The 109989-nt window shown below is 33.0% G+C and overlaps 9 protein-coding genes across 15 annotated transcripts; 4 read left to right on the top strand and 5 right to left on the bottom strand.

Moving 5' to 3' along the window:
- Positions 1-7447: 7447 nt before the first annotated feature.
- Positions 7448-15790, bottom strand: LOC120279065. Of its 4 annotated transcripts, none has more exons than XR_005541826.1 (6): positions 15315-15789; positions 12955-13323; positions 10710-12858; positions 8302-10591; positions 7922-8190; positions 7448-7759 (listed from the first exon to the last, which is right to left on the bottom strand). XR_005541826.1 is itself a non-coding variant. In XM_039285918.1 (5 exons), exons 1-4 carry the CDS (start codon positions 15447-15449, stop codon positions 8340-8342), a joined length of 4905 nt encoding a protein of 1634 aa, XP_039141852.1. In that variant the 5' UTR covers positions 15450-15790; the 3' UTR covers positions 7448-8208; positions 8302-8339. The 4 variants fall into 4 exon arrangements, 2 of the variants coding, with proteins under 2 accessions (XP_039141852.1, XP_039141851.1); XR_005541827.1 differs by having other exon boundaries at positions 7448-7696; XM_039285918.1 differs by having other exon boundaries at positions 7448-8208; positions 15315-15790.
- Positions 15791-17652: 1862 nt separating this feature from the next.
- On the top strand, positions 17653-23661 carry LOC120279345 (protein LSM12 homolog A-like). Its single transcript, XM_039286272.1, has 5 exons — positions 17653-17819; positions 17898-18060; positions 18202-18282; positions 23145-23268; positions 23360-23661. Exons 1-5 carry the CDS (start codon positions 17696-17698, stop codon positions 23408-23410), a joined length of 543 nt encoding a protein of 180 aa, XP_039142206.1. The 5' UTR covers positions 17653-17695; the 3' UTR covers positions 23411-23661.
- Positions 23662-38048: 14387 nt separating this feature from the next.
- Positions 38049-42679, top strand: LOC120278963 (nucleobase-ascorbate transporter 6-like). The gene is made up of 15 exons (XM_039285742.1): positions 38049-38419; positions 38550-38733; positions 39897-39994; positions 40106-40282; positions 40372-40472; positions 40578-40653; positions 40779-40838; positions 40945-41129; positions 41233-41329; positions 41411-41497; positions 41590-41648; positions 41742-41833; positions 42055-42132; positions 42220-42380; positions 42467-42679. The coding sequence occupies exons 2-15, from the start codon at positions 38616-38618 to the stop codon at positions 42677-42679; spliced, it is 1602 nt and encodes a 533-aa protein (XP_039141676.1). The 5' UTR covers positions 38049-38419; positions 38550-38615.
- A 783-nt stretch (positions 42680-43462) lies between these two features.
- LOC120278964 lies at positions 43463-46949 on the bottom strand. The gene is made up of 4 exons (XM_039285743.1): positions 46514-46949; positions 44795-45002; positions 43968-44423; positions 43463-43874 (listed from the first exon to the last, which is right to left on the bottom strand). The coding sequence occupies exons 1-4, from the start codon at positions 46908-46910 to the stop codon at positions 43787-43789; spliced, it is 1149 nt and encodes a 382-aa protein (XP_039141677.1). The 5' UTR covers positions 46911-46949; the 3' UTR covers positions 43463-43786.
- A 2043-nt stretch (positions 46950-48992) lies between these two features.
- Positions 48993-59003, top strand: LOC120278695 (E2F transcription factor-like E2FF). 4 transcript variants are annotated; one of them, XM_039285424.1, is made up of 10 exons: positions 48993-49121; positions 49190-49310; positions 49414-49491; positions 49596-49655; positions 49758-49899; positions 56849-56925; positions 57010-57058; positions 57165-57238; positions 57311-57698; positions 58756-59003. In XM_039285424.1, the coding sequence occupies exons 1-10, from the start codon at positions 49039-49041 to the stop codon at positions 58860-58862; spliced, it is 1179 nt and encodes a 392-aa protein (XP_039141358.1). In that variant the 5' UTR covers positions 48993-49038; the 3' UTR covers positions 58863-59003. The 4 variants fall into 4 exon arrangements, with proteins under 4 accessions (XP_039141358.1, XP_039141357.1, XP_039141359.1 ...); XM_039285423.1 differs by having other exon boundaries at positions 57010-57085; XM_039285425.1 differs by having other exon boundaries at positions 57010-57085; positions 58741-58833.
- Positions 59004-61543: 2540 nt separating this feature from the next.
- On the top strand, positions 61544-66635 carry LOC120279536. The gene is made up of 3 exons (XM_039286459.1): positions 61544-61668; positions 62020-62563; positions 66145-66635. Exons 2-3 carry the CDS (start codon positions 62098-62100, stop codon positions 66192-66194), a joined length of 516 nt encoding a protein of 171 aa, XP_039142393.1. The 5' UTR covers positions 61544-61668; positions 62020-62097; the 3' UTR covers positions 66195-66635.
- A 2128-nt stretch (positions 66636-68763) lies between these two features.
- On the bottom strand, positions 68764-84959 carry LOC120278975 (AP-1 complex subunit gamma-2-like). Its single transcript, XM_039285772.1, has 18 exons — positions 84758-84959; positions 82499-82801; positions 82235-82376; positions 81570-81743; positions 79472-79651; positions 78704-78858; positions 77957-78047; positions 77055-77218; positions 76302-76356; positions 75722-75844; positions 75529-75624; positions 74013-74140; positions 73183-73287; positions 72806-73083; positions 71209-71454; positions 70879-71051; positions 70149-70253; positions 68764-69299 (listed from the first exon to the last, which is right to left on the bottom strand). Exons 1-18 carry the CDS (start codon positions 84787-84789, stop codon positions 69204-69206), a joined length of 2646 nt encoding a protein of 881 aa, XP_039141706.1. The 5' UTR covers positions 84790-84959; the 3' UTR covers positions 68764-69203.
- Positions 84960-85979: 1020 nt separating this feature from the next.
- Positions 85980-90520, bottom strand: LOC120279378. Its single transcript, XM_039286310.1, is given in 8 exon segments — positions 85980-86761; positions 86763-86860; positions 87515-87603; positions 87711-87920; positions 88456-88626; positions 89765-89944; positions 90021-90101; positions 90188-90520. Coding segments are annotated over 8 exon segments (1506 nt in total). The 5' UTR covers positions 90273-90520; the 3' UTR covers positions 85980-86169.
- Positions 90521-94287: 3767 nt separating this feature from the next.
- On the bottom strand, positions 94288-100756 carry LOC120278969 (potassium transporter 6). The gene is made up of 10 exons (XM_039285765.1): positions 100306-100756; positions 99952-100052; positions 98964-99480; positions 98815-98868; positions 97951-98211; positions 97805-97857; positions 96072-96195; positions 95715-95969; positions 95112-95518; positions 94288-95028 (listed from the first exon to the last, which is right to left on the bottom strand). Exons 2-10 carry the CDS (start codon positions 99991-99993, stop codon positions 94402-94404), a joined length of 2340 nt encoding a protein of 779 aa, XP_039141699.1. The 5' UTR covers positions 99994-100052; positions 100306-100756; the 3' UTR covers positions 94288-94401.
- Positions 100757-109989: the final 9233 nt, after the last annotated feature.

Here is a 109989-nt window from a genome sequence, read left to right as displayed (position 1 = left end):
TAGTATACATTATTATGACACAAGGAATTTAATTTTGAATCACTAACCCACCATTCAAATTTGATTTCATAGGCTATCAAGTGGTTGTTAATCATATTTAATTTGGCTCAATGTTGAAATCAATTTGATTTTCTTTTTAAAAAAATTGAAATTAGAGTAAATTTAGTTCAAAACTAAAACTTGCTTGATTTTTTGTTTTTAAATTTTTAATATAATAATATTTATACATCATAGATATATAAATAGAGTAATGCTATATAGAGCTAAGAAATCACACAACACCAGCCACATGACTAATGTAGTTGGTGACGTAAATTTTTTTATTTTTTTAATTAAAAAAATTTTAAGTAAACATTAGGGCACAGGTTCTCTCTCTCTCTCTCTCTCTCTCTCTCTCTCTCTCTCTCTCCGGGTGGCCTTTGTCCTCCACGCTGACCGACTTCACTTCCCTCTCCCGCTCCTAGCTGCCGCCCCTCTCTTGTTTGGCTTTGAAGAGAAACTAGGGCACATGTCGGCCCTAGTTTGTGTCTCTCTCGTGTGGGACTCTCTCTCTCTCTCTCTGGTCTCTCTCATCTCATATGTGTCAAAGAGCGGCTCGAGATGTCGGGTGCTGAAAGAAGCGGCATGGCGAGATGGGGGCCGGAGCGGGAGAGAAAAGGCGGCACGAGGACAGGGCCGGGAGGCGGGAGAGAAGCCGTGGCGGGATGGGGCCGGAGCGGGGAGAGAAACGCACGGGACGGGGCCGGGAGTGGGGAAGGGTAGGGGCACGAGAGAGAGAAACTCACGTGTTACTTTATCAATATTTTTTTAATTAAAAAAAAAAATTCACGTCACCATCCACATCAGCGTGTAGCTGGTGTCGTGTGGTTTCTTCGCTCTATATAGCATTACTCATATAAATATTATAACATATTTGTATATTTCAAGTTATTGAATTGAGCTAGATGTGGTTATACCAAACACTTTATCAAAATTAGAAATTAAACCTCCACCGTAAAAATTCTCTCTCAAAAATTAATGCCTTAGGTGTTTAGATAACATTTTTCAAATTTTTATTTTTATTTTTATTTTCAATTTCAAAAATAATTTTTTTTTTATTTCGTAAAAAATCATTTTATATATTTCATAAGCAAGTTTTAAAAATGAAAACAAAAAATGTGCTTACTATAAAATTATATAAAATACATAGGTCATAAAGTATTGTTGATATATGTTCACAAAATATAAAAAAATTATTTATTTATAATATAAATTAGATTTTATTTTAACATGTGATCACATGTGGCATATGTCAGGTCAGATATCAGCTCAAATGATGTATGTGGGTGACCAACAAATCGTAATAAAAACTAAAGGTAAGACAAAATAACTAAAGCTGTGTTTGATTGGCAACATGAAAATTGTTGAAAAAGAAAAATTTTCCATATAATATTTTTCCATGAAAAAATTTTACATGGAAAATGAAAAAATAGTCGTTTGATTGCCATTATTTTCTAGCTTAAAAATAAAAAAAAATCCAATGGAAAATTCAGATATTGTTGTTTGATTGCTCTTATTTTCCACAGAAAATGTAACATTTTCCATGGAAAAAACCACATTTGTTGTTTCATTGCATCAATTTTCCCGGTAAAAAGTCACATTTTCCATGGAATTTTTTTTTTAAATTATTAAAATTATAAACAACGCTACTTGGAATTGGAATTGAATCTTACCCAAGGTAGTCAGACTTGACCCGGACATTGACCCGGCCAAGTCCAGGGGTCATGGGTCGATGGGTTCGACCGGGTCAAACCGGGGTTGAACCGGGGTTAATAATAAAATATTAAAAAATATATTATAATAATTAATAATAAAAAAATAATATAACTTATATTTTTAATAATTAAAAAAACACAATTAATTAAATATGTTATTTAAAAATTTTATTTTATGTATATTCGTTGATTTTAAAAATGTTTAAAATATAATTAAATTTAATATTTAAACTTTTAGTTTTATATAAAATATTAAAAATAAAATATTTAAAAGCCCTAATCGTCTCTCACACTTCTCTCATGGACTCACAAAGAAAAAAAAAATTAAAAAAATCCTTCCTGTCTAGGGACTCATCAACGAGGGGAAAAAAAAAATCTTAAGTGCTCTCTCTCTCACGTCTCTCTCTCTCTCTCATTTCTTCTGATCTAATAGTCTCCACGGGTGTCTCTCTCACATTTCTTTTGGTTTTTCTCCGGTTCTGCCTTGTTTCTCTCGCACTCGCCGCCATCGCTTGAAGCCACTCGCCATAGAAATTTTTTATAATTGATATATGAAAAATCTCACTTTCTCTCGCCATAGAAAATTTTCATTTTTTTTAAATTTTTAATTTTTTTAACCCGGTAGATCTAGCCGGGTCAACCGGTTTCTGGGTTAACCGGCCGGGTCACTAGTTTTTGACCGAGTTATCTCAACACCGAGTCAAAAGGGGTAGCCGGACCGGCCTCATGTTTTTCCGGTCGAACCAGCCGGTCCGGTCCAGTTTTGACAATATTGATCTTACCATCAAAATGCCGTAGGATCTGTTCACAGGATAAATTTATTCAAAATATTATCAAGTTATATAATTTATCTTCTTTTAAAAAAATTTAAAAGTAAAGGAAAAACTTTTCTTTTAAATTTTTAAATTTTTAAAATAAAAGTTATTTTAAATATTTCAATCCCAAGTTATTTTTTCACATAACCCCTTACGTTTTCTTTGGAAAACTTTTCCCATGATGGAGGTAGGAAAAAATTTTCACTGATTTGAGGAAAAATAGGGTCACGTGATAGAGTTTGTGGAAAAAAATTTCACGAAAAATTTTGACAAACAAACAGCCTATTTAGCTGGAAAATGACCCGTGGAAAATTTTTCTAGGGAAAAAAGGACAATCAAACACAGCCTAAGTGACCGAAATAAAAATACACTAAAATAAGGGACCATTTAGATTATTTACCATATGTTTAAATCATGAGGGTGGTGTGCAAAGTGTTACTGTTTATTAGATGTAAATCTAACTTCCAGTGCGGGATATCCTTAAAACGTGTCCTTGTATATGTTAATAGAATATGTCAACTCGAAGTATTTGGGTTGTCACCAGACACTAAAGAGTATACTCTTCCATCCATACCAAGTTCGCATGGCTTCTTGTCATCTTCAGTACTACTAGTTTTTTTATATGCTTTAATCATGAGGGTGGTGTGCAAAATGTTACTGTTAATTATTGTGCACGAATGATCAATAATCATTAGATGCAAATCTAACTTCCTCTATGCATGAATTATCAGTAATCATTAAATGCAAATCATTACTGTTAATTACTGTGCACGAATGATCCTTATATATATATAAATAGAATACGTCAACTGTAGACGTTCTATGATCGTCCGCAGATTGAAAAAAAGTAAGAGAAAGAAGAGAGATGAGAGACACAAAGAGGAATTTATGTGGAGAAAAGTATGCAACATGGTCAACATAACCAAACCATTGTACTAGAGTGATAGATTGAGGAATTTGTGTGGACAAAGAGGAATTTGGGATGTTTCATGAACATGTTCACATATTGACAAAAGTAAGAGAGGGGAGTAAGATGAGAGACACAGAGGAATTTGTGTGGAGAAAGAGTGCAACACGGTCAGCATAACCAAACCATTGTACTGGGTGGAGAATAGAGTGAGAGAGTGTTGGATTGCTTTTAAGCATCCCACTTGATACTGTCCCATGTAAAAACCATTCGATTAGTATCAACGGCAAACTGTGAATGTTCATAGATGATGATATTATGAATGTCGATAGATGACACGCCCTCATATATATATATATATATATAACTAGGTATTAGAAAGCCCAACTAGAACTCAAACCAAACCAGTTAATTAATTGCATGTATTAGGACCTTTTATTGAAATCAAATTCAAATAATTTTAATAAATTATAATCAAAATTCAAATTGAGTTAAACTTCTTCTAGAAGTTTTAAGCCAAAACAAATCCCAACAATTCAAAACTGAAAAAACTAAGGCTGGATAACATGCAATGTCCACCAAATAATCTGATAAGATGAAATCTAAAATGTTACTAAAACAAATAATTAAATTATTATTATATTTTTTTTAAAAAAAGTAATAATTTATAAAGGTAAATTCAAATTCCATAGAAATTTACAACAATAGACTCCTAAAACAAAAAATATTAAATTGCACCAATGCCAAACAAAGGGGTATTAATGAGAAGGGCTTTATTTTTTCAAATAATGATAGATTCCAAATTTATAATTATAGAAAAAATCAAACAAAGATATGTACCAAAAATAACCTCATAACATTGATTAAATTACAACCATGCCATGCATACACAATCTATAAAAGGGACCTCACTCATAATATTTACATACCTCACAAGCTTAGCTCTCCTTCTTCCTCTTCTTATTATTATTATTCTTGTATTTAGATTAAATACAATGGAAGATAAAAAGCCAATGACAGTATTATATTACACTCTCCGGCGAGGCGACGAAGAGATAAAGCTTCCTTTGGGCTATAGGTTTTTGCCCTCCGACGAGGACTTGCTTCAACATTACCTCTTGAAAAAGATGCTCCGGCAACCTCTTCCGGCCGATATTGTTGAAGAACTTAATATATTTAACTATGATCCTCATCAATTATTGAGTATGTGCACTTAATTTTTCTTTTTTATTTTGCATTAATGTTTTCATGCATGCAATGTATGTTTGTTTTTCTTTTTGAGTGTTAATTTCTTGGCGTGTTTCATGCATGCATAAACTATTTGAATGAACAAATCTTATGTATTTGCATTTATAAAGTAATATATGTATGGATGTATTTATGTTCGAAAACAAATCGAATGCAAAAAAACCAATTGAGAGAGATCTACACTGTTGTAGAATTATAGTGTCTCACATAACAAATAGATAGGTAATATGAGAGTGAAAAGTTGTACAAATATCACATTGTATTATAATTTATTGTAATTTGTGTTCATAATTAAGTGATGCATATGATTGTGTGTTTCTAGGTGTAAAAATATGAAAGAAATATTGCATTTGAGATCAAAAACAAGAAAAATAAGCTTTTATTGATTATTTTTAATGATTTTGATTATATTATGTCAACTCAACAATAAAGATTCTTTTGGCAAAATTAGGAAAAAAAATCTACATTGCATTTAATGCTTGTGCAATTATGTTTTTTTGGAGGGTTATATTTGAAATGCTCCTTTGCAAGCTAATGTAAGCTATTTTCTATATTTCGTATTTATGATAATGAATTAATTTAATATATATATATATATATACATATATACAAGTTTTACACAAACACAATTATGTAATTCCAAGGGGCTTACATGTAAATGCTCTTTTTTCTTTGTATCATGGATGGAGATAAAATTATGTTATTTTACAGGATCAATAGAGCAAATATATATTTGGATTCTCTCTATAATTTTTAATTGACAAAATTTAATTTTAGTCCCTATAATTTATTTATTTATTTATTTCAATTTTATGATGATGATAATGTATTATTATTTTTATTGCATATTGAAATGTATTTTTATTTTTTTATAACTGAAATATTAAATTTATGTTTATAAATTACATTAATTTATTTGTTTGATTTTCAGAGAAAGATGAAGCTTGGTTGGATGAGAAAGCATATTATTTTGTTCCAACCAAAGAAATAAATCAAAAGGATGATTATTCATCTACAATTAAACAACTACAAACTCCAAGTGGATATTGGAGCTCAAATCCTGATAATATTGTTATCATAAGGGACCAAAAAAGAATTTTAGGATCTAAGAAAACCCTAGAATTTTATGAAGGATATGAAGAGAAAAAGAAGACCAATTGGCTCATGGAAGAGTACATGCTCAACATGGATTTACATGAAATCCAAGGTAAAGAGGTAATAATAAATATATATATAATTTATTAACATAATTTTTATGATAAACAATTTAAATTATCTCTCTTTCTAGTGTTTGGTCACCCAGATTTAAAAAATTATAATTTAGTCCCTAATTTTTTCTTTTTATTACAATATGATCCTCGAGTATTTCAGAGCTGAGCTGGCATATATATGTTCTGGTGATCAAATTGTTACAAAAATTAAAAATAAAAATAAAAAAACTAAATAATAACTTTCCAAAATACTAGAAATAAAAGTAAAGAACCATTAGATTAATTACCCCAATTTTTATGGTTTATACTTTGCTTGTATGTCTCTATATAAATGTAAGTAATTGCTAACCATTTTATTGTTTTTTTTTTTTAAATCAGATTGATGATTATGTTTTATGTAAAGTGCAAGAAAGAAAGGAATGAATCTTGAAGGAAAAATGGGATGAGAAAAAAGAGAAAAAGAAATTAAGTATCAAGTATTTTGGTGCAGAAGCTTTCTTTTTAGGGTGTACCTACTTGAAGACGGTACAAATCTAAAAACAGTGTAGCCCTCCTTTGTCATTGCTCAATAGAATAAAGTTTTATACAGGCCCTTGTTAAACTAAAAAAATTATTATATAATCCGTTTGTAATTCACTCTAGCATTGTATCCCTCCAAATTACTGTACAACTATTTATAAAAAGTAATACTTTTCAGTTAAATGGTAAAAACCGTTGGATTGTAATCCAACGATTTATAATCAGTTTGTGTAGATTTAAAATCTGACGATAAACATAGCTGTTACGCAGTCTCCATATATATATATATATCCCAAATAAATGGCTAGTCAGCTAGAGACGACTGTGTATAATTCTTACACAGACAAAGATAACCACTACTCACACTCCCACAAACAGTCGGCTACAAATGAAATAGATTGCACATAAACATATTATTATCTAAGACAAAAATTACACATCCCTGCCAAATAGAATATATGATATCCACAAATGAATATATATTGCACACACACACACACATATTAACGAAAAACTATATACATTATGCAATCCAAGTCGGTGATCAATCAAATAAAATGATTTCAATCAAAGGTAACCTAAGTTTGAACCAAGGGTATCAAAACCATGCATTTTACAAATTGTCCATCTATGTGAAACATTCACAAATAAAAAGAAAAAGCAAATTGAACAAAATAATTTTCCCAAGAAAAAAAAGTAAAGAATAACATGTGTTGAAGATCCTGTCACTGTGTCATCAGTAGCTTAGGAACATAGTTCTCTTGCTGGAGATGAGTTGACAACTTAGAATGTAATACAACTTACCAAAATTTTCCAATCCCCTGAAAGTAAATCATTGACTAGGAAAAGAAAAAAAGAAAAAAAAAGGTAAAAAGGCGAAGAAAAAAAAACCGGGAATAAAAGATAGACTCAATTTCTTAAGCAAACAAATTATAATACAGCAAAGTATTTGGTATATGAACAACAAAAGTTTTGTCAAGAATCAAGAGCCTCAAGCAAAAGTGAAAATTTTGATTATTGCTGAACAATGACATAACCACAGTAGAGACCGATGATTGATATTCAACAAAAACCAATATGTACAGACTGAGAGCAAATAAAATCGTTGTCAAGAGGGAAAATTCTAGAGGGTAGCGAAAAGAGTGTGATATAAATAACATACAAGTTTTATGCGCATATGCCGGAGACAGCTCATACAGGAAGGCGGGAGAGTGGCCCAGACAGCATATCGAAATATCCAACCTATATGATAAACCTTATCTCAAGTGTCTGGCGAAACAACACCGACATATTTTAAAAGTTTATCTACACAAGAAAACTAAATCTCAGTAATGCTTCCCATCCAAACAGAAACAAAGGTACTGATTAACTATGACGAAGAACAGCGCACAGAATTTCCGGTAGCCTCTATCCAAGTGATGAGTAAATGAAACGAGAATTTGGAGTGACTTAGCAATAGCAACTTACCGTCCACCCTCTGGGGCAGCCAGCCATATGCATTGTCAGCCAGTCTAACCATCTAACAGACCTGAAAGGGCTAAAGCATTGCATGACACAATCAAAGGCAACTGAGAAAACCATGAAATCATTTCAAGCATCTCAACATTTACAAAAGGTTACAGCACTGTATGTAATCTTCTGAGAGTTCCTGACCATCCTCATGGCAAACACCAAGATGGAAATGGTTTTTGTGCAATAACTAAAGGAAAAGCAGGAAGAGGCTCACATTACTTTACCTGCAATGCAAAATGTAACTGCAACTCATAATATACACCAAAATAGCAAATGCAACCGTAAAAAATACAGAAATTTCAGAGTTATCAAAGGGTGAAAAAAGGGCATCTCACCAGACTCATCCACTGAAGGCAGCCATCCATATGAGACCTCAATGCCACGAAGATTGTTTGTAAGCAAACCTCTCTGCATCCCAACCTCCTTCAGGCTCTTTCCTCTTCAAGCCTCCACCAGGCATCTGAAACATCCTTGCTTGTTCCTCCACAAAAGCCTGTGTACTAGCAATATTGAGCTGTCTCGGAGCTGAAGATAATCTCTCATCTCTTGCTTCGGCGTCCACACTGCCTGGACCTGCATTGAGGTCAAGACCTGGCCTGGCCCATTTCCTATTACTGTCTGATCCACCAGTGGTACTGCTTTCAGGCAGGCTTATCACATAAGGCCTTTGATGATAATGGGAGGAGACAGCACCAGCTGGTCCCATTATCTGAGAAGGAATAGTCGGGAAGAATGGACCTGCCCCTGCTGAAGAATCTCCATAAGTGGGTGGAGCACCTGCAAAAGAGTTCGAGGCAACCGGAAAACTTGAGCCAAAAGGAAACCCAGCATATTGAAATGAAGGGGTGTGGGAGAAAGCCATGGCAGGGGATGATGTAAGGACTTGATGTCTATAAATATCCGCCCCGAAGGTGGTACCAGTAGCTGGCCCCGGAATTCTCTGTGCCCCAGCAGCTGCAACGATCGGATACGGATGCTCCCCCCTGTCATGCAAGAATGAAGGAATAGCAACTGCAGGATAGGAGTTACTTGGGGGAAACCATGTGGACACATTTCCTAATTCAGAAGTATTCATTCTCAGGCCAGCAATTGGAGGCAGCAGGGTAAGGTTGCTGCCCTTGGCCTGATTATTTCGCACTCCAGACTCCGAACCTGCTTCCTCAATGCCTGGTCCATTCAAATCAAAGTCCCTAAAATTGTTGGTATCAGCATTTGGCAGACTTGTTTGAGCTGCTCTCACAGGCAGCAATGGAAATTCTGTCCTCCGATTGTTGTTTGTCAAGACTCCACTCTCTGAACTGTCGTCAACCCGATTGAGATCGAGGTCTAGTCCTCCAGCAACTCGCACAGGTGCATCACGGTTATTGACCACCCCAGATTCTGAACCTGTAGTCTGGGCAGAACTCTGAGAGGCCATATCTTCCAGAACCCTCTCGTCAGGTACATTCAGATCAATATCCAGAGCAGGGCGACTCTGCTTCCCAGTATTAACATCAGAAGAAGGGACATCTGAAGTGCTAAGAGGCATTTCAAGAACCTTTCGTGGTTCTGCTGGCCGAAAGGCACTTGTAGCAGCAGAACCTTTCCATCCTAGCTCAGCCTTACTCTTCAATAAGTTCTCAGGGGGAACAAAAGGTCCTTTTGCAGGAGCAGCGACTGTGATTGGGGCAGGTGAGCCATGTGGTATGGAGGACGATGCAAAATGAGGCAGATTGGGTAAATGAATTACTGGTGAACAAACTGGTTGTGGCACAGACACTGGCTCACTCTGGTGTAAATCATCTCCAAGAAATCCTTCATTCAGATCAAAGTCAATCTTAGATGTGCAGTCTGGCCCCACGCTAGCAGCCAAAGAAGCATCCGTAGATGATGCAGGCTCTTCAGTATGATCCACATCTGGCCCAGAGACTTTTGAACCTGAAGACTTAGTAGGTTCAGTCTCATGGGCAGGAATTATTGATGATGCTTCAGATTTGCCTAATTCAGCGGGACAATGATGAGAAGGTTCCTTCTTGTCCAAAATAACTTCAGGCCCTTTGCTAGCCAGTGTGGATGGAAGATGAACATCAGCAGCTGAATGAGGTAAATGAGTTTGGTCTTTTCTTTCGACATCAACTGGCTCCAATGGACTCCGCCCCCTTGAGCTACTAGACTTGTCAGCCTTGGAGTCATCAAGTCCTGGAGGATTTGCATACTGAACTACTGAAGAAGAATCAGAGATATGCTCACTTCTATCCACTGCATCAGAATGATTTGCCGCAAGAGGTGCTGGATGCTGGTCAGTTAAGGCAACAGACACAGCACCTTCCTCCACTAGCTCCTGTTTTTGTACCTCTATTTTGGGATGAAGACATGTTGAATCACAAACAACTGCTTTTTCAATCATCATAGTTGAAGCGGCATCTTTAGCATCACCTCCATCGCCAGCAGTAACACACGCAAAATCTGACTTGCCTTCCTCAGCAATCTTTTCACCAAGACAGTCAAGTGACCTGTTTTCCTCCGAAACTAGACTTTTTACTTTAGTTTTACAATCTGTAAAACTGTCATTGGTGATACCAACAGCTTTGTGCTCCTCTCCAGGTTGATGGGTTCCTTCACCATTAAGCACTCCCTTTGCACCAACTAGAAAAGTAGGCAGAAACAACAATTAGCACTTTCTTACAATCAGATTCCAAACTAAAATCTTCCAGTTCTAAGAAAAAAAATCAAATTAGAAGCAGGCTATCTCTAAAATGCTTACCTATCAGCTTGTTTTCTAGTAAGGGTATGACTGTTTTATCATCAACTGAAACAAGTGAAGATGGCCGCAAGTCATCCTTATTTACCACAGGACCAGCACCTTTGTCATGTTTTCCAGATTCAACATCTGCATTTTCAGGAGGCTGAAAATGACTTTGAGCCAATTGACCATCACTGGGCAATCTTGGTTTAGTTTCATTGTCTTCCATCATAGGTGAACTTCCTGGAGATCCTGAAGGGGAAGCCAGGGACTTCGACATCTCTCCCGCAGCCACGCTAGCAAGTAGATTTATCCCTATATCATCCCCAGCAGATAAGGCGGTAGCTTCATTCGCACAACTTTCAATCAATGCATTCATGGAGCTGAAAGAATTTCTTGACTTAGCAGCATCGTGAGGTACGATGTCCTTTTCATTACCCAATGATGATGATGATGTTCTAGATAGATCTGCAAATTTCCCAACATCTTCAGCATTTCTGCAGGTTTCCTCCTCAACATTAGTCGCTTGTGATTTCATAACTTCATCTGAACCAACCAAACCTTCTTTTGTATCATTGTTCTGCCATAAATCTGTGTGACCATCTGTGATTATGTTAGAACGACAAGCTTCCCCCTTTATTTTGGTTCTACGATCAATATGATCAGTCTTATCAGGAACACCTGGGGATGATGATCTACTTCCCGTCATTGATGGGTCCTCAAAGGAACCTCCACTGGCACTTCTGGCAGGGCTGCGGCCGGGGTTAGGAAGCCTAACAATCAATCTGTGGCTGCTATTCCCGAGATCTGCAACAGGTACATCAGGCTGTCTCTCACATGTCAACCCAGACTGAGTTACTTTATCCACTGTCGATGTCCTATTAAGCGGGACAGACTTACCTAAAGTAGTGTCTTTTTGAGTTCCAGAAGCTGTTGTCCCTACAAAACCATTACTCGCTCTCCTATGGCGAGACACACTGGAAGAAGACTTGCAGGAAATCACTGGCCCAGCAGTCAAATTTCTTGCGTCCTCTTTCCATGAAGAGCCTGTTGCTTTCATGGGGTCCCCAGAACAGGATTGGCTATTATTCTGAGATTGGTTAGAGCCGCTGCTCTTCTCCTCTTTAACTGTTGTGGATGGTACTTCTGAGACCCCACTAGTGGTCTTGGCAACTGTATCCTTCAATGTACTTGATACAGGAGAAGGCAAGGATGCTGACGTTTTCAATGGCCCAGGAATTACAGCAGCTGTCTTTGTGATAGAGTCTGTGTGACCAGGCTTACTCGACAGTGTTTTGCACATGGATGGCTGAGTAATGGAGCTTTTCATAACCAGCTCAGCAGGACCAGTTCGTCTGTTTCCTCCATGAGAAACCTCAGCGAATCCTTGTTTTACCGGCCATGTACTAGCAGCCTTTGCATCATTTAACTTATTCATCTCTACATCAACTCGTTTCTTCCAAGTTTCAACAAGGCTCCTGGCTTTCTTTTGGATCTCCAAATTTTTATGACTGCGCAACTGATTCACAGATTTTCCAACATTACAAGTCTGTAAAGCATTAAGATTCACAGGCAACTTATCAAGGGCACGAAGCAGTGCCAATAGAAGTTCCTCAACCGGTCTATCACTTTCCTTGGGACTACTGCCATCACCAGCTTTTCCTCTGTGTGCCTCCTGGAGCCATTCATCTAATACAGAGACACCTCGAAGCTGCACAAACCTGCCAAGGCAATCATATCTATCAGTAGCTGAAATTACATCAGCAAGTAAGACACGCCCCCCCAGGTCTAATTTTCTCTCAGCTCTATCAAGTTGCATAAGATGCACCAATTTCTCAACACCTTCAATACTCATAAGGCCGCCTTTTTCTGTTATTTTTGCAATTTCACCCTTTATCACACTGTCAAGCTTAGAAGAAACAGAATCGCCATCTTCTACTTTCACAGAACGCTCTCGCTTATTTGGCTCTGTTTCACTCCTCTCCCTTTTCTTAACCTTAACTTGCTGAGGGAAGGAGGTACCACTGTTCTGTGCGCCTTCTGAAACAGTTTTCAGCTGCTGTGCTGATGATGAACCATTTGATGGTTTTGGTGAACGACCCCCAGACTGCGGTGCATGCATTTCTAACTGTGTTTTGTCTAATAGTTGATCAACCTCTTCCTGTCGCTCCTAAGCAAAGATGAGAGATAAAAGGCAATAAGGGTCAAAGAATAAGCGTGCAATTATAGATTTACTCAACAATTCATGAAAAAGAGTTTGACTTACATTAATGTAATCCTGATCTGTCAACCACCATAAACACTTGTTCGCAATATCATATACTCTTCTGCACACAAATGAGGAAATCCCTGTTGGAAGCTCGACACCTTTACGAAGAAATGCAACTTTACATGGATGGAGTAATGAGGCAGCTGGTATCTCATCCCGATGGAATGAGTAAAAGACCTCGTTTGGGGCTGCTTCAAGTTGTGCCCCTTTAGATAGCTTAATGTCTGCAGGTCGGTAAAGCCAATTTACACCCAACTTGAGATGCTCCCCACAGCCTGTGTTGAGCCAGCGTATTAGTCCAATAAAAGGTGGGGCGTTCCCAGCTTGAAAAAGTGCACAGTCACCAATTTGAATCTTTCTTCCGTCCTGCAATATAACCCAAAATAAAAAAAATAAAAAAATAAAAATCTTTATCATAACAATTACAACAATTTAAGGTCAACTGTACAATGAAATAAAATATTTGAGAAAAAAAAAGAAAAGAAATGCCACAGATCATGAAAACATGACAATGGAAATTAGCATAGAATTAAAAGATTTCAATTCAAAAGGCCAAACGAAGATCAATGGCATCACTTGGCATATTAAGGAGCACAACAAGAAAAATGCAAAACCCACATACTGATAAAATTGTTCGAATTTTAGAAAAAAAAAATGATCCTTAAAAAAAACCATCACCTGAGAATAAATCAAAAAATGATATATATTCATATTTTCATGACAACCATCATGGTGGGAAAATCTGATACCAACTTGAAATCTCAATCTTCTCCAGACCAGAAGGATCTAAAGAAGTTTAGGTTGTTTATGTAATCCTTCACCTACCATTCATGCACAGTATTGATCCAACAGAAATTGATTCTGCCGCAATTAGACCTGAAACAGCTCAGATTCCCAAAAGGTAACAACCAAGAAAAGGAAAAAAAACACATTTTACACTAAATGAGATGTTTATCTGACAGTCAAGAAGTAGTTACCGCTTGTGCTGGCAGGCTTTAAGTCAATTATGATGGGCCTTGCACCATTCTAACAATTAAGTTAACTTTGATGTAAAGCCTCTTCAAAGCAATGCAATAACAGTTACCAGCTAAAAAACCGATCAATCGATCAAGCAATGCCAATTTGATTATCTTGATGAAATATTTGCAAGAAATTATAAACTGTCACCATTTACCAAAATTTTTGCCTGGCCAGCTGCCACTTCAAATCAATCCAAATATGGCCACCTTGTCAGTTGAGAACGTAGAGATATTAAAAAGATTATTTCCAGAGTTGAACTAGCGTTTCTTCTCCTTCTTTTCTGTTCATGCATACCATTTTCTTTTCATTTTCCAAAATAAATTACAACATATAACTATATGTAGAACTTATTGAACAACCCGTTCAGTCTCAGTAAAATTACTTTAAATTAAAAATATATATATATTGCTGAACTAGTATGCAACATTTCATATTTCTTGCAAGTACTTTTACATTTTTTTCCTGAAAAGGCCATGATTATACTAATAGTGTGGGTTATGACATGAGCACTGCCTTAAATCTTATGTTGCAGTAAGATTAGCATATTCAAATCGCCAGCTTGATAGCATAAAGCCATGTCAAAGAGTCAAGTGACAAATGTTAATTGCATTAAATTTATCCACTTGCAAAATGGTGTATGTAAAAAGTTATATCGAACAATTAGCGGGTTGAGAAAATCTTCAACAACTTACTGGGTGTTGTCATTCACAACACAGCATGAAGTTGCGTTGAAACAGTGACCAAGCATGCTTTAAACAGTAAATCTTTACATTGCTCATTCGCAGAAGCAAATATGATCAGACTATGACAGCCTTAATTTACCAATTCGTGTTCACAACCTTGGAACTTGGTCATCTCCTTCGAATGAATGCTCTTGCTTCAATCTGGGTACAAGCTGATGGCCAGAGTTGAAAGTTGAGCAGGAGCAACCTTTACAATTTGAGACCACAACATGACCAATCTAAAGGCTATTATTAAAAGAACTCACAAGATATGGAACACCTGTGCATTTCTTTCGGCACCTAATAATTCTAATTTTTAAGGCCGAAGGATTCATCCATGGCCAAAAATCCAGTCCAAAAAAACAATATAGGAAGAGCCAATCCGAGATAGGCATCAATGAAGACCGAAAAACAAAATGACTTGAGAAATCCAACATCACAAAAGAAACCTAATAAAACGAATCAAACTCATCCAATTCTGACATAAATCATCATTTTCTATCAAAACCAAACATTCCAACCAAGAAACGGATCAATCACAAGCAAAGCACTAAACCCTGACCTAAAAAAATCAACAACCGAACGACGATGAAAAATACAAAATAAAAGACGCACCTTTACAAAGGAATCGCTGGAATTCTGCTTCAAATTGACCGTCGCCGCCGCTGTTACTGCGCCCGGGCCAGAGGGGACCTGCAACATGTGCCGTAGCTGCCGCTGCTTCCTCTCCTCACCTTCCCGCCCATGCATAGCCTTGCATCTTCCCCAACCTCTCCAGCCCCGATCCCTCCCGCCTCGCGAACCATCAATCCCACGCCTCTCAATCCCCCAAACCCTAGATCCACCTCAATCCCCCAAGCCTCCCCCATCGACGCCTCCAGCCGGCCATATATACCTTAAAAACCCTAGATTCGAAGGTAGATTCGCATGCGATTGGGGCCTAATCCGCGGGCGATTTCGATCGGAATCCCTAATCGAGAGAACAATCGAAGGGATTTGGATTGAGATTGGGGTCGGGGTTTGCGCGATCTGATGAGAGATTTAGAAATCGAGAGATGAATTGGGAGAGAGACCAACGCGAGACGACAAAGAAGAGGTGCGAAGAGGCGTCCTCGATAGGGAGACCCCGCACGTGACTCGCACGTGCCAACCAAACCCAAAAAAAAAAAAACATTTTTATTTATTTATTTTTATTTTTTACTTTAATTTTCTTATTTAATTTAATTTTATTTATTAGTGGAGTGAATTTCTTTCACATGTCAACCCTTTAACAAATTTTTTTTATTATTTTTGTTTTACATATACAACCCTGTAAACTTTTATTTTCATGTATGCCTTCTGTTTTTTTTTTTTTAGAAAAACCACCCTGATTTATTTTCATATTTGCATAACATTTGATTTTTTTTCTTAATTATTGTGTAATTGTGTATTTTCTGTCTTTTTAGTCCTTACAATATTTTTAGATACAATTAAATCCTCGAGTTGGGTCATTCTATCACAGTGTAGATGGATGTCAGAATCAGTAGCGATTTAATCAGATTTAAAAAATATTGTTGTGAATTAGAATGAACCAACTCGGCCAAATATGATAACTTAATTATATCTAAAAATATTATAAGGACTAAAAAAATAAAAAGTACATAATTATAGGGACCTGTACAGTAATTAAACCATTTTTTTTCCTGTTTGCACGTCTTACATACCTTTGGAAAGAAAGGCATGTTAATATAGCTTATTACAAATCATATTTTCTTTATATATCTCTTTTATCAATAAACAACTAAAAATTTTCTTCTAATTTTTTTTTAAATGACAAATACTATTAATTAAGAAACATGCAGATATAAAAAGTGCACTAATTAAAATAATTATGAACCTTTCAATAATAAATCTGATTTTAATTATCGCATGTTCTTATAATTACGTATCTTTGCCTTTTGAGTCTTTCTAATATTTTTGCAGACAATTAAGTCCCTATATTTAATCAATCGTCATTCTAGTTTACAACAATATGTTTTAAGACAATTAAGTTGCTTATAATTTACACTCAGACATTTATATAATGGACTAAAACGACCTAATCCGACTAAATATAAAACTTAATTGTACCTAAAAATATTACAAAGACTAAAAAAAAAAATACATAATTACAAAAATCTGTACATCAATTAAACATAAATTCTTCTGCTATAAATTTTAGAACGGAGAATGTGCTTTTCACACATATCTCTCCCAAGTGGATTTTATTCATATGCCAGTTTAAGGGACTCAATTACATAACTCACAATACATGTGAGTTATACCCCAGTTCTCTTTTCTATCATTTTTAAAATTATTAATTTTTTAAATTTTTATAAAAACTATGAGAGTAGAATTTAAAATAGAGATAAGGATAAGGAGAAGATTGATTTGTTTGAATTAATATGATATTTTATTACAGATTTTCATTAATTATAAAAATCAAAATAAATAAATTAATTTAGTTTATAGCTTCAAAATTCACTATTAATTTTTTTTTTCCCAGCAAATAAAAAATATAGATAATTCGTGTTAAATACATACATAAATACAAAATTAATATCTTAATATGTATGTGTCTCTCACTCTATATGAGTGGAAATTTAAACTTATCACATCACAAAAAAATATGAACACTGGTCCATTAATAGTTCTAAAGTTAAAATTTTCAAATTTAAAATATAGTATGTATAAGTAAAATAAAATATTCTAAAAAGTATATAAATAAATATGTTAATATAGCGGATGTTAGGAATTACCCACTTTTACCTAAGTATATTGCAAACAAACTTCTAAATAAACATAAACATTAATTCAAGATTTCTGCAATTTAAAATAATTCAGGGGGTTTACTAAAAATACCGAAAAAGTACACAATTTGCAAATTCTACCCTGTTTTTATTCTAAATTTCTCTTCGTAGTGTTTTCCGCGAAACTCAGCGAGAGCGAGAGAGAGAGAGAGAGAGAGAGAGAGAGCCATGGAGGGGAGCAACGGCGAGGAGCTGGCGGTGGGATGCACCCTTGCGATCAGGACGACGCTTGGGGAAGAGATCGAGGGACAGATCATCACCTTCGATCGCACATCCAATTTTCTCGTCATTCATATCCTTTGAATCTTCTCTATGGATGTTGTTTTTCGGATTTCTCTTTGTTTTCCTTGATTCAGGGTTGTTTTCTCACAAGAAGGAAGTTCTAAGGTTGGTTCTCGCCGGAACCTCCGGCTTCTGAAGACCAATTACATCAAGGATTTCACGTTTTTGGGCCGTGAGGATGATCCTCTTGATCCCAAGAAGTGTTTGCTCGATCTTGGTAGCTTGCAGGCGAGGGAAGAGGCTGCTTTGAGGTTTTGCCTTGTTTTTGGGCTTCTTATTTTCTATGAAGTTTCCACTAATAATTTTTTGCATTACTTTCGTATGTTTTTGTTTTGATTTGATGTTCAATATGATTGTTTGAATTGTGAGAATGGTTTATGTGATGGTTGCAGACAAGCGGAAATTGAAGCTGAGCGAATTGGTGTTGGAGTTACCTCTGAAGCTCAGAGCATTTTCGATGCATTATCAAAAACGTAAGTCTCTTTAGACTAGAGAAAAAGGTATTTTGAATTAAAAACAAAGTGATTCTGATTTGGATGATACGTACTGTGAAGGATTATATATGCTTTTTCCTGCTAAAATTGTTTGGTTTGTACTAGTATCTTGTAGCACTTGATGTTCACTATTGCTTGTAAGGTGTATTGAGCTTGAAACTTCTGTTAAGACAGACATACAATAATGAGACAACAATATGTGTACTCAGGAAAAATTTTGAATCATTAAGATTGTTGAGCTAATCACTTAACTGAAAGGTTGATTAAATAGGTGTACTTTGAGTTGTAAAATTTTACTAGCATTGAGTGGCTTAAGGCAGCTCTTTGTTAGCACTTGTTTTGGATGTAATCTTTTATTCCTAATCAACTTATTGTGGAAATAGCAATGGGTTTAATGGAGACTTATTCCAAGGTCATCTATTCTATCCTGCTTTTCAGTCTAAGTTATGACGGTGCTAAGAATCTATAGTAAACAATTTTTGACTGCTTCCTTTATTCAGATCCTTGGTTTCCAGTTCAATTCAGTCTCATTTGTTAATACCTATTCTTTAAGATTGAGAGATCTCATCAGTTTCTTGAAATTTGCATGAGATGAACCTCTCTCCTGATTTGGAGAATTTTTGAGAAAGAATTACTGACGTGTTTTTACAAGGAAATGACTTTTTGTCCCAAGGTTGGTTTATAAAGAGGATAGGCTTTTGCATGATTAGGGAATAGCAAGGTATAATACAGACATTTTTGGGTTGGTTGCCTTTGTCTCTATAATATAAGAAAAGTTTCCATAAGTAACCTGTGATGCCCCAACTTATAATTTTGATTGGGTTTAGGATCCTGTTTAAAAGATGAACTAAATAGTCCCATTTCAAATAAGGAAAATAAACATGTGGTTATATGTATAGTTTGGACCTGAACATTATGTGAAGCGCTTTTTATATGATAAAATTATGAGTCCCGGTATAGGATGGGCCAAAGGAGATAATTCCTCACATGGGCTGAACTGATTAATTACACAACCAGATTTAAGGGAAGAAAAAACCTATCATGAAGGTATTATTCAAATGCGCCAACATTTGATAAACCATGGGAGTTGTAGGAAGCTGTGTTTTCCACTCCTAGAGTGACTAATACCTGTTTAGATTCTTGTCACTTATGATTTCAAAGAATGTTGGATATATACCTTAAAGTTACATAGCCAAAGCCATTTTTTCTCAATGGGATGTAGAATTTAGGAATGATCTCAATGGTGCTCTTCTCATTTCTTAGGGTTACCAGAGAAGGGTGCTCAAAGTATGGGATCTCATTGTTAGTCTTGTAAAATTAGTGCTAAATATATGATAAATAAGCCAGTCAGTCAAAACTAGCATTGTCCCATCCGCTTGTTGAAGGAGATGCCAATGAACTGTTGCCCACACAGAAGGGTGGTTGTCTAGAATGAACTGAGATAGTTTTCTGCTGATGTTTTTAAATGACTTTGGAAACAGAAGTCCTGTTGTCAATTCGTGGCAAATTGATTAGGTTCAAGTTATTCAAGGTCAAATTGGCTCGAAATCAAGTGATTTTCCTTTCAATGAGGTCCAATAAGCTGGTTGGCTGTAGTCTAGCTCCAAAAGCCAACAGAATGCAGCAACTGTACTATGAGAAATGAATACAATGCTGAGCTTCTGTTCCTGAAAGATTATTGCTTCTTTCGAAGGATCTGGAAACTATATGAAAGACAATAACAATTACTATGCTCAGCAATTTTGTAATTAAGATTTGATAGTACAGGCAAGTCTGTGCCTGCCTAGAGTTGGGAGTATGAGAAAGCCAGGTAAAAGCCAGCATGGAGAATCTTCTGACATTGTTGATACTAATCTAGATAAACAATGATATAATTTAAAAAGCAAAAATCACTGGTTCTAAAAATGACAATTATCTTAATCAGCATTGGGACTGTACTTTATTTAATGGATGCATAATGAACCAGTTGCTGGACAAGGAAAGGAGAGGAAACTAGTTTTAAGTTGATTATAGTCTATACTTTTGGAGCTATTTCTTTATGCTTAATTGCCCATGAAATGATCCGATGTAAATTATCTCTTTGGCAAAGTTGAAAAGGTATTAGGGTTTTTTTTAAGGGCATGAGCATCGAGTATCCAAAATATATAAGAGTATATAACAATTGAATTGGGTGAAAATCAGATACATAGATGCTTGAATTGCATTATTAGAGGAATTTAAAGTAATGTTATTTTTACATAATAGGTTTTCCAAATAGCTTTTCTGAATGACATGAATGCTAAGTCAATATTTAAATCAACATCCATGTCATTCTCTCTCTCTCTCATAATCTCTCTTTTCCAAATAGTTTCTCTTTATCATATAAATCCTAAATTTAAACCCGAAACCATACTGGAAGCCCTTTCCCTAAACCCTAAATGGTAAACTGCAAAACCCTCTCTCGTAGGGTTTAGTATTTAGGGTTTAGGGTTCTAGAATTTCGGATATATGGTTTTATATTATTTGAGTTTAAGATTTTAAGATTTTAGATTCAAGGTTTTATATTGTTTTATAGTTTTTAGAATTTAGGGGTTTATACAGTTTGAATTTGAAGTTTATGAAAGAAAGAATGACGTGGATGATGAATCAATATCAATACGTGGGAATTAATATATAAGCCTATTTTAAATTAAAATCTTGAGCATAACTTGATAATATTTGGGAACCCTAGTATGTAAATATATAGTGTAGCTCAAAGCATTATAGTAAAACATGTTGTTTTTAGAGAAACATAACCATTGGGTAAGGATTCACATCATATCAAAATTTAAACTAAAGGAAAGTGAAATTTCCAAAATCATGAAGTTCACAAAAATCCCTAAATCTTACAAAGATAAGAAAGATGAGGGAAAATCAAGATTTAGAAGGATAAAGAAAAGTTTGTTTTTTTTTTTTTTTTAAAAGATGTATGAAGTTTAAAAAGATAAGGTGGAATAAATAAATTTTCTAGGATAGGCAGATTTAATAAAAATATCCTCACTTTATTGATTATTATTGAAGGTGATCCCTTCATTACATTGGAATGTGTGAAAGGATGAGAAGAAATCTTACTCTTTAGGGTATTTTGGTCATAGTATATTTTTTTTTTTCTAAATTTTGATATAAATTTTTTTTGTTTGTAAGGATAAATAACAGAAAGGTAGGGGTTTTTTTTTTCTGTGGGGTAGTTGAACATTTACTTGTTCGTAAGGATAAATAATAGAAAGGTAGTTTTTTAAGGAGCACTTGACAGGAGGGGTTAATTGGCAAAAACATGATTGTAAAGGCTCCGCAAGCATTGCTCCGAGTTATGACAACACAAATGCAAAAATTATTTTCTAAATGATTTGGGGAAAAATGTTATATAAGCACTTACCACCGCATATGTGCCAATGGGTTCAATTTTCTATTATGTACTCCATAGTTTTTAGTCGAGTAGCATTGGTCCTGCCATCACCGGCCCCTAAAAAGATGATTAAACCATGTTGCCTATGGAAAAATTTTAAAAATATCTTCCTTAGGAAAAACGTATGAATATCAAATATTCTGTGAAAAAGGTTAAAGTGCATTTGCCAAGTATTGTTGAGTTTTTAACATATATTGTAGCACATGGTTATACATTATAGGAGTTAATGTTGTACCATTTCACCACCTGGTGGAAGTTCACTTGTAGCTTTCATGGTAGGTTACCAGCTTAATACTCCTCAAGAGATAAACAATTAATGGAGCCGAAAATGGGGGGATCAAATTACAGCATTTGCTAAACTGTATAGCAGAAATTTTTGGTGTTTAATTGTCATGCTTTACATGGGTTTTTAATTTCATTAGTTGGTTTAATTGTCAGGGTTTGGATGAGTCATTTGATCATTTTATCACTGTCTTTCTTCTCTTCTGGCCTTCTCCTATTGTTGGATTCTTGTACATATTTGGGCAAATTTTGTGGCTTTATATTTTTAGTATGGTGGTCCAATTAGCCTGGCTTATTTTCTTCTTTCAAAAAACTTGTGGTTATCAAGACTGAAAGAGGAGTTGAACCATGTCATGGAAAATTACGGAAGTTCAGGGTGAGCTAGGAGGCACATGCAAAAAGCATTGGAAAAAGATTTAGTATTATAAGTAGAAACTTAATCAAAAGGAGGCAACCTAGTGGTCCTGTTCCTCAGCTCTTGGTCTGGGAGGGTTTCATAACTGAACATGGTTATGAATGTCTTATATTTGTTGATTTAGAGTTTTCTATTCAAAGTTTCTTCTAGTTTGGCTTCAGAACTCTGAACTTTTAATCTTTGTTGTTTTATCTTCAAGTTGTTATAGTTTACCATTAGTGTAAGATCAGAGTGAGACATAAGATACAGTGCTTCTTCACATTCTGCTTTTTCCCCCAATTTCTTTTAGCTATCTAAATTTAATGCTGTAGTGTGACTGCGATATTTCGATAAAAACTTTAGTCGTATATTGCTCTGTTATAAAAGGTTGGGTCTTGGTAACTAAAAATAGCCAAAATGATGAAACTGGTAATGCTGCATATGTTTATTCTTCCCAGTCCTTACACTAGTAGGAGTCTGGTTTTTGTCTAAGCTCAATAAAGCATATTTTCATTTTTCCCAAGTTATTGAGAAACTCTTATGCTTTCTAGAAATTCTATGTAAATTTGTTCTTCTGATCTGTTTTCAATCAATATAGATATTTACTTGAAAGACATTCATTTTGAGATGTATATCATGTTGTGCTTGCCCTATTCAATAGAAATTCATATAACTAGAATTATATCTCGCTTAGATCGCATTCAACATCTGTTGATTGTTTTTGTTCCTTTTCTTGCTCAGACTTCCGGTCCGATGGGACAAGACTGTGATAGTCGTGATGAATGAAGTTCGAGTTCACAGTCCATACCTACCTGAAAATGTCAGCGGTGGCACCCCAGCAGCCAATGATCGTGTCAAGAAAGTGGTAAACACATGCTGCACAAATTTCTTGCTCTTCTATTTGGCCATTCCTTCATCATTCTTCATGATCTTCAAACATTTTGTTTTGCATGTAGCTTGAACTCGAAAGGAAGAGGCTGCAGGCTCGCACTCCCGGTCAGTTCTGACAGCTTCGAAGACGTATTTTTTCTGAGCGTCAAGTTCTTGATCTTTTGCAGCCAAAGTCTCAGTTTTAGGAGAAAACTTGAGTATCTTTATCGTCTTAGGTATACATTCTTCTCTGAAACCTGAATGTATTGTGACTATGCAGTTCTCTTTTTTAAGGTAACTTTGCTACTTTTGAATCTTCGCTTGTTACCTTATGTTTGTTACCATACAAAATTATGATGAATAATTGCAGATGAGTTATTCTTGTCTAGACCTGTCCAATAGACTGCAATTTTTATGTATCTAACTCATTGATCTATTGACTGACTCGTTTAGATTCGTTAAAGTAACGAATAATCTCACATCGCTTAATTTGAAAAATATGTATTTGAATGTATAAACCTGGGTTTCTAATCTTATTAGCTTAAGATTTTGGGTTGAATCGGTGCCAAATAATATGTTTAGTTTGGTTAGTTTATTAGCTCGATCTAGACAAGAATGACATGTTTCACATAGTGAACTGTTGGATTTATTTCCAAATTCCAACAATGGTTGGATGTTTGAGATTTCTCATGTTAGTTTGTTGGGTAACTAATTATTTCACCATTAAAAGGATTTGCTTTTAGAATTGGTTTTGGATATTACCACTGCTTATTCTTTGCTTGCATTTCAGTTTATTAAGTTTGTAAAGTAAAGCCCAAATTTAGACTTTCATGGGTACAAATTAATTATGTATTATTTGATGTTCAAGTAAAATATATATATATATATATATACACTAATTAAAATTTGAACTTGGAACAACAATACTGTCACAGTGTCACTGGAATGTAGGACCAAATGTAAATATAAAAATGGTAGTTTGTGCTATGAGAAAATAATTAAATTTGAAACTGTGTGACAATATGAATGGTTGAAAGGGTGAGTTAAATTTGAAAGTTTTGTTTTCTTTAATTATTATTTAACACATTTTATCAGTATTTAATAAAACCCAAATTCATTACTGTCAGAAGAATATTCTTTTTTTTTTTTTATCTTTAATCTTAGTTTACTAATTATAAGTTTTCAAATGTGCTTGCTTTGTCTTTTCATTAAAAAAATATATAAAATGAACATTGAAAAAACTATGCCCTGGTAAATTCAAAGTCAGTAAGTTGGAAAAGTGGGAGTCAAATTTTGACCAAATTAATCCATGTGAGACTATTAATTATCATGATATAATAATCTATCACAAGTGCAATACCACATGTTACTATTAATAGTTGCCCTAGCATCTAGATTTTGGTAAAGACTAAATATTTCAAATATAGGGATGCCTAGATTTTTATCTCATTGTCATTGTTTATAAACAGTTTTTAACAGTGTCTGATATTTTTTTAACTCTGTTGAAGCATAGTAACTAAGAATAACACAACAAAAACATCTTTACAAATAACACTGTTAAATCATGATCTAACAGCTGTCATCAAACGTCCTTAGATTTTAAAAAATTAAAAGATTTTCGCTGAAAATGTATACTATATATGTATATAAGGGCATATTCTATAAGGCCACAATAGCCATTAGATTTGCATTCAATGACTACCATCAATCTATACATATTAATAAATAGTGTTAAACAATGTCAAATAATAATTGTACACAGTAGATAGCAATACTCCTGCATAGTTTCTTATACAAATAATAGCCGTTAGATGATATTATCATCAAATATCTTCATAGAACAATACTTTTAAAGACGCCCTTAAATAATAAAAAATGCGTACTAACCATCTCGGCTTATCGACACACCGTCACGATGGGAGCCTCCCATCGAGCCCAAAGTTTCGATTCCTCACCGGTAACATATTTTTCGAGTTAGCTAATGAAGCACATGGAAACGATTCCAATGACCTGACGCGAAAGACCATGGGTCCCGTCCCCACTGCTTCATCAAGTCCCTGCACGTCCCGAGCTCTCAGCTGATCCGCCCGCCCTCTTCCCAAAAATTATAAATGGGGTTGGGGTTAGAGTTTAGAAAAAGGAAAGCTTTTAATGTTAATCTAATCGTCTGTAAATTTTAAATCTACGAACGTCATGATAATATGAGCTCATATGTTATTAACAGTTGACCTACTAAGAGTGTAAGGTTAGAAACATCTTCTTCTCCTTTTGCAAGCATTTGTTTTTAGGTGTGGCTTTTGCATGTGCTTTCACCAACCATCCATGTGCTTGATGATAATACAATCAAGTTTTCTTTTTTATTTTTTTTAATTAAAATAAAAAATAAAATGCGGATTCTCACCAAAACTTTTACAAGTAATCATATGAACTTTTTTCTTTTTTGGCCTCTAATTATATACATATTTGTATTTTTTTTTTATGTTGAGGTGATTTCTTGTCTGTAAAAATAAAATAAAATAAAATGATGAATGTTCTATTATAAACTTTATTTGTTTATATACTTTTATGATTAAACTTATCTTAATTAGATATTTATATATATTTTTTGAATTTTTTTTATTTTTTTGGTTTATTGACACCGGGTTTTTATATAGGGTATTTATATCTTTGACAAAGGGATAAATTTAAATTCAGCAGTATAATAGTGTGATGACACAAATTTGTTAAAATATTAATTTCATATGCAAATTTTTAACCTAAAATAAAATAAAATAATACTAATATGAATTTTAGTTTCTAATCCTATTTGAACTGCCACATGAAATCATATATGAAATCAAGCTCATTGAACAATGATTTGTTAATTATAAATTGGATTAAAAAAAATGTATATTATAATGAATTTTGAAATATAAACTTTTAATTTAATAATTGATTAAATCAAAATGTAAGGACTTTGTGGGTGCTGGTCCATCACCTCTTGTCTTTCATTTGCAAACATCAACATATATATGATACAAATAGATAAGATTGGATGTGTCTACAATACAATGATTTGTGAGGGTATATAATTAACTATATTTTTTGTAAGAGCATTTAAGTAATTATTTAATTTTACGGGGTTATATCAGGAAAAAAACACTTAAATGCTTTATAATATATACATATATATATATATATATATAGTATATGTTTTCAGGGACATAGTTAACTTTTTAAAATCTAGGGATATTTGATGTGTCCGCCGTTAAATAATAATCTAGTAATTATTATTTATAAAGGTGATATGCAGATTTTATTGTCGCTCCATTATTGAATATTGTTAGACACTGTGAAATATTATTAACTATTGTTTAATACTATACATTAATAAATAGTATCCTATAGGAAATTCCTAAAGAATGAGCCCTCTATATCTTTATAAAAATAATATTTACTATTTAAATAAAAAAAAGTCAATTATCAACTATTTTTAATTTTTTTATTTTTGGGGGGAAAAAATTAAATGTTAACTTATATTTTAAATAAACTTTTTTAAATTGATTTTTAATCACAAAAATATATAAGCAAATATGATTTTTATAATAATTATTCATTTCTAAAAAATCTATAAACAATTTTCTAACTCCGGCCTAGTTAGTATCAAAACCAAATGAGAAAAAAAAACCCATTAAGTATTGTTAGAGACATCTTTAAGCATCAAATTTTTTTCTCTGAAATATTTTTATTAGCAATATTAATATAATAATTATAGTATAAATTATAAATGTATTTTATAAATAGTTTAAACTTAAATTGCAAATAATACAAACAAAACAAGATGCACAACTTATTAATTATTATAGTTTAGTACATGAATCAAAAAAAATTTGTAGGATGTGTCACATGTGTGTGTGTGTATGTGGACTTTCAATAAAGATATATTAATATATATATATATATATAGGGAACAAATACTTACTCTATTTTTAAGATCAAATATAAACAAATAATAAGATAAAAAAACTCAAATAAATAAATAAATATAAATATACAAGGAAAAAAAAAATTCAGATCCAAGTGGATTTCCATATACTCAACACAAGTTTCATATTTTTAACTCTTTACTTTTTAATATGTCATATTTTAAATTTAATTGTTATATATTAAATTTAAAATATTTACTCTATTTTTAAGATCAAATATAAACAAATAATAAGATAAAAAAAACTCAAGTTAATAAATAAATAAATATATACAATGAAATAAAAATTCAGATCCAAGTGGATTTCCATATACTCAACACAAGTTTCATATTTTTTAACTCTTTACTTTTTAATATGTCATATTTTAAATTTAATTGAAAAATTTTAAATTATTACTAATTTTTTACATACAGAACTTGCTTAAGGCCTCAACGAGAGAAATAAAAATAAAAATTTCTAAAAATGAAAACTTATGGAATATATTCAAAATTTTTAATATATATATATATATTATGTATATATTAAACAAAAGGATAATTCTGCGACTGAAATTATACAGAATTTATTCCTTACATTTTTTTGCATTGAGTTATTAAAATTCACAAAAAGATTAAATTTTAATGAAGTTAATTTTTCTACATAAGTTTTAAACTTTCGACATTTTTTTTCCACTTCTAAAATATTCTGATTCAAGTAATTAACACCTTAAATTGAGTAGTTTTGGTAATTCACTAGCAAGGAATATATATATATATATATATATATTAAAAAGAAAAAATAAATAGCACAAAAGGAATGGCATGGGAATGACAGGGTAAGATATGGCAGCTTTTTTTTCTTTTTTTTTTTATTTCTTGAGGGGAAATGAAATGGAGGAAGAACAGAGTTTGGCACTTTCCAAGCAATTTGTACAAAATTAATTAATTAATTAATTATTTATTTATTTATTGCTCTGAAATGTGTGCATAAAGAAAAAAGAGTAGAGAATCTTGAGATTTGAGCAGTCAAAATTGCACTAACTCCACTGCTCTTTTTGCAAGGACAAAACCCCTCCACCAACTTTCTATACCTTTTTTCCACTTTCCTTTATTTATTCTATTATTATATATTATATATATATATATATAACTTCTTTTATTAAATTTAATTATTATTGTTATAGAAGGTTGTTTATAATCATACTAATTAACTTAAAAACATTAATTTGGAAATTTTAAAAAACATTACTTGAATAGGTCATTGAGTCAACCATTGGATAAAGTTCCAACTGGATGTACATCAAAAGTATAAAAGGAAGGTCATGGGCTCAAATCTCTCCCAATAGAGATCGCTTTATATAAAAAGGAGCGTTTGTCGTTTATTATTCAAAAAGAATAGGTCATTGAGTAAAAAGATAATAATTCAATAAACAAAAAGTTGAAGACTTTATTGAAACTCAAATTAATTGTATGATTTTACAAAAGTGGTTATAAAGAAAAATGACAATTACAATTACAATAATTAACCCAGATAATATATTAAAAAAAAAAGAATGAAATGAACTTTTATACACTAATTTATATTTATATCAATCCATGTTTAATTATGCAAAGTATATAATGAGTTTAATTTTGGTATTTCCAGTAGATTTAATTTTATATATATATATATATATTTCACCTAACCATGCACTCATTCCTTTGTCAATAATTCAAGACAGACTCAATCAAATTATTGAAATTAGTTAGGGTTAAACAAACAATTATCTTAATTAAAAATTTAAATTATTTAACAACTTCTCATCTTATCCTCAATGTAACACCAAGAAATAAAAATTTTAAAAAAACTGAAATAGTTGGTTGTCATGTCAAGAAGAGTTGGTGCAAAGTGAATATATTTATATATTTTTATAATAATTATTTTTTAAAATTTCTTAAGAAGGTGGCAAAGCTAATCACAAGCTTAATATTCTATTAAAAATTTTTAATTAAATAATTAACACACCTTTCTCTTAAGGATAACACAAAGAAGAGTAACTCACCTCTTTTTTTTTTTGAAAAGGTGGATAAACCACTTAAATTAAAATAGAAACAGCATACAAAACCCAACCACAAGAAGTGAAACAAACAGACACAACCCACAAAAGCACAAAACGAGGCAAACAAACCACCTCAACCTTCCCCTAAATACACGCATGACTACTCGAGTATGTGATCGATAACCCGCGATCCGGAATGGATGCTAGTCCCGCTCCTCCCCGTCGAGCTCAAGAACTCCAAACTTCGCCTGATGGTAGTAGCATGCTCCTCCATCTTTGCTCTCGATCTGTCACTAGCTGCAGAAAGCCAGGATAATAAAATGCGATCAACCTTCACAATTAGAGCATGAGCAGACATCATAATATCATTAAACATGCAGGGTCATTCCCTAGCAAAGTCAAAGATTCCACACAATCGCTTTCACCACTAGAACCCCTAACTCTTTACAGGTTGGTCTGATAGATAATCTCCAAGTCCCCCAAACCAAATGGAGGCAATCCGCGGATCCGGAGCCCGAGCAAGCTATTAAAGTATCTCCACACTTGCTTTGCCATGCAAGAAGAGATGATCCACCGTCTCCGTCACCGCATTGCACAAGACACATGTCGCCGTCGGTAGACGGTTACATCTTCTGATCTCTAAGTTCTCCAAGGTTAGAATCCTGTTCTTCCAAGCAAGCCAATTAAAAATGTTTATTTTCTTCGGGCAATGACTTTTCCATAAAACTTTCGTCAACGGGCATCGAAGTCCACCATCATTCAGGAAAGAGTAGAAAGATTTCACCGTGAACACCCCATTCCTCGTAAGATGCCACCTTTTAGAGTCTTCAATCCCCTCCTCCTGCAGTTGCCTTTGATCCAAAAAAGTCTTCACTTCTACCTCCTCCATGAAAGGGGACCGAGACAACAGAAATAACAAATCAGAAACAGTTCCATTCGGTTCCCTAGATCTACCAAATTCCTCCTTCCAAATATTCATTGGTGCTCTACCACTAATCCAGCTATCTTTCCAAAATAGCGTCTCCATCCCAGAGTTAACGTCATGTTCAATGCAACTTCGAAAAGCAGGAAGACAGTTTAACACCCCTTTCCAGAAGAAGGAAATTCTCCCCGATTGCCTTGGGAACATATTCCAACGGTCCATACCATAGTTGAACTTAATAACCTCTGCACCACCCCATGAACGGTCCGACATAAATCTCCACCACCATTTCCCCACTAACGCCTGATTGAAATTCTGAAGGTCCAAAATGCCCCAACCCTCTTGGTCGCGGCCACGACAGATATTATTCCAGTTTATGAGTCTGCAACGCGGATGATTCAGATCCGTCCCAGACCAAAGAAAGTCACGTCTAATCCGGTTTATTTCCTTAATAACCCAACAAGGTAGACGATACAGGGACATCCAGTACGTAGGTATAGCAGTAAGCACTGCGTTAATCAGCGTGAGCCTACCCCCCAGAGAAACTTGTTTGACTTTCCACGAAGCCAACCTCTTTCTAATCTTAGAAATGAGGTCTTCCCAGTCTTGCTTCCTTGGTCTTCTTCCAGAAATAAGGATACCAAGATACAAAACTGGAAGCAAACCCCTTTCACAATTAAGCGTATCCGCCGCCTCCACCTCCGGGAGTTTCCCCAACTCAGAAGTATAAAGGCAAGTTTTAGAGAAATTGGTAGCTAAACCAGTCATCCCCTCAAAAATAAATAAGATTAACTTAATAATTCGCAGATCTTCAAGACCACCAGTAGTCAAAACAAGCAAATCATCGGCGTAATGAAGGTTACACCTGTTACCAAATTCTCCTAATGGAACTCCCACCAGGACCTTAGACCTCAGTGCATGAGCAAACATGGTACTCAGCGCATCCGTTACCAAAACAAATAGCAAAGGTGAGAGAGAGTCACCTTGCCGCAGCCCACTTTTGTAACGCACATAGCCATTTGGAGATCCATTCACCAAAATAGATGCTTTAGAAGAGAACAGAATGCATTTGATCCAACCTATCCAACGCTCCCCGAAACCGTTAGCTTCTAACAAATCCAAGAGGAAGTCCCAATCAACACGGTCAAATGCCTTATTGAAATCAACCTTCAGGATGTGGCCATTCAGTCTACGCTTATGAATGCTAAATATAAGTTCCTCCGCCGTTGCAATGTTGTCTAGAGTAACTCACTTCATTGTATCAATTCCATAAATTTTTTTTCCTTCTTTTGATTAAATAAATGCCTGTAGTGATTAATATAATATTACCAAACTAAGATGACTACAAATTTATTATTTATTTATCTAATAATAAAGTGGTTAAATTTTATTATTTCTCATCTTATTTATTTATTTCTCATCTTATTTATCAGCTCTACCAACTACCCTCTCTTATTACTTTGTCCTTTTTTGGTTGTTTGCTAATTATTATTCTCTATTTTCCTTAATGTAAATTTTGAATGTGGAATACACTTGCACTTTTTTTTTTAATGCAATTCAAGGAATTTATAATGTTACATGTGTGAGTAGTGAGTACATGAAAGATAATTTATTTATTCTATCAAATGAGTTAATAGCTTAGCAAAAATCATAAGTTTATTTTTAAAATTATTTAATATAGTTTTTTATATTTTTATTAATTTTAAGTTTTCCTTATAAAATGGGCAAACCATTATTTGCATCATTTAACATGCCAGTAAGAGATTCAAACTTCAGACCTTCCCTATAAAACTCTCATGTCTTATCATTGGGCAATACTGTTAATTAATTTTTAATTTCTTATAAAATTATTTTTTAAAATTAAAATGTATACTTAATGAAGTAAAATAATATTGCAATTTCCGCAAGTCTAAATCTATAGAAGAGTTAAGAATAAATATTTAATTATGGGATAAATATAAGAAAATTTATTAAAAACTATCTGTGCACTTTCATTTTGATGATATAATTCTTTTAACTTTTTAATTTAATTTTTAATCTTTGTTTTATTTATTTATTTTTTCTTGACATATTTCATGCTTTTAATATTTTTATAAAATACTAAAAATATTATTTACATAGTCGAGGGACACATAGCAACACTAGCAATGACGTAGATTAGAATAGAGATGGCAATTCGGGTAAATAGGTCTAATCGTGTCATGAGATAGGAATATAACACCCAAATGCTAAACCCAAACCCGACACAATTATTAATTGTGTCTGGCTTTCTAAACACATAAACGATCCATATATGAAACTTGTAACACGGGTTGACCCGCTTAACCTATTTAACCCATTTAAGATGTAATTGGGTCGTGTAACACAACACAACCCATTTTGCCCGTTTTTACACAAAATTCATGATAACAAATTTAAATTAAATCTGAAATATATTAGTTAAAAATCCAACAAACATATGTCAATACATAGATATTTAAGTCTAACATACATAAATATTTAAAATCTAATATATATATATATATATATATATGGATTATAATTACTTCTTTACATGTATATTTGTGTTTATTATGTCTTACACCGATTGACATGAATATGACACAATTGTTTAATTTAAACGTGTTTTAATCATATTGACTTATTTATATCACGAATTCATTTGTACTAAACCCATACACGCTTTAAACCATGTTGTGTCGTGTAGTGTAATCATGATGAGAAGTGAGCAAGCTTGTGCCCAGTAGTAAGCATGATGGTACCAGCACAAGCATTGAATAAGTGTTAATGTAATTACAATTTTATGATTTTAATTAAATTTGAATCTAAAAGTAGAAGCCTTTCCTTGCTTTTAAATATATTCAATGCCTTCATCTTAAATATTTTTTTTTTCTAAAAATAGAAATTTAATGTAAACTATTATTTTCAAATTAATATTAATAAAATCAAAATCAAGCCAATTGGGATGAAAACAATATTCAATATATATTCATTTTTTATTTTCCACTCATTTTTTTTGTTAATTATTCTTTAAAAATTTAATTTATTCCATATAAATCTATATTATATTCATTAAAAAATATTTTTTAATAAAGAATCATTTATATATTAAATATATTGTAATAGAGATAAAGAGATAGAGACCAAGAGCAAGGTAAGAAATGCAAGACAAAAGCTCATTTGTATTTCCAGCTGTATCTTATATGAATAAATAGAAAAAAAAATTAAATAAAATTTTTTTCTAAATAAATAAATAGAAAAAATTGAGAGAGAGATTAGCATTTAACTATATATTATTGGGTGTAAAATAAAATGATACCTATTTTTAATATATATTTTTTAAATATTGTGTCACATATACATGATGATTATATGCAATTTATGATGATGTATATACTTTTTTTATTGTTTTTAAATGCAAAAAAAAATTAAACATTCAAGGATTTTTTTTTTATAAAGTTAACCAACAACAAAACAAAGGACAAACATATACAGAAGTACACATTTATGATGATTTGTCTGACCTTATGCAACTTTAGAAGAAAGAATGAAAGGTATTTTTCATACAAAACTATCATAGAAATATAGTAAAATGAATTATAATTTGAGAAGTTTGAACTCAAGACCTCTCAGTTATAAACACGGATAGTTATAAAAAAAAGGGGTTTTTGCAGGTGTACCCCTAAAAAATTTTGAAATTGCATATTTGCCTCTGAATAAAAGTTAATTGCATACATACCCTTGAATAATATACATAATTGCGTATATACCCTTGAGGTTCAAATTAGTTGAAAAACCATCTATTAACAAACAACAAATATATAAAATTACCATTATACCATTGCATATATACCCTTCAAAAGTTTTTTTTAAGTTGTACAAGGGTTATTTTGGACTTTTTGTATATCTTAATCCAAGTTATAACCATAGTTAATCAAGTTTGATTATCGGAATCTAACAGTAAGGGCATATCTGCAATTACCTATATTTTTCAGGGGTATATATATAATTATGTTTTTTCGGAGGGTAAATATGCAATTATAGAACTTTTGAGGGGTTTATAACCTATTCTCCCTAAAAAAACAGCGATAAAAAATAAATTTAATAGAGAGATTTAGAGAGAGAAAAAGTGTTTGACATCATTCTAGAAAGATAAAATAGAGAGAGCTAGGCATAGATTCTAGAGTGAGGTTTCTAATAAAAATTGATTTTAGAGAGAGAAACAAGAGAGAGAAATAGCTGAAAATAGATTTTTTTTAGAATGAGAGAAGTGAGAGAGAAAGCATCAAGTTCATTTAGAGATAGAAATAAGAGAGAGAAATAATTGAGGTTTATGAAACAAAAGAAATTGATTTAGAGAGAGAGAGGAACTAGTGAGCGAAAACAGTTTCCAGAGAGAGAGAGAGAGCACTGAAATTTGGATCTAGAGAGAGTAAATAAAAAAACAGTGTTAAAATAATTCTTAGAGAGAGAATATCTGAAAATTGTATATGTCTAGAAAGAGGAAAAGCTTATACATACTTTTAGAGAGAAAAAAAAGAAAGAAAATAAAGTGTTGAAAATAGTTTTTAAAGAGAAAAAATTAAAAAAATAGACCAACAATTTTTGGGTCAATTGGTATCGGGTCTCTTGCGTAGGCCGTTCATTTCATGGAGGACTCGGGATCGAACCTCATGTCCCCACACGAGGTGAGGCGCGTGGGTCGAGATTGGCCCTTGCCTCCCCACACGCTAGCTTTCCCGGGTTACGTCATTGTCGCTTTATAAAAATAGGGGAAATAAAAAAAGGAGAAAATACCACATATAATTTGATAATGTTGTTCAGTATTGCTTGGCTACATCTGCAAACTCAAACCCAGAGAATCAAGTCACTAACACAAAATAAAAAAATACAATAGTTTTATAAATTTAGGTTTTTTAAATTCTTGATCAACTCTACAAAGATATCGATAATCAACGCATAAATTTTTTTCCCATAAGTTTTGTTTTCATAAAACTCTGGTCTCAAGCATTATTGATATGTGGCACAACTTCATCAAAATGTCAACATTATTACTGATGGATCTGTCTTATTGCCCAAGGTAGCAAAATGGCAGTTTATCCCTTTTTCACCATAGTCTTGAAAATGCCAAGGTGGTTGATGAAGCTTTGCATTTCTTCGGATCTTCACTTTTAAGCAGCCTTTTCTAGTCAAGTTACTTCATAACTTCTTTTATCCGAAAATATATATATATATATATATAAATTTTATTATCATAGACAATAAGCTCTCTCCTTCTCTCTCATGATCAATTAATAGCTTTTCTAAATTATTAATTTTTTTAGAGAGACTTATAAAATTATTTGCACGAAAATTCTTTTGAACCTTCTTTCAATTAGTTCAAAATATTTTCCAATCACAATAGCAAAAATCTATCATGATCTTCAACTAATATTCAAACTTAGTATTTCTTCAATTAGCCTAAATCTCTCCAAACCAACTAAGAATATCTATACATACTATTAAAATAAATGTATAATCTACTCCGAGAGTGTTTCAAAGAATAATTTTAATTTTTTTTAATAATATTTAAGTTTTTATGTATATTACTTTTAATATTAATAATTGAAAATATTAATTACACCTAATTATTAATGTAATAAATGTTCATAAGACTTTTAAAATCCAGGGTATAAAGTTTCTACGGTAAGAGTGGTTTAATTATATTATTTTATATATAATATTGTCTCAAAACTCCTCACAAAATTTTAAAATTTCTGATGCGAAGCCGAAGAAAATACCTAGTTACCTTTACTTAAAGGTAGATTCTAATCACTTCAATAACCAATATTATTAAATAGATTTTAGCATGATATGACTCTCCAATTAATTAATCCAAAAATCTCTAGTTCTAATTAATAAATATGAAATAATGTTTGAATTTAAACTCTAATCATCATCACATAGGCCAACAAATAATGTTAACTCTCTAAATTTTATGACAAAAAAAAAACTTTTCTTGTAACATGGACAAATAATCAATTTCAAGTTCAAGCTCTCAATCATTGAGTTGATGGTCCAATTGGTAAAAAGATAAAAAATGTTATTAACAAAAGTTAGTCCATTTCAACTATGGTAGGTCTCGTTAGAATTTGTGTCCTCCATCGGGAAGGATCTTCTTTTTTTTGGAAAGGAGTGTTAAGTTGCATGTCGGCATTTGGGAGTTGTCTCTCACTAGAAATAAACACTGGGGAGGAAACGTTGTTTTGGAAAGACTGGTGGCTCAATGGGCGCTCACCCAGGTACCTGTGGCCGGAGAAGTTCATAGCGAGTCAACGGCCAAACGGGAGCGGCTACGGGTAACAGCTGGGTTGGCTAGGGACAGTAGGAGGTGGAGCCTTTCGGGTAACGGGCTATTTTCGGTTAAATCCTTCTATAATTTTCTCATTGATAGGGGTTTGAGATGCCAAGTGGCGAAGTTCTTTTGGTGCAATTGGTGCCCTAAGAAAGTCAACCTCTTCAACTGGCTTGCTTGGTAAAACAAAGTTCTCTCATTAAAAAACCTAGGCTGTCGACGATGCAATAGGATGCCGACCGATACCTGTGTCTTGTGCCACACAGGGACAGAATCTGTTGATCACCTTTTTGTGCAGTGCCCATTCGCTAAGCAAGTGTGGGACTATTTCAACAGGCTTCTCCAGCTCCCACCTCTACTTGCCTCCTTGAATTGCCTTTGGGGAACATGGAGATTGGGTTTGCAACCCGCTAGAAGGGTTTTTTGGGGACTTAGTTGTGAAAGCAATTGTCTGGAATCTTTGGCTTGCTAGGAATGATTGTATTTTTAATGCCAATGATGTTCATGTACATTGTGTTATCTTGAAAATTGATTGTATGATTTTATCTTGGTTCTCTTTAGTCGTTGATAGAGCTAGAAAGAAGTTTGATGATGATATCACTTCGGTCAAGAGAAGCTTGGAGTTCTTAGGACCCCGTATGGAAGAACTCGGGGGAGCTCTGACTCTGCACGTACAAAGCGTGGGCTAGGTGTTTTTTCCTTTTGGTGGTCTTAATGAAGGCCTTTTGTATCCTCACTTTTGTGTTGTTGGAGTTGCTTTTATTTTGATTTTGTTGGTCCTTCTACGGTTCTACCACATCTAGTGGTAGTTTACCTTTTTTGTTTAATTGAAGAATCCTCCTTTTGGGAGTCCAAATAGTAAAAACCCAGGTTATTTAAATAGTTTTTAATCGTAATATTTATGTGCATAAAAAACATCACTTGAGCCATTTTTGTTGTTTATAATTTTATTTTGACACTAGACGATAAGCACCCTTATGACTATGTGGTGGACTTGGTTATGTGACTCATTTTTAGCTATGGATTTATAAATTTTATTATTTTTTTATTATATAATTTATATATAGATTGGTAATTACTTTAAAAGATCTATGTGATTTATTCTAGAAGTTATTAAATTGAGGCAATCCAATGAGTGAGGTCAAACCACATCTCAGTTCTATAGTAACTATTATATAGCCGATTCCGTCGGATCACCTCTCGTAAAGTTAATAGTCAAGGATATGCACTGATATGTAGTCACTCCGTAAACTCAATAATATCAAGTCTTCTTTTTGTGCAGGTTTCAATCTCAATAATAATATAATATCTTCATTTAGCGTAAGTTTCGATTATATGTCTTCTCTAGAAGTGAATTTTAAGTAGGTCCTAATTATAAGCTCTAAATTAGGTTCTGACTTTAAAAAAAAAAAAAAAAACTAGAGAGAGAAAAGACAGCTTCTATGTTTTTAGAGAGAGAAAGAACTGAACACAGTTTTTAGAGAGAGAAACCAATGCTTATCATACACACACAAGACTACAAGAGAAAGAGCAAGGAAAAAGAGAAAAGAAGAAGAAAGAAGCAAACCCTAGTATAAACACCAACAAACATCTTCCACTTTTTGATTTCTTTCTTGTTTGGCATTATCTCATAATTCATCATCAACATCATATCATTCACATCAATTCACTCTCTATAAACAAACCAATGCTCTTCTTCTTCTTCTTCACTCTATATTACATTTCCTAACTAAAGTTGGTACCTTGTCACTCTTTCACTCTCACACCCATCCACATCTCTATATATATATATATATATAGAGAGAGAGAGAGAGAGAGAGAGAGAAAGAGAGAAAGAGAGATTCCCTTGAAGCTGAAAGGAAAGCACAGCAGCACTGGGAGCAGTAGCAAGAGAAGGAGGAGGAGGAGGTTTGCACTTGCTTTTGCTCCCATTCTCTCTGCTTTGCTTTGTTTTGTTTTGTTTTGGTCTTTGTTTTACTCATCTAGGACTTTGTTTTTGCTTCTCATTTGGTGTTCTGACCTTGATTTCTTGCTAAAGGTTTCAGCTTTATTGGGTTTTGGATCTGAGAGGGAGGAGTAGGAGGAGTAGGAGGAGCAAGAAGGCATGGCTGGAGGTGGTGGAGGTGCAGCACCAGCTCCCAAACAGGATGAGCTCCAACCTCATCCTGTTAAGGATCAGCTTCCCAATGTCGCTTATTGTATCACCAGCCCCCCTCCCTGGCGTGAGTTCTCTTCTTCTTCTTCTTCTTCTTCTTCTTTTGTTCTTTTTTTTATTTTTATTTTATTTGGATTTGTTTGAGGTTTGGATTGGTGGAAATGGAGGTGAAGAAATGGAAATTTGTGATTTTTTTTTGGGGGTTGTTAATGTTGTTAGGGTTTGTAGATTGTGTTGTGGTTGTGGATCTGTTGATCTGGTGGAATGTGGGTTGATTTCACTTTTGGAAATCTATTTTTGCTGAGATTTAGATGTTTGGGGGTTGTTTGTTTTTCCAGATACACTGAGAACTTTCCCTTTTTCTTCATAGCCTGTAGCTCTGAATTCACCTATTTTTAGTTTTGCCTATTTGTATGTACGTTTTTTATTATTTTTGTTGATTTTGTCTTTGATTTCTTCAGCATTTGTTTTAGATTGTTTGCTATTGTTAACTCCACCAAGTTCTATCTTTCAGATTGAAAGTTTGAGTGGAAAATGGTGCTATTTTTTTTTCTTCTTGGATCTCTCTCTCTCTCTCTCTCTCTAATTTTAATTGCTTTTTCCTCTATGAATTCTCATGTTCCTTTCTATCCATTTGCAAATGAAAAAGTTTTATAAATCCACATAAGTTCTACCATTTAACTTGAGTGGAAGATGCTCTTTTCTTCTTTCCATTCTTGGATTTTCTCTCTCTCTCTCTCTTTCTGTTACTTTTCCTCTTTGATTTCTCATGCTCTTGTTTATTTATCTGCAAATGGAAAAGTATCCATGAATCCAAGCAAGTCCTGCCCTCTCAATCTGAGTGGCAAATGGTGTATTTTTTTCCTCTCCATTGGATTTTGTATTTTTTGTTTATTACTTTTCCTATCCACAAGTAAATGGAAAAGAATCATCAATCCACGCAAGTTCTACTGTATCATGGATCCACAAGTTCTACCTTTCAATTTCAGTGGAAAATGACCCTTCTTTTTGTGGACTTCTCATTTATTATTATTATTTGTTTCTTTGCTTTCTCAATGTTCACTTGTCATTTTCAGTAGAAGAACTATCATCAGAAAAGTTCTCTGTTCCTATTTGACTGGGGAATACTGTTTTCCCTTTTAGGCACTGTTTACTGAATTCAATCTTTATTCTATCAATTGTTACTGAATTTTTAATATATTTTTTACATTGATTTGATCTGCAATGCAGCTGAGGCCATCCTTCTCGGCTTCCAACATTATCTGGTTATGCTTGGCACCACTGTTATCATCCCCACTGCTCTTGTTCCTCAGATGGGTGGAGGAAATGTGAGACTGCACCAAACCCCAATAAAGTTTCTTTTCCTTTTGTTGTATGTTCAATCAAAGTTTTATTTTTCCATCAATTTTTTATATTACAACATTATTTCACTTTGCCAGGATGAGAAAGCCAGAGTAGTCCAGACTATACTGTTTGTCAGTGGATTGAACACTTTGCTGCAAAGTTTCTTTGGTACTCGGTTGCCGGCTGTGATCGGAGGATCTTATACCTTTGTTGCCCCCACCATCTCGATCATCCTTGCTGGTCGATACAGCAATGTTGTAGATCCTCATGAGGTTTGCTACTAAACATTGCCTTTTACTTTTTTTGGCATTCCAATGATTTAACTCTTGTTAGAGCATCATTTCGATCATATTCAATGCAGAAATTCCTACGCATCATGCGGGGAACACAAGGTGCCCTTATTGTTGCCTCTACACTTCAAATTATAGTGGGTTTCAGTGGTCTTTGGCGGAATGTCACAAGGTTTGTATTCATAATAATGTAATTTTTTATGAGGATTGATGCCCATAATGCTTTGCTAGTCTAATGCTTTTGGTTTATTCTTTTTCGTTTCTTTTATCTATCCAGATTCTTGAGCCCACTCTCTGCTGTTCCACTAGTTGCTCTAGTGGGATTTGGGTTATATGAACTTGGTTTTCCTGGGGTAAGAATTTTCTTTCATTATTTTGTGCAATATTGCAAGAGAAATTCCTCAGAAGACTTGATTGTTTTTGAGAAGACAAAAATCTGGTATGTGATGTCTGAAAATTTCTGTTTTCTGTCACTCAGGTTGCTAAATGTATTGAGATTGGTCTTCCTCAACTAATATGGTTGATAATACTCTCACAGGTAATGTGATACAATGAGCAGAATATGCATGCCTTCGCACATTTTTTGTTTACCGAGCTCAATCATGATAAAGCAGTATCTTATGGAAAAAGTTTTTATATTGCAGTACCTGCCTCATGCGATACATGCGCACAAGCCCATCTTCGACCGGTTTGCTGTTTTGTTTTCAGTTGCAATCGTATGGCTTTATGCCTACTTGCTCACAGTGGGTGGTGCGTATCGGCATGCAGCTCCAAAAACTCAACTACACTGCCGCACCGATCGTTCAGGACTAGTTAGTGCGGCTCCCTGGTAAGTTTACATTTGCCATTGTGGTCGAATGCATCTCTTACAATGATGTTTTCTTTCGGTAGCCACTTGTAGCTTTATTGTGTTTTCTGTTATGGATTTAAAGGATAAGAGTTCCATATCCTTTTCAATGGGGAGCGCCGACATTTGATGCCGGTGAAGCATTTGCAATGATGGCCGCCTCATTTGCTGCCCTTGTGGAGGTTTTCTTTTAATTAGTCACCACTTCATTTGCCATTATTCTATTTGTCATTGTGATTGGTGTGATTTGTATTCCAATGCAGTCCACTGGTGCATTCATCGCCGTCTCAAGGTACGCAAGTGCGACACCATTGCCTCCTTCTGTTCTCAGCCGTGGTATTGGTTGGCAGGTATAGGATATTGTCTAAATCTTTCGGCACATTGGCTAATGTCTTTAATTTTCCAACACATTGATGCTATAATTAACTAATTTGTATCGAAGGGAATTGGAATCTTGTTGGATGGGCTATTTGGAACTGGAAATGGGTCTACTGTCTCTGTGTAAGGCTTTAGAGATCCACTTTGTCAAATGCCATAGTTACTTTTGCTTTACTTTTTTGTTTCATAAGATATTCTATTTCACTCTTAATGTAGTGAAAATGCCGGTTTGCTCGCCTTGACGCGTGTTGGAAGCCGAAGAGTAGTGCAAATTTCTGCAGGGTTCATGATCTTCTTCTCGATTCTTGGTGAGTTCCTCTTTTCGCATATACTTTACACTTTGAACCAAATAGATAAACACTTTGAACCAAATAGATAAAAGGCATGGACGATGAAGCTGGCCTTTATCATTTCATAAGATAGCAATGAAATGTATTATATACTCGGTCACCTACTTTCACTTGAAATTGTATGCATCTTTTTGATTCATAAGCCCAGTTAAACTATGTATTCTTTGACATTGATTTAGGAAAATTTGGTGCCGTGTTTGCTTCCATTCCCGCTCCAATCATCGCAGCTCTATACTGCATTTTCTTTGCTTATGTTGGTATGTATCTCGGAAACTCAACCGGCTTGTCATTGTTTATGATCAAATCTACAATATGTTGTAATTATGTTCCTCATGCACACACAGGCTCTGTAGGTCTTAGTTTCCTGCAATTCTGCAACCTCAACAGTTTCCGGACAAAGTTCATTCTCGGGTTTTCCATCTTCATGGGCATATCTGTTCCGCAATACTTCAACGAGTACACATCCGTCGCCGGGTACGGTCCAGTACACACTGGCGCACGATGGGTATGTCTAACAATTTCAATTTCATTATATCTTACAATAAGCTTTCTCGATCGAAATCTAAAACAAAATTCCACCATCTTTTCTAGTTCAACGACATCATCAATGTGATATTCTCTTCAAAACCGTTCGTGGCCGGCTTGGTCGCCTTCTTCTTGGACAACACTCTACATAGACACGACATGAGGAAGGACAGGGGGTATCATTGGTGGGACAAGTTCAGATCATTCCGTGGAGACACCCGAAGCGAAGAATTCTACTCATTGCCGTTTAATCTCAACAAATACTTCCCGTCGGTTTGAATATGTTCGAAGCATATCATTCAACACCGAAATTTCGAAGGTCTCATGCATGTATTTTCAGAGTTCTTGTGTTGTATACAATATACTCAGTTGCATCATTTTCTCTGGCTTAGAAGGAACTCAAGAGCTGAAACTCTTTATCTAGGAAGTGTATTGTTTTTACATTTGTTATCATATGCTTTCTTTTGTATAAAAAGAGTTGTCCATGTTTATTTATGGTATCTCTTTAAGAGTCTGAAGGGTGTTTTCTTTGCCTTCATCTGCTAATGCTTCACCATCTTTATAGCATATTAATAGGTCAATTTTGTGGTTGGTGAAATTGAAATCTTATTAATTTTTCATCTTATTTTATTTTTTTTTTTAAAAAAAAACCTTCTAAGTTTATTAATATTTTTTCTTCAAAAAAATTACATTTTTGTGATGATTTTTTGACTGTATATTTGGTCCATATATAACCCAATAAACAGTGCAAAATATTTTTTTTTAAATCTCGTGATTAAATGAATTTTACATACTAAAAAATTTAATTATTTCACAAAATTTTATAAAAAATTAGTTATATTTGTAAAATCACCACTAATTTATATCTTTACATTGCTATCATATTTAACTCCAATAAGAAAAAAGCCGAATAAAGTGTTAACTCCAATAAGAAAAAGGCCGAATAAAATATTAAGGGTAATTTTAAAAAAAAATAATAAATAATTTTTTATATTTAAAAATAATAGATAAAAAAAAACATGAATTTGTGTCAGATAAAAAATACAGAGAGGGAAGACATGGTTCAAAAAAGTAATTGCCACTAGAAAAAAAAAACTATATTTGTGATTTGCATCTACTTCAATTCTGATCGTTACATTAACTACAATGTTTCATCAAAAACAGAAAGACAAAAAAATGGACCATCTCATCCTGAAGAGTTTCAGTGCTGAACAGTCTTTAGCTGAAGAATCAAAGATCAGACTTCAAAGTTGATAAAACCATGGCATCATTTGCAATGAAATACATTGAACAACAATTCGAGGCCGAAGCTGATCACAACTCTGCATAGGTTACCTTTAGACGAACAAATGATGGTTCTCATTGGTATCTACAATGGAGTTGTGATCATTTCTCGATTGGGATATCCGTATCAATCTTTGCTCCATACTTGGAGAAAGCGCCGTTTAAAGCAGTTCTTTCCCTGATTTTTAACCTGAATTCACACAGGAAATGTATGATGATTTGTTAAAACATACTTGCAAATGCAACACAAATACATGGAAATGGTTACACCGATATTCATTACCGAGAAGTTAAGCCAGGCATGCTCAATTTTGATGTGTTCTTTGATTTCACTTTGATCTTTTTCTTTTTCAAAGTTGTTTGTTTCCGATCATGATTGTTCATAACAGAATCATTCGAATCTTCGAGGCCCCGGTCAGTCTCTTCTGAATGCGACGTAATTTGATCTTTGTCCTTCATGGCCCATGTGTATTCTTGTTCAGTCATACCGTCTAATCCTCCACTCGAAGATTCCTCTGGGGAGTTGTCTATGTGGTCCAGAGGAAATTGGTGTGAATGAGATCTAGAAGTGGTCACATCTCTGAAGTTGTCGTACATGGGCTGAGAGAAGCTTGAAGTATCATCACTGAATTGCTCATCAGAGGAGTCGGCGGAGATACGCGTGTTCACTATATCACACATAATTTGCTTCTGTACCTTACCAAAAGTCACATTTTGCTTAGTGTATGTCTGTACAAATCTGGCAAATCAAGGAAAGCAGTGGTTAGAGGAAATGAAATACAAGCAATCAATGTAGGAACAAAAGATCTTGTATAAGTTAATGTGAGGCATTTAAAAAACAGAACAAAATGTAAGAATGTTAAGCATGATTGAAATAAGTGTGACAGAAAGAACTTTGTGGTATCATCAAATATAGAAGTTACTTTAAGCAGCAGAAAAATGACCCAAAGTGTTAATGTAAGCAAGGAACTTCACTTCAGTCATTGTCTGCTGATCTTCTCATGTGAATGTGCAATTGAAACCTTTCATGTGCAGGTTTACACATTAACCACATCGACGGTGATAGAAAGGAGAAAGGATTAACTTGCATTACATAAACCAAAATAATACCTCTTGGCTGCATGCTCAGACTCAAGAACAAGGAAAGCAAAGCCCTTGCAGACAGGATCCCTAGTTTTCTGATTCGCAATTACTGCTGGGCTTACATGCAATATACCTTGGAACCCTTTGAATGCTAACTGCAGATCCCTATGGATGTTCTTCTTTCGTGGAAGGTTCCATACACGGACACGAATGCCACTTGGGATGACATCGGTCGCTGTAAATCTCCAGTTTAAAATGCCAAGGTCAGTCTTACTGAGAGTGGAAGTTTGGAAACCATAACTTTAATATATATATATATATTAAAAGAATAATAAGCCAAACTTTCATGGCTCTAGTGTAGGAAATATTGGATGTCATGGATGCCAAATTAGTCCCTCGGCAGAAAGAACATTCATATGCAAAATCATAGAAGAGAAACTGATGAAGAAAAAACCATCAACCATCATATATTTATTTTCATTCATATATCACTCACCAGACTGTTCAATTAACATCGGTCATTCACTATATACAAACCAAGCCAACAACTTAGTTAACCACTAACCAGAAAAGTTTGATTTGAAAAAAAAAATCATAAATCATAAATAACTATGCCAGAAAACCTATATCATCAACAAAAAATTTCATTCTTTTTTCCTTCATTGCATCTCTATAAATAAATCTTCAATGTTCACAAGGATGAAAAACTACATAGAAGGAAAACAAAAACAAAACACCACTATGCTATCCAAACATATTTAATCAGCAAAAATGCTCATTTTTGTCCTTCATTGCCTATAAAACAAAAAATTAAACCTTCTACATTCCTTTCCTTCATTACATATCAAAAATTTAAATCTTCAATGCTCACAAGGATGAAAGGCCACGTTTTTTTAAAAAAACCATAAAATGACTATACAACATAACCTATTTCATAAACAAGAAATGCTCATTTTTTTTTTCCTTCATAGCATATCCAAAAAATTAAAGTTTCAACATTCACAATCACTAGCTTGAAAGATAACTTTTTTCCACAAAAAAAAACCCTATAAAATCACTATGGCACAAAAAACTTTTTCATCACCTGAAATTTTCTTGCACATTCAAAAATTAAATCTTCAATGCTAACAAGGATGACATGCTACATTTTTCCAAACCAACTCACTAAAGATCTAAACACATGAATCCAAGACATCTCAATATGAACATTTACATACACACATACACAATTCCAACACCTCCATCAATTTGCAAGAAGATGAATGCACATCCATCTCTAGTAAATAGTAATTAAATAAGGTTTCAACATTCACAATCACTAGCTTGAAAGACTGCTTTTTCCCACAAAAAAAAGGCCTATAAAATCACTATGCCACAAAAAAAAAACCTTTTCATCACCAGAAATGCTCATTTTATTCCTTTCTTGCACTTTCAAAAATTAAATCTTCAATGCTAACAAGGATGACAGCCTACATTTTTCCAAACCAACTCACTGGAGTTCTAAACATATGAATCCAAGACATCTCCAATATGAACATTTACATACACACATACACAATTCCAACACCTCCATCAATTTGCAAGAAGATGAATGCACATCCATATCTAGTAATTAAAAAAGTAAATAAATTTCTCGAGTGTTTAGCAATCAAAATTGTTGTGATTTATTGTAATCCCTAACCCTAATTATCTCAATTTCATAAAGAAAAGCATCAAATTGATCAAATTAAAAGATGAAATCCCAACCTTTGTTAGAAATTTGGGAATCCTGCTCATTGATTCTCTCAGATCTCTTCATCGCATTCTTCTTCTTCTTGCTGATGCTAGCGAGCAGAGCTTTCCTACTCCTCTCCATCTCCTCCATAAGCTCATCTTCCACCGTTGTCTCATACTTCTTTCCCTCCCCGAACCCGGCCGGCTTGTTCTGCAGCCACTCATCATCTTCGGGATCAACGGCGACTCCGGTGACCATTCCGTTCACCCGAGCCATAGGAATCGAGACGGAGAGGCCACGATTGGAGTGGCTGGCATCGACGGAGACAGTGAACGATGTGGAGGAGAGGGATGAAGGGGAGTATAAGAAGAGAAGACGAGCTCCGGGAGTGGACGGTGGCCGGAGAGCGGCTGCGCCGGCGAGCAGCATGGTAGAGACGATGAGCTATCTTTATCCTTTTTGTCACTGAGAAAGTGAACTAATTTTATTTATTTTGGAAATTTTATTTTGCAAATATACCCCCCTAAATAGTGAAATATTTATTCATACCCCTACAAGATAACAATGTTTTTGATACCCATGTCATGCATCAAGGAGGGGTGTAAATGATACATCTATACTCGCAAGCTACTCGGGCTCAACTCGGCGAAAACTAAAACTCGGCTTGGTCACAGTTGAGCCCAGCTCGAACTCGAGTAGCTCGAGTAGTCGAGCGAGCCGAGTTTGAGTATTGTGATACTTGGCTCGAATGCTCGCAAGCCTAATCGAGCATGTATGTATATATATATATAATATTAAATTTATTTGATAAAAATCAAGGGGAAAAGCTTTCGAACCTTGAGCATAATGTTTATGGTCATTTCCAGCTTTGTCGAGCTTAATCGAGCGAACTTGAGTAGCTCGATTTGTGTACTTAGTCGAGCTTGAGCTATAAAATGAATACTCGATCGAGCTCAAGCCGAGTATCGAGTACTAATTTTTTAGTTGAACTCGAACTCGAGCTCGCTACTGCTCGGCTCAAGCTCGATCGATTACACCCATAGCATCAAGTACCTTGGAAAGTACTCCCTCAATTCCTTTTTATCTGTCGTGGTTAACCGAATCTCACTTATAAAAAAATTTAGTTATTTCACAAAATTTTATAAAAAAATTAGTTATCTTTCCAAAAATTATCCATAATTTATATCTTCACATTTCTCTTTCATATATAATTTTAACATGATAGTTGAATAGAATGTTAAGGGTAAATTTGGAAAAAAGAATAATAAATGCTTTTTGATGTTAGAAAATGTCAAATAAGAAGGAACATGGATTTGTGACATATAAAAAATGAAGGGAGGGAGTAAAATAAAAATATTAAATGGTGTTTTTTAAAAAACACACAAGAATTTTCGCCAAATTTTTTAAAAAATAAAGATAAGATGACAAATATTTCCTTATTAGTTTTGTTACAAAATATGAAATTGAAAACAAAATGCAGGATTGATAACAATGATAAACAACCCTTAAATTATCTGGGTTTTTCTGGTATGTCTATGTGGGAAAAAAATCATATGTCTTTGAGGGTGGTCTTAGATTTTCTCCAGCTGGCATGTAAGTTTTTTACACATACCAGGCACTATGAGGAGGTTCTCTATTCCCTTAAGGGGCGTTGGTTCATGGTAATGACATATTACCACATAACAATATTATAATGGTAATATGAGTGAGAATGTTATATGGTTGAGAATATTGTGATATAAGTTGATAACTCTTATTACCGGGAATAGTTCATTGCCATGTTTGGTTCTAATCAATTTGCTAAAATATAAAAAGTTATAAGATTACCACGGTAATCCAAGATAGACACCAAATTTGGTGGTAACAGAATTACCTACTTTCTTGGTAATATTCTTAAGTTAATAATGTGATATTACCATTCAGATTACAACTGATGTAATGGCGTGGTAATTTTTTTAAATTAACGCGAATCAGACCCCTAAGAGCACTTATGTTACTTTCTTGTTTGCTCTTTATCTCTGACGGCATTTATATTATTTTTTTATTTCTTTTTTATTTGTACCCTTATTTTGGTGTGTATTTTTTTAACTCTCATTTTAAATTTTTTTTATAAATTTATAGTTTATCAAATTTTTTGTAAAAAACGATGATATAGATTGAATTAAGTTGAGGATATTTTCTAGAAATGTAACAAATTTGTGATATTGTTTCCATTTTATTAAAAAAAATTCAATCATCACACCGGAATATATTAAAATATTATTTTTTTAAAATATACACAAAATACCTTTTTTTTAATAAAAGGTTAATTTATTTTTTGAAATTTTTAAATAAAAATTAAAATAAAAAGTACACAAATTTTTTTTAATAAATAAAATAAAAGCTATAACAAATAATGATAAAAAGAAATCCAATACTAACAACCGCACTTTTTTACCCCCAATCATTTTCCCGCCCTTTTATTATTTAATATTAAAATTTTAAAATTATTAAATCAATCCATAATTATTGTGCACCCGCGAAACCCCATCAAAACATCGCCTTTTCGCCGGAATCCATGTGCTCCATCTTCGATCCGAGCGCCGTCCGCCACCAATCATACGATCGCAAGCAGAAGTCTCTCGGCCTCCTTTGCTCCAAGTTCGGATCTTTTCCTCATTTTTTTGTGATTTTTTTGTGATTTTTTTGGGTTACTTAGTGGTGTATAGCTTCGTGAAGCTGTATGATCGAGAGGGCGTTGATACGGTGGGTTTGGATGATGCGGCTAGGCAGCTGGGGGTGGAGCGGAGGCGGATCTATGACATTGTTAATGTTTTGGAGAGTGTGGGGGTGAGATCTGTGGATTTGGAATGAGATTTTGGTTTGTTGTTTCTAAGGGGTTTTCGTTTGATTTGTGATATATATATATTTTTTTTTAAATTTTTGTGTTTAGATCCTTGCTAAGGTGGGGAAGAATCGGTATTCCTGGATAGGGTTTTCGGGGATTCCTGATACCTTGCACGAGCTCAAGGTGCCATTTTTTTCTATAGGTTTTTTGGTTTTAGAAATTAGTTATTGTTATTATTATTGTGATAAATTTCGCGTCTGTTTCTCTTTTTGATTACTGTGAATTAGGAGGAAGCATTGAGGGAAATGCCGGGTTCTGCTGTGGATCTTGCTAGCTTAGAGCCAGAAGTATGTGATGATTGATTAATTTAGTTGGATGATAAAAGAAATTTAATTTTTTTTTTCATTGATTAGTTGTTTGGATTTAATTTTTTTAAAAATTTCTTAAAGGGGTTGGATGATGTGGGTGATCAAAACCCAAAAAGTTCTCAGAAATTTTTAGGTTCCAAGAGTTTGGAAAGTTTGGAAGAGAAAAAAGCAAGCTTGACTCCTTCATGCTGCACTACCAGTTCATCAATTACTTCCAAATCAGGTATTTTTTGTTCTTTTATGGGTTTATGGATTTTGATATTCTATAGGTGATCTTGAATGGCAAGAAAGTGTTTGTGTTTTGTGTGTATAATAAGTTATTTTGAGGATAATGAGATAATATGTAGAATATATTTATAACCTGATGAATTCATACTACTCTGCCAGCTCCTCAGTTAATGTCAAATTAGGTATTTCATGTTCTCAACTTCTTTGATGGATTAATGGATTAAAATGCATTATGCTTTGTTGAAGATAAGAATGCATTTGTATTTTGTGAGTATTAGGAATGAGTCTTTTGTGCTTGTTCATGTTCAGCAATGTCTTCATAATTTCCATCTAGTTGATCATCTTGACCAAACTTAACATCTTCATTTATTGGAGTAGTAGCATCATAAGGTGAAAACATACAGATTCAACTTAAAAATCTTGGACATCATCTTCAAGTTTCGTGGCTTCTTTGCTGAGTTTTTGTTGCCTTTTTTTAGCACATTTGATTCATTAAAATGAATGCCATGGCTTGTGATAATCTTGAAAGCTATTGGACCTTACAACCGGAATTCCTTCACATTTTTTGTAAAATCAGCAAACAAATACTTACCTTGACGATGACGACAACAATAACAACAAGCTGTTAGTTCTAACTGGTTGGGGTCGGTTGAAACACTTCCATGACCTTGGATCTAATTTATTTATTTGACAACTAGAGGCCAAAGCATATGCGTAACATTTTAAAATTTTCAAGTCACAATAATCATAAGAAGTCCCCATAACTTTTTTGGGTATCTTGGCTTGCAATTCCATCAAAAGTTGAGTGATTAACTAGGTAGCATGTTGTGTTCACAGCCTTCACTCAAGCTCTTGCTCCAAGATTGCATTGCTTAACATGCTTCTAGCCTGCTCCATCAATGTATGATTTATCTGCTTGGTTACATCATTTTGGTCTGCATAATAAACATTTGTGTAGTGCCTTAAGATGCTATTATCTTGCAATACTCCATAACATCACTTGACCTTGTACTTCATTCCATTATCTGAATCCACACTTGATCCACTTCTTGTTAAGGTTTCAACTTTGACTTTATAATGCTTGAAGGTTATAAACTCTTCACTTTTAGACTTCAAGAATGTCACCCATGCCTTTCTTCAATGTGTTTAGAGAGAATATTGTAATTTATATTGTAGGAGTACTCCACTTTAGACAACTAATCCATCCATTTAATGAGATGAGTACTAGTGAAACGGCGCATGTACATCTCCACAACGCAATTGACAACGTTTGTTTGTCCATTTGACTAGGGGTAATAGGCTACGTTGAAATAGAGCTTTTTGCCACTGAGGTTGAAGAGTTCCATTCAGAAGGCACTTGTAAAAGTGATATCTGACTAGTGGTAACCTAGTAATTTAAAAATCTAATCAAAGAACAATTGGTAGCACTAGGTTTGAGCAAATGGTAGTAAGTGATAATACTTTGAAAATCGATTTACAACCACAAGGATGACATTCTTGCCATGTGAAGTAGGTAGTTCTTCCACAAAGTCTAATGAACTGTTGGGCCATATATACTTAGGTATCATTAGTGGTAGAAGAATATCAGTTGATTGCAATGTCTTCATTTTGTGGCATTGGCACACATCATAAGCTCGGTGAAATCCTTGTTGTTTTATCACAATTCACTTTTTCGCTATCCTGAATAGAGTTTTTTTATAGCCTTTGTGTCCTTGGTTGTGTAGAGCTGTCATAAACATGTGAATTGAAGGTGAATTTGGGACTAGATACACCTGATTCTTATAAAACAACATCCTTGTTTGAAGTTCAATTGGTCTGCCATTGTTTTTGTTTTAATGCCCAAGATAAGTTGCTATTGCTCACATGAATAAACTCAATTGTGGTATAAAAATTGCAAGAACTGTGCCGTTGGAGCTGTGTTGGAGCTTCGTTGGAATGAGCATCCACTACAATGTTGTGTTGTCCTGCTTTAAATTCTTGGAGAATGAATAACCTATGATTTTCCACTGCTAATGTTGTGGCATCGTCTGAGTTCTTTGTTCCAACAAGAACTTCAAGCTATAATGGTTCGTGCGGACCAAGATGTGACCCTTCCTCAAGTAAGAGCGACATTGTTTGATGGGCTTATTAATAAGATCAACAAGTTCCTTCTCTTAAGTAGGTCGAATCTCAGTGATGCGCCTCTGCAGCCCTACTAAAAAAAGCGACAAGTTTGTTACCTTGCAATGAAATTGCACTAATCACGTGATCAAATGCATCACATTCAACAGGGTAAAAGGTTGTGAGAAATTTGGGTGTGTTAATGTTGGCTTGGTGGTTTTAGTAGTCTTGAGTTTGTCAACAGCTTGAAAAGATTGCTTTGTCTAGATAAAGGAATTTTTATGAAGCATGGTTGTCGAAAGTGTCACAACAAAACCATAATTGTGTAAGTCTTGATGGTTTCCTTAAAGAACTTTAGGAGATAAGGGATATCATGGTTGACTAGATTATTTAATAAGATATTAAAATTTGGGAAAATGTCAAATGTATGAAGAAAGTATCTTTGTTCCAATCTCTAAGAATAAAGGTGGCATCCAATATTGCAATACTATCGTGAAATTAAACTTATAAGCTATAGTATGAAGTTTTGGGAGAGAGTTATAGAGCAACCAGTGAGACGTGAAATTAGTGTTTCTATAAATCAATTTAGTTTTATGCCTGGAAGCTTTACTATAGAAGCTATCTACATTTTAATACAGTTAACGAAGAAGTATAAGGATAGAAAAAAAGATTTGCACATGATCTTTATTGACTTAGAAAAGGTGTATGATAGGGTACTTAGGGAGATCTTTTGGTGGGTTTTAGAATAGAAATAGGTTATTGTTACGTACATAGACCTAAGTAACTCTGTCACTAGCATTAGAACTGTGGGGGATTAGAGAGTTGCCTATTACTATAGGCCTACATCAAGACTCAATATTAAGACCTTGTTTGTTTATTTTAGTTTTGGATGAGCTGATGAAGCATGTGCAAGATCCAATCTCTTGGGGTATATTTTTTGCTGATGACGTGGTCTTCTTGATGAAAGTAAGGAATATGTCAATTTAGAATTAGAGGTGGAGAAACAAATTACAAGCGAAGGATTTCCAAGTAAAATAGGGTAAATATAGAATATTTGGATTGTAATTTCAGTTATAAGATGTGTAGAATTGAGGGAGGAGTTCGGATGAGTGTTATTGAACTTGGTTGAAGTAGAAGTTTTCGGTATCTAGGCTCTTATCATCTAAGATGACGGAGAGCTTGTAGATGACATCATAAATAGGATTAAAGCAGGATACGTAAAATGGAATAAAGTCTTTGGAGTTTTATGTGATCGTAGAGTACATTTTAGATTGAAAGATAAGTTTTATAAAGCGGGTCAGAATGTTGGATGGTTAAATAACATACTCAAAAGGTGAGCTGGTTAAGATGAGAATTTGAGATAGATGTCGAAACATTATTAGGAAAGACTAATTAAAGAATGAACTTATATGAAATAAATCAGGAGTGATGTCTATTAGTGATAAGAGAAAATCATTTAAGATGATATGGACATGTTCAGGGATGCCTAGTAGATGCCCCTGTAAGGATTGTAGAAGCACTTCAAGTTGATGATCATAAAAGAGACCGACCTAAAACGTGTTTAGTAGAAACTTTAGATGATATGTTTGTCCTTGGTTCATTTAGTTTTTGGCTTTTGATAGAATAGCATGGAAGTGAAATATTCATGTAGGCGACCCTAAATAGTTGGGATTGATGGCTTTTGTTGTTGTTGTTGCACACAAGGATGCCATGACAAATTTTCTTATTCATCAAGGCTTGGCAAGTTGAAGGAGCATTTGTTAACCTGAAAGATATGACCTGAAATTCAAAGTGGCTATGATGTGTGCGAAAAGTAGTTTTCTCCGCATCCGTCTCTTGCAACTGCACTTGCTAGTGACTTGTCCTCTAATCCAGCTTAGAGAAATACTAGGGTCCAAATAGTTCTTCCAACAAATCATTGATAACATGGATGTGAAATTTGTCCTTGGTTGTTTTCTCATGCAACTCTCTATACTTGATGCACATACACCAAAGTTTGTCCTTCCTAGGAACAAAAGGCATTAGAGAGAAGAATGGGGACTTTCTTGGTTGAATGATACCTTGCAAAAACGTAATTGAGCATTATTTCTCAATTTCATCTTTTTTGGTTTGGCCTTGTGAATATCAATATGGCCGGACTACCACCGGTTTTAGTTTTGGTTTTTGGGTAATGCGAAGATCACATTTTGCGGGAGGGGAGGAAGCTTTTGGGTTCCTGATACATAGATTTAAAGTCCCGTAGGAGCAGCGTCAAATCCACACTTTAGTTATTGCATGAATGTGTGCCGATGGGTATGTTCTGAAGGCTTGATGTCTTAACTCCACTTGTTTCCTATGGTTTGCGAAGGACATGCACATATCTGTAAAATCTCATGTGATGGGTTCCAAGGTTTTTTAACTACTTCACTCCCAAAACTACGCTAAAGTCACTTGACGAGAGAACTAACAGGCCAATAGTGAACAAGTATTTGCCTAACTATAGTAGAACTCCCTTGCACTGTGTCATACACCGCATCATTCAGGCAATAATTCACTACTACCAAGGGAGGTTCTCTACAAGCTCAGGCTAGAATTGTGAAAAGTTGAGTAGAATAACCTAGAGACTTACAGAGATATCTTATATCATGTAAATACTTATTGGTTTATGTAGAGAATTCTAGATGATCAATTGTAACCGTCAGGCTAGATTGATTTCTACCGTCCATTAAGGAGATGGAGTAGTATAAATACCCCGTGAGACACTTGTAAACACATATTCATAAGCAACATAAGCATTCTCCAAGTTTTCCAAATTACTTGTGCTTTCTTTACTTAGTCCTTTTTTCTTAAAAGCCTTCTATGTTTTAAAGTAGCACCAGCAACTTTGTTAGCATTTAGCTAAGGCAACCGGGAAAGTTCTGACTTGCTAATAAGTTTTACAAGCAAGTGCCTTGGTAGCCACTATTGGATGGTCACGTAAGTTTTAGTTTGCAAGACAAATTGGGAATCTACAAAATTGTGAGTATTGCCAGTCTGTTAAAATTAGGATGGAGTACCATTCAATTTGCCTTGTGGATGCATGGTTTGAATAGTGCTGATGCCAATGATGGCATTCAAAGAGATCTCTAGTCAATCTAGAAGCAATGTGGCTTTTGGTTGCTTCTCTCTGTCCTCGTTGGCAGTTTCTGTCCAAAACAATTTCTTAAAGCAGTGGCCTCATGTAAATAGCTCATCACAATTGAAGTAGAGTCCTTTGAGACATCATTCATGCATCTTTTCCTTGGTTAGGGATTCATGAATTTGGACTGCAAATTATTTTGAGTCCTAGTCATTTTGTTTGTCGTACTTCAATCAGTGGTGTCCAAGAAGGTTCCCCATTGTGTTCATAAAGACAGGATATGCTTATAGTAGTTGCTAAATCTGGTGGATGGTGGAACTCAACCTTAACAGCAATGTGGTCCAGTAATCCACTGATGTAGACTTCAATTTTTTGGGACTGAGTTAGGGCTTCAGCTTGAGAAATAAGCTGCTCAAATTTTCCTGGCAATTGGCCACAGATCCTTCTGTTATAGTTTCACAAATTCTCTTAGCTTATTGCTTTGGATGGGGGTGTCAAAGCATGGATGGCATTGTTGGGAGAATTCTTTGCATGAGGCTTGTGGTATGTCAGTCTCCATTTTAAAGAACTAGAGCTATGCATTGCCTTCCAAATGAAAGTAAGCAAGACTGAGTCACTCTTCTTCAAGTGTTTGTCGGTAACAGAAGAAGTGCTCATACTGACTCAGCCAGCCTAGAGTCATCCTGGCCATTGAAGAGGAATTTCAATTTTGTGAATTTAGGAACCATGGAACCTCCCTAGCAAGCCTCTGCTTTAGTGTTGCCAGCCATGCCCTTCCCCTTGTGGCCCAGGTTGCGACTCTCTTTTTTAGTCGGAAGTCTATAAGCCACAAAAACTGATAAGTTCATCCAGCCAACTGTTGAATGCTTCTTGACATGCCAAATTGGCTTCAGGCTTCTCTTGGAAGAGTTGTAAGATTTGGCCTAGTTGTTGCTGAATAAGGTCTCCCGTAACCAGCTACAATGATGCCAAGATGATTAGGTCTCTGGATATGGATCTGGTTATGGGTCTATGGATTGTGTACGCAGGTTGTGTGTAGGAAAGAATAGATGGTTGAGGGGAGGATTTCTTTCCTCAACCCATAGTTGCAAGGATCTGGCTTGTCAGAGAGAACTTATCTTGAGTTTTGAGTTATCAAAAACTGGACTGGATTTTGAACATGGTTGTGTTATTTATGCTGTTGTCTTTTAAATACAGCTCTGGTGGAACAACCATCCTACAAATAAGAAACATGGGAAAATAAATGGGCTAGTGGAGGCTAACTTCCTACAACATAGGAATTGAAAAGCAATGGAAACATTCTTGAAGCAGATAAATAAATGCAGAACAAGAAAAAGGGGCAAATTTAGTTGTGCCACATTACTTGATTACTCCTGGCCATGCTTCAATCGCTTCTGTGCTCCTATATTGAGCCATCATCTATTTTTTAGGTACAAACTTTTGTCCATGAACTATATTTGGAAATTAATTTAGGTCCCTAAAAAGATAAGAAGTGTTTGTTTTGGTGCAATTTTAAAAAATATTTTTGAATAGTTACTGAAGTGGCTAAATTTTCCATAGTTTAGGGACTATTTCCTGCATTCTTATTCTTAGCTTCAGGGCCAAATAAACAACCTTTTGGTTTTCAAGAAACCATGGGAATATATCGGTATAGTTTCGAAGACCAGAAGTGCCATTTCGCCTTGTCTTTTTTATATAGAATATATCTTTTTCATGTCTGATCCTCTTTGTATGTTTTGCTTGCCAGTAACTAACGACAACAAGAAAGAGAAATCACTCGGTCAGCTCACCCAGAATTTTGTCAAGTTGTTCCTCATAAGTAATGTATGCATTCTAATTTTCCACATTCTAACTACTACTCAAATTTATTTGTTATACTGAGAAATGAGAATGTTTTCATGTCTACGGGCTGATACAATATCCCTTGATGAAGCTGCCAAGATGCTACTAGGCGATGGTCAGGATTCATCCCAAATTAAAATGAGTAAATTCTCCCTCCCATTTTATGCACTTGGTTAAACATGCATCATCAAATTGATAACTCAGCCTGTTTTCTTTTCAAGGCAATAATGCCGCTAAGGTTAGGCGACTATATGACATAGCAAATGTGTTGTCTTCAGTGAATCTTATTGAGAAGGTAAGCTTCAAGAAATTCTCACTCAAAAAGGTTGAAAGAGAATTGGAAACTAATCATCAATCTTTGTTCCAGACACAACAACCGGAGAATAAGAAACCTGCATTTAGGTGGTTGGGATATCCGAAAACCGATAACAAAGTGGAGGTTGCTACACCAGAGGCCAAAACTAAATCTAAAAGAGTGTTTGGAACTGATATTACGACAAAAGCGGACTTCAGTAGGAACAAAACACTATCCATGGAAGAGAAGAAGCACGGTGGTCCGCAAATGACAGAAAAAGACCCGAAGGATTGCAATCCAGTCAAGCGAAGGAAATTACAAAGCATGAAAGACTATGATTTTGGACCTTTCTCACCTGTTAAAGTGGCAAAAGAAAGTAGCCACACACAGAATAAAAATGAAGGAGCTGAGAATTTGGAGAATTTGACTTCCTGTTTGCGACCTCAATATAAAAACCCAGGTGTGCGTAACGATTCCTTTCTAAATTGTGCTAGATATGATTGATTTCCTTTCATTCTGATCACTCTCATGCTTGTTATTGTTTCATTTTCATTGCGACATTGCGATCAAAGGTAAGATACATCTGACATCAATTCAAACGCAAACCAGGAAAAATCTTATAAATTTCAAGTCAACGTTATATGTATTTATGGATCATGAATGTTTTCTGAATGTGTTATTCTTTCCGTCAGTGCCCTCTTTAACTCTTTCATCAAGAGTAAGAAAAGTAGTTGGAATTAGATATTTTATGAACATTTAGCTTATTTTTCCTATTTTGTCCATTTCTTTCTTCATTCACTAAGCTTGTGCATTAAAGATGGTAGTGGTGGAAATAATGTATATTTAAGTTGATTGGTAAAATTAATTTTGAAAATTAACATTTAAATTAGTTATATGGACAAGTTAATTTGGGACGTAGACTTTTAGAACTTGATAGTTATAACAAGAACGAGTAAAAATCGTGGCAGTTAACCAAACCATGCTCATATTTTAATTTAGATATTAAACTTCAATTTGTATCTTTTTTATTACCCTACTTCAATTTGATTTCAACGAAAGGATACCCGATGGATTTTGGTGAGAAATGTTTACCGTGGACACCAGATAAGCCACTTGGAGGCGTTTGGACACGTCATTTGTTGATGTGGACTAGTCACGTCACCTTAAAAGTTATGCCAGCATAAAATTTATTGGCACTTGGATAGATGATGTGCCCTTGGGGGCGACAAAGCTAGTCCACATCAGCATATAACATGCCAAATGCGTTCCACGTGATTTATCCGGTGTCCACATTTGACATTTTTCATCAGAATCGCTCAGGTATCCTCTCGTTGAAATCAAATCGAAATAGGGTGATAAAAAAGATATATAGTTTGGTGACCTTTCAAGATTTTTACACTCAGTATATAGAGTTAAAAGAGTGATTTACATGCAAAACATCGTCTTTCAATGGATTATGTGTACAATTAACCTATAAAACTATGTCATTAACAAATGTACAGTTGTTTCTTGAGCAGGTCTGAATTCCTTATTCATGCATTATTTCCAAGCTTGGGAGTCATGGCACAAAGAAAGCACAGAGATCAATCATAAAAATCCCTTCTCTGAGTTTCCAGGGGATTGATTACTGTTCTTGAACACTGAACAAAGATGATTGTTTATGAAAATTTTTCTTGTGTTTTGTGTATTGCGTGTAGTTGTTTGTCTGTTAATCCTTGTATTAATCACTGTACTCTTCAAGAAGTATATGATGAAATAAGTTGATAAATTGCCAAATATGTTTTTGCATGAGATTTGCAGTTTGGTTCTTCAAATATATTATAATGAATTTAACCCAAAACTGATGAACCATTGCTACCTAGTTTGTTGATGGGTAATGTGCTAAAATTATTATTAGTGTTATCAGATGTGTGAAGTTATTTTTACCAAGTAGATTTACTGAATAAGTTTTTTGTGAATGTTAATTTGTCATCAATTTTTTTTTTTAATATAAATTCAAATTTAAACTTAAAAATTCTTAAATTTTTAAAAATTAAAAAAAAAATTCAACCATATCTAAAATCCTAAAATTTTAAATGGAAAAAATTATAAAATCCTATATCTAAAAATCTAAATTTTTAAATCATATATAATAAATATTAAACCCTAAATTCTAAGCTCTAAATCCTAAATAATTTTGATGGTTTAAAATTTAAGGTTTAGCGAGTGAGTTTTCGGTTTATTATTTATGTATTTTTCATGATTTTAAGAATTTTATTTAATATTAATATTATTATTAATATTATTAAAATCTACTGTCTGGGAGCTATTTCTTTAAAATAATTTGTTTTTATTATAATATTCTCCACTTGTCTTACTCTCCACCCTTTGAAATATGATTTTTAATAAATGTGACAAACCATTGCCTGTCTTTTTTATTAAATTTGTGTGTTGGGTCAATTCAGTTAGTTTCCACTTTAAAATCTAGACAAAGAAGTACATGTGAGAAATATTGAAACTGTTCTTTCTAGTTGTACTAGTTTCCTGGAATATGTGGAAGAATTCAACAGCAACTCTTATTGAATTATTTGACCTTATTATAATAAATATTTCCAGCAAAAAAGTATATGGAAAAGTTGGGACCGAACATTTTTTTTTTCCGGTTATAAATATTAAAATAGTATCTCTATTTTATGTTTTTCGTCCTTTTAGTCTCTGTAATATAAAATCCGTCTTTTTTGGTCTTCGTACTTACACATTTCCATTCTTTAACTGACGATCCGCCTTTTTGATCCTCGTATTTACACATTTTTATCTTTTTTGATCCTTTTAGTTGACAACTGTTCAACAGTTGGAGAGACAAAAAAAATGAATTCATCATCTATAAAATGGTAATGTGTAAATACGAGAACAAAATAAGCGGATTTTATGCTACAGGGACTAAAAAAAGAAAAAACACAAAATAAAAGGATAATTTTGATATTTTTACCTTTATTGTTTACTAACTTTTAAAAAATGCAAATTTCTTTCTTCTCTGATTTAATTAAAATATCACCATTCATCTCTAAACATTTATGGTCAAGTTCTCAATCAGTTAATTAGTAATAAGAATTTTTTTGTATAAATATTTTTTAAAAATTTGAAATTACACTCATAAGCTTACCATTATTTATCACTAATATTGAGTGTTCTCTGATATTTCTATTTTTCAAGTTATAATTTATGAAATAATGATATATTTTTAAGAATATATTCTTCCGTATGGTTATTGTATTTATTTTAAAATATAGATAATACAGAGTATTAGAGTAACCTTGTAGTTTGTATACAAAAGAAAATTACTTACTAGTCCTTGGAACTTTTTGTTTATTCCAATAAATCTTTCTGACAAAAAATTATCATTTGTTGTCCTTTCTTTTTACAACAAGTTCCATTTCATCCCTTCCATCACTTTTGGAAGTTCGAATTCTGTTCGATAATACATAAATTTGAATAGATTCGCCAAATAGTAAATGGATACACTAAAAACCAAAAAACAAAATTAAAAACTGAAGGTGATGTAAGAATAATATAACAAAGTATCAAAACCAAAGAACAAAACTAAAACTTGAATGTGATGTAAGCATAGTAAATCCAAGGTTATCTAGCTATTAGACTTAAAAATAATTTTGAGAAGAATGAGGGACTTCCAAGAGATTTGAAAAAAAATCAAAAGTTTTTTTTTTGGGCCAATAGTAAATTGGTTTGGACCTTTTAAGCAATTCCTAAAAAAAAAAAAATTTTTTTTTTTAATATTTAATTTGATGGAAAATTGAATCTACTAAAAAAATAATTTTATGAAATTCATCCGACAAAGTTTTAGCTTACGTCAGCAAATCCTGATTAAAACAAACAATATTTTGGGTTCCATGTGAATAATTACTAATCATATTTTATTTCAATTTGAAAAAAAATGATAATTATGTCCCCTAAAATTATTATTATTATTATTCTGAATATACATATATATATATATATCCATATAAATTATAATATAAATAATTCTAAACTTGAAGTAGAAGTTATATGTTTCAAGTTTAAAATTTTTTATTATTTAAAAAATTGCAGCAAAAATAATAAAAAACTAATTTTTCTTTATTTTTAAAAATTTCAATTTATTATTTTATTCAAATGATTGGGGACTGGTGTGGGCCAATACTCGGACGGTCAGGATTTATTGAAAGCGACCTGAGATTCAATCCTGAGCGTTCGATGGCTCATCAGGCTTTGAACTGAAGGGCTATAAATATGAGCTCTTGCCCGTTTGCACGGCCTCACAATCCTCTCTTGGTTCACGTCAACCACTGCGTCACCATCGCTTCTCGTCCTCTCTCCGGCGATCGCCGGCGGAAAGCTCGTGAAGAGTTGATGGCCGTCCTGTTGGTCTTGGGGTTCTGAATAGTTGAGAAGAGGTAGTGTTTGAAGAGTCGGATTTTGTGACTCTGTTTTCGATTTGGGGTTTGGTGATTTCTTAGGTTTTAATTCGATTTCTTTGTTAATTAGCTTTTTTTTTTAGTTAAATCGTAGGGATTTTTGGATTTTTTATTTTTTTTTGCATTTCTTTTGTGGTTTTCTTAGTGAATTATCTGAAATTAAGGTAATTGATTCATTGTTCATTTGTTTTTGGGGTTTATTAGATCTTTTTGGGGAGAAATAGAAGAAGAATTTCGAGTAGAACTCAAGTGTAGGGTTAAAATTTCTTTTTCCTTTGGATTTATGGATATGTTTGAATGATTTAAAGTGGGGGTTTTTCACCGGTACAGGCTCTAGCGAGAATTTGTTTTTAGTTTTGATTCTTTGGCTCAATTCTTCGGCGCAATTCTTGGTTTTTAATAATCTCGATGGCGGTGGCCTTAACGAGGATCTCTTGGTGGCCGTTTGGACGGAAGGAGAGCAAACCGGCGGCGCCGGCGAATCCGTCGCTGAGTTCGTCTGCAGACTTCGGATTAGGGTTCCGAGAGCCGGACTCGTTGAAGTTCCCGTCGGTGAAGGGACCGGGAATGAGGTCCTCTTCAAGGAGGGTCAAGAAGAAGTGGCGGAGTAGGGAGGAGAGGAAGATTGATAGGGAGTATGATCTTGTTCTTGTGCCCTCTGACGGTGGCTGCTTGTCGGGGTCTGAGTCTGATGATTCGGACTGGTCTATTGGTTGGCTGGAGCCACATTCTGCTGATTTCGTCAGTGATACTGAATCGGAGAACAGTTTTGCTGTCCTTGTACCATGCTATGGCCGTGGCCGCTGTGAGATGGTGGAGAGCCCCAAACATCACTTGTTTGGTGAGGTTGATTTTGCAAATGCAGGTTCTTCTGGTAAGAACTTTTGATGATTTTTCTTGTTAGTAATTATATCCTGTTTGTTTACCTTCAATCAATGAGGCCATTTATACTTATGCTTATGCTTTTTGCATTGTTGTCGTGTTGGATATGGATTATTTGCTTTGATTACTTGCCCACTTTCTGATTTCGAACATCCGGAATTGTTTGAGATTGTCTTTTCGAACATAGTCACCTTTAAGTTTATTCCATTGCTTATGGAACTTTTGATACTAATATTATGTGTCGATTGTTATGGAGGTTGGTGGTGTTTTTCTTCCAAAAGGTCGACTAACTTTTTTTTGCTGTTTGCATTGTCACCTTGGTGTAGATATGGATAATTTGTTCTGATTGCTTGGGCACTTTCTGTTTCTGATTTCGAACATCCGGAATTGTTTGAGATTGTCTTTTTCGAACATAGTCACCTTTAATTTTATTCCATTGCTTGTGGAAACTTTTGATACTAATATTATGCGTCGATTGTTATGGAGGTTGGTGGTGTTTTTCTTCCAAAAGGTCGACAAACTTAATTTTTTGCTGTTTGCATTGTCGCCTTGGTAGATATGGATAATTTGCTCTGATTGCTTGGGCACTTTTTGATTTCAAACATCCGGAATTGTTTGAGATTGTCTTTTCGAACATAGTCACCTTTAATTTTATTCTGTTGCTTATGGAAACTTTTGATACTAATATTATGCGTCGATTGTTATGGAGATTGGTGGTGTTTTTCTTCCAGAAAGGTCGACAAACTTAACTTTTTGCTGTTTGCATTGTCGCCTTGGTAGATATGGATAATTTTCTTTGATTGTTTGCGCACGTTCTGATTTTGAACATCATGCATTGGTCTGGGATTTTATTTAAGAACATAGTCACCTTAAATCTTATTCCATTGCTCATGGAACCTTTGATTTTAGTATTACTTGTCAATAGTTATGATGTTCGGTGCTGCTGTTTTCTCCCAAAAGATGTATTTGTGTTTTATCTACAGAAGGAGCTTCGCCATTCTATGATTCATGATTTCTTTAGAAACTGAGCATTGTGTAAAATGATGTACTTCGTTCCCTAGCTTATGAATATAACACACACACACACACACACAAAAAAAAAAGCTCCTCTTGAAAGTTTGTTAAAGAAATTCCAGTAGAACCAGTTTATTATTATACAGTTTTGTGAGGGATTGTTTTACACCAGCAATGCGTAAAATGAGGGCTTTGTACAAATATATCATACATTGATACTGAGGTCAACATGTGACTAGAAGTTTCCTAAGAATATGAAATAGGATTTCAGGTTTATTGTTTTGCCAAAGAGTAAAGGTTTTGCTTCACAAAATACACTGTTTGATTTTCCAATATGCTAGTTTGACTAAAATGGTATGATATGGCTCTGGCCATTGAAGTTGCCACATTATCGAGCCCCCAATTGCTTATTTGATGATTGTTTAGCTCTATCACGAACTATGTAATTGTTAGTATAGTAATTTTATTAACATAATAGTGCCAGTGGTTATCTCTCTTGTCGATGGTTTAACACTAAGCTTTCAAATGATTAAGTGAATTATAGCTCTAGGAGATAGGTATACCTTTTAGAAGGAAAAAAGCCAAGCATTTGCCAGCCTCTAGATGATACTGGGAACAAACATATGAGTTTATGATAACCAATGTGTCAAGGTGGACCATCATGCCATGATGGGTAGTATTTGTTCCTGGTCCTACATAAAAATGATATGTTCTATTTTTGGATGCATATGTAGGTACTCTCATTTTCTTGAACCTCCTAACTTCCTTTGCAGAACTATTATGATTGATGATTGTTATATAATCACTGTTGGTGTCAAGAAAAAGCATGTTGAACCTAGAACCTATCTCATGTCTATAATCTTTAATACTGTTAACCTTGCTTGTCTATGGTAGAAAACAATGAGAAGTTGCTTTCAAGAATCATACCCTATCTCCAAGATGACTCGACCCTTACTCTGCAAAAAAAAGGAATAATTAATTAATTATTAATTAATTCCTTCCCCTATTTGAGGAGGTTCTTAGGCTACACTACATATCATGCCAACCATGCAATTCACATCACTCATCTGCTCAGAGTGTATGGGAAAAAGTGCTTGAAACTCTTCATTAGTTTATGCAACTTGACATTATTTCAAGAAGACTTAGGTTTAAAGGTTTATAGTAGCATTCATTTTTATGTTGTGCACTGAATGTGTTATTGTTTTCAGGTTTCTTCTTGTATTTGTCTCGTGTGAATTTGAAGCTTTTGGACTTATTTCCATTCCTAGACATATTACTATTGAGCCCAGGATGGTTGTTGGAGATGTCTTTTCGGTATTTACATTTCTTAATTAGTAAAAGTCATGTTTGGAGCACTGGTGGAAGTTCTAGACATGTTACTATATATTGATGCTACTAATAGATTAGGAACATGTTTTATTTGGATAAACTAAAAAAATGTCACATAAATGGGTCTTTTTTCAATTTTATTGCTTTTGATAATCCAGTCAGTTGTACATTCAAGGATGTTCCACAATTTGAAGCATTGATAGAGTCGGGATACCTTTGTAGTGTAGTCCTCAGTCACTGTATATCACATGCTATTCAGTCTTAATTTCTTTGGGATGCTTGCGATTGTGTTCAATGGCCTAGCAAGTTTAATGTTCAGCATTTTTGGATTTAAAGAACTGATGATATTTCTGATTTTTTTAATTTAATATTTTTTTTTTATTTTTTGTTAAGTAAACAATTAGTAGAGTTCATCCCCAACCTTGTTGAGTGTTTAGCTTGGCTATGATTGTCTGTGTTCTATGCCATGCTATATACTTTACACGATAATTGTTCTTTTTGTTACTTAATCCCTCTACTAACTTACGTTGTTGGACAATCTGAAGCGGTGCTATCCTTTGAAATTTTTTCGGTTCCATTACCATCACAAAAAAATTTATTAATCTAGATTTCCAGTTTTAGTAATGATTCATTCTGCTTGGATACTATTGGTTGAAATGGTTATATATACTATACAGTTACACAAATTATGTAAAATCTTCATTTTCAGATTTTTTGTGAAAATACAAACATTTTGAACATATGTTTCTAGGGTCTTTTTACATGTATAAATGATTTTCTTGTTTGAAAACATGACTATATGTTGATGACTTGTGAAATGGGATAGAATCCAAGATTTCAAATAGTCATTTTGTATATTCAGCGCCTACTAGCCCTTCCTAGCTGCTCCTGTCAATTTTGGATAGAAAATTAGGGTTTTTTTTTTTTTTTAAAAAAAAATAGAGTTTGTTCTCTATGCCTTTAAACTGTTAGGGTTTAGGAAGCTGCTCTTAGATCAAAACCAAGTCCTGTGAAATCATTACTGTAAGACTCACATTTTATCTGTTACAGTTGAGTTTTATTCTATCTTGTAGTATTAAGCAATTAATTTTCCTTATATTTTGCTCTCGTGTTTGTATGTTAAATTAACTCTCCAAATCAAGGAAATGGCTTTACCTTTTCAAACATCAACCGCAAATAATATTTGTCCGAATCTACAGTTTCGACTTACAAAGTTCATTTCCTGTGCAGATCTCAAGAACTATTTGGAGCCGTGGCCATCTTCTCGCCCAACCGTATAATGCCTTAAGCTAATTTCATTCTCAGCTTGGCTCTTTCAAAGATGCTTCCTTATCGACAATCCTAAACTTTTAGCAGGATATAAAATCCCAACCTATAAAAGAAAAAAAAAAGAAAAGAAAAAAAAAATCACAAGAGATAGGTGGAAGAAGGTATGTGAAATTACCGAACTTTCTTATTTCATCATCTCTTGCTTTGCTTAATCACTTATATAACCTCCGGCTTTTCATTCTCGAACTCTGGATTTACTTCCATTATGTACATGTAGATATATGCTTTAGTGTGCAGACAGATGTTTATGTAAATATATGATGACTTAATGTAAGTATCGAAAAGAAGTATCGAAGCTTATTTCATGATCTCTGTCTTGAAAGGCCAAACTGCTGCTAGTAGCCTGTATGTAAGACAGCTTTTCTGCTCTATGTATACAAAAAAATTTATCAGCTTCTTAACTTTTTCAGTTTGCATGCGCTGATCATATATATATATATTTGTTAATTGTTTATGAAGTTAAATTGTTGTCAGTTTTTTTTACTTGTATTACTGTTGATAGATATATGGTACTTGATGAATCATAAAGTTAATCATGCTTGCTTTCAACTTGGTTTGACAGTGTTGATGTGTTTATAAAAACAAGTACTTTTGTTTTAATGTTTTATCTTAGTGTTTTAAACCATAAAGTTTCTGGGTTTTTTAAAAAAAATGATTTTTTTTTTAATGTTTTGGGATAAATATGGCTTCTAATAAACTTGGGAAAACTATTTAGTTTTTCTTTTAAATTATATGTAATAATTTAATACATATTTACCTTTTAATAAGTTTTTTTTAAAATTTATTTTAATGAGATGAGATCTGTCATCATATGATATTTTTATTATATGTAGCGGTGCATGCTAAGAACCAAAATTTGCTCCTTTTCTAAGACAAATATATACTTAGATAAAAGTTGGGTGGTATTTTTATGGCTATTTTAATTTGATACATAGAACCAATATAATATATGTCTAAATATATATTTATAGTATAGTAATTAACAACCGTTTGATCATAATTTTAATAAGACCTTTTTAGTTTTTTTTTTAAAAAAAAATCTAAGATTGTATTTAGAGAATTTATTATAATGTGTGTGTATATATATATATATATATATATATATATAAAGAGAGAGAGAGAGAGAGAGGACATGTGTAGCACGTGAGTGACAGCTCTATATACATATGATACAGTTTGCAAAGGGCTTTCTTTATCTTCAAAGAAATAAAATGGTGACAGATGGGAAATTTGTCTTGAATTTCTATATTAATCAAAGTCTTGTCTAAAGATATAATGTTGTGAATCATAAACAATGAATATGGAAAGACAATTTGGTAATGTTACTACTACTAACACTGCTTTTTTGGTTAATATTTCTTAGTTTGATAATTTTATAAATATCGATAGATCACAACTTTCAACTATTATTGTGAGAATAAAATTAAATCTTAACCTTTCATCGTGAAAAATAAAAAAAAATTCACTCTATACTCAATGCTTAGGAAAATAAGTTGAAACATCAACCATTCTTATTTAATTGTTTTCAATATTTATTTTCCTTTGTTTTTTTCTTCTTAGAATAAATATATATAGAGGTTCGATCATCTATGCAAATTCGTAGAATCGAAATCTACAAACGTTACTATCAACCGTTGGATTTCGATCCAATGGTTTGATCACTATTTGATGAACAGTATTACTCATTCGATTTGTGCACAGTAACTAAACAAATCTGAACCGTCCCTAGTTAAACCAAAATTAGCTCTCACTGTAGCTAAGTTAATGTTACTGTGCTTGCCTGTGGACGTCTGTGAACATCCACAACATCCACAGGCAACACTTTCTCATATCTATATATCTATATATATATATATATATATAGCTTCAATCATCTACGAAAGTTCATAGAATTGAATTCTACGAACATTGATATCATCCATTGAATTTCGATCCAACGGTTGATCACAATTTTGGACCGTCCAACCCTATTTTTACTACACCTACACCCTCAATGTAGCAGCTTAACGGGTTCTCTTCATCTACTGTGCTCACCTACGAACATCCGCAGATGATGAATTCTAATATATATATATATATATATATACACATAAATACATTCCACCAGATCATTCTGTAAACTAATCCGATTGCTTATCTTCATAACATAATCAACAAACTGTCTATTGAAATCCAGCTTGGCTAAATAAAGATGCTTCAAAATAACATGTTAAGGCATATAAAAGATTTTAAAAAAAAAAACCTACAAGAAAATAATATAATCCCCTACTCAAATTTATATCAGAGTTTACCATGAAAATCTGATTATTAAATTTCTCCGATATCACAATCCTCGATTTGTCGATAATTAATCATAACAAAGTCTAAACCTTGTAACATTACAATATACATATAATTCATCTTTGTATACATATCCAAATGTCTAAACTTACAAAACAATTACATTGAGCCACATAAAAGCTAAGAAAATTGCATGAACAAGTATAAATAAATAAATAAATAAATAAATAAATGTTATAATGAATAATAATGCCGAAGATTTCGAAGAGTTTATGTATGACAAGCAGCAGGAAGTGACAAAAATAATCATACAATTTCAGCATCATCGTCTCGCTGCGAGTTTACAACACTACAATCTGCTTTTACTTTGACAAGGAAGAATAATAGAATAATTCACCTCAAACTCAAACAACCGATATAATATGATATGATATGCAAAATATACAAGAAAAAAAGGTGACAAATTGGTTAACCTGCTATCGGAAAAAATTTGGGGAGTGCTCGGCACTGTTTTTTCATTTCATTACAAAATACGAACCAGGGCGGACAACCCGATATTAGATAATGGCCCGATGATTTCCTAACATGAGATAACACTCATCGATGACTGCATCAAGAAGGGGATAGAACAAAGAAAAACGGCACACCTCTCGTTTCCGGTCGAAACAAACCCCTGACTTTCACAATCCCTGAGGGAAATTGTTGACTTGTCCTTGTTCCAGCATGTCTTGGTTATTCACTTTATAGGCTATCCTTATTCGCATTGCGAGGGCTTTCTGAAACATTATAGAAAGAATGTGATTCTTTGAGCAATATTGGCAATGAATGACTTTTTGATGCCTTATTTTATGAACACTTGCCGGCAATTCAATTAAATAAAGATTCTAGACTAAAAGATGAACTGAGAAGTCAAGAAAACATTAACATTAATGACCACAATAAATTATCAATTATGAAGTACAAACATTCCTACATCTGCTTTCTTGAATTCAACTAGAATTTTTACATCATTCATTGACTTCAAGTTAGTCTAAATTATCCAGTTTGTTGCTGATTTTCTTGATGTTTCTTGGTAGTTCATGTTTATATATATATATATTTTTAATTTGATATAGGACATATGAGAATAAATTTGAATCAAATAGATTAAGCTTAGAAATCAACAATGGCTGTGCTTCATACAGCATTCACCAATTTCACCATGAATAATTGTATACAGCTAACGGCTATGTGCGAAACCAAGTAAATTACGTTTTCATAGAGAGTTTTGAAGTAGACTTAAAATAAACACAACAATGTCTATTATGTACTATAAAAGCATCATGCGTCGAGTACCAAGAAAGAAAGCCCAGTTTTCTGCTTAATTGAGCACACTAATCTCAAAGATGTGGCTTCAGCTCAAGAAACATTAACATTATGTGAATGAGATCAATGTAAGTGAAAATTTAAGCTCAAAAAGAGCAACTTGTTGAGATAAGCTTGTTGATGAAACTAATAAAAGTAATCTATGGAAATTAAATTTTAAATTTGCGGTAAAAGGATTGTCAAGAATAAACCATGTTGTGGAGATAAAAGTGGCAGCAGAAACAACAATGCAACAAATGAAAACCATGAAATTTCATTACCTGCCCATGTTGTGTATTAGTAACACTTAATGTTTGAGTAATTGACCCATTGCCACTGGCTGAAAGAATGTTGCTGCTGGCTGGGTCAAGATGCAACTGTACAAACTGCTCGACAAGCATCACAAGGTGTTAAAACTGAAACACTATTCAGGATAACATGGTAAAGGTAATCCAATCAATGTTTAAGCAATTTTAATGCAGATCCATGCAGACTAACATGAGACATGGAAGCATAGATTGTTTAGGTTCAGAGGTCTTACACCCAGACCAGACAATTAAATTTTGTAAAATGTTTGGGTGAGAATAATCAATTTCTTTAAATTCAATACAAATTATAACAGGATTTGGAAAACAGCTGATTATAATCAGTCTAAGAAACAAATATCACATGGCATCCCAGCATGTGTTGCTCAGGAGTCCACCACCTCAGCCGAACTACCAAGTCATATTAGCTACACGTGTTGTATTTAAGATTGGAAATGCAAACTATCAAAAAGCTACGAAACAACATATAGTTTTAGCATTTTTTTTCCTCAGAAGTCAAACTGAAGGAATTTTTATATGGAACTTCCAATTGTAGCTATTCTTAATGGTAGGCATAATGCAAAGTTTTACATTATCTATACATGAAAAATGATCAGCAGAACACTAACCCTAAATAAGTTGCTGTTCCTTAAAAGCATACTGAAACATTAAATGAACCCGTAGACAGGAGAACACATCACATTACCTTTGGAACAGCTGCTTGAAATAGAAAATCTGTGTACGTGTTAGATGACATATTTGTAAAACTAGCCTTGATCTGTGTAACTTGAGGTTTCCCAGGCTGCTTAGTGAAAGTGAATGTGATCTTTAATGAGTTACTCTGGAAAGCAGTAATAGATGGGAAGGTTGGATTTTCATCTGTGAAATAAGATAAGATAAAATGTCAATATTTTCTCAAATTAGTTCAGATTAAGATCAAAAGTGGAAAAACTAAAATTTATTTTTCTTGGAACGAAGACAAGGTCCATATAGCAGATAACTTTTAAACTTAACATCACAATGAAAGAGAACTAACCTGAGAAGGACATGTCAGACAAGCCATCTAACAGATCTAATACAGGTGAAGGACCAGGAGCCTGAGGAGATTTAGTTTCTAAAGCAACCCCTTTCACAGAAGGTGGGGAAGAAACTGATGGTATTTTCCCTGATGTTGCAACTGATGAGGTGTGATTATCAGGTGCTAACAAATCATTTTGCACAGGAGATGTTCCAATTGATAAAAGATCCATCAAAAGATCTGTAGTCCCTGTTGAAACAACACCTACACAAAAAGGACAAACATAGAAATCAATATACTTTAAGAGAACAAACATTTTAGTATCAAGAAAAAGAAGTATAAATCCATTAAATATTTATGAATCTTGGTTCCTCAGCTCTACATGAATTTATGCAATGTTGACAAAGTGAAATAACCTCAGAAGATCAATAATACTATTGTTCATGAAATCTAGATGATGAAAGGGTCCCAAACCATAACACATTGAGTTTAGGAAGAAGAGATATGAATATAATGACAAGAGGCCTACAAATAATTATAATCTGAAGCATTATATGACAATAGTTTCCTGTCTATCATAGGTTACCATCCATGAGAAATTACCGCCATTGAATTTGAACCAGTTTATGTGCAATTCATCAGATGAATGAAAACATAAAATCAGGGGATGTAATCATGTAAGGAAATTGTTATAACAATTACCTGCTCCTCACAAATTCCCATTTTTCTGAACATAGTTTAATTTTTGTCTCATGTTCTCTAATAACTCTATAATACAGACTATAGAGAAAACACAATTTCACAGGTAATTCAACACATGGTGAAAGTTGGACAAAAGAAGATCTCAATAAAGTATAGGCCCATAGGAAATGTTTGCATGATAGTAGAAAAGACTCATCTCCTACGGTTAATTAAATCAGTAAGAAATGAGAAAATGATGAAACCTATACATCAAGAGAAAATATAATTGGAATAAAAATTATCAATCCAAGAGAAAAGCAAATATGGTTTCTTTCAGTGCTAGCACTTACAAAACTTGGCAAAACAGAGTAATATTTTCATCCAACAATGTTGAGCAGAGAACAAAATTGAGAAGAGAAACTCTAGTTTTTATGATATTTCCTACCAAAAAAATGAGTGGAGAGGACTAGTGTGCATTATGTCGATAAGCTCTTCCTCAGCCTTTTCTTTTCAGATTCTCTTCTAGCATCCGAAGAGACCTTAATAAATAAACAAAATTGACAAACAAAAAAGGCACAAATGTGCACAGATTTTGTGTACATATATACATAATTTCTGATATCTAACCAAGAGCCAGTTCACAAACTTAAACACACACCTTCTACAATATCCTTAAATATACAAGAAAGACCATAGCTATCAACTCTGAATTATCCAAAATAAATAAAGAAACAAACATGGAAAAAAAATGCTGACTGCTTCTCACAATTTAGTAGCACAGAAAATGGTGAAACTCAAAAAATCATTAGTACATCTAACGAGACAAAAGGCAGATCTAATATAATGTAGTATTACGAGAAGAAAATGAAGCTAAATAACTCAATTAAAAGTGAAGTCATTAATGAAGAAAAAATGATTTCAAAAAAGAGAAAACCTGATGATGATTGACTTGGCAAATCAACTCCCAGAAGATCATTCAGGAAATCAGTAGCAGATGAACTAGCCACAGGTACATCGTCCGAGCTTAAATCAAGCAAATCAACTAGGGGTGCAGCTTGCTGCTTGGCCACACCATTTGGAATGTTAACTGGCGTTCCAGCAGAGACCCGTTGGCCAGTTTTATCAGCAGAAAAGGTTGCATCTGAAGATCCGACTTTCTTTCTGACATATGTTGACTCATCCAGAACAGGCATCCGTTCAAGTAGAGACGATCTGTATAGAATTGACAAGTCCAAAACTTCATAAAATAAATTCCATTGTGCAAAGTTTAGATAGTCATAAATTCCAGTTATGGGTAGATTATTTGCTCACTTGATGTTCTGATGTTTCTGAATAATGGCATGGAACTCAATCGATCTTTGCTGCAGTTCTAGCAAAAGACTACCTTTTTCATGCGTTATTATTTCGCGTATCCTCCTGCAAAGATTAAAAAAGGACATAAGAGTTCACCACTATAGAATGAAGTAACATATGAAGAAAATCTTAGCCCAAGTAAAAGAGTAATGGTGCATATACAAGTAAACCTAAATAAACAGGAATTTGAAAACCTGAATATAAAGTAAAAAGAACAAAGCCCTATCAGAAAGGTCCCAGGTAGATGTTAAAATCACTAATCAGCCTAACTATTAGATGAAGGATTTGCAGATGAAAGGGGTTGATGAACTGATAGTAAAGGCAACTCAAGTATGACAAAATGGGCCAAATTGCTTGCTTTCTCTTTGCAATTTTTTCTTTTTTAAAAAAAAAATTCTGCAGAACTTTCCACCAGCAAAATTATAAGATGCGGGTCAAGAGTCAATCATAAGTAGATAACAAATAAAATGTGAAAATCAATGAAGTAAAGTGATAAATAAACCAGAATTACAAGTGTAGGGAGGAAAGGAATGAGATGGTTCAATAAAGCTAATGGCATCAAGGCTCGTACATAAGAAATATTAACTTCGACATGAGAAATCCAAATATTGGCACATGTGCAGCTGCACATGTTCAGAAGAATACAAAAGATTTTGGAGTTGGAAATTAAAATCGCATTCATGGCAGGAAAATAATTGGCCATTAGTACATCATATTCAACAAAAGAGAATTACTTTACATGATGTAATAAATAAATAAGACAATGCTAACAGAGAACTAAGACTTACTCTGTCGTTGGGGGAAAACGAGAAGAAAGCTTCAATAGAGAAATTAGCGACATTGCCCGAGTGGTAATATCTGAGGAATGATGTCTCAAGGCAGCCTCTACAACATCCACAGCATCAGATTCTGTTACCTGCAACAATAAATTTAAATCACTCTGCTCTTGTGAAAAATCAAGTAAATCAGCAAAAGTATAAGGAATGAATATAACCAAAAAATAAAAATAAATACAAATTTCTCGGTTCATTTTCAAATGCAAATGCTCATACAAGTATAAAAAAAATAAAAATAATAAAAATAAAATCTGATGAACAGCTCTGTTTATTGAATAAAATAAAATGATAGCAGTAATGATATGTGAAACAGTAGAACTACCAAAAAAACAGCCTCTATGCGGAAATGTTCTCTTCCAAACAGAAATTTTAACAAATAAACAAACATAAACTTTTGGCGGATCTCCACACCCTGTGACACCCATGTACATATTTTGTCCAAACCATCAATGCCATTTAATAATTTGATATATATATCTGTTTGCTGTCTGTTTACAACAGGAGAATAGTAGTAGGCATGCCCTGCAAGTACATCGTATTTACTGGATCAAAATGCCAACACACATCAGAAGTGAGCTGCAGTTAAATGAATCCATTTTCATGGCATGATGAAGAGCAATACAAATATATCCAAGAATAAGAAGGCCAAAAAGAGGTTGCATTTACTTAAAAAGGGCTGAGACCAGGCTAGGCATAGGAAGCAGAAGAAGTGGATGGCAATAAGATGATACAGGAGATGCGCACAACTGGATGTACAGGTGAAAGATGACGAAGTTGACTAAATTTACAATGTCCATAGGTCTTCTATTTATTATCCTATGCAGAAAGAAAAACAGTAAGGCAAATCCATTTTTACAAAAAAATATAAAATAAATACAATATACCTTAGTCTCTCCTATATTCAATTGGAGAAACAGGTCAGCATTTTCAATCTAATGTAGCCAACTACAACAACAACAAGTTGTTAGTCCCAACTATTTCGGGTTGGTTACATGAGTCTTTCCCTTCCACATTGCTCCATCAAGGGCCAAAAGACTAAATCAATCAAACTCTATCATTTTCAATCTTATGGGGCTGACTAAGTAGTGAAAATGTAAATTAGGAAAAGAAAAGAGCATATTGGACTATGGTAACTCCAAGTGAACCCAAAAACAGAGGCTCTCTGCAGTCAAAGGCAAAAGCTTAAAAAACTAAAAATAATTAAATTCTTTTTGTAAAAGTACAAAGCAAAATAAATAATTAAATAAAAAACAACAACAACAACAACAACAATAATAATAATTATAATAATAATAACAACAATAACAATAACAATAACAATAAGAGACTAAACAAAATAGGCATGGCCAGCAAATAGCAGATTTAACCACAAAAACACATCTGTTTTCACAAACAAATTGCATGAGGATCATTAAAGAAATGATACTAAAAAATTCATATACACAACAAAATCTTATTAAATACTCACCGTTATTGGTTCCTCTCCATCCAGGACTCCAACATTATTGACTAGCATTTCACCATATTCACCAATACACCATACAGCTACTCGCACTAAAGATTCCTATAACATGAAGCAGGAAGATAAATCAAAAAAGAAACACAGAAGCGGTACGCACTCTCTCTCATAATATTCACCATTAAACCGTATGCTACCATACCTGTTCAGGAGAAGATTGCAATGCCCTGTAAAGTGATCTAACAGTGTACCCTTGAAGATCGGATGCATTGCTCACCACAACTATAAGGGCATGCCAGACATCATCTTTTACATAGTTCCCAGCCTGAGAAAGGTCCAGACAACATAATGAAATTATGAAGCAAATGACTTTTAAGAGGATGGCAGGCATATTTTACACACACACACAGCCTATTTTCAGACCAAACCAAACTTCAAAGACTTGGCCAAAACACAAGCCTCTACTATCTATGAAGCCATTCAGTCAATATGCAGTTAAAAACAGAATTGCAATAACTAATAGCCTATAATCATGAATAATAAGATATTATTAGATATGCAATATCACAAACTCCCCATATTCTGAAATATCCAAAAATTTAGTTCATGAAACTGGACAAATAACTTTCTATAGTACTTCATTCATCTTATACATGGATATGTCCGCACAAGTTTGCATGCATGAGTGTACATAAACTATATAGTGTGCTTGTGAATGAGTGTTTATACGTCTAAAAGATTATGAAACAAAAGAATAGCCATTAAATGGCCAAATTACCAACCTCAGATAAAACCTTGAGCATCTGATCAATGTACCACAACTTATCTGGGGAATACCTTCATAAAGTCAAGAAAAAGTCTGATTATGTCCAACCAGTGAAGACAAGGTTCAAACAAAAACAAGATAAGAACTAAATCAAAACTAATCATGACAAGCAGCAGTTCTCTAGCAAAATAACACAAATATTCTAAAAACAAATTCTGTCATATACCGATAACATTTCAGAAACAGGCCATGTGAATGTTAAGAGGATATGAGCGCACATAAAACATTGAAGATGTATGGATGCAATTTCCAGTTCTTATCAGAGATCAATATGCCAAACACGCAAGTTTATAGGATTACACCAACTTTTGTTGGTCTGCAAGAAGCCCAACAAAGTTTCTTACAGTTCAAATGGAAATAATACACAAGTTGCAATGAATTCGATCTAAACTTCAGTAAACATTTAAATCATGCTTACAGGTAGTTCTCACAAAGTGATTTCGCCCCAAACTCAGACAATAAATATATATATATATATTAGCTGGTAACCAAAAGAGAAATTGGGCCATGAATCTTTTGACCCTGATCATACTTTATTTCGACCTTTTAAGTTAAATTTGAATAGTTAATTTATAGCATAACAATATCAATATAATGTAGTAGTTTGGTAAGGTCAATTAGTTTGTGAGATGAGGTATGCAGCAATGATGTTTTGAATTTTTATGTATGTGCCAGGAATCTAACCAAAGTTGATGTGAAAGAAACATACTTTTCGATGATCGAGCAAATTTTGGCCGTAAGATCTTCTTTGAATTCTTGTTCACTTACTTCCAGATAATCAATAAGTTCTTTTGTCAAAGGTTGTACATTGGTTTCATTAACCAAAAGATAAACAAGCTCCAGAGCTCTTTTCCGGATTGAAGCATCAGAGTCCTGGAAGGCCCAAATCAAGAGGGTAAGCTTAGGCAGCAATAGCACTGATTCTTAATGTATACAAGTTGCATTACCAGACAATAATACAACACTGACTAATAACCACCACCTCACGTATATTCTATTTTAGCTAAGTACTGTCAAATAAGCATAAGAAATAAGAAAAATACATCTAACAACCATATTATGAAATTAATAAAAAGCAATCAGCAACAACAACAACAAGCCGTTAGTCCCAATCATTTGGGGTCGGCCACATAAATCCTTTCCTTCCGTGTTGCTCTATTAAGGGTCAAAGGCCAAAAGTGTTATTACCAAAATACAACTAATTAATATAAAGCAATGTTCTTAAATAAACATCTATTTGAAGAAGTCAACATCTTAGAATGCTAAAAGTGTTATTATCATTTATACATGGAAAAAGCATTTAGACAACACCGCAAGTTCACAGGTAGAATGAAGATTAAATAAACTAGGGGTACAAACTCTGACAGCCTTGAGTGGTCAGAATTCTTATTTGAAACTCAGATTCAAAATTTAACATTAAATCAAACTTCATCCAGTATCTCCAGACAGACAAAAATTGCCGTTTGATACGAAAACGAAGAATATTGAAAATAAAACCAGCTTGACAGGCACTTTTTAAAGATCATGATGTTCTTTCTTTCTTTCCATATAACCAATAAAGTTTGCAGTCATTAGCAAAGATACAAAGGTGCAATCAAAGTATTATAATACCTTGACACACTCCAAAATCGTTGATCTATGTCTCTGGACTGCTTGAGGATCAACTGTAAAAGCCTTCATCAACATGTTCAGTGCAACATATCTGACATAAATAGAGCAATCACCTCAAAATATCTGATGGGATAACAGAGAAAATCATTCCCAAAATGGACTTTGTATAAACAATTATACCAAAAATAGGAAACAAGAAGCACCAAGGAGCTCATGATGATAAAATATTCCAAAAAGGTCAAAACTACAACAGATAGAAAATTGGGATTTTCAAGAAAAGTATGAGAACATGATCATCTGTAGAATCCACACTAAAACTTCACCAAGTTCTACTCTTACCAAAATATTCTTGGAATGAACTATATCCTAGCCTTTTTTGATCTTAGAATTAATTTAGCACTAATAATGATTGACCAATTTCAAGTAAATTTTTTTTTTTGGAAGATGGCTGTTTGGAATGGTCAATCACTAAGGTGAGTACTAATTCCATATAGAGAGAGAAAAAAAAAATGACTATAGAAATTATCTTCACCTTAGGGTTGATTTTCAGTCATACAAAGCTTCTGGTTTCTAAAAGAGTATTATGATCAGAAGTCTGCTAGCAGATATACTTCACATCAGCAAAGAAGGCATTATGCCCTGAGCCCAATGAATACTAAGAAAAAAAGAGTGGCAAACTCCAAAAGGCTTCATTCTCTCGTACTGACATATATATAGCAGCTATGAGGCTTAAGAATAAAAGATAACCTGATGTTGTTGTCCCTATTTGATAAAAATCTTCCCAGGATATTGATTGCAAGAACACGTAGACCACTAGTAGCTTCAATACCCATTATAGTCTCAACACATTCATAAAGAATGGCATTCCCAGCATTTTTGTTTGACTCGGTCTTAGTTGCAACCTGATAAAAGAGAACAGGAAGTCAAAATTACTGGAGATGAAAGGCAATTTCTAGAAATAAATAATAATAAAACATAAATGTGCAAATTCTTCAATTAGATGTAACAGCACAAATGCTTGGGAGCACATGTCTGTTAGGCAGTAGTTTCATGGAGGATAAGGAGGCACTTAAGGGCAACTGTATGATGCTTTCAACAATGAAGTCTCAGAGTGAGATCATATTGACAATAGAGACTTTCATTAGAAAGCAATAAAAAGGACTTTATGTTGAACTTCTTAAGGGAATTCTAATACAATTGTTTCTTTGATCCAAGAGATATCCTCATCAAATTCAACCAAATTACTTTAACATGTAGAGATCACCGCTTCAGTTTCAGTTTGAATAGGTTTAATTCAGCAGAAACAAAAGTGATCTTTTAAGCAAGTCATCATCCCTGACTATAAACTAAGTTTAATTTCTCACAAGTCACAGCAAGGACTATCTTCAACAATTATATAGCTACTTCGACATAAAATTAGTATATATACAAAAGTTCAAATGTGAACAGCCAACATTTTGATTAAAGGATGAAGATGAAACTGAAAGTGATACCATGCAATTCAACACCACTGACCTGTGCGAGAATATCATTCATGTATTCACTTGCATCTGCATCTCCTTGACCCAACATGCGCATGAGTTTAAGCACTCTGATATGCAGGAAAGGGTCCGTAATCCCAGAAATGTCATACTCGGGAGCATATGGGCTGTTTGACACATCTCTTAATATCCGAATAGATCCATCTGTACAGTTCTATAGCAAATAATCATGATAGAAATTAATATATGCAATGAATCCCACTAAACCAAAAAAATTTGCTATCCATTTATACAGGGAAAAGTCACAGTAGAACTCAAAGAAAAGATCCATAATATGGAAAAATGAACATGCAAAAACTAATGATCAGAAAGCACAACATATCCATCTAATGTTAAGCCCATGATCTCAAGAAGATTTTCCAGTATATTAAAAAAAAAAAGAACTATACTTAAAGAAATGTTTGGAATTGCCTAAAAGATCCTACTAATCATGTTCCTGCACAAATTACAAAAGCAACAGGGTTAAAAAGCAAAAAAGCTAGATGATTTGGAACCGAGGAAGTACTCAAAAATTAGAAATATTCAGATACGACAATGGCCTTGTTTGAATTAACTTTAAAAAAAAGCATTTTTTATTTGGTAGAAAGACTTTTAAAAAAAGTGTTCCTGCATAATTGTTTCTCTGTATTTTATGTTTGGATAAGTTAATGCAGAAGTACTTTTATATATGTGAAGTTGTTTATAGATGTGCATTTTTAAAAGGACTTTTTCAGTAGCAAATTATTTAAATGGGCATTCATGGAGTTATTATAATATCTCAACTATTATGCATTCAAAACATAGTAATTGCTCTTGATAATAATAATAATAATAATAATAACAATATTGTTGTTGTTGCTGCTATTGATAATGATAATAACAACAACACTAATAACAATAATAATTTATGTGGATTAATTTAGTGTTGTTATTATTATCCACATAAAATTATTTAGTAATTTCATAACTCTAAAATAGCTTCTACAAAGGGCTTTTCCCAAAAGCACCACATGACTAGCTTTTGAAAAAAGCAGTATTTCAATTATTTTTTTTATCAATTTCTACTTTTGCAAAAAAAAACCAATACAAATAAGTTTTTCTGAACCCAGAAATACTTAATTTAAAAAAAAAACAATTCTAGGTTTTCCATAAACTAATCCAAACAACCCCAATAACTCAAGGTTAACAACCTACAAGTTTCTCTCTTTTTCAACTAGAGAATATTATGCAGTCAGTACAAGCATAAGAGTAATGCACTCGATCGTAACTTATAATTTTAACTAATAAATAGAAATAGACAAATTACTAGAAGTATGGATATCATGTTCATGCATTTGATACTATTCTAGATCACTGAATCTTTGTGAAGTGAATGGTTAACATCAAAGCAGTGATAGGAATAAAAGAGGGCCTTATCCATTACTAGGATCAAAAGAAAAACATCTAAAAATTGAACAACTTCGCATCATATAATGGGGATCATTAACTTACTAAACTGGAATATGATCAAACAATTATCATCGGAGAAAGTTGAAGGACCATTCCGATAAATAAAATAAAATAAAAATAACATTAATCGTTTGTATATCAAAAAGGAATTTTGGCAGATCCAGGATAACTAGAACTATTTAAAGAATTTTATATGTTGAAGACAGTCAAAATTTATAAATATCCATAAAGGAATGATAAACACTGACTTGGGAAGAGGGATCAATACTCAATGGGAGCCCTCAACTACTATTCCATTTCACAATTAGGGTCATAACTCATGGATGTTTAGAGAGTAGTATAAAGCATTAGAAATAACATAAGTAACACAAATAGGAAGGATATACTAAATTCAAAGCATTTGCAATCAATAACACAATCAAATTCAATTACAATTGTCATAATCTATGTGGATTATTTTCCAAAACAAGATGCTGCATGCTTGTGGTTTTTTATATAAGTGAACAATCCAAGTTTCAGGATAAACCAACTATGTGTGAGAAGAGTCAAGGACAATTCCCCAACATAATGTACTCCATTCTACAACCATATCACTAGACAAGAAGATGCTAAAAGAAAACAATATTGATCATAAAGTACAGTACCTTTCTTAAGTATTGCAATGCCTCTGTACTAGCTTTGCATAAATCAGTGCATAGCTGCACTCCAGCAATCAATACACCATGATGTTTTTCCTTAAGTAAACCAGCAGCAGGACCCATAAAGTTTTCTGCCAGGTCTGGAACTTTTCTTATAATTCTTATAGAACAGAGAGCGGCCTATCGAAAATAAAAACCAGCCTTAAGTCAACAAATTGAGATGTTAAACCAAATAAATAAGAACTTTATTGAGAGTTGGATCAACCTTATAATCCTAAAGCAAGGTTACAAAGTCTTACTTCACATGCAAGAGCAAACATGATTAAACATTGTGCACGCAACAGAATGAGAATCCAGCAGTGACACAGAAAACCATTATGAGTGATCAATTCACAGGTCAATCTCTTTTTGTATATTAATCAATTAAACAGGTCATGAGGAAACTAACAAACAAGGTAAAATGTGTCAAATGAAAAACATAGCCATCAATTGAAAGTGATTAGTTGAGTTTCACCCCACAAGAGGCAAAAGGAAAAGGGCACATACATTCAAAACCTAAAAATAAACATATTCTTACAGGATTCATTTTTGGAATCTTATAGGGGATCAACCATGTTTCTAGATACCATCCCAAAATTAAGAGACCACGGTTTACCAGAGAGAGGGAGTACTTTTTTCTTAATGTTTGGATCTCTGCTTTGTAGCAGTCTTTCCACTTCTGGAGCAAGATCTCGTGCCATTTCTGCAGAACATATATTCCCGAGAGCACAAAGAGCAAGGCCCACAATGAATTGATTTGAATGATTTAAATCTCTGAACTTATGTTAAGGCTGGCAAATTTTAGAGATTAATAGACATTAAAAGAACAATTTTTTTTTTCCAAATAAGGAAAAGAAGCACATGTAGTAAAGCTTATCAGTGTCCCTGCTGGATACTGTTTTAAAGAATTTGTCACCAGCATAAGAACCTCTTGTCTTTCATCAAGCAGCAACATAAGCCCGAGATATCCTATCCTTTTCTCAGGAAAGTCGGCAGAAGCTATCAATTTGAGGCATTCCATTTGACCAAAATGAGTGGGGTAACCAAGCATGTGAATAAACATTAGTTTTGCAAGGTTACGGTGCCTATAATCTTGATCATTTTCACTGATGGCAGCCCGTATAGCAGCACATTCTTTTCTTACAACAGCTCGTTCTTCTGCTGCAGTTTTACAAGCACGTATAGCACGGATCATATCCCTGCAACTTGAGTATTAGTACATGCCAAATTGGGAAGCTTGACAGAAAAAATGAAATGTAACTTAAAAAACATCTGAAACTAGTATAATAAATGCGTATAATAAATGCATAAGTAGTTATATACACATGAATTTCCAACACACATTGGTAAAACTAAACAAACAGAAAACAATCATATAGATTCAATTTAGATATTAGTAGATAAAAGATCAGAAGTTTGACAAAAGAAATGAAGGTTAGGTGAAAACATTTGTAAATAGTATAATAGATGCATAAGTAATTATATACACACGTGGATTTCCAAACCACAATGGTGGCGGTAATAAGGATATAACTCAGGAGATCAGGAGATTTGGCTGACCTTTGCACGAAATTATGATAGCTAATTGTTCACAAAATTGTCACATGCTCTCTTTTTATTTCATCAATTCAAGCTAACTCTTTTCGTCATAGAACAGAGGATTTTATTTAACTTATTATTTATCATGATACAAGTTGAGAAACGAACCATCCGAGTACAATCTCGATCTGAACACTGTCATACTAAATTATTAACCCAGTTCAAGTGGATTTCAGGAAAAAGAAAATATTGATACCAGATTAGGTAAAACTACATAGTGCAAAATATTCTTCTCAATAATTATGAGGGCATATGCTTACATTTACAATAATCAAAAGTAACCGTCAATTGCTAACATATCAAATATATAAGAAACAGGAGTTCCAGTCTTATTTCGAATTTTCTATTTTAATGAGGTTAAATCAGTTCATCTTGGTAGTAGTATTATTCAACAGACATGACAACACTATCTTTGCGTGTGTATGCGTGTCTGTGCAGCACACACACATGATCGTGATTGTCAATATCAAGAAAAACAAATGTAAATTTAACTTAATTTGTGCGCATGTGCGCGGGCACGCACATGTGAAATATCAGAAAATGCTTAAGCATTTTCCGATATTAAAACTTGATTTAAAACAAGTTATAATATAACTTGTTTACCTTCTAACTTGATTTAAAATAGAAACAATGTATAAGGCATGAATGTTGTAATTACTAAACCGTATCATTTTCCATGAGAGAGATTATCGGAAAATGCTTGAGCATGATCAGTTGTTCTGCATGAACATATTTGACGTATAACAGATACCCATGTATACAGAAGAGTGTGTACTTGTTGTTTAAATGATCAGTTAGCTCGTTCATATCACAGGTATAACAGATTTTTTAAGCAACAGGCCCTATTCACATTTTATTTTCAAACAGCCTTCATAACTCCCGCAATTGTTATGTAGAAACAGCTTCTTTGGTCACTGAGGTATTTTTATTAGGTTTATGGTGAAACACTCAGAATACAATGTTAATAAATAATTTGATTCTTGCTTGTCAAAGGCATTCCAATCTCAAACCGAAAACTAACAAAAAAGGAGCTGAAATCTGGCTTCACAGTTCAAAGCATATCCTCTAACCAACATAGTACAAACAACTAGGAGAAGAAAGTGAAGCAAGTTACGATCAGTGATCAATCTTTAAATCCTATCAACCAAGCTGGAATTAAGAGCCAGATTCTCAACATATGGTAAACAATTCAACCTAAATAAGGCATCACGTCTATGAGTCTATAAGCACGAAACCACATAACAAATACTCATTAAGAACAGCATCAAATAAAAGAAAAACAACTAGGCATGGCCAAGATCAAGAAAACCTCGACAAAATTCGAAGTGCACCACATAAAGAACAAATATTTCCAATAAATTTCTAGTGATCACAACCCAAATCAACAAAAAATGCACAAGAACCAACAGAAAGCATACTAAATTCTCTCTCTCAACTTCAATCTATACCAAAACGAATGCAGAACAAGGAGAAATGGGATCAAAACAGGAATAAAACCAAGAAAAAAATTCAAGAACCGGATCAAAGACCTAAAAGAGAAAGGAGATGAAGCATACCTCAAACGAGTACCCGAAGAGAAGGGATTCATGGCTTAGGGCTTGTTGACTATCCCCGGAAAGCGAGATCCGGCTGGAGAATGAACCCCCAAACGCAAGGAGGCCAATTCGATGCGAGATCCACCTCAAGAAAGGGATGAATCTGGTGACGAAGACGAAGAACACTGGATCTGTGAGAGAGAGAGAGAGAGAGAGAATGGAAAAACAGTGGGTTTTGTTATTCTAAAAAAAAAAGAGGAATGTATAGAGACATTTTACACAATAACCCCTAAAAAACTCTAAATTAACTCTTTTTTTTTATGAGCAACAAATAGATTTTAAACTTTATAAGGGTCAATGCGTAAAATATAGTGGAAAATGTTACTTTTATGTAATTTTAAATAAATTAAATATTTTTGTGGAGAGAAGTAATTTTATGATTATTTGAATTTCATAACATTAAGGCAATAATTTAGATTAAAATTTTAAGTGTCGGTTCCTATAATCATTTGCATTTATACCCTTAAAATTGAAGATTTTCATGTGTATCCCTGTAAGATATATATTTATATAAATGCACCGGGAAAATGTAATTTTGTTTTTATACCCTCTAATAAAGTGGGTTTATTATTTTAATATAATATTAATACAAATATTAAAATCACCAAAAACTCCTCACTTTATTTGTTCAACAAATAGTAAAAACTTTCAACAATCATTTTCAAAGACCAACAAAAATTAATAGAAAAAATTGATTATAAACCCTTCAAAATTCTATAATTGCATATTTACCTTCTGAAAAAACATAATTATATGCATAGCCCTGAAAAATATAAATAATTACGAATATGCTCTTATTATTAGATTTTGTTAACAGAAATTAATCAAATTTTATTAACTATAATTATAACTTTGATTAAGATATACAAAAGATCCAAAATAACCCTGTCATTTTACACTAGAATATATATGCAAAGACTATAATGGTTATTTTATTTATCTACTGTTTGTTAACAGGTTTTTCAACCAATTTGAACACCGGAGATATATACACAATTATATGCATTATGCAAGGAGATATATACACAATTATATGCATTATGCAAGTGTATGTGTGCAATTATCTTTTATTCATGAGCAAATATGTAATTTCAAAATTATTCAGTGGCACACATGTAAAACTCCCAAATCCCAAATTAATAATAACAAAAAAAAAAAAGATGATGAAGAATTAGAAAAGAAATATTGATAATAAGACTCAAATATTTCCACTTAAAACCTAGTAAATGCTTCTTAACATTGTTCATTCAATCCAGTATAACACAGACAAAGATAGCACCTTCATATTTCCCTACACATCTTCACAATGATCAGACAAACTGACCGAAACCGATATTCGAAAACCATATCATGTTAAAAGACAGATAAAAACTCTAATAATTTCTGCTGTAACTCATGTAATCGAAGCGAGAGCGCAATCCATAATGCTCATAATAAGGATCTCCATAGTTCACTGCCTTGATCTCAACCGCGCCGCGCTTGCTATCTGATTCTTGAACAGCTCCGAATACGATCTCGTTCGTCGTCGTCTCACAGCTCTGCTCATAGAATGTTTGAGGGCCGGAAGAGTATTGCCTGTGTTGTCTCAGGTGCTGCTGATGAGTTTGTTGTTGTTGTTTGTTGTCATCCCCGGTCCACTCGTTGAAGTAAGCTCGGCCTTGACGGAGCTGGTGAATTTTTTCGGAGTCTTTTGACATGAAAGCATAGGTCTTCTTGGGAGTCGGAGTTCTGGTCTCAAGCGGTGGTGGTGGCTCATCTTCGTCTTGAATGACGAAGCTCTCTTGCATTTGCCATGAGTTTGGTTGGCGCCATTGCTGGTGACGATACTGGTTTTGGTGTGCATTGTTCCTTGGCTTCCGTCTGAAAATAGAGAACATTCCGCCGAGTATTTCAGTTACTGCTGAAGTACCACCCGATATAAGCTTCCCCATTGATGTGAAAAGGCCTTCTTCTTGCTTGTCGAGCAGCATCATCATCGGGAATTAGCGGTGGCCTGACTGATTGGTTCATCGGTTTCTGATATGGACTTGGAGGCATGCCTGTCTTTGTTGGAGTTCTTAGTTCCTGTAATCGAGAGTTTGCAACATGAACACCAAATGTTAAATTTTTTTTTTTAAAAAAAAAGTAATCCTCATCTATCAACTGATTGAAAGCATCTAACTATTGGCCAGTCTTCAGTTCACTCCGGCGGAAGCTTGAAACAGTAGTTTTAGTGCACCTTAGATTTTAAAAAAATCAAAAAAATCAGCCAAAAGAATAGACCAGTGTTGGTTCATTTACTCAAAGGTTTACAGGAAAAATCAATGGTACTGAACTATCATGTAGCGAGCCTTTCAGTAACGCTATCCGATGCAGGATAGACTACAGGCATTGCCAAATTTATGAAAAAAATATCATGCAAAAGAACCTGCAGAATTATGCAGCATGTGATTCAATCGGATTCATCCATTTTGGTCGGCTAATGTTGCGGAGGCATCTGGATGATGTTAATCGAGCTGTTGCAACAAATGAAGCGTAATAATGGGTTGGTACACTATAATACCAAATGCTGAATAGGCTATGGATTACAAAGACTGCATTCATCAATCTGGCTTTGGGATATTCCTCTTACTAAGCTCTGTAGAAAAATGATTTAGGAATGGCAAAAAGCAAAGCAAGCGCGAGTAGACCGAAGAAAACCACATTTATTGGCTGTTGCAATGAGTGACTAGTACTTACATTTGTGGATGAAACCATCACCCCTACACGGCGCTGCAACAAAGCAAGCATGTATCCAAAGAAACCAGCAGCTAAAAGCACGGCGATTCCTGCAAGAAAAAGGAGAGTCACCATTTCATGATCTTGGAAATGCCCTCACAAAAATGGGTTGAGTTATGAAGAATTTTATTTAAGAAGTAATTAACAAAGAGTGTACCTAAAGGAAAACCACTTTCATACTGGTACGCACAATCGTCAAAGTTGAGCTGGATCTCCCGGATAGCCTGATTACCTCTGTCCACAACAAGAAGAGAGCAGCTGCTTCCAATGTAAACTACATCGAAGTCATTAGAAAACTTTGCATCCTCACTTGGCCCATCGATGTGTCCCCCTCGGCTCCACTTTCCTCCAGCAATTGTTGTAACCCCTGAGCCAAAATGCAAGCAATATTTAGACACAAACTATTGACAATTTCCTTCATTTGTTTATTCAAAGTAATTTGTTTTGTGTAGGCAAATCCAAATTCGGTCCAAACCAAAAGGCAAAATGCACTATTTTGTAAAACATAACAAGTTTGGCCATATAGGACATAGAAAAGTGAATGTGCATATATTTTGAAATGATAAAGATAATCAAGTCCACACAACCTCAAAAAGCAGAAATGTGTCAACAAGATTGTCAATGAAACGACATGCATCTTATTCGTGAAACCAAACCTTCCATAACTAAAGCATGACTTCCAGATGAAAATCTGAAATGTAACATCAATTTTCTTTACAATCGGACATTTTAATGGCAAATGAAGCATATAAATTTAATTATCCAGTATAAGTGTTGCACTAGCATGACCATCAGCTACAAGAACATGGATGCTCCAAGCAGGTACAGCTTCTATAAGACTTCTAGGCAAATCAGTCAAGAAAAGATTTGCAGCGCCGGAGTGAAAAAGTTTATTTACTTACCAGTGTCGCTGATTTTACGAATGGCTGTATTCATTGCATCAGCAACATAAATGTTTCCCCTGTCATCCACTGTAAAACCCTTTGGATGATTCATCCTAGCTTCCCTTGCCCTCCCATCAACATGACCAGCGTACCCTTCAGCTGATCCAGCGACAAGTTTGGCTCTACTATCTGCCACCATGTTACATATTGGAGAAAACAAATTAAAGGCAATAATAAGATCAGTATTTTAAGGCCTGATTGGGATCTACAAACCAATGGCATATCATTTTAGATCATAACCATGGGCAGGACAATCTTCAATATTTGCTCATTGTTACAAATGCCCAAATACTTTTCAAAATTTTAGGACAAAACAAATAAAACTCCGAAAGATTACTAGCTCTATCAATTTGAATAAATAAATCCAGATGCAAAGACAAGCAAATTCCACACAAACTACATTAGAATGGTCCTTATGGTTTTGTACGGTTACAGGGAAAATTTTATCTCCATTTAATCTCGAATATAAGAAAACAAATTCTCTTGTTGTTTTATATCATTTTAATTTATTTTCTCTCAATATAAAACACAACATTCAAGATAAAATTAGGCAAAACTCATCAAAAATTATTCCACAAACAAAAAGAAAATTAATTAACAACATAAGCAGAACAAAAGGACATTGTCACTATGCTTGTAGGAAAAACAACAGGATCATCAGCAAGCAACGATCCACAAAAACAGCAAAGAAATCAGCACACATCCCAAACACAATAAAATCATCTTCTTTCAATCTTAAACACAAGAAAACAAATTATCTACTTATCTACTTCTTGCCTACCCTTTTTCACTATTTTCCCTCGATCCAAACATAATTTACAAGATAAAATACACAAAATTCATCATAATCTTTCAAAAACAAAAGGAAAATTACTAAACAATGCACAATCACAAAATAAAAGCAGAACAACAAGGACATTGTCACTATGCTTGGGAAAAAAACCAATGACTTCATCAGCAAGCATCAATCAACAAAAAGAATAAAGAAATCAGCTCTCACATCACAAAGAAAGTAAAAAAAATTTCTTCATTCAATTTCAAACACAAGAAAACAAACTCTCTTCTTCTTATCCCTTTACTCTACTTCCCACTCAATCCAAACACAAGATACAAGATAAAATCACACAAAATTCATCATAATCATTCCACAAACAAAAGGAAAACTAGTAAATAATGCAGAATGACAGATGCAAAGCAGAGGCAAAAGGGCATTGTCTCTATGCTTGTAAAAGAGAAAATCAACAAAAGAGCAAAGAAAACATCTCACATCTGGACAATGGCGGCGAGATCCTGTAGATGTTGCTATTAATGGAATCCAGAATGAGAAGTTCTCCACTCGGAGCAACCTCCACAGAGTAGGGTTCAATCCCAAGCTTACTCCCATCGAACACAGTCTCAACAGTGTACCCACTCTCAAACTTCATCATCGATCGGTTTGACACCGCCGCTGCAAAAACCCCCCTTTGAAATCAACCCAAATCGAAGTTATCAAGCACTAAAATCAACAAAAGCAAGAGCAGTACCAGTCTTTGCAGTAGAAGTAAGCGACCAGAGCCGCTTCAGAAGAGCAGAAAGCGCATTGGAGAAGAAGCTACTCAAAATCCCTAGAAAGAAAGCAAGATTTCAGCTTGAACACAGCAATGCGAAGAAAAATCTCATCAGAATCTGAAGATGAAACAAAGGGACGAACTTGCTGGGTCTACAGCTGATGCTGCGGCGATTCCGGAGAGCAAGACCATCAGGACAAGCACCAAAGCCACCCCTTTCTTCTCCATTGTTGAAAATCACAACACAATGACAGCAAACAAAGAAGAGAAAAAAGCAAGAGAAATACAACAAAGCTTGATCAATCACTCATGGAAAAGAGAAACAGATAGTTGGAGAATGGATTGGTTTGCTTTCGAAGCCATTGATTGGTGGTTTGATGGTGAGAAAACCTCCATGAAAACACTCATCACATTGTTGAGTGGTGAGTGACTGTGCGCTCAAAGAGAGAGAGAGACAAAGAGAAAAGCTTTTTGAGGTAAAAGAGAGAGAGAGAGAAATATATTAAAAAAAAAAAAATTGTTATATTTTAATTATGGGAAAATAAATATTGGGATTTAAAAATATATAAAATAATATAAAAAATATAAAAATTAACATTGTAATAATTTTAGTATTTTAAATAAAATGGATATAATAAATAAATGAGTATGAAATGTAATACATAAGTAAATAAATTTATTGTTTATAATATAATTTTTTTAGATTAGATAGGTATACATTAAAAAATAAAAGAATACATTATGTTTTAATATTATTAAATAATGTAATGATAATTAGTTGGTTGTATTAAAATTTATTTGGGAGAAAATAAATAAAATAATATTAAATCTATGTTAATCAAAGTATGATAAGGACTTAATTAATGCATGATTTTGTGATAGTGATTGTCATAGATATATTGACAATGAGTTTGGTAGGATTAATTAAAAATAAATAAAATTAGTAGTATTGTTTAAAGAAAAATTAATTAGTAACTCTATTAATTAAATAAATCACAATTAGTATTATAATAAAAAAATTAAATTATTTAATAATTTTAGTATAATTATAAATAGTTTATGGTTTGTCATGTCTTGATGGAATGAGTATTCATGCAAAGGTGGGGAATATGATAAAGTAATGGGGCATCATCTTTTTTGTTTCTTTTTATTTATTTATTTATTTAGTTTCTATTATCTCTTCACATTTTTCAAGGTTGGGTTCTCTTTTTTTATAATTATTTATTATATGCAATTTTCAAGGCTCTTTTGTGATTCTTTATTTATAATTTTGCTTTTTTCCTCCCTTTCTCATCTTTTTAAGCTTTCTTATTTTGTTTTTATTTATGTGCACTAGATCTCAATATATGTTAATACTTTTTTTTTATTCCTTTCATATTAATAGTAACAATAAAGTTTCACTCCAAACATGTGAGTATATATATATATTTGATATATATATATATATATATATATAATTTTTGGGTTTACTTTCACACATTAGAAAATTTTTTGTGGCTTGATTTGGAGGTCTTTAATTGAATATATTCATATTGATAAAAGAATGAGAAAAGTTTTTTAATAAATTTTTTTCTCATTTATTTATTTATTTATTTTAAAGTTGAGATGATATTTTCTCTTTGCAAATAGTTATTAAAAAACTGGAATAGGCTTTCAGAGGTTGTTTTTGTGTTATAATTTTTTTTTTGCAATTAATATATATATATATATAGATATATATATATATTTTTTTGGAAAAAAATATACTTTGGTTAGAAATCTACATAATTGAAGAATGAAGCCAAGATTGAGTGATATATATATATATATATATAATGTTGGATCTTTTTGGGATAAAAACTTAAAATGTGAGTTGTAGAACAAGGGAATCAAGATTCAAAGTTTATTAGTTAATTAATTAATTAATTAATTATAGTTAATTATGGTGTGATTTCATTAGATTCCCTTGAGTGGGGTCTTAATAGTATTTTGGTCTCATGTTTAGAGAATGACAAGCATCCCTTTTCAAGTTTGTCCCTTGAATTTTTTTTTTAATTAATTTTTTTATTTTTTATTTATAATTTATTTATTTTTGTTTCTTCTTCATTTTATACAATTATTGATCTTTTTTAATGGTTTAACAAAGTTTAGATAAGAAAGGAACATGCGTGTGATTTATGTGGGTGGAATTAGATGCTTGGCTTTGATCTTTGGCCTTGAGATTAGTCCAATGTTGTATATCTCGAGGCTAATGTATGGTGGATATTTAACCAAAAAAATGACTCTAAAAAATTTTGATAGTGTTTAGTTACATGTAGTTAAAAATATAAGAATTTTATATTATAATATATTTATAAATTTTTATATTTTAAAATACATGAAAGTTAAATTTAATGTTTAGCTGAATGCATCAATAATAATGAATTAAATGATTTTATATTTGGTTGAAAAAATTAGTAAATTTAGATTTAGAAAAATATATATTTCTCCTAATACGATTTTATTATTTATAAAACAAATAATTAGGTTTATATTTAATAAATTTAATATGTGATTATGTCTTGTTCCATTAAATTTATTGTATCTGTCTAATATTTACATTAGATTTTTGTAGAACATTAAAGCAAAATTTTTACAGTGAATTATTTTCTTATGATTTCTATTTAATTTAACTAATAAAAATCAATGGCTAATATTTTTAAATAATTACTAATTAATCTTATGGGAAATGAATATGTTGACCCAAAACAACTACATAATTCCACAATTCAGATTAATATAATCAATAATAATCATACTCAAACTAATATAACATGACCTAAAGAATTTGTATAATATAACTATATATATTAATATTAATTAACAATACATAAATCCCTCTCACGCTGCCATTTGACATTTTCTAATTGGTTTCTTTTTTTAGTTTGAGTGGGTCCCACACCAACCCATCATCCCCCTCTCAATACATAATAATAATAATAATGATAATAATAATAATAATAATAATAATAATAATAATAAAACATTATATTATATACTTATCTTTTTGTTTTTTAATTTTGTTTTAATTGTTTTTTATTATTTTTCATACATATATAAATAGACATGATTTTATATATTTTTAATGTTTTTTTAAGATATATTGTGTTTTTATTATAATTTTATTTTCATTATTTTTATCTATATATATATTATTATTATTTGTATTTATTTTATTTAATTTATCAAATACTTTTAGATGAAGCCCAGTAGCGCAAGCACGGGCATTCATACTAGTTATTATTAATTAAATAAATTATTTTAAGAATTTAAAATTCTCATCTGAAAGCGTTTACTTTAAAAATTAAGTTCAAGCTTCAAAATTTATGGACCACTTTTTTTCATATTTTTCAGAAGTTATTGTTGCATTTTTTGGGACAAAAAAATACCCTCCATACAAGACCATATTAAAATGCTTATAAGTTAATTGCCTTAAACAAAAACTACTTAACATATATAAATATATATACCAACCGCCTCTAATTTATTAGTATAGGATCTTTTATGTAGAATGTTCATTTTAGAAATAAACTAACATCAAACCTCAAAACACTGATATGATGAGATATTAACATCATGCTTATACAATATCTGACTTTTCTAAAAGAAAAAAAGCGCTTATCATCAATTTGCCAAATATATACATGTAAACTATTTACATTAATTTTATTAATAATAATAATAAAAATAATTATTTTTCCATATTTCTATGCCCCATATTTAATTACAAATAGTCAACAGTTTCTTGACCTACTGACGTGTAATCCCTTCTATAAGATATAAGATTGAACACCCAAGCACAATAAAAATGAGAGTACATGTATGTAAGGTATTAACTCCACATCTGTGCACGCCTCGACTTTTCTTGACCTGAGTATGCTTCCATTGACTGGAGGACACTTATCATCTATTTGTCAATATATATATATACATTTAATTACAAATATTTAGGGGTAGTTCCGTAATTTCAGTACACCTGACCTACCATTAAATCATCAACACTTAATTCGCCATCTAACCTTCAAACATGTTCCAATCTTAAAAACACAATGTCAACAACCATAATAAAATCTACACTTAAAATCTTGTCTCTCAAAGTATAAACATAATCAAGCATGTTTTTCTTCCCTTTTCTTTTGTCCACAGATTCAAAGTTTTGCAAAAATTTCATATGAATTACTTTAAATATATATATATAAAAAAATAAACACAAACATACACAATCAAAATACACTGCTATGAAGCTCTATTTATCATTGATCAAAGATATGCACAACAAAAGATGTGTACAAAGTGATTGATAATCAAACTAGAAGAAAAACAAAAGTCCAAAACAAGCTCAGACATGGTAGATCATTCCTACTTCAAGAGTTGAGGCATGAGGAATGCTCACTGCATAATCCGGGCCTCGACAATTTCTTCGTAAAAAATCATAAGCAACATCGATAACGAGCCGTTTCAGTAAGCTCGAACCACTCTTAGCTCGCATGTGCGAATGACCGAGAATGAAGGCCATGCCGGCTTCCCGTGCTTCCATCAGCTCTTGGAGCTCTTCTCGCACCGCGATGTTTATCTCCGGGCTTTCTGGTAATACAAACCTCACTTTCTTCTTCCGTGATACTATAACCGGTGACCGAATTTCCCTTGAATTGGACGGGCCAGCTTCGTCGTCAGGAATGCCGTTTTCCTCACATAACCGAAATCCTTCTCCTACCACTGCCATTCTTTCGTCATCCTTCTCCGGTTCTTCTAATGAAGTGCTGGTTTCAGTACGAATGAACTCCGCGATGCTACACACAAGGTCTTTCTCGAACTCTAAATCATCCTTGTGCACGTCACGGTACCCGTATCGAACAATGCAACGATAGAGCCGGAACTCTTTGGGGCCGATGCGGCCTACAAGAAACCGTTCCCCCGGGTGCACATACGGCACTGGCACAGACTTGATGCAGAGGAAAACGAGTACCTGATAACCGAAAAATTGAGACATGTTTCAGACATTTTATCGAGGAAAAGTTTCTCATTGATAGAGCTTTGACGAAATCATACCTGGTGGAAGGCGGGAAGGTTGGTCACAAAGTGGGAGAAGATGGCAGGTATTCCTGAAACAAGCTCGGTGTGTATAAGACCAATGCCATGGACGCGGACGATGCCAAGGGTGGGGCCGAGGCCGAGGAGCCAGTTGATTGAGACCTTGTTTTGGACATCGAATTCGTATTTCTTGAGTGTGCCATAATGCCAGACATACATGATGATCATGAAGATGAAAGCTAGTGCTATTGGGACCCAAGCTCCCTCGAGGAACTTGATGAGAGAGGCCGAGAAATAGAGTGCCTCAATCGTACCAAAAAATAGGATAAAACATAGAGCTAAAAGGATGCTCTTGTTCCAGCAAAGAACCATTACTAAGGACATCAGGCAGGTGGTGACCAGCATGACAGTGATTACTGCCAACCCTGATTTACAAAATTAAAAATGTCGATCACATTATAGACTTATAGTAAGCCTCTATCAGAACAATACATGATCACATTATAGTAAGCCTCTATCAGAACAATACATGCGCAATATATATACCGAACACCGTTAGCAATGATTTAGTTGTTCCGGCTTTCAAACTGAGTAGGGAGATGAGATGTGTGATATTCATACCTGATGCATTGCCCATGCGCTTAGTGTCCCGGAAGCCGATAGTAACAGCCAAGCACAATATCATCAAGATCCAATTGATTTCAGGAATGTAAATTTGCCCGTGAAACTTCGATGATGTGTGCACTATCTTCACTCGAGGAAAGCAGCCCAGGGCAGAACATTGTTTGATGATTGAGAAAGTGCCCGTAATGATAGCTTGGCTTCCTACGACAGCAGCAAGTATAGCGATTGCCAAAACCGGCCACCTTATTTGTTCTAACAAGATCGAAAAATTTTAAGTCAGCAAAATGGGAATTATGCTTATATATTTTGATATCCAATGGTGAGAAGAAAAGGAGTATGGGCAGAAGCAAGCACCTGGCACAGAGACATAGAATCCAATTCGATAATCACTTTCGATGATATGATGACGAGAGAGATAAGCTGCTTGTCCCATGTAAGCAAGAATAAGCGACGGATAAACGATAGTAGTAAAAGCAATCTGCAGATGAATAGCAGTTTATTAGACAGAGGTAGCGCCAATGTTCCACGCTGAATGCATTACCAACAATCATGATTTCTAGAATGTTGAGAATGTCAATAATACCATCAGCTCCTGATCTTTAAGTACATTTTTAATTGCTATATAAAAGCACAATCATGTGAGTCTAAATTAGAATGCATGCATATGTCGATGTTTGTTATTATGTTGGAATATTACTCTAGTGAAACTCAATGTTCTTGATGAGAAGATTGTGGTCGACACCAGAATATGTTCTAAAGTCTGTACAATTCAATGTTTGGAAGTTAAACACCGATACTTTTTGGGAAGATTCTGTTTGCTGCTTTTATTTATTTATCTTTGCAATCATAGTAAAATGAAACAAGTTGAAATTGGTAGTATTTGATTGAAGCACTTGATAATCAATCTTATCTCTGTCAGTAATAGCACCAAAGTTTTTTATGATAGAAATATTGACATGCATCAAGGAAGACATATGTGCCCAATGAAAAGCTAGACAGTCACAGCGAAGTTCTAACATGACGAAAAATAAGTCATCCACAAGAGAAATCTAGAACTGGAACTAAATAGAAAGTTGGACCTGGACTTATAATTGATAAAGGGCATTACTTTTGTGTTGTTTCTCTAGTCTAAAATGATACTCAGCAGAAAAATCACCCATAGGCATGTTTTTACCAAAAACTACTAAGTTGGACAACTCCTCACCTCCTTTTATCTCTGTAATCTGTTTTATACCACAAATTACAGAGGCAAACAAAGCATCTACAAATTTGGGTTACAATAAATAAAGCAAAGAATCTACATGTCTGACGAAGGCTGAAGGAAAAACAGTTCACCGATGCTCCATACTCGAGGAGATAAGTACTAGTACAATGTCACCAAAACGAGACCTTTGTAAGTTTTTCTTTGGTGAAAACAATCCTCAAAGGTATCATATGTCACCAAGAATTATGTAGAGCTTCCCAAGATACTTGAATTAGTTCACCTTAAATGAGAATGGTTCCACCCATTCTTTCAAATTTCAGAACCAGGTGAAAAATACAGCAATTGAAAGTTTTTGATGAATGCTGTCGCATATGTTACCACAAATGCAGTAAAATTTGCCAAAACTATAATTTTATATGCTGTTGTTTATGACCATGAACACATACTTTACCGTGATCATCATGATTTCTAATTTGAGCTCATAATGAAGTGTCCTGAAAATTATCTTGCCTTCTGCTACAGTCAAACTCAGTTTTGAAACAAAAGTCTCTTGATTCATATACGGTTTTGCAACATGATGCAGGAAGTTGAGAGTGTATGTCACTGAAAAAAAGATGGGCGAAAAAGCAATGGCAAACATCTATCCTAGAGTCCATCAGTTCACAAAAAATTTTAGTTCAGTCACGGATTTAAGAAGCTTGATCCCGATTCCACCTTGTGGAGCTCTCTATCGGAAAGTTCCAATAAACGAGCAATTCTCAAAGGAAAACTAAATCAGCTTTGACTTCACCTTTATGAATAATGCCAAGATATTTCAGCAAGAAATCAAACAGGAACTAAGTAAAAACTATTGTTAAATTGTCCACATAAAGGAGAGCCTGACCTTTATCGACAACTGAGAGAAATGCCCCAGATCAGCAAACATTGCTTCGGAACCTGAAAAACAAAAAATGAAGATTTAGATAATGATAGGTTCAAAGCACGGAACTTTTATGTAAATACAAGATTGATCATTACAAACTCACAAACCTGTTATGCACAATAATATTCCTCCCAAAGACATCCAGCCATCTCTTTGTGTCTTCCTCAAGAACTTGTACATGTAATACGGGGAGAGCGCTTGATAAACGTGTGGATTCCAATGGAGGATGTTATAAACACCAATCAAGCTGATGCATAAAAGCCACATGACAACAATTGGTGCGAAAAGGAATCCCACCCGATGTGTGCCGTAATGTTGCAGAGCGAACAAGCAAACAAGTATGAAACATGTAACAGGAACCTCAACACCTGCAGATCAAAGAATAACAAAACTGCAGTTAAACAAATGAAGATAATTATCTAAAGAACACAATAGAAAAACAATAATAACAGCCACCATAATATATACACAAATTATTGACCATATGAACCTTATCCTAATGCATGTTCGTAAAATGAAGTCTACTCTTAAGTCAAGTCTTTATCTTTCTCTTAAACAAAAGAAAATAAGCTTTGATTGTATCCATAGAAGTGCCGTAAATAGTTAAATAGTCAAGTCAATATCATCATGTTAACATTCTAAGATATGCACTGAATTACACATAAATCACAAACGATTCCATCTCAAAAGTTATGTCTCCATCAGCCAACACAACTTTAGAAATCTGGGGCAAGTCTTTCTCTTGCCAAATGTTGTGCTGCCAAAAATTCCACCACTAATTTCTGACCTCTTATTTTTAAGACATCAGTTCTAATCGAAATTGTTTTCAATAAGACCCCATCCATTATTCAAAGCACATGACATAAAATACAAATAGCATGCTATCAGATCACTTTATGTCAATGAAATAGTTTCAGAATTTGTTTTTCCAGACCTTAAGCTACTAATTTAAGAAAAGAGAATTCACTTACACTTATGATGTTCCTTAGCCATAGAAAGTTCAAGTCCAGAGACCGCTGAAAAAACTGCGAACAAGCACCAATAGCACAACTAATGTCAGAAGAAACAAACAATCAAACGTCTGACTAAAATGACACAAACAGCGATGTATCAATATGACCAGAAATCGCCGGAGTGAGAATGCCATCTCCAATGACCATGCAAGTTCCAATCAAAGCGAGAATCAGCAAAAGCCGTTGCAACACCTGGTGCTTCTCAAGCAACTTCTTCATACTCGATGCTTCCGAGGAGTTGACAGTGGCAGCAATCTCTCCATTGGAGAGATGAGGACCACCATCAGTTTTTTTGTAAGCAGAGAGTTCCTCATCAGCAAGTTGACAATTGGGTAAAAACCCAACCCGGGCATGCCGACACAGAAGAGAGTAAAGAGCAAAGGTCCCTCCTTCCCCATTGTCGTCAGCCCGAAGCACAATGAACACATACTTTAGAAGAGGAATGAGAGTGAGAGTCCAGAACACAAAGGAGAGCACACCATAGATCTCCTCATTGCTCTCAGAATGCTCTATATCTTCGGCAAAAGTGCTTTTGTAAACATAGAGAGGGGAAGTGCTCAAGTCTCCATAGACCACCCCCAAGCTCTGGTAAGCTAGTGTTAGCACTGTCCTCCATGACTCTCTCTGAAATGAAGAGAAGAAACACCACCAAAATTCAATCTTTCTTCCCATTTATCCAAAAAAATTACAAAAGAATGAGTGAGAAAATTTCATCAAATAACCATAAACTCAGTTTCTATATGTTCAAACTCTCATCCAAAACAAATTTGAAGATAAGATAAGAAATAAAAATCCAAACCCCCAATAAATGAAGAAGAGAAATCTAAGAGAGCAGCACAAAAGTTCAAAGAATCATGCCAAGTGGCAATCCTGGAGTTGCAAAGCAAACCAGACAATAAAAATTCAATTCATCCAAACACCCAACAAAAAATTCAATTTTTATAGCTTAAAATCAAACAAACAAACACAGGAAACCAATCGAGATCAAGAAAAACAATGCAAGAGAAATAAAATAAAAAACTCCAAAGCACAGCACAAATCCAAAGTCCAAATCACACATTCAAGAAGGAAAGATGAGTCCATTTCATTCCAAACCTTCACAACATCAGAGCGAACCCCTCCACCTTCAAGATCCATGCGCAGTATCCAGAGTCAAAACAGCAGCAAGTCCATGTCTTTCCTGCTCAGCTCATCTCCTGGGCACAAGAAACCCAGACAACAAATATAAAAAACCAATCTTCTTTTTGTATTCTATCTCTCAATACACAATCACTCATGCAATGGACAAGCCAAACGTGGAAGCTAGTTCCAAGTTTGGCTGGTCAATGCAAAACTCCACAACAAAGAACCAACTCTCCCAAACCCACAAACTTTAGACATATTCAACTATTTTCATACATATCCCAATAATTACAATACCAATCCACAAACTCAAGACAAAGAGCTCACCTTAGCACCAAAGCTTGTTTGTATTTCCTCCTTTCCACTACCACACCATGAAAAATCATCCCAATCTGATACTCCTAAACCATCTACCAAAGAAAGACAGCTCAAACTACTACCAAAACTCGCATTTCTTTTTTTTTTTAGTTTCAATGATGCAAAGAGAAAAAACTCAGCTTGATACTCCCAAAGGTTCTACCCAGGAAAAAGACTACTCTAGATGACACTAGCTATGATTCTACCAAAGAAAATAGAGCTCAAACTACCACAAAAACTTGTTTTTTTTGGTTTTCAGAGTCACACAAGTAATCAAACAGAGCGAAGAGAGAGAAGTTCTGGAAGGAAGTAAGGAAGGAAGGAAGGAGAGAAAGGAAGGATATAGCCAATGGAGTGGGGGAAGTGGTTGGTGAGTTGGCTGGATGGTGTGCAAAGTTGCAGGGAAACAGTGAGAAAAGGTCATATTATGGATGATATTTTTCTCTTGTGTGGGTGTGCATTATATATAATAATAAAATAATATATAATATATAATAATAATATATATATATAATTAATTTTATATATATACTCTCTTCGTTCTTTTTAGTTATATCACATTTATCTAACTCACATTGATTAAGAAAAAAATTGATTAAAATTATTTAACTACTTATATTTTATAAAAAAACTATTACTTTCCAAAATTACTCCCTATTTAAAACCCTACTAGTAGAGTATATAATTTAATGTTTAGTTTATTATAATTTATTAAAAATTATACATGTACATTAAATAAAAGTAAATTTAGAAAAATTATTTAATGTTGCACAAAATTTCTAATGTGATAAATAAAAAGAAATAGAGAGGATGGCCAAAATGTGATAACTAAAAAGAAAGAGAGGGAATATATGACAATATATTTTCTGTGGATGATTCTGGAAAATAAATCTAAAGACGTCCCCACAGACAGCCGTTAGGTCACTCATTTATGATCTAACGGCTGTTGTTTCAATACTAACCCCTGAGGTGGGGTTAGTGATGCTAACTACACCTCCGGGATTATATTTATAATAAAACAACAAACGTTAGATGATGATCTAACAGTTGTTATGTTCTAAATTTAAAAGTTTAGGGAACATTCTTAGATTACTGGTCCTCTATAGATATATATTAATAATGATGATGATGATGATTTGTAATGAATTATCATGTTGTGGTTGAATAATTAATTTAAATTATTTAAGTGTTTTCTTTGTGTTTTGTGCAAATGACTTATTGTCTTGGAGTTTTTGAAGGTTAAATATAATATTATATATATATATATATAACAGCTAAGGATAAATTTTTCATGAGAAGTATGAAATAGTAAAAAATGACACTTTTTGAGTTTATAAATCATTTATTTGATGATAATTATTGACAGATATTTATAAAGTGTTCTCTCCCTGTGTTTTGAAAATGACTTGCTGTCTTGAAATTTTTTTTTTTAAGTAAATATGTTTTCAACAAATAATGATAAATTTTACCAGGATGTATAAATAGTAAAAATGATTTTTTTTTATTTGAATTTATAAAGTATTATTAAGTGATAATTATTGAAAATTTTTAATAGTAAAAATCACTCTAGAATTTTTAAGATTATTCTAGAGAACAATATTTCAAAATACGGCATTGTATGTCTCAAAAGAAAATGATATAAGTCTAATATGTACTAATAATATTGTTCAAGGTATAAATGTATAATAATATGTACAATTGAATTATATTTTTGCTTTTTAATTTGGACTGTATTTTGAAAATGACCTTTTTTTTTAATATTTATTTCATAAAGTTTTGTTATTCAATGAATGACAACAAAGGACAAATTTTAACAAAATGTAAAAAAAAAAAAATTAAAAACTATGGATGTATACATGTGTGATATGTGCATGATTATGTGGAAAAATAAAATCACTTTTTACTTTTTTGAAAATGAAAAGTAATGAGAAAAAGTGTTTTTATTAAATAAATAGTATTTTTGTGATATGTTGGAGCTCCTTTTTTTTTTACTTTGTGGTTTTGCTTATCTAATCAAAGATAGGATATAGTTGTGTTTTTTTATTTAAAATTTTTTTTCATAATTTATTAAATTTTTTACCTTGTTAATAAAATTGTCTCCAAAATAATTTTTATAATAATTTTCTTTTTTTTAATTAAGTAGGTGAATGTATTACTTAATATACATTAATTACTCTAATTAAACCAAATAAAAGAACACATATAAATAAAAAATGTGGTACTATGGTGGTTGATGATTCCACCAACTAATTAGATTTTGGTAAATTTTTTTTTTTATTTATTGGGTTGGTTGAACCCATGCATGATATATGATCATGAGGTTTACCTAAATGTATCTCTTAAATGATTAGAAGGCATGGAGACAAAGAAAAGCTTTTAGGTTGTATTTAAGTAGATATTAAAGATTTATTATGATTAATGAGAAAATTAGTTTGTTAACAGGTGCTTATATATCTATATTATATTTATCAAAGCTTGTAACCTGATTCTATTTGACCTAACTCAAAAATCTGACAATTTAATTAATATAATTTTTAAAATTATAAATATTTTTTTGGCACCAGTGGTGGTAATAAAGCCTACCACTGATAGCTATGGAGATGCAAAGGTGGAACTGGTTTTTTATTTTTTTTTATTTTTAATATGGTGAGATAGATTGATTAAAATAATTTAAGCAATTAAACTATATTTAAATATTATGATTCCGATTGAATCCAGGCTAACCTGATTTATAATCATTGAATGGCCTATTTAAACATATTTTAAAATTTTATCATGATAAAATGACTTTAACAATTAAATCGATGCCATTTTACTCAATTTTTGATATAGTGAATTTTTTTTTTCTCCTAGTGAATTTTCCTCATTTTGGGGTTAAAATGTAATAATGTGCTTGCAGTGAGAAGAAAGAAGGTTTAAAAAAAAAAAAAGGTTGAATGCACAACAGAAACACTAGGTTTAAATTTAACTAAAAACCCACAAGCTTTAATACCATATTAGAAAATTAGTTTGTTCACATATCTAAGTTAGATTATTACTATAAATAGCTAGTTGCATTTTAATATGCTTATATTTATAGAAGCTTACATATACTTAGATATAATTATATAAAATAATTATGTGATAAAGAGCCTAACACAATATAATAATAATAATAATAATAATAATAATAATAATAATAATAACTATCAAAGAATTAGCTATCAATGTAACTAACGGTTAAGTCATATCAGTCCAAATAACATGACCGAGATTACATTTACATCTCTTAGTTCAACACTTCGTCAACTCAAATTTTCAATTCAAATATGACATATCATTTAAACTAGAATACAGAATCTTTAAATTCACTCAAAAGAATTTTCTTAATTTTGTCATCTTTAAATTTAAAATCGATGGAAATTTTTATAACTAATTGGCAAATAGAGATATAGTTAATTAGAAAACAACATCGTTTTTCCATATTTGACTTAACTAAAAAAGGAATTCTATCTCCATCTACCAAAAATAAAAATTATCTACTTTTGACTTTAATCTCCAAACATTAAATACCATAAGATAACCATAAGACAATGAATGTAGACTCTAAATAGTCAACTCAAATTATTTAGTTTCATTGCTTCATGTCACATTATTTTATTTTATTTTATCTCATATTACTAAATTTTTGTTACACACATTGCTATTTTTTAAATTATTTTTTTACCACTAATTAGTGATAAAATAAAATTATATATAAAGTAAAGATTTATTCTAGGAGGAAAAAAAATTAAATAAGCATATTAATTGAGTATGAATAAATGGAAACATGAATCTGGAATTCTCTAAATGATTGGTCAAAGAAAGAGACACCACTCCAAACCTTAAGCTCTATCTAATTGTTTCAAGATTCTTCATGACTTAAAGGGCATCAAGAAGAAACTTATTTTTCAATCCCTCTCATTATTTTCAACTAAAAACAATCAAAATTAAATCTTATCAACAGATCAAGGTAACTATTATTATGAGCTTCATTCTTAAATTCCATTGTAATATTTTTTTTTTTCTTTAGTCAATTCATGCAGTTATTATTTGCCAATATTTAAGTTACTATCTTTAACAAGAATATACAATGTGAAATGTTGCTAATAATTTACTATTTTTTTTAAAATGATTCACTATTATTATTTACTTTAGGTTTTTAAAAGTCTTTGATGATCGATAACTATAACTATATATATAAAAAAATTATCTCCTATTATTTACCATCGTTGTTTTTAAGGTTAGGATTCAAAAGTGATGGTATAGATAAATTATTGCTTATTATTTACCATCATTATTTATATCCAGTTTTTCAAAACTAGCTAGATGGTTCATAACAAATAAATTTTCATAATTAATAAAAATACAACATGAAATGTAACATATCATTCATTGTTACAATTTATATCTAGTACGTAAAATCTTCGAAACAACTAGAACTTGTAAATTTTTCAACATCGATATTATTTGAAAAGATTATAAATCATCTATCGCATTTTCGAGAAAAAAAAAAGAAACTTTTAGGAGTGATCTTAACAAATATTGAATAATGTTTAAAGAGGAGTTAGGTAGGGTAGTATCTCAAGATGGAAGAGAAGGAAGATGATAAAGAAGAAGAAGGTACAAGAGATTGAAAGGTCCAAATGATTGAGATCTTTCAAAGTATATCCATATGATTAAGAATGAAAGCAAGCTCTTGTTTATTTATATGTCCTTATTTGCCATTAAAGATAGTGAAGTGATTGATCTTAAGCACTCCACGTGTACATTATATATATATATATATATGTTTTGTCACATCTCTAATTACAAGGCTAATAATAATTATTATATATCATCTGCTCATATATTGATCATAACATTCTGTAATTTCACCTTCTTGAGTATTTATTCAACAAATTGAAAAAACATGGCCCACATATCTTTTATAATCTTTGTCACTTTAATTGTTTGAATATAAAGTTTGGTGTTATTTTTATGTTCATATGATGAGACGTTTGATCATAGTATTAAACAAAATTTATTTAATAGACATGAGAATAGACAAGCTAAGTTTTTTATGACAATATGATATTCAAACAATAATATAATTTTAAAACTAAAAACATCAAAAATATAATTCATAAAAACAAACTAATATCATTTCCAACAATTTTCTTGTGTGCTTTTTTACTCCTTTACTTAACCCTAAACCTTTCCTTTTTTTCTTTTATTATTTTTTTAAATCATTTCTAAAAAAATATTAATGACATGATCCTCCTAAAGTGAACACAAGATTCATCATATATTCCAAAATATATATATACACATTTATTGATTTTATTCCATGTCTCAAATCTCTAATCTCTTCATCACAAGTCATGTCTCTCATTAATTCCATGTTGATAATCACAAGTCATGCTTGACATATGATAATAATAATAGTAATGATCATTATTATTATTTACTAAATTATTTTTTCATATAAAAAGAAAAATATGGTACATTATAACATGGGAAAGGAAAGAACAGAATATTCATATTATATAATTTTGTTTATTTTTTGAATAAGAAATATATTTATTATTAAATATAAGCTTATAAAAAAATAAAATTTAATAACAAGAGTTAAGATTTCATTTGATTTCAATGACAAGTATAGTTCAACCAAATCCAAATTTCATACTTGTGTGAATTAATAATTTATTTTAAATTATAAAAGTTAGGGTGTGCAAACATGTTTGGTCTTGTTGACACCTACTCAAGTTGAGATCAAAACAAGGATTAATAAATTAATAAAATAAAATATAAAACTTCAAAATGTGTGCTAATTAGATACAAAGTTTTTGGGGCCTATCTAATCTTTCTTTCATGGAACAACACAATGACATTAATTAATAATAAATTCACCAAAGTTTTGAGGTTGTGTTGTCATGGCTTATGAAATATTCACACCTAAAGATTTGACTAGGGTTTATAAAGAATCATATAATGACAGAAAGAAAGTTAGGGCAAACCAAACTTACTTTTTATATTATCCAATGTATTAAAATATAAAGACTTTATTAATAATAGAATAACTTAAAAAATACAAATAATATTTTCTTATATTTCTCAAACCACATAATCACCCAAAATTTATATAAAACAACCTTATTTTAATATTTAAATTATTTATTTGGAGTTGTGTTATACCTCATGTGGCATGCGGGCATAGTTATTATACGATAAAATATGTCACCTAATTAGACTTATAAAAAGATAATCAAATAAACGATGATTTACTTCATTATATCATCTTTTGAAAGATGGAGGAATTAAAAATCAATCTATATAGTTTAGACCAGATTAAAAACTATGCACATGATATCGTTGTTACCTACAGTACTATTAATGATCGGTCTTGTCACGATGTTAATGTACGATCTTTGAAAATGTGAAAGATACTGATGCTTAGTCGCGTAAATGGCATTTCTAGACGTGTGTCTGCGGCGACCAGCGTGAGCATTCGGCGTTTTAATTAGCATAATAATATATAAATAAATAGAAATATTTTATAAGTATTTACACAGCATGCAAGTAATTTTCTCTTAAATTATTTGTTTTGAGTTATATTTTACCTCAAGAGGATGCATGCATAGTTATTATACAATAAAATAAGTCACCTAATATTTTTTTAATCAACCCGATAACATTATAATAATATATATATATATAATTTGATTAGATAAAATTAAATAAACAAAAGATGAAAAACAATTGACACAAACACATAAGTAAGTTGGAAATGTATGCATTGGTTGGTTGGTCCTTTTCATGGTCTTGTTGTAATCAAAAGATTAATAATTTTTTTTTCTAAAAAAATAATTATTAAAATTAGATTTATGTGGTTGCTCCTTGTGCATTGTGGGGTGGAAGTGGCGGTGATTGTGGTGGTGATGGTGGTAGTGGTCATCACTCATGACTCATAACAAGGACAAATGGAAAGAAGAAGGTTAGCATCACAAAATTAGGTCACTTTTAACATTATTTGTTTCTTGGACCACTATTACCTCCACCACTTGGATCTAACAGGATTCTCTGGAACCCTAATTTGTTGTCATTTTTTAGTGGGAACTATAATGTCGATGTTATCGGGTTCGGGCCGGGTCAGGGTCATGCTCAAGTTTAGGTTTTCTATCGATTTTGATTAGGTTTAATTTGTCAGGATATAATTTTACTTGAAAATTTTGATTAATAAGGTTGTATAATTATATATATTGTTGTTTTATTTAGAATTATTAAGTATGTGATATTATTGATATATGGAAGAAACTAAGACTTAGGCCCGAGGCAGAAAAGCGATCCTTGACAACAGTAAGTGGGAAAATTAGATCTTGATAGTAATTGATGTCATTGTTTACTTTTTATTTTTATTATTTTAATTGAACGTGTAAATTATAGTGGATACGCTATTGCACTTATATTTATATACATATATACATAAAGAAAAGTAACAAACCCTACCGCTTTGATGAGTAGGCCATATTCACTTCAGAGTTAGTGGAAGGAAATGAGTTGACGTTAGCCTACATTAGTTATTTCGTCCACAGTAATCTTTTTAATTAAAAGTGCTTTGACTATTTTTTTTTATTTTATTTTTTTAACGTAAGTCATCCAAATATTAGGTCAGTGGTGCCGGGTTATGTAAATTATTAGGTGAGATGAGTTGCAAGAGTCGAATTTTTTATGTATATATTTTACAAATAATATAGATATATTATAAAAATAATTATGATACTTGACACATTTTATTAGGTCTCATGTAAAAATAGCCCGTGATACTTAATCATAGAGATTCTAAATATAGAAATTCTTATTGTAGGATTCACGGGTTAATATAATATCTTAAGTATATTTAGAAATGGGCCTCCATCATTCCAAATCTTGACAATCTTTATATAAATGGTGTGTATAAATATTATAAAAATAAGTACGGTAATAGAGCGTTAGATTTAGATGCGTGGGAGGAGCCATGATGGCCACCTCTAGGTTATAAAACTAGATAATTATCGTTTTGAGGTTATAGTAAATAGATATGTCGTCTTGAAACGTGTTAATATTGTCGTAGTTTTATGTAATAATTTATTTTATGACAATTTTAGAAGAATCATTCACGACAACCGTGAATGTCATTGCTTATTTTGGTTTTAACAACATATATAAAATAAATAATAAAAAATTGAAGAATGACTGCTACTATTTACTTTTTTGCAAGCCATACTCATAGACGTTATTGAATTCCAGGCACTCTAAAAGGAAATAAATGGCCTAAACTTAACATCTGTTTCCCTTATTAATTCTTATACTTTTTGTTTCCAGAATATTCTTTGATAATATATACAGCTATAGTATTAGTCCCACTTCAGCATTCAGCGCAATCAGACAGTTAAAAGAAACATTGAACACATATATAAACCCTTCTCTCTCTCTATATATGAGAAATGATAATTTAAGGACATCTTTAGATCACAGCCATTAAAATCACTATCTAACGATTATTTATGCCATATAACACTGCACATATCACCATTCTTTCACTGACCATATACGATTATGATCGCGTATGCATCATGACCGCCTTACTGTTGGATATGACGAATAGCCGAAAATGCTCGTGACGCGCTGGAGTCGAGGAATCTGAGGACGTCTACTAAATTACGTCCACATATATATATATATGTATTCATCCTTAATTAGCTTGTTGTGAAAGTTCTTTTTCTCTTTAAATAAGAAGTTATTTGAAAAAGATCAGTTTGATTTTCGATTAAAAATTTTATGGTATCTATTATATAAGCCTCTATATATGTTTTGAGTTTGATAGGATATTTTTAAAATTTATCTCTAGTCTATGAGTAAGCCAAGTGAGCCAGAATAATATAGTATAATGGTAAAAATTTGCATCCTCTGTATACATTACCAAGTTTAATTTTGAACTCAAGTATTGTAAATCAAAATGCACGCAGAATGTAATTTGTTTGAATGAAAAATGATTTAGTAATCTACATGAAATATGGGAGTTTATGCAAATGTATCTCAACATCCTTATAATTTGGAATGTATCAACAAATGAGGTTGCCAACAATACTTTATCAAATGTTTGCTATCTTAATTGAGAAAGTCTACAAAATGGACTCAAAAGTTGTTTTTGAATACTCTAGCAGGCACATGGAACCTGGATCTAGTTCTTGGCCCTTTAATTTTGTTTTTCTGTATATATATATATATATATATATATATATATATATATATATATTCCAGGAGTGTGGGTGCTCTTCTGGCTGGAATCGCCATTCACCGCTTTATATATATATATATATATTACTATTGTTATATATATATGGCTCACCTAAGTTGTTTTCCTCAAAGAGGTGGTTTTTAAGTATTTATTTATTTAAATTTAAAAATTATATTCAACTTTATTTGCTGCCATCACTCATTACTCCTTTTGTTTCATGTTAACCGTGAGACTTCACACAAATATTAAGATTATCATTTACTCCTATTGTACTGATTTTTTTAAATGAGAAGAAGGGTATTATATATAATGTATAGAACTTATAAAACAATAAATAAATTAAAAAATTAAATGTGATAATTAATAGCAATACATGG

This window comes from Dioscorea cayenensis, chromosome 16, assembly GCF_009730915.1.
Source record: "Dioscorea cayenensis subsp. rotundata cultivar TDr96_F1 chromosome 16, TDr96_F1_v2_PseudoChromosome.rev07_lg8_w22 25.fasta, whole genome shotgun sequence".
Taxonomy (NCBI): Eukaryota; Viridiplantae; Streptophyta; class Magnoliopsida; order Dioscoreales; family Dioscoreaceae; genus Dioscorea; species Dioscorea cayenensis.
This window is presented reverse-complemented; position numbering and strand designations above follow the sequence as displayed.

What these genes read in the sequence shown, in the direction of transcription:
- LOC120278963 (XM_039285742.1), top strand. Translation starts at nt 38,616, where the DNA reads ATGGCTGGAGGTGGTGGAGGTGCAGCACCAGCTCCCAAACAGGATGAG. An exon ending in GCCGTGGTATTGGTTGGCAG is followed by an intron (nt 41,498 to 41,589) that starts GTATAGGATATT and finishes TTTGTATCGAAG; the next exon opens with GGAATTGGAATCTTGTTGGA. An exon ending in CATTTTCTTTGCTTATGTTG is followed by an intron (nt 42,133 to 42,219) that starts GTATGTATCTCG and finishes ATGCACACACAG; the next exon opens with GCTCTGTAGGTCTTAGTTTC.
- LOC120279065 (XM_039285918.1), bottom strand. Translation starts at nt 15,449, where the DNA reads ATGCATGGGCGGGAAGGTGAGGAGAGGAAGCAGCGGCAGCTACGGCAC. An exon ending in CCAGCGATTCCTTTGTAAAG is followed by an intron (nt 13,324 to 15,314) that starts GTGCGTCTTTTA and finishes GTTATATTGCAG; the next exon opens with GACGGAAGAAAGATTCAAAT. An exon ending in CAGATCAGGATTACATTAAT is followed by an intron (nt 12,859 to 12,954) that starts GTAAGTCAAACT and finishes ATCTTTGCTTAG; the next exon opens with GAGCGACAGGAAGAGGTTGA.
- LOC120278969 (XM_039285765.1), bottom strand. Translation starts at nt 99,993, where the DNA reads ATGGATCTTGAAGGTGGAGGGGTTCGCTCTGATGTTGTGAAG. An exon ending in AATATTATTGTGCATAACAG is followed by an intron (nt 97,858 to 97,950) that starts GTTTGTGAGTTT and finishes TTTGTTTTTCAG; the next exon opens with GTTCCGAAGCAATGTTTGCT. An exon ending in ATTCTATGTCTCTGTGCCAG is followed by an intron (nt 95,970 to 96,071) that starts GTGCTTGCTTCT and finishes CGATCTTGTTAG; the next exon opens with AACAAATAAGGTGGCCGGTT.
- LOC120279536 (XM_039286459.1), top strand. Translation starts at nt 62,098, where the DNA reads ATGGCGGTGGCCTTAACGAGGATCTCTTGGTGGCCGTTTGGACGGAAG. An exon ending in TGCAAATGCAGGTTCTTCTG is followed by an intron (nt 62,564 to 66,144) that starts GTAAGAACTTTT and finishes TTTCCTGTGCAG; the next exon opens with ATCTCAAGAACTATTTGGAG.
- LOC120278695 (XM_039285423.1), top strand. Translation starts at nt 49,039, where the DNA reads ATGTGCTCCATCTTCGATCCGAGCGCCGTCCGCCACCAATCATACGAT. An exon ending in ATGTTTTGGAGAGTGTGGGG is followed by an intron (nt 49,311 to 49,413) that starts GTGAGATCTGTG and finishes TTTTGTGTTTAG; the next exon opens with ATCCTTGCTAAGGTGGGGAA. An exon ending in AGTTGTTCCTCATAAGTAAT is followed by an intron (nt 56,926 to 57,009) that starts GTATGCATTCTA and finishes TCATGTCTACGG; the next exon opens with GCTGATACAATATCCCTTGA.
- LOC120279345 (XM_039286272.1), top strand. Translation starts at nt 17,696, where the DNA reads ATGGAGGGGAGCAACGGCGAGGAGCTGGCGGTGGGATGCACCCTTGCG. An exon ending in ATCCAATTTTCTCGTCATTC is followed by an intron (nt 17,820 to 17,897) that starts ATATCCTTTGAA and finishes TTGTTTTCTCAC; the next exon opens with AAGAAGGAAGTTCTAAGGTT. An exon ending in ATGATCGTGTCAAGAAAGTG is followed by an intron (nt 23,269 to 23,359) that starts GTAAACACATGC and finishes TTTTGCATGTAG; the next exon opens with CTTGAACTCGAAAGGAAGAG.
- LOC120278964 (XM_039285743.1), bottom strand. Translation starts at nt 46,910, where the DNA reads ATGCTGCTCGCCGGCGCAGCCGCTCTCCGGCCACCGTCCACTCCCGGA. An exon ending in TCTGAGCATGCAGCCAAGAG is followed by an intron (nt 44,424 to 44,794) that starts GTATTATTTTGG and finishes TTGATTTGCCAG; the next exon opens with ATTTGTACAGACATACACTA. An exon ending in ATGCCTGGCTTAACTTCTCG is followed by an intron (nt 43,875 to 43,967) that starts GTAATGAATATC and finishes GTGTGAATTCAG; the next exon opens with GTTAAAAATCAGGGAAAGAA.
- LOC120278975 (XM_039285772.1), bottom strand. Translation starts at nt 84,789, where the DNA reads ATGAATCCCTTCTCTTCGGGTACTCGTTTGAG. An exon ending in ATCCAAACATTAAGAAAAAA is followed by an intron (nt 81,744 to 82,234) that starts GTACTCCCTCTC and finishes TATTTTCGATAG; the next exon opens with GCCGCTCTCTGTTCTATAAG. An exon ending in TTCAAGCAGCTGTTCCAAAG is followed by an intron (nt 70,254 to 70,878) that starts GTAATGTGATGT and finishes CTTGTCGAGCAG; the next exon opens with TTTGTACAGTTGCATCTTGA.